This window comes from Misgurnus anguillicaudatus, chromosome 1 (assembly GCF_027580225.2).
Source record: "Misgurnus anguillicaudatus chromosome 1, ASM2758022v2, whole genome shotgun sequence".
Classification (NCBI taxonomy): domain Eukaryota; kingdom Metazoa; phylum Chordata; class Actinopteri; order Cypriniformes; family Cobitidae; genus Misgurnus; species Misgurnus anguillicaudatus.
This window is the reverse complement of record NC_073337.2, coordinates 26823865-26945760: the sequence shown is the minus strand read 5'-3', so window position 1 is coordinate 26945760 and position 121896 is coordinate 26823865. Positions and strand designations below refer to the sequence as shown.

At 37.6% G+C, this 121896-nt stretch overlaps 2 protein-coding genes across 2 annotated transcripts; both read right to left on the bottom strand.

Moving 5' to 3' along the window:
- Positions 1-2322: 2322 nt before the first annotated feature.
- rergla (RERG/RAS-like a) lies at positions 2323-10311 on the bottom strand. Its single transcript, XM_055191360.2, has 5 exons — positions 10016-10311; positions 9882-9938; positions 8571-8644; positions 5865-6013; positions 2323-3368 (listed from the first exon to the last, which is right to left on the bottom strand). The coding sequence occupies exons 1-5, from the start codon at positions 10065-10067 to the stop codon at positions 3083-3085; spliced, it is 618 nt and encodes a 205-aa protein (XP_055047335.2). The 5' UTR covers positions 10068-10311; the 3' UTR covers positions 2323-3082.
- A 20611-nt stretch (positions 10312-30922) lies between these two features.
- arhgef39 (Rho guanine nucleotide exchange factor (GEF) 39) lies at positions 30923-103497 on the bottom strand. Its single transcript, XM_055190196.2, has 12 exons — positions 103369-103497; positions 98745-98930; positions 97603-97697; positions 88528-88648; positions 83408-83526; positions 68558-68628; positions 57482-57610; positions 52217-52446; positions 41208-41296; positions 35533-35659; positions 35328-35449; positions 30923-31474 (listed from the first exon to the last, which is right to left on the bottom strand). The coding sequence occupies exons 2-12, from the start codon at positions 98892-98894 to the stop codon at positions 31435-31437; spliced, it is 1293 nt and encodes a 430-aa protein (XP_055046171.2). The 5' UTR covers positions 98895-98930; positions 103369-103497; the 3' UTR covers positions 30923-31434.
- Positions 103498-121896: the final 18399 nt, after the last annotated feature.

Here is a 121896-nt window from a genome sequence, read left to right as displayed (position 1 = left end):
TGTGTTGACAAGACCCATATAAGCATATTCATATCTCTTATGAGATCAATGGCATACAAGCCCTCCACTTCTCTCCCCTATTTGTGAAGCCAAATCCAAATCCCACCTGCGTCTCAACCATTACACAGTGAAGCTTACTGGCACTGAAATCCATCACCAGTCGACGCCAGTCAGACGTTCAAAGGGTCAACGAAAATGCAATGGCTCTCCTCAGGCCTTGTCGCTCGCAAACAGGACGAGACGACATCAAATCTCACGTGTATATCTCACGTGTCTGCATACACTCGAAAAATGAGTATTGGGTCAAAAAGGGACGAACCCAAACTGTTGGGTTGTAATATAACTATAAATATAAAAATTCAAGGCCCTGGGAAGTTTTTGAAAATATACATACGTAGATACATTTCATTGAATCTATTTTATGCAAGAAGTTTTCTGGAAAAAAATCTATATTGTATGATAATATCATAAAAATTCTAGACTTTATAAGCACACATGTGAAACTGTTCACTTTAAATGCTTATATCTTCTGTATGCGAATGTTGATTCATACCAAAATACGTTTTTTGCATATTTGTGTTTGACGCATGAAAACGTCTCTGGATACGTATGTAACTGCTGTTCCCTGAGAAGGGAACGAGATGCTGCGTCTCCTTTGCCATACTTCCTGTGTCCATGTAACACCATCTTTGGCAATATTTCAGATAGCGATATAAGCCTCGTTAAGCCTCACCATTGCTTCAATTTGATATACACATTCAGACACACTTAACCCTGGAGGCGTCCCCAAAGAGTAACCGCAGTGACGCAGCGCGAGTTCCCTTTAAAGGGAACTGTAACAATGTATCTTAAAAGGTAACACGATGTAACCTTGCTCTCACTTGAAATGTGTCCCCACATTTAGTCCTTGAATTTCAGGGTATTCAACCTGGAAAATTCTTGAAAGGGATAACTGGGTTGTTGTCTCTCTTGTGTTGTTTTAACCCAAAAATAAACATTCCCAAAAGGCAAAAAATACATATATAAAAATATGTTTTAAATATTTCCTAAATACATTTTGTAGAAAGTAAAGCTTAATATATTTTTGAATTTGAAAATATATTTAGTTTTAACCATCATATATTAACATATATTTCAAAATGTTTTTGAGGGGCAACAAAAACATTTCTAATTTTACAACCCATACGCAAAAAATATGTGTTTTCTGGCCAAAATATAAGTTTGTATAAAATGTATAAAATATAAGTATATAAAGTATGTATAAAATATAAAATTATATTTTTGCAGTTGAAAATATATTTAATTTTAATCTTTTTAAACTTGTTATGTTTACAGGTTTATAGCATACAAAGTTTTTCTTCCAATGCCATGTGAATATAAATGCTTTAAAATATATTTATATTTAAAATATATTTAAAAATATACAAAAAATGGCCAAGAAATATATTGGTGAAAAATACATTTTTTTGTATATTTTTAAATATATTTAAAATTATATATTTTTTGCTTTATGGGTTCTCTTGGTTAATTTGACACATTGGCTGGGTTTGTCCCTTTTTAACCAAATGCATTTAAAAAAAAATGAATAATTTTTTACACATTGTTTTGTGTTATGCTAACACATTATGTGTTAATTTTGTGTTCAAATAAATAAAATGGACAACAAAATGTCTTTAAACAACATAGAGTCCTTAACTGTCTAGTCCTTAACTAGACAAAAAATGTGTTGTTTTAAAGAGCACCTATTGTCAGAATCACGTTTTTACATTTTCTTTGGTGTGTAAGTGTGTATTAGTACATGTTAATGATATGCACAAACCCCAAAGTAATCGATGACGCGAGTTATCGTCTCCAACGTAAATCTCTTTTCTTGGACTACAAAAAACACACCAATTTTAGGCAACGGTTTACTTCCTGGGATTGGTGATGTAGACAAGACCAACATCATAATTCCTCCCGCTTGGACTCACAGACTGTAAGTTCACTCCTGTTAGCATTGCATTGTGAGCGAATCTTTCAAACATGGTAAGGAGCGTCACATTTCCTGCTGACGTCAGAAGTATAAAAGCCAATCAAAACGTACAGATTAGCTGACCAATCAGGGACACATTGCTTTTCAAATCCATTTGTTTCAGGAAGAGAGTGAAATCCTGAGCTACAAAAATGTACAGTATGTGGACAATAATGTGTTGTTTAACCATGCATAAACCACGCAAACACATTGTATTATACAAAATACACAAAATAATACAATGAAATAGGTGCACTTTAACACCCATCATTTTTAGTGTACATACTGATCACACAATCGGCTCTGCCCAGTTTTGCTTGATCATCAATATTCATTATTTTAATGCACACTTTTTCTTCATACATGAATTCAAAGTTGCCTCACAGAGATTTTAAATCCCATAATCACTACGTAGTAAATCACTGTTTGCATCATACAGCACGTGAAGCAAGAGATGAAATATTATACAGTAAAAAGTGAGCAAACAGTTACAAACAGTTTATCTATGATTTTTACATCACAAACACAGAGCTGACTTTGGCTTTAAGCCTCTCGGGTTAACTTTAGTGTCCACAGCTTGCTGTTTTTTGAAACATATAATAATAAAAGAAACAGCTGTACATGAAATGTTTACACAGTTCACACAAAAATTCTCCAATACACATAATGATAATAACTAGACAAGACATTAGCAAAAAATAATAAACATACTGTATGAGTAAACCTCATGAAAAAAATCTTTCGTCTTAAACTTTGTGGCATTATTATTATTCATGTAATGCTTATCATATATTTTAATACATTATACATCAATAATACATTATTTATACAATAATCTTTATAATCAAATTAAGAAAAGTATTTAGCACCAAAGTGCCGCTGCCTTACCATAAAAAAAGTGTGTAGAGAGGTATGTGAATATATCTCACAATAAATCTCTGAAATATTTGTCTTATTTTCTATTTATGTGTGATTGTGAGGTGTAAAATGACTTGTATGTTTCGCGTGCCACCTGACATCTCACGTGTCTACCCTGTAACCATTGTCCATGATGTTTAGTCAGGTTTGTCCTCAAACCGATTTTCGCCGTTTGCCAAAGACGTTGTTGATGAGCTTGGCCATGGACTTGGAACCGCTAGGGCGGCGCCGGCGCTCCTTCGCCTTGCCTCCCAGACTGGCATTGCGCACGATTTTGGAAAACATGAGCACCACCTCCTGGTAATGCTCGGCAGCGGACAGCTCGTAAAACTGGCAGCGGCACTCGGACGCCAGCCTCTGGCCTTCCTCCCTATCCACCTCCCGCACGTGACACAAGTCTTGTTTATTGCCCACCAGGAAAATGGCAGAGTCTGTATCCCTAAAGTCAAAGGGGAAAAACATCAATTAGGATGCTGTTAACTCTTTCCCCAACAGTATTTTTTATAATTTTCACAAGTTTAACGTCTTCCAGAAAATGTTCTTCTTTAAATATATAAACATACAAATATCAAATTAAAGAACTACCAAAGAGGATTAGGGCCAAGCTAATATAAAAAAATAAAACCATCTCAAGATTAAAGATATTAAAATGCGAGAATAAAGTAATTATTTAACGAGAAAAAAGTCAGAATAAATATAATTTCGAGAATAAATTGTTATTTAACAAGAATAAAGTCATTATTTAACAAAAATAAAGTCGTTATATTTTGAGAATAAAGTTGTTACTTAATAAGAATAAAGTTGTTATTTAACAAGAATAAAGTTGTAATTTAACAAGCATAAAGTTGTTATTTAACAAAAATAAAGTCGTTATATTTCAAGAATAAAGTAGTTATTTAACAAGAATAAAGTCGTTGTTTAACCAAAATAAAGTCGTTGTTTAACCAAAATAAAGTCGTTGTTTAACCAAAATAAAGTCGTTGTTTAACGAGAATAAAGTCGTTGTTTAACCAAAATAAAGTCGTTGTTTAACCAAAATAAAGTCGTTGTTTAACCAAAATAAAGTCGTTGTTTAACCAAAATAAAGTCTTTGTTTAACGCAAATAAAGTCGTTATATTTCGCAAATAAAGTCGTTCTTTAACGAGAATAAAGTCATTATTTAACAAGAATAAAGTCGTTATTTAACAAGAATATAGTCGTTATATTTCAAGAATAAAGTCGTTATTTAACAAGAATAAAGTCGTTATATTTCAAGAATAAAGTCGTAATTTAACAGGAATAAAGTTGTTATATTTCAAGAATAAAGTCGTTATTTAACAGGAATAAAGTCGTTATATTTCAAGAATAAAGTCGTTATTTAACAAGAATAAAGTCGTTATATTTCAAGAATAAAGTTGTTATTTAACAGGAATAAAGTCGTTATATTTCAAGAATAAAGTCGTTATTTAACAGGAATAAAGTCGTTATTTAACAAGAATAAAGTCGTTATTTAACAAGAATAAAGTCATTATATTTCAAGAATAAAGTCGTTATTTAACAAGAATAAAGTCGTTATTTAACAAGAATAAAGTCGTTATTTAACAAGAATAAAGTCGTTATATTTCAAAAATAAAGTCGTTATTTAACAAAAATAAAGTCGTTATATTTTGAGAATATAGTCGTTATTTAACGAAAATATAGTCGGTAAAGAACAGACCCTTTGTCGTCAAACAAAAAAAAACATTACATCCCATCTTTATTTGTTCTCTTAAATATAGATAGGTTTCTTGAAAAAAATTGACTTCAGATTCATAATGAAGATCAAAACATACATAGTTTTTACTGTTTTTTGGATGCTTCATTTGGGTAAAAGCGGCGCCTAGTGGATAATGGTGGAAATATGGATTGCTGTAAAACCGCGTCATTGGCAGGGAAGCGTTTTCTCTTAATTGACGAAATAACTCGTCAATGGCAGGGAAAGAGTTAAATGTGGATTGTATAAGGATCTCTTGACAGAAATGCAAAATGAACTTTATTGTTTTTATTAGCTGTTTTTATCTACATACACCGCAGGTCCCTTACATGGAAGCCGCCGTCATGTTTCTACGGTAGCCCTAAACGGCTCTACAGGGCGCGTTTTGTCCCTACTTTGTCTCAGATGATGACATTTGTCCTGTGGCAGCTACCGTAGCTTCTCTATGCATTTCAAAAGGGAGGGGTAAGCTGTGGACTTGTAATTCGCAAACTCACTGCTAGATGTCCCTTATAAATCTACACAGTGGACATTTGTAAACTGTTGAATTGTTAACTTTGGAAGATCCTAGGACCAATAGGAAGAGTATGAATGTTCCCTGGGATCGAACCTATGATGTTTTGTGCTGCCAATGCACACTCTACCACTAAGCTACAGGATAAATGAAAACTTTTCCAGAAGAGCCCACATATTATGAATGTAACACACTGTTTCTGTTTGTCAGATTAGGAGATGTTTAGTTTGACTGGGTGATATTTCAGTTCGTGTTTGGAAATGCTTAAACTGATTTACTATGACCAAAGTAAACAGTTTCTAAAAATGATCAGCAAGTGAATCCTGCAAGCCCTATCAATTTAAAAAACTAATAAACAATGCCTTAATTAAAACCAGATCATTCGATATTCCACTTAATTTCTGCCATAAAATGTGCTTCAATCACAACAAAATACTTTTGATAAGGTTTTCCAAACACGCAAATCTTAACTACAAACTTGTTTTTCTCCATTAAAAAAAGAAAGAAAACAAGAACGAAGTCCTTGAACCACCAACTCAACCCACATCATCAAGACTACCCACATAGCTGATTCAACCATTTTTCTCAATGTGAACCAAATATGGACGGCCACCCACATAACAGAAACACACATACAGACCGTAATAGCCTGAAGGTGTAATTATAAATGGTATGTACGGATGGGTACCTTTTAGCCACTCCCACACGAATCTCTCGGATGAGGTGCACCATGGCTGTGGCCGTGAGGAAGGAAGAGCGATCGCTGATGTCGTAAACCACCACGAAACCGTCGGCCCAGTGGATCTGCTCTTTGAGAGTCGTCTTTCCCTCACATGGCTGAAATGGGAAAGATTGAACATCCCCTTAACCAAACATTACTGATTATAAAATAAGGGAAGAGAAATAAGCTTTTTGGACCCCTAAAAGACTGATAGACTGATGCACAGATGGTGTCCAATCAAATGATGGCAAACAGATTTTGTTAAATAATTAAATTCTGTCTCAGAGGTAAACCAAAGATACAAAATAAAACAAGATGTGGAACTGCTATGAATAGTGGACAGTGCATCGCTCAATATGGCCAGTCCCACCTTCCAGTTAAAAGAACCAATCAGCCATCGATAACCACTGATGACTCTCTGGGGGCGGAGCTCTGTACAGAGTCACGTGAGGTGCTTGCCAACTTGTGTGCATGTAATGACTTTGAATACAGGTGTCTTTTTTGTGCAATTTGAGCTTAAGAAACAAAAGTTATGGAACAGTTAAAATCAGGTTTAATTGTTGGTCAGAAATATGTTGCTCAAATGTGATTTTAGCACACGGTTTTAGAGATATCTATCTTTCCCCATTCAAGTACGCACGAATTAAGCAAATTGCGTGCGCAAATTACGCAAATTACGTGCTCGAATGACGCAAATTACATGCATGAATGACGCAAATTGCGTGCGCGAATGACGCAAATTACGTGCGTGAATGACGCAAATGGCACGCACAAGTGACGCAAATTGCATGCACGAATAACGCAAATTACTTGCGTGAATGATGCAAATTACGTGCACAAATAATGCAAATGACGTGCTTGAAGACGCAAATTGCGTGCTTGAATGACGCAAATTCCGTGCGTGAATGACGCAAATTGCACGCGCGAATGGGGCAAATTACGCGCGCGAATGGCGCAAATTACGCGCGCGAATGACGCAAATTGCGTGCTTGAATGACGCAAATTGCGTGCTTGAATGACGCAAATTGCGTGCTTGAATGACGCAAATTGCACGCGCGAATGGGGCAAATTACGTGCTCGAATGACGCAAATTACGTGCTCGAATGACGCAAATTACGTGCGTGAATGACGCAAATTACGTGCGTGAATGACGCAAATTATGTGCGTGAATGACACAAATTGCACGCGCAAGTGATGCAAATTGCGTGCACGAATAACACAAATACTTGCGTGAATGATGCAAATTACGTGCGCGAATAATGCAAATTACGTGCGTGAGTGACGCAAATTACATGCGTGAATGACGCAAATTGCACACGCGAATGACGCAAATTACGTGCGCGAATGATGCAAATTACGTGCGCGAATGATGCAAATTACGTGCGCGAATGATGCAAATTGCACGCGTAAATGACGCAAATTACGTGCGCGAATGAAGCAAATTACGTGCGCAAATGACGCAAATTGCATGCGCAAGTGACACAAATTGCGTGCACGAATGACGCAAATTACGTGCACGAATGAAGCAAATTGCGTGCGCGAATGACGCAAATTACGTGCTCGAATGACGCAAATTACGTGCGTGAATGACACAAATTGCACACGCAAGTGACGCAAATTGCGTGCACAAATAACGCAAATACTTAAGTGAATGATGCAAATTATGTGCGCGAATAATGCAAATTACGTGCGTGAGTGACGCAAATTACATGCGTGAATGACGCAAATTGCACACGCGAATGACGCAAATTACGTGCGCGAATGATGCAAATTACGTGCGCGAATGACGCAAATTGCACGCGCTAGTGACTCAAATTGCGTGCTCGAATGACGCAAATTACGTATGCGAATGATGCAAATTGCACGTGCAAGTGACGCAAGTTCACTTAAAATGTTCAAGCGTCCAACTACGCGCGAATAGCGTGATTTATTCGCTTCATTCGTGTTGGGTGTGAACACACAGTAAGACATGAACAACAAGAGTCACTGTTCCTTTAAATTTAACCACCACATGAACTCTCTTGTGGGTTTTTGACGTGGTTATGTAAGGTGTACATTTAAAGAATCATATAAATGCTAGCATAGCCTCGGGGCTGATGGAATAGATGGCAGTGATGATTGGTGCACGAAATAATGCCGGCTTTGTCTGGTAGCTTGAGGAATGATTATATAAGGCTGCAAGACACGTAACTCTGCTGCAATACTCATTATGCCAGTAAGACAAATGACACCAGCTGACTTCTGGCCAAGCGTAAACAGTAGGTCAACCCCTATGCTTCTGATGATGCCAGGGTCTCTGGAAAATGTCTGAACTAGAGAAAGTCTGAGAGGGACACATTGAACTTCCAGAAAAAAGGGTACAATAGATGTCTGGGGCGGTGCGCTTTCTACACCTTTGTAACTAGAGAGTGCAAATTAGTACATCATATTTGTACCATCTGTACCTAAATCGTACATATTAGGAACTTTAAAAGTGTACTGCCCAGTGACAGCTTTTGTACCTTTTTCTGAAAGTCTAGATGTCTATCAACGTACACACACACATTGCATTTGGCATGCAATTTAATAAGCCTCACATACTTTATAATGGGAACAAATATCTCACAGGAGAACATTAGGCTACACAAAATCTAGTGAATGCACATCGGCATAGAAAGTACTATTTTCTCTTACCTGAGTACAAGGATCATAAAGTTCAAGATTCAGCTGTCGTCCATCAACAGACATGCGCTTTCTGTAAATGCACTCTGGAAAGACAACAACAGAGGGATTCACGCATGTACACTGCTGGGATTTGTAGTCGCAATGTGTGCACATAATTTGCCAATTGACTCATTAAGCTACTGTGAGGGACTGGGTGCTGGGTGGTCCCATAGGTATGAGACATACAAAATCAGATGTGTTCCCTGCTGAAAACAACAATTACAGAAATTTTAATGGGTTGTAATGGAAATTGTATTGGTTTAAATGGAAATTATAATGGTTTCTGTGCGTCTCTAATGGTAATATGTTGGTGTGATGTTATTTGGCTGATGGGAACCAATAGAGTGCCATTAAATCCTACTGGGAAAAGACCCAAAACACACTTTATTTAAATCGACATTTAATTTCCTACCGATACAGAATATTCAGACTGATATGTGCCGATACCGATAGTTTGGTGGTTATATTCACTTGCATTAACTAAATTCTGAAGATTACATTTTCTAAACATTATTTATTTTTCATTAAACTAAGGATGTTTATTTACATTTTCTATACACAGAGCTTAAATTCATAGCATTTTTCAGTTTTCTTTTGATTGACAGGATATATCGGCCATGACTATCAGCTGGATTGAAAAAAAATCCAGTATGAAGTTAAAACAACTTGGTTTTGCAAGTCAGTTCAACCTACAATTTTAAGTGTTTACCTGCGATAAGTTGACATAACTTATAAAAACAAGTTGAAATTGTTTAACTTTTTCGGAGTGTGGCCTAGTGAACGGTGGCACCCCCAAAGAAAATGTATGACATAAAACATTGAAAAACATAAACATTTTATGAAACAAAACGTATTAAAATATACAACGTAGTGCTATTGGTGAGTAGCTTTACTTTTTCTGAAATTTTATTACAAAGAATTGAAATTCATAAATGAATGTATTTTATAAAATGTCATAAAACTATCAAACCATTTTGATAACCACTGGTTCATCTTAAATTTTTAAGTTAAAGTAACATAAAAATATATGTTGGTTGGGAAAAAATGCTGCATTTTATTAAATTTTTCCGGTAGAGTGAGAAATGCCTTTTATCGTCAGATACCGATTATTGGCCGAAATAGCGGTGTATTTCTAGTTTTAATGATAAACAGCTGATTGTTCATAATGGTATTTGCAATGAAAACCATCATATTTGTATTGTTTTTAACAGCAGGTGAACACTACTCAAGCATCAATAATAATATAGTATATTAAAAATATATTAAAACGTCAAAAAATACCTGTCGATGATGCATATTCTCCAATAAATCGTCTGGTTAAAAACCGAACAACAAGTGCTGTGAACGCAAAAGAGTTGGGAAGTAACTTAAATTGCAATAAAAAATGCGTTAAATTAATACAAATATAAACGTACCTGATTTTCCAACACCTTCAGATCCCAGAACTGCAACTTTAATATCATTCATGATCACTGGGTTAAAGCGCGTGCAGGTCACGATCGCAAAAGAGTGAAATTCAAGACGTTATTTCGGGTTAATGCGCGCTCCACATTTCAGTCTCTCTTAAAAACAGATGAGTATTGACAGTCGCATCGCATCCTCTCACTCGTTTTAGGTGTTGTTGATGTGCAAGGTGTTTACCAGAGTTCTGCATTCGCCTCGCCTGTCGCCTGCACAAATGCTCAGCGCGAGCGCAGTCACTGTAGCCCGAGCGTCTGCGGCGTTACGTCACTGTGACGACAGCCAGCGCAGCTGAGAGGAAACATCACAGACCCCGGCTGCTCTTTTGCGTTTGACAGACTCGCTTTTGACAGTTTAGTCATTTGTTTGACGTTAACGCCAATATTTTGCATCCATTAAAAGATCTGAGGTAAAAAAAATACTTAAAAAATATACCAATGTTTACGACTTAATCTTAAATCGTAAATGCATACAAAATAAGCAGATAATTAAAGGTTATTTTATTTACCTGTCAAGGTATTTATTAACTATAAACACTGCATATAAACATTGCAAAAATGAAATGATGCTACTAAAAATATGATCGTGTGACGTCATTATGTACTGTACAACCAATACTTTGCATTTAGTTACTTACAATTTGAACACAAAATAGTCAGATAACTTACTGTAAGATGTCTAAACAATTTACTGAAACAGATGCATAAATGTGTAAGGACACAGCAAGTACAGCTTTGAGAAAGCAATGCATTTCAAGCTTAATGCACTATTATTTCATATTCACCAAACATGTTACAAATGGCATGCAGTTATCATTAATAGCTCATCTGTGGGTGTTACTTCGCTCCATCATTTATTGAGTGTATGTAATGAGTTATATAATCTGCTTCTCCCACATAATGAGTCACATAACCATTATTTACTAGCTGAATGCAGTTTACAGCATAACTGCGACATGATTGCATACAGGAGTTCGTCCTTATCACAAGCAAATCTGTTTTGTTTCCTGCAACATATGCATATGAATTGCTTTGGAGTTCCTGTGCTGGCTGTTTGGTTGCGTGCGTGCACCAAATGATGCTTATTAAGTGCTATTATACAAGCAAAATAATCAGTGATGATAAAGAACCTGATTTTGATTACAGGCACTTCATCAACCGCTTCATAGTGGGAACACAACGCAGACGAAAATATATTTGGAAATGGCCCTTGTGTGCGACAAAGCAGAAGAGAAAGAAAATATTCATCATGATGATTGCAACCCATTTAAATACTGTAAGATGAGCCTAAAACATGTCTGAATTTTTTCCAGCCTCCTTTCTTACTACGCTGTTTGTCTTATTTTCAACTCTATCCATGGACCATGAAGCAATCTTTTCTTTTAAAATTTGGGAGGCGGGTGTGGAGTTTGGGTTGCCAAAGTCTTTGTTGCTTTTGTTCTTTTCTGAGCCATTATTCAAAGGGGATTATATGACTTACATTTCTTCTTAAATATCAATATGCAAAAATGACTAACAGCATATGAACCAGGCTCTGCTTGGAAACTCTTAAAGCAAAAGACATCTTTAAAACAGACACATAAGTTGAGGCCAGATAGTCTAAAATTTCTCATCTTAAATTGGGGTGACCTATTTTTTTTTGCTGGTAATGCTCATACTCTGGTCTGGTTGAGCTTTGGTTTTGTTGTAAAATAAATGCTTTTCATAGTCATAGATATGTGAACAACACAAAAACATGTCAACATTTTTTTCATTTTATTTTCAAGGACATTGTTATCAGCATTCACAACAACATGAATATATGATGGCTTGGTCTTCAACAGGGGGTCCAGGAACCATTGGGGGTCCATGGTGGTATTACTGGGTCCTCCAAATATTGTTTAAATGCAACAATTTAATCTTTAAATTAAAATGTGATGCAGCATGCCATTTTTTTTACAGTAAAGACCAAAAGAAACCAGGTCAAAGATGTTAAAAGTTAGGAAATAATGTTAATACAAACAACGCAAACCTGGATCATCAACATGAACCCTCAGAACGAATAGCTATAGGATTTTTGAGATAAACGTCTGAGGCTTTCGTTTGGTTTGGCCAGAGCTTGAAAGTGCAATGCAAAAAATCTCTAAATTAAAAATGGCTGAGGAAAAAAAGGCAATTCATAGCCGCTGAAGCATTTAGGTTTTTTCAAACTAATCCATGCAGACATTTAAATTACATTGAGGAAGCGAAAGATAAAAAAACATTTAATTTTAAGTGGCTTTTGTTTTTCCAACATCGCTTTGACAGATCTATGTCTTTTTTGGGAAATATTTGTTCCCCTACAAAATAAAATCTCCAAATTCTGTTTAGAAATGATGGGTAAGATGATAATTTAATATGCACAGAGATTGAATGTACATCTTGTGCTTTTCTGTTAGGAATTTGGTTGGGATTTGATCTGGACAGAGGCCTGAACATTAAAAAAATGATCTGAGAGGAAGAGAATGATCGAAATGTTCAAATCTTATGGGCAAAACCGATGCCAACCATCAACAAATCTGATACGCAGCATATAATAAAGCAATTATCCGCTGAAAATGAAAGATAAACACTTATCTGTTTTCTTTCCCCCACTTAATACAGGCTAAGAAGCACTTGCTTTATAGTGTATATTTAGGTAGCGTGTTTAAAACGGCCCTTCACTTTTCTGTGAATTCTCAAGAGCCGAACGTCTTCAATCGCAACACCATAGATGGCTTTGCTCTTTCACCAATGCAATATCTTTAACATTTTCCAGTTGATCGGTTGCTTTTCAACCATCTGATATCTGGACTGGCTAGTGTCCCGGATATAAACATTTGCGCTCCGTTTACAGTACACTGTTATTTGCTATTTTTTACAGTCAGTGATAACAAATAACAGTAGTCCACTTATAATAAAAAGTCACTATTTTAACACTTATCAGTGCTTAGTATACACATGTCACAGGAAAAGAGAAAACGGTTATGCTTGGTTTGCTCCAAAGGGTCAGAAAGAGAGATTAGGTGCTTATGAAAGATATTATGTAATGGAGCAAACTCCATTTTAAACATTCAACTGCTTGCTCTTTCTAAAATGTCCTTAATACTATAAAACATTATGTGACCCTGGACCACTCACAAGGCTCAATTTTCCGAAAATCAGATTTTATACATCATCTGAAAGCTGAATAAATAAGCATTGATATATGGTTTGTGAGGACAGGACAATATTTGTCCGAGATTAAGAATCTGGAATCTGGGGTGCAAAAAATCGAAATATTGAGAAAATCACCTTTCCTGTGCGTTCACACCAGACGCGGAAGAAACTGAAAAAAAAAACCATGCTATTTGCACATAGTTTAACTGTCGGTTCACACCAGACGTGAGTTTAACAATTTGCACGAGTAGATTACATACAAAGTCAATGTAAAGACGCAATCAGAATTAGGCAGCGCGATTGCCGCGAAAACAGGCGCTATCCGCCTCAAACGCGCCTTCGCGCAAGTTGAAAATATTTAACTCAAGCGAAAAATTCACATGACACAAAGTTAAGTCCCGAAGTTAAATCTAGAGTGAGCAACGCAATGCTACGCGTTTGGTGTGTACATAGCATAACTGTGGGTTCACACCAGACGCGAGTTTGCGCGAGTAGATTACATACAAATTCAATTCAATTTTATTTATATAGCGCTTTTCACAATTGTTAATTGTTGCAAAGCAGCTTTACATGAGTAAATGTAGGGAAGAACACAGAAAATCAATAGATAATATAAGAAGTAGAATATTGCGGCTAAGGATAAACCGTACAAGCGAGTGTACAAGCGACTCAAGTCTCGTTGCGAAATGATTGACATGGATTTTGTTAAGGTGGTAGATTTGCTTTATTTTATGTGCTAAGGCTGAAAATATCCTTTTAATTCCTGTTTCTGTAAAAGTAACGCTGTACAAGACGATGATTGTCCTCCATTGCTGTTTTATATTTCTGCCTCAGCCCGCTTCACATTACTACTAGAGAAAGCTCCTGATTGACTTAACATGTAAATCACTTGCGTTTAACGTTTCTTCCGCATATGGTGTGAACGCACCATTAACCTTCTAATGCTACGTACACACCAAACGCGGGGCATCGCGTTACTCGCTCTAGATTACTCGCAGGATTTAACTTTGTGTCATGCAAATTTTTTGCTCGACTTGAATATTTGAGGCGAATAGCGCGTGTTTTCGTGGCAAACGCGCCGCCCATATCACATCATTCTCATCGCCCCACGCGAGGACGCATCTGAACATGTCTTTGCTTTGACTTGTATGTAATATACTTACGCAAATTGTTGAATTTGCATTTGGTGTGTATGCCCCATAATGCTACGTACACACCAAACGCGGCGCATCGCGTTACTCACTCTAGATTACTCGCGGGATTTAACTTCGTGTCATGCAAATTTTTCGCTCCAGTTGAATATTTTTTACTTGGGCAAAGACGCGTTTGAAGCAAAAAGCACGTGTTTTCGCAGCAAACGCGCCACACATATCGCGCCATTCGCATCGCCCCATGCGAGGACGCGTCTGATCACGTCTTTGCATTGCCTTTGCATGTAATTTAGTTGTGCAAATCGTTGAATTCGCATTTGGTGTGTATGCCCATAATGCTACGTACACACCAAACGTGGGGCATTGTGTTACTCCCTCTAGATTACTCGCTGGATTTAATTTCATGTCATGCGAATTTTTCGCCCCAGTTATTTTCAACTTGGGCGAAGATGCGTTTGAGGCAATCAGCGCGTGTTTTTGCGCCAAACACGCTGCGCATATCGCGTCATGCGCAAATCGTTGAACTCGCATTTGGTGTGTATTCCCCATAATGTTACATATACACCAAACGCGGGGGATCGCGTTACTCACTCTAGATTACTCGCGGGATTTAACTTCGTGTCATGCGAATTTTTCGCTCCAGTTGAATATTTGGGCAAAGACGCGTTTGAAGCAAAAACTTGTATTTTCGCAGCAAACGCGCCACACATATCGCGTCATTCGCATCGCCCCATGCGAGGACACGTCCGATCGCGTCTTTGCATTGACTTGTTTGTAATCTACTTGCGCAAATCGTTGAATTCGCATTTGGTGTGTATGCCCATAATGCTACGTACACACCAAACGTGGGGCATTGTGTTACTCCCTCTAGATTACTCGTGGGATTTAACTTCGTGTCATGCTAATTTTTCGCTCGTGTAATGGTTTTGTTCTGTGTTTACTTGTGTTCTGTGTATTTTTGTATTTTGGACTTTTATTTTGATACTCTGCTCTGTTCGGACTTTTATTTTGATTTTCATCATGCCATGTTTCAGTTCACACTTCCTGTCTGTTTTGTATATAAGTCACTTCCTGTACACCAGTTCCTGGCTGAATATTATACATAGTAAGCCCAACCTGTTACCTGTCTGATTCTGATATCTGTTGATCTGTTAAACCTGTTACCTGAATCTGTTCCTGTTTTTTGACCATTGCCTGTATTTTGGATTCTGCCTGTTTTGCTGCCTGCCTTGAACCTTTGCCTGTACTTGGATTCTGTTTGTGGATTACCCTGTTTGGATTTGGTTGCTGGCCCTTTATGGGATTTTACTTAATAAACACCTTTTGCATATGGATTCACACTTTCTCCGCTTTCATTAAAGCACACCCTGTTACAGAATATTCAGCCCTAAACCGGAATCCAGCAAAGGTCAGTAATCTCCCACCAGCACCATGAAACCTGTTTTTGCACTGCTTGCACTCCGTCAGAACCACCGGCCCATTGAGGATTATGTTCAAGACTTTCTGGAATTATCAAATCAGGTACATTATGATGAGGACACTTTAAAACCGATTTTTTATAATGCTTTAGATGAATGGTTGCGCTTGTGTATGCCACGTGATATGTCTGTCTGGTCTCTGGAGCAATATATTGACTTTGCGTTGCTGTTGTGTGGTTCCCCCTTCACTGTGGGTGTTGCGGATACACCTTCAGAAGCTATTCACAACACACAAAGCCAAGTCATGCCTGTTCTGTCCATGCCTGTTCACAAAATGGCCGCCACCATGCCTGCTCCCAAAATGGCCGCCACCCTGCCTGTCCCTAAAATGGCCGCCACCATGCCAGTTCACAAAATGGCCGCCATCCTGCCTGTCCCTAAAATGGCCGCCACCCTGCCTGTTCCCAAAATGGCCGCCATCCTGCCTGTCTCTGCACCTGCACCTGTTCTCGAGAGAGCCGTCACCATTCCTGCACCTGTGCTTCAGAGGGCCATCGTCACCACCACACCTGCACTCATGAGGGCTACTACTCACCCAGCACCTATCATCAAGATGGCCGCCCTGCCTGAACCAACCGCCACAGAGGTATGCCTCATTGACTGTGACATTCTTGAATTTGCTATGGCCCTGTGGTGCGTTTGGTCTGCCTTCTGTTTGTTTGTTCCCGAGGTTCCTCAAGACCCTGAATCTGACCTGCCCGTCTCATCTGACCTGCCCGTCTCGTCTGACCTGCCCGTCTCGTCTGAACTGCCCGTCTCGTCTGTCCTGCCCGTCTCGTCTGTACTGCCAGTCTCGTCTGTCCTGCCCGTCTCGTCTGACCTGCCCGTCTCGTCTGACCTGCCCGTCTCGTCTGACCTGCCCGTCTCGTCTGACCTGCCCGTCTCGTCTGATCTGCCCGTCTCGTCTGACCTGCCCGTCTCGTCTGACCTGCCCGTCTCGTCTGAGCTGCCCGACTCATCTGAGCTGCCCGACTCATCTGATCTGCCTGTCCTGCCTGATTCGTCTGTCCTGCCTGATTCGCCTGACCCGCCTGATTCACCTGTCCTGTCTGAATCATCTAATTCATCTGACTCGCCTGATTCATCTGACTCGCTCACTTCATCTGATTCGTATGTCCTGCCTGATTCACCTGTCCCATCTGATTCGTCTGACTCACCTGATTCACATGATTCGTCTGGCTCACCTGGCTCACCTGTCTTATCTGACTCACCTGGCTCATCTGATTCACCTGATTCATCTGATTTGTCTGGTCCACCACCTGGGACTTCGCCACCCTGGGCTTTGGAAGCTTTTCCAAGTTTTTTTTGGGGGGGGGGGAGTACCCGGACACAGGAAGGAGGCAGAGGACGCTGAGGCAGTGACCGAAGTGGACTCTGATCCTTCCTCTCCTTGTGTTCCAGGGCTATTCCTACCCAATGCTCAAGCTCCATGTCTGCCCAATAATTCTGGTCCTAGCCTGCCCCATGACCCAGGTCCTAGCCTGCCCCATGACCCAGGTCCTAGCCTGCCCCATGACCCAGGTCCAAGCCTGCCCCATGACGAAGGTCGAAGCCTGCCCCTTGAGCACTGTCGTTGCGTGCCCCATGACCCATTTCCTAGCCTGCCCCATGACCCAGGTCCTAGCCTGCCCCATGACCCAGGTCCTAGCCTGCCCCATGACCCAGGTCGTAGCCTGCCCCATGACCCAGGTCCTAGCCTGCCCCATGACCCAGGTCCTAGCCTGCCCCATGACCCAGGTCGTAGCCTGCCCCATGACCCAGGTCGTAGCCTGCCCCATGACCCAGGTCGTAGCCTGCCCCATGACCCAGGTCCTAGCCTGCCCCATGACCCAGGTCCTAGCCTGCCCCATGACCCAGGTCCTAGCCTGCCCCATGACCCAGGCCCGCATCAGCCCCATGACCCAGGCCCGCATCTGCCCCATGACCCAGGCCCGCATCTGCCCCATGTTCCTGGACCATCCTGGCCATATGACCCAGGACCTCTCCTGAACTGCCCTGCCTTCGCCAAGAGGTCCTGGCCCGCCCGCCCACCCTCTATTGGACTTTATTATGTGTATGTTGGGCTCCAGGAGTCGCCCTTTAGAGGGGGGGTTCTGTAATGGTTTTGTTCTGTGTTTACTTGTGTTCTGTGTATTTTTGTATTTTGGACTTTTATTTTGATACTCTGCTCTGTTCGGACTTTTATTTTGATTTTCATCATGCCATGTTTCAGTTCACACTTCCTGTCTGTTTTGTATATAAGTCACTTCCTGTACACCAGTTCCTGGCTGAATATTATACATAGTAAGCCCAACCTGTTACCTGTCTGATTCTGATATCTGTTGATCTGTTAAACCTGTTACCTGAATCTGTTCCTGTTTTTTGACCATTGCCTGTATTTTGGATTCTGCCTGTTTTGCTGCCTGCCTTGAACCTTTGCCTGTACTTGGATTCTGTTTGTGGATTACCCTGTTTGGATTTGGTTGCTGGCCCTTTATGGGATTTTACTTAATAAACACCTTTTGCATATGGATTCACACTTTCTCCGCTTTCATTAAAGCACACCCTGTTACAGCTCGAGTTGAATATTTGAGAATAGCGCGTGTTTTCGTGGTAAACGCGCCACCCATATCACGTCATTCTCATCGCTCCATGCGAGGACGCATTTGATCATGTCTTTGCATTGACTTGTATGTAATCTACTTGCGCAAATTGTTGAATTCGCATTTGGTGTGTATGCCCCATAATGCTACGTACACACCAAACGCGGCGCATCGCGTTACTCACTCTAGATTACTCGCGGGATTTAACTTCGTGTCATGCGAATGTTTCGCTCCAGTTGAACATTTTTAACTTGGGCGAAGACGCGTTTGATGCAAAAAGCGCCCGCTTTCGCAGCAAATGCGCCACACATATCACGTCATTCTCATCGCCCCACGCGAGGACACATCTGATCATGTCTTTGCATTGGCTTGTATGTAATCTACTTGCGCAAATTGTTGAATTTGCATTTGGTGTGTATGCCCCATAATGCTACGTACACACCAAACGCGGGGCATCCCGTTACTCGCTCTAAATTACTTGCGGGATTTAACTTCGTGTCATGCAAATTTTTCGCTCGGGTTGAATATTTGAAGCAAAAAGCGCGTGTTTTCGCAGCAAACGCGCTACACATATCGCGCCATTCGCATCGCCCCATGCGAGGACGCGTCTGATCACGTCTTTGCATTGACTTGTATGTAATCTACTTGCGCAAATCGTTGAACTCGCATTTGGTGTGTTTGCCCCATTAGACCTCCACATTTTTATTATATTTCTTGGTTCTTTTTAACCCCAAAATAGCTGGAAGAAATGTGAAAAAAAGACAAACCAAAGATCGTGTCTTAGGAGGTAAAGTTGTTGGAACATGATCTTAATACTTAATATCCTAATGATTTTTTGCATAAAAAATTTATAATTTTGACCCATAATAAAATGTATTGTTGACTATTGCTACAAATATACCCATGCGACTTATAACTGGTTTTGTGGTCCAGGGTCACATTTATGCATTTGGCGAATGTTTTTATCCAATGTGACTTGCAGTGCATGACAAGGTATACATTTTTATCAGTACAGTAGGTGTGTTCCCCGCCAATGACAACGATCTTTGTTGTTAAACAGTTAAAACCACAGATGCAAAATCCCTCCAAGTTTGTATCTGAACACAAGCCATAAAAACAACTCCATACCCAAACACCACAGACAAACAAACCTGGTCTTGTGAAAACATGCCACAGGTCTTTACAAACACACCTAAAAATAGCTCGAGTGGTTTGGGTAGAAAGTAAGGAGTATGTTTATGCTTGTGTGTGTCAACAATACCTACAGTAATAGCCGTCACACTGAACAAAATATAAACATGTCAGCAAATGCCTCTACTTTATACTAGATAAAAAAACATTTTTAAGGTCATTTAAGGGAAGCGATTTTAAGAAATGGATTAAATCATCCAAATAGTAAGCTAAACATAGCTAGGTGTACTGTATGCAGTCTGCTATTAAATCAATAAAAAGTCAGATAACAGCATGTTATAAATAGTGTCGTTTTACACAATGTTTTGTCAAAGACACCACAGCAATAACAAGACAGTCATTACCACAAAATCCTGCATATATGCCATCATTACATACAATAGAAAAATACAGAGGTGTAACTTTACACTGACATAATCAACCACCACCGCAAACCACACATGACTCATTTAAGACACTGACTACAGACCTCAATGATTTATTATTAACAAACAACACGTGTTGCGTTACTATTTCGGTGTTACTTCATTGCCATTATAAACATGATTGTTCTTTACGATGCTGGCTACCTTTCAAATGTTTTCTAGCCTTAAACATCATTAGCAAAGCAAATGCATTTCATTATAGCTCAAAAAAAGCCCAAAGAGAGTTTGATAAAGTGTTTATCGGAAGATCATTCATAAAAACAGGACGTTTTGCTATTAGGACCTATTTTTGAGCACTATTCGTCAATGCTGTCTCAGAGTCAAACCTCCTACGGGCTAAGATGCATAAAAAAAATCCTCCAAATATACATGGCGTACTGGCTGTGCCTTAAGGGGGAAATAAACGTATAAACGTGTATTTTTTTAAACAGATCAGAACATTTTCTCATAGGTTTAAAAAGAATGGAAAATTACGGCACATTACCGTATTGTGAATGATCTTGTTGCGGTAAGGACAAACAGCAGGGTTTGAGCAAAGGACTCACGTATATCACATTTTTGTATTTGTGCACAGCCCATCCTAAACTAAAAAAGCCTACTGTTAATGTAAATGTTACTTTTATTGCATAAATGTTAGTTTTAAAAATCAAGTGGGTTATATATACACAGGAAAATTAATAACTTAAACAATCATCTGGGATATTATCAACATTCTTGAATTCATGCTTTAAACTGCAATGCATAAATTGCATTATGAATATATGATAAAGTAATAACAGGATTTTTTTTACTTTGCAAATGAGCAAAACAATATTAAACAAACCACTGTAAAGCCATTGACTCTATGCATGTTGGGTTATTTTCAAGCCAGCATTGGGTTAAAAAAGGGACAAAGCAAGGGGCAAACTTACGATCTTGATTGTGAAGCCAACACTGAAGTGACTTAAACTGCAATTCATCGACTGACCACTAGAGGCTGGCTCGAAAAAGGAGTCAATTCCCATAGACCCCCCATGTTAAAATGCCCAACTTTACAGCAGAAATCATATCACTAACGTTACTTACGTGTAACCAAACGTGAAAATCCGGTAAAAAATTTGGGGAGTTATGATTATTGTAGTTGGGGATACACCTTCCTCAGTAGAAATAAATGCAAGTGGGGCGCATCGGGGACCCATCCAAGATGATGGCCGCGCAGATTCGTCAGCTACAATAGGCAGCGTCAGTCTATGAGGGGACTACGTCTATAATGTCTATGCAGCCTTCAAAAAGCTCCTATGGGTGACGTCACGGACATTACGTCCACATTGTCTATGGGACAAACAACCCAGCATAGGTTAAATTACAACCCAACGGGTTGGGTTCATCCTTTTTTGACCCAACGCTGGCTTGAAAAAAAGGCAGAATTTTTACAGTGATAAAACGAGTTACGGAATCAGCTTTGAAGGTATCTAACCTTAATACACACACACACTTTGCTCTGGATAAATCCACGCCGTTGATCTATAACTTACCCTTGACCTACCTTTTGACTCTTTGATGCTGCTGTGTTGCATTGTGGGAGTTCTGTATCATAGTGTTTGTGCTCTAGCGGCAGATGTCATCACAGGTCTGCTTTAAAGGTCAACTGTGATAAACTGTAAGAGGGCTAGACACTGTTTTCATGCCTTGAGGTTGAATGAGGCTATGACCTCGATATGTAAATCAGGCCATATAATCTAGCTGTCACTGGTGCGGTACCCTTTAAAAATCCAAGATAGGGATGCAAAATTTTGGAATGTTCAAGGCTGGAAACCTTCAATGGCAATTAACGGATATATATGGGAATTAATGGGAATATATGGGAATTAACAGATATATTTGGGAAAATATGGGAATTAACGAATATATATGGGAATTAACAGGAATACATGGAAATTAACGGAAATACATGGGAATTGACGGATATCAATGGAAATTGACGGATATATATGGGAATTAACAGGAATACATGGGAATTAACGGGAATACATGGGAATTAACGGGAATTATGGGAATTAACGGAAAATATATGGGAATTAATGGATATAAATGGGAATTAATGGGAATATATGGGAATTAACAGATATATTTGGGAATATATGGGAATTAACAAATATATATGGGAATTAACAGAAATACATGGGTATTAACGGGAATACATGGGAATTGACAGATATAAATGGGAATTGACGGATATATATGGGAAATAACAGGAATACATGGGAATTAACGGGAATACATGGGAATTGACGGATATAAATGGGAATTAACGGGAATTATGGGAATTAACGGGAATATATGGGAATTAATGGAAATAAATGGGAATTAATGGGAATATATGGGAATTAACAGATATATTTGGGAATATATGGGAATTAACGAATATATATGGGAATTAACGGGAATACATGGGAATTGACAGATATAAATGGGAATTGAAGGACATAAATGGGAATTAACGAATATATATGGGAATTAACGGATATATATGGGAATTAATAAATATATGGGAATTAATAAATAAAAATATATATGGAAATTAACAGGAATATATGGGAATTAACTAATATAAATGGGAATTAACGGGAATTATGGGAATTAAAGGGGATATATGGGAATTAATGGATATAAATGGGAATTAATGGGAATATATGGGAATTAAGAGATATATTTGGGAATATATGGGAATTAACGAATACATGGAAATTACCGGGAATACATGGGAATTGACGGATATAAATGGGAATTGACGGATATATATGGGAATTAACAGGAATACATGGAAATTAACGGGAATACATGGGAATTGACGGATATAAATGGGAATTGACGGATATATATGGGAATTAACAGGAATACATGGGAATTGACGGATATAAATGGGAATTGATGGATATAAATGGGAATTGACGAATAAATATGGGAATTAACGGACATATATGGGAATTAATAAATATATATGGAAATTAACAGAAATATATGGGAATTAACGAATATAAATGGGAATTAACGGGAATATATGGGAATTAATGGATATAAATGGGAAATAATGGTAATACATGGGAATTAATGAGAATATATGGGAATTAATTGGAATATATGGGAATTAACGGATATATATAGGAATTAACGGATATATATATATATGGGAATTAACGGGAATATATGGGAAGTAACTGGATATAAATGGGAATTGACGGATATATATGGGAATTAACAGGAATACATGGGAATTGACGGATATAAATGGGAATTGACGGATATAAATGGGAATTGACGGATATAAATGGGAATTAACGAATAAATATGGGAATTAACGGACATATATGGGAATTAATAAATATATATGGAAATTAACAGGAATATATGGGAATTAACGAATATAAATGGGAATTAACGGGAATATATGGGAATTAATGGATATAAATGGGAATTAATGGTAATATATGGGAATTAACGGGAATATATGGAAATTAATTGGAATATATGGGAATTAACGGATATATATAGGAATTAACGGATATATATATGGGAATTAACGGGAATATATGGGAAGTAACTGGAATAAACTGGGAATTTAAAAAACTTGCAGAGTTGCCTATAACAGGTAACGTAAATAGTAAAAAAATCTTGCAGCATAATTTTGTTTAAAATAACAAGATTTAATGCCGTTTCTGTTGAATCTCTACTCTGCACATTCCTCAGTCACATGCACACAGCAGACTGCACTAAAAGGATTTCTGATCAAATTTTTGAAAACCCCTGCCAGGGTGAGGATTTTAAGAAACCCTTGCAGTGTTGTCGTGTAGACAGTAATACCAGGGTTTTTGCCTTGCAACGTCACTTTTGTTAGGCTTCTGATTGGCCAAGGTGGCTTTACAATTTGAGTTGTATCCTTGCCTGCTGGTGTGGCATGCTCTTGACAGTGTGTTTTTGCTGTTTCATGAGGACAGAGATTTCTTTTAAACCGAGCATGTGTGGATGGGATTTTTTTGGAGGAAAAACTCCTGTTATAAAAATACCCGTGTTCATGTGGACTAGGCCTGAGATACTAATTTGCACTCTTTAGGTCTAAAGCGGCTCCAGTGACAGCTAATATTTTGGCCATTTTTATATACCAAATATAACCAAAGCTATATTGTAAAATGAAGTATTTCTTGTTTTTTGTTAGCTAAACTAAACACAAGCTATCTGCTTGCTTAGCTTATCTGGAGTCCAAAGGAGGACCAAGCGGACCCTGGCACTCACGATACCAGAACTGGATAAGGATCAGAACATGCACAACATGTACAATAACTCGAGAAAAATGACCTTGCTTATACACACCGTAAACAGTGCCAGACAGTCTGAGTCACTGACGTGTGTTTCTTGCACACTCCAAAACTGTAACTTAAGATCTTAATGAAAAGCCAAACACATAAAGTCTACAGTAAATTATCTCTTCAGATGCGATTCACGGGAAAAGAATTTAGTTTAGTGCATCAGTCCTCTCGCATGAAATGTTCAGAAAGCAGAGGGATCGTAAGGGTCAACGGCACGTGTTGTTCTTCTCGTGCCCTGTGTTTTACTCCTTTAATGACAATGTGGATCCGTTTCAAAGATATAATGGAGAGAATGTTGACCGTGCTTGAGAATGAAGTATGCCATAAGTTCTTAATCTATTCTTCTGGCTGCTGTTGATTTAAGTTAAGAGCTTAACCAAAGGATGCAAGTTCTAACCGAATAACTTTCACTGTGAAGTCATGGTTTGTGCAAACTGCTCACTGTAAGTGAACAGGGCTAATTAATCACACATGCCCAGATTGAAAGCAGAGATTTGTGGGATTGTGCACACCATGCATCCAAGTCGTAGATGTCTTGAAGAAGCAGGACTTGATGTTGTTGGTGCATGGTGGCTTAACTTATTATTTACACACACTATCAGAGAAAATGATCAAAAATGGTCCCAAGCTGTCACTGGGGTAGTACCCTCTAATATGTACCATTTAGGTATAAATATGTATACATTTGGTACCAAAATGTACATTCGAGATACTAAAATTAACTCTTTAGGTGAATAGGTGCCCTTGGGTTTTTAGGGACCTGGGGCCTCATTTATAAACGTTGCGTACGCACAAAAGAATGCGTACGCCACTCTCTACGCAATAGTTGTTATTTATAAAAAGCTAACTTGACGGGAAAATGTGCTGTCCGTCACGCAAGCTCTGACCCAGGCGTACGCACAAAAATGGGTGAAATGAGAAATGGCGACACCGACGGCAGATGGAAGAAACACGTGAAAGTGAAAGTAAAAATGACAACACTACCCCTCATAAATAACATGAAGACTTCACAAAGCAAGTCTTACAATTAACAGCCTACACGAACACCCATTTGATCGATCAGCAGTGAAACAAAATAAATAAATAAATAAATCGAAAATTACAACAAAAATTCAAATGAACACATATTTGCTAAAAGAAAAGTGAAATATGTTCTGCAATAATATTGGCATGTTGTGCAATTCATCCTCATAAAGAATATAGTTAACAGAACTAAATAATGTACAAAACTGATATTCTCGTCAATGTGTCCGTCTGGCGGAGCAGATATAGATGCAATTACATAGACAGATACATAGATAATTAAGGAGATATATAGTTAGATAGATAGATAAATAGATAGATGTATTAATTGTCCACTGAGGAAAGTTGTTTTCATAGTAAACCATATCTTCATAATCTAGTACGGAATTATGGTATTCATGCATCATGCATATGCCTTCAGTGTGTTTTATTTTTGATAAAACAATGTGGCGTATGTCTCAAACATTTAGGAAGCAATTACATTTGCGCTGAACAATGTCCCATTTCCAGGTCGATTATTACCGACATCTGTAGCTTGTCAGATGCAATTAAATGAATGGAAATAAAATGCCCCATCACAATGCGTAATGCCCACACTGTGCCCTCCAAACAACGTTTTTCTCCTCTTTTCCCCCTCGCCAACGATAACTTCTACTTCACATTGAGTGAATTTACGTTGTTTTTTTTTATTTCCTCTATGTGTTTGCCATGATTTCGCAATCAATGCATATTAACTTGTGGGCGTTTCACGGACTATTCATGGGCAACTATGGGCGTGTCATGAAGCCGCAAAAGCTGCGCTACATTTAGAATTGATTGTGATTTATTAAGGGAAAAATGCGTAGGATGTGCGTGCGCACGGTTTTATAAATCCGAATATTTCTGTGCGTACGCCCGTCCTATGTTTCATCCGTACGCCACTTCTGACGCAAATCCTACGCAAAGTTTTATAAATGAGGCCCCAGATCTCAACCATGACTTTGTGAAGAAAATGTGTAGTAACAGTGTAGTAATACTGTATAATGCTCATCATAACAACATGAACCAGGGTTATGACATGTCTTACACACCGTGAACCCCGACCATTTGAATTCACTTAAAAAATTGGAGGAAAGTTGTTGCACTGAAAAATTTATTTTAACTTAAACTTAAACTTTTTTTTGAAAATATACACATTTTCCAGCTCTCCTAGAGTTAAACATTTGATTTTTACCATTTTGGAATCCATTCAGCTGATCTCCGGGTCTGGCGCTACCAGTTTTAGCATAGCCTAGCACAATCCATTGAATCTGATTAGAACATTAGCATCGCGCTCCAAAATAACCAAAGGGTTTCGATATTTTTCAATGTAACTTAGTGCCGGTCACATTGAAAGTTACCTAGCTGGGGACTGCGTAATATCATTGCGCTTGCTGCGCCCATGTTACGGCAGCAAAGTCCTTGATAATTACACCAGAATGAGAGTATAGTTCCTAGCCATATCTGCCTAGAAAATCACAACTTTTAATTTTCTGTCGGTCTTAGCACACGATGTAACTACAGAAGAGTCAAGTTTTAAATAGGAAAAATATCCAAACTCTAAGTTATTTTTTAGCGCGATGCTAATGGTCTAATCAGATTCAATGGATTATGCTAAGTTATGCTAAAAGTGCTAGCACCAGACCTGGAGATCGGCTTAATGGATTCCAAAATGGTAAAAGTCAAATGTTTTACTCTAGGGGAGCTGGAAAATTTGCATATTTTCAAAAAAAGGTTAAAATTTCTACACTGTAAAAAATACTTTGCCGCCTTAAATTTTTTTGTTGAATCTCGGATTTACAAGTCATTTCAACTTACTATTATTTATCTTGACTAGAGATGAGTTGTTATAACTTATAAAATTAAGTTGCCTTTTCTCAACTATATTTTATAAGTTGTGACAACTCATCTCTGTTGATATGACTTGTAAATCTGAGTTGATTTAACAAAAAATTTTAAGGCAGTATTTTTTACAGTGTAGTACTTCCAATATGATTCAGCAAGTTTTTTATATTAACTTAATATAATTTGTAATATGAATTGCTCTGTCCAAAGTTTCCTCTTAACTGAGTTTAAAGATTTTCTATTTTTAATATTATTACTTTTTTAGTGTTATAAATTGTATTATAACACAATATTCACGAATGACTATAAGTTATAAATATAATTGCATAAACCTCTGTGACACTTTCATAAATATCTAAATTTTTATCAGTTCTTATTCTGTGAAAAGCATAAATAATCAACATATTCAGGCACAAAGGATTATGGGTTCTTACAACATGCACCGATAATTACTTGAATGTTTGAGTTTAATAAATTTTATATGCTTAAAAGTAAAATGAACTAAGATATGTTAAGTAGTGCTGGGCAAAGATTAATCACGATTAATCACATACAAAATACAAGTCTTTTTTTACATAATATATGTGTGTGTACTGTGTGTAATTATTAAGTATATTTAACCACACACACATACATATATTCATTTCAGAATTTTTTTAATTATAAAATATTATAAAAAAATTATGTATCATATAGAATATATTCAAATATGAATTAATATATATAAACATGTAAATGTTTCTTAAATACCTACATGAATGTGTGTGTGTGTATTAATATATAAATAATAATTACACACAGCACACACTCATATATTATGCAAAAAAAATCACTTTTATTTTGTATGCGATTAATCGCGACTAATCTTTGCCCAGCACTAATTTTAAGATATGTACAAATCTATATAAGTGATTAATATTAAGTAATAATAGTAATATTATGTTATGTTTACATCATTGTTTAAGTAAAGACAATATCTGGGTTAACAGTGCAGAAAGTGGTAAAATTAGTAACAGGATAATCTGAAAGATGTTTAAAAATCACAAAATGTTTGTCACAAATGTGACCTCCACAAACCAAGTCATAAGTAGCACCGGTTTATTTGTAACAATAGCTTTTAATACATAGTATGGGTCAAAATGGTTCATTTTTTATGCCCAAAATAATTAGGATATTAAGTAAAGATTATGTTCCATAGAGATATTTTGTAAATTTCCTGTAAAAATATAGAAATGTATCATTAGTAATATGTGTTGCTAAGGACTTTATTTGGACAACTATAAAGGCAATTTTCTCAATATTTTGAGACTCCAGATTTTCAAATAGTTGTAACTCGACCAAATATTGTCCTATCCTAACAAACTGTACAGCAATGGAAAGCGTATTTATTCAACTTATGACTGATGGTCATAAATTTGCTCAGTTGAAAAGTAACCTATATAAACAATGCAGAATCTTAAAACTTTCTTAATCATTCATCATAACATTTTCTTGCTTGCATTTCTCAAAATCCCATCATTTTCCAAGTTAAATTAAATCCCAGAATTACAATGTGATCTCTGTAAAGTCTGGTACAATCCCTTAAACCGAGTCAATGACCATGAATGGTGTTCTGTATCCTAAAGCATCTGCCAAGAAAATGAAAAGCTGGAGAACAACCACAAAAAAAGTTGGCATCGGCCGAGAAACGTGAACAGCGGAGGTGCAAATGGTAGAAACTGATCCAAGTACGTAACTGGGTAATAGCTGGCAGTTTCAGAAACTAGAGACATGAGTAGTGATCCAGATGCATGCTTTAAAACCGTAAATAGACCCTTATTACAATGCATGAATGTTTTTATCCCCTATCAACATCATCATATGGTGTCTGTGGCCAACTTTGTGTTACAAAAGTTGTTTGGTGCCATCATGTGGACAACTAAAGCACAAACTGGAATGAGACGTTGCAAAGTAAACCTTTTTCATATGAATCCTACAGATTTTCTGCACAAATCCTAGACCTGAACCCAAAATCAAGGCACAAGCGAACAATTTAAACACAATAGCTGAAATAGCCCACATACCCTCATATTCCCTACATTAGTTTGCCAATACTGTCCACTTAAGTGAATTCGGACACTACTTGTGCCGAGACCCGCGAGTTCATTTGGCACGCAACTTACAGTGAAAGGGTCGATAAGTGCATTCGGTAATCTCCAATATAATTTCGGACAACACTACAAATGGCTGTCCCCTCAAATAGTGCACTATTTAAGGGTGTAGGGAGCTATGTGGGACTTACTGTACACAACTAAGTAAGTTCAATAGAGGGCACTGTTGTATCAGTTTCAATGACTTTCCAGGTCCAATACCCTCAAATTCAAGGACTAAATGTTGGGACACATTTCAAGTGAGACATTGTGTTACCTTTTAAGATACATTGTTACAGTTCCCTTTCGAGGGAACTCGTGCTGCGTCACTGCGGTGACAGTTTGGGGACGCCTCCAGGGGTAAGTGCGTCTGAATGTGTATATCAAATTCAACCAATGGTGAGGCTTAACAAAGACAGGGTGACGCGGGAGCCAGGAAGTATATCTCTATCTGAAATATTGCCAAAGACGGCATTACAGGGACGCAGGAAGTATGGCAAGGGAGACGCAGCGTCTCGTTCCCTTCTCAGGTTACAACAGTTACATAAGTAACCTGAGACGTTTTCATGTGTCAAACACAACTATGCAAAAAAAGCATTTTGGTATGAATCAACATTTGCATACAGAAGATATAAGCATTTAAAGCGCTTAAAAAGTCTAGAATTTTTATGATATTATCCTGAACTACACAGTGAATAATATGGATTTTTTTCCAGAAAACTTCTTGCATAAAATAGATTCAAGCACTTTCAATGACCTGTATCTATATATGTATATTTTCAAATACGTCCCAGGGCTTTGAATTTTCCCCCCAGATTCACAAAATTTCAAGGATTTCAAGGACCCGCAGGAACCCTGACTGTTGTCGCATGCATGGGAGGTTCAACAGTGTATTGCAAAGTTCAGACCAAATCAATGAGCTTTTATTAATACATATGCAAAAATATATAATATTGACCAGTGTAACAGATTTCAGTAATAAAGCACTTCATGATAAAGATTTGATTTAAAGAGAAAAACAAGCAGACAAATAAAAAAAACATGATGGTGCAATACTTTTTCTGCACAGCATTACATAAACAATTGTTAACTAATATGCAGAAAATTATAGTTAAAGCAACATGTCTAGTAAACAGAGGTTGACCTCTTTATTCCAGTGTTAAAATATTGAGCAAGCACAATACTGCACCAAATTATTATATAATAAAATCATAATCACATGATAAATAGCGCTATTGTAAAAATATTAGCTTTGTGTTGATAAATATAATCAGTAGGTTAGCTGAAAATCAACTTAGTAGGTATGAATAAATATTTTGTTCCATTATATATATACACTGAAAAAAATGCTTCATTGAATTTAATAAAAAAATTTAAGGTAAGTGGTGCAATCAATTTATTTAAGCTACATTTAAAAAAAAGTTTTATATTTTATTTTACTTTACTAATCTTTTTTTGTTTGAATGTAGCTTAGGTTAATTTATTGCAGCCACTTACCTTTAAATAATTGATTAAATTCAATGAATCATTTCTTTCAGTGTATAAACATAATACATGATATAATATATGCAATGTAATAAATATTTTGCACATAATGTAAAATAAGTTGCTAGTGATGAGTTGGTATAACTTAAAAGTTGAATTAGTTTAACTTACTTTATGTTATAGCAACTTATCACTAGTCAAGATCAAAAATTTAAGTTGAAATGACTTGTAAATTTAAGTTGATTAATTGAAGTGCAAATTGTTATTTTTACAGTGTGGGTGTTATGTTATGACTATTAGATATCAGTCATCGTCAATTTGCATTCTACATAGCCTAAACCTTAAAACATCACAGTACAAAAAACTTGTGAACATCAAATATGATTAAAATATCCAAATATTTAATAAACCAAATTCTTTGGTGTAAAAACAAGCATTTGTTTAAATGCTGTGGAGTGGATGTGCATTGCATTCCTCTATCCCAAATCACCTCTGGGATGTTTCTCCTCACTGCTGGATCTTTCAGATTTCTCACACTTTGAAGCTCCTCACAAAATGACACAGCTTGAGCCTGCAGACTCCTGAGGTCTGGATTAACAATGAGAGACTGTTAGCATTGGTAATCTCACAGGTATATGTTATCATGATTCATACATACATATTTTGGGTAACAATAAGTTTCCATATATTAAGTCAGTTTATCAGTTTATGCATTAGCTCAAATGACTTAACAAAAAGTAGTTAAGAGTATTTGGTCATCTATGTTAATCTATGTATACATATATCTATGTATATATATATATATATATATATATATATATATATATATATATATATATATATATATATATATATATATATATATATTAGGGCTGTCAAAATTAACGCGTTAATAACGCGTTAACGCAAATTCATTTTAACGCCACTAATTTTATTAACGGAGATTAACGCAACGCACAATTTCAGTTTGACCCTTGGTCCAGCCCATAGTTGAATGAACAGAGACGCAGACAAATGTGACTCTCTCTAAATGAGTAAAAGGTTTTCATAGAAATAAGAACATTAAGCAAATCGTCTAGCAAATCCAATGCTCTAAATGCTCGTTGGACATCTGATATGATCTTTATTTATACGTCTGAGAGGTGTAACGTTCCCGTCCTCCTAATGCTTAATCTAATACAAAAATGCGTCTCAATTCATTTTGGTTTCGCTTTTATGCATGACTTATAAAATAGACTGCAGGACTTGCTTGATGTTAAAATAGTCATTAAGAGAGATAAAGTTCGGTACCTGATTATTGTTAAAGAGTTATTAAGAGCGACAAGACTCAAAAGCGATCCCCTCACGCTGACTGACATCTGAAGCGCGTGCACACAGACGCGCGAGTGCGCGACCTGGATATATAGACATCTACACAAAATTACAGTTTTACAAATATCTGTTTTTATAAGAATTCACGAAGGTAGGATCTATAATCTGTTATGTCTTAAGTAAATGTTTGGTTAACTGTTGGGTAAAAATATCTGATGTGTAACATTATATTAGATCACTTAGATTTTAAGCAGTCTGTCTCAATGTCAATCAAACAAAATAAAAAAAGTTGAACATACATTGATGATGTTTTTGCTTTGTGTGTGCTAAATCTATTAGTTTTACCAGTGATTTTAAGGTATTGATGTGGTAATATAATGTATGGATGTGGAAATGTTTGTGGTAATTTGACTCTTTCAACTTCAAACAAGTGTAGTTCTGTCATATTTTGTTATATTTCAACAAATCATGCATTGTTCTATGTTTTAATAGAGAATGTCAAAATATGAACAACTTTTTTTTTTTAATTTACTAATTCCGACTCAACTTGCCAGCACAGGTCACAAATGATACAGCAGCAAACAAAAATGGAGAAAGAAAAATCTTCTGAAAGGAAAATTCATATACAAAACAATGGCTGGTGAATCTGTTAAAATGTAAACAGGCTGTTGTTAACATACATTTCCATAAAGCATCTATATATGTATATATGATTAGAATATTAAAAACCTGAAAAGTGTTAAATTAGGGTAAATTTAGAATGGATAAAAATGTGCGATTAATTTGCGATTAATCGCAGTTAACTCATGAAATCATGCGATTAATCTAGATAAATTTTTTTAATCTATTGACAGCCCTAATATATATATATATATATATATATATATATATATATATATATATATATATATATATCAGTGGCGGCTGGTGACTTCTTTTTTTGAAGCTCACGATGCGAAGTTCATCACAACATGTATGTATTGTCATGTGTGTGGTTCGTCATTTCAAAATATGTGCTCTGCGCTTTGAGAGATCGTGTGTGCATCACGTGTCATGCCAAAATAAGGGCCTGCTGCCTTGAACTTGAAAGGAGACACTCGCGTGTGCCAGATATTCGCACAATCTCAAGCTTAATCAAAGTTTACTGTTAAGGGAGTGTCTTGCGTGTATTTAGGGAACGCAAGCGTCTCTTTTATCATACACGGTCTACTGCAGGGACTTATTTTGACAAAACACGTGATGCACACAGGATCTCTCCACATGCATGACACATTTTTTGGAAAAGGGAACCACACACGTGACAATCCAAACACTTATTATGAATTAGCGCATCCTCGGAAGTGCAGTCACGAGCCGCCACTGATATACATGTATGTTTATATATTTTTGGAAGAAAATTTTTCTTAAATGCATTTTGTGAAATTTTTGTGAAAATCACAAATAAAATGCTGGCGGGCAACTTTTCAAAAAATGGCTGGTGGGGATTGAGTTAAAGGTGTAGTGTGTAATTTAAAAAAAAAGGATCTCTTGACAGAAATCCTAAATAATATACAAAACTATATTATCAGTGGTGTATAAAGACCCTTTAAAATGAACCATTATGTTTTTATTACCTCAGAATGAGACGTTTTTCTCTACATACACAGAGGGTCCCCTTACGTGGAAGTCGCCATTTTGGGCCGCCATGTTTCTACAGAAGCCCTTAACGGACAAACTTTTTTTATTAATTTGTCTCCGTTGATGACATGTTTTTCCGGTGGCGGCTACCGTAGCTTCTCGCTGCATTTCAAAAGAGTGGACTGAGCCGTTGGTTGCAATTCGAAACCTCACCACTAGATGCCGCTAAAATTTACACACTGCACCTTTAATATAACTTAGGCATTATTTGGTTTAGAAGCAAAATCTTGGTCTCTTTTTAAAGACACTTTAAAGTTTTTCACTGATGTGTTTGGAGTTTTTAAATGAAAAAACAGTTAAAGCAATTAAAAAATATATATGTAAAAATAATGCAATAAAGTATGTATTTTATATTTAAAAACATAAAAATGAAAATTATTTACTCTGAAAACACTACAGAAATAAAGCCACAAGTCTTAACTAATTCAGATCCAAATTTTAAGTTAAAATCACAAAAATTAAGGTTTCTGTAACACTTTTAGTGGTTTTACTAACAACGGCCACTAGGTGTCAATGGTTTGCTGCATAATCATGACACAAATGAATAAATTACTGTTACTGCATTATTATTAACTCATTCACCGCCATTGACGAGTTATCTCGTCATTTATGAGTTCATATTTAACTAATAAGTATGCATTTCTGGACGAATTTCAAAGTGAAAGTGTAATACCGCTTTTATCCACCAGATGGCGCCAAAACGAATTTATCAAAAACTGCAGGTGGGCAACTTTCTCAAAAAGGCTGGCGGTGAATGAGTTAATAATGCAAAAAGGTTTTTAAAATATATGAAAACTACATTCTTAGAGCTTTCCAATGTTATATAGGTTGTCAAGATTTTTTATTATATTAAGGATATTATAATAATAATAATTAATGTGTATTCCTCCAGGTTCAGTGACATTTAACAAAATTACTGTCACTAGATAATGTCTATCATCAAATAGTCCTAAAATATGAAAACTACATTCTTAGGGCTCTTCAAAAATATATAGTTTGTTAAGATTATGTCACGTTTATAGGACATTATTGTTATACATGTATAGTCATTCGTATTCCTATGGGGTCAGTGACTTTCAACAAAATGACTGTCACTATATAGTTTCCTTAAAATATGGCCATTAATTTATAAATAAACTACATTCTTAGAGCTTTCCAACAATATATATAGTTTGTCATAATAAATATAAAATGTAATAAAAAATATGTAACAACACCTTGGGCCCACCTGTTGGCCTGTAACATTTTAGAAAATGACTCTTACTACATCATTCTTTTTTTCAAAGTTGTGATGACATTTAAAAACCTCAATCTGAGAGTTTTCCAACAATATATAGTTTGTCAAGAGCAGACTAAGAAATGATTGTTTTAAATATGTAATGCAAACCTCCCAGCTGTGGCACGGTGACAGTTAAAGTAAATGAATCTGCTTACATGAGAGATCATAAAATACCTCTCAGGCGGCGCATCGTTGTGTTTCATCCTCTTGATGGCGCTGTGGTCGTTCTCCTCTGCAAATGCTGCGGGGCTGCTGACGTGGCCCTCACTACGTCCCTTCGCATCTTCATTCAGCATCTGGATGAGACGACCAATATGAAAACATTTACAGAGCATAAGCTAACTAATACCGGTTAGTAATAATAACTAACTTAACCGACCATGGTTCTTTTCATTCCACGAGTTTGTCGGAGATCTGGAGTGTTTTGGCTGTCAGGATCTGATCTGATGGGTGGTCTTCTGAGTTCATCTCGTCTATGCACCACCGTGCTCTTTGATTTCAGCTGCCTGAGATGAGAAACAAAAACTTTTGTCATCAACTGAGCCACAATCACCCAGTTAAATCAGATTCAGGATATCATATACAATTACTAAAGTTACTGAACCTAAACATGAGCCTGATAAAAAAATGCTTATTTATAATAAAGGATATCGGATGCACTTAGAGGGTTTTGCATCCGAGTTTTTTTTATTCTTAACATTAGTCCTCTAAATCAAATCAATAATGGAGACATCGCATCTACATCTGAAGCAAATATGCATGCATTATCTGGCAAAGTAAAATTAAGTCTCAGCCGATGGTCCGCCTCCGTGAGAGACACTCAGTTTTGTCATAAGGCTCCGGGTGGGCCCACCTCATGTCACCAGCGCCATCGATTGACCAACTCGTGCTCGACAACAAGTTTGACTTACATTTAAATAATTTGATGTCTAACACAGTTCATGGACTGTAAGGCATTCCCAAAAAAAATCACATTTGTTATTATTGGACATTTTCTAAAAGAGGATGTATCATTATTATCATCATTACTGTATCACTGAATTATCAGTGTTGATTTCTGTGCATAGGAAATTTGGAAGGATCGCTCTTAAGTTTCAACAGGATTTTAGGGGGCATGATACTTTGTGGTTTTGTTTTGAGTCAATAATCATTGACATTAAGATTACCGGTATGCAACAACTGAAAATAAGCTCAGGGATCGTATTCCCCAACCACAAGTAATAGCAAAATAACATGATGCCATATTGATAGCAGGAATCTGATAGCGCTTCATGTAAGGAAACGATTACATTTGCATTACAGATAATCATGGTGTACGGAATAAGAATAGGAAATTGTAAGTCACGTGACTCGGATCAGTGACTAGGAGTCAGTAAAGTATATATGTAATTAAAAAACTAAAGAATAATGAAGTAATGTACTATCCTTTAATCTTTAAAGTGGTATAAAATATACATTTTACTGCATGGAGCTTTTAAAATGAATAAGTTAAACATGCTGCAACTTTCAAAACTTAAAACTTTCCACACTGTTAGAAAAAAACAAATGGTTAACTCATTCCCCGCCATTGACGAGTTATCTATTGAGTTATCTCGTCAATTATGAGTTAATATTTAACTAATAAATATGCGTTTCTGGACGAATTTCAAAGTGAAAGTGTAATACCGCTTTTATCCACTGGATGGCGCCAAAACCAAATTTATCAAAAACGGAAGTTAAAAAGAAGTAATGATTTATTTTAACTGCCTTTATGTTTGATAGTCATTCTGAGTCTGATATCTATCATAAATTCCTTTACAAAAACGCAATTTTTTAAGCTTTTTCCTCAAAATGTTGTATTTTTGAAGAGAAATATCCATATTTCAGTGGTTAAATTAAGTGGAAAAAGTAAATATATAATGAAACGTTTTTTCCCCATTTTGTTTGTTTGTTTGTTTATTTATTGTTTGTTTGAAAGCAAAGGGTGTGCTCTTTAATTTGATATAATTTGTATGTTTATATATTTATAGAAGATAATTTTTCCTGCAAGGAATTTTGTGAAACTTTTGTTAAAATCACAAAAATGCAGGTGGGCAACTTTTCTCAAAAAGGCTGGCGGTGAATGAGTTAAAATATGCACCCCGGTCACTATACAGTACAGATGTGTACACATTTGGCACCAATATATACCTCTGAGGTACTAATATTTACTAACACTGTACCTGTGACAGCTGTGGTACATATTTTCACATTTTTTAAAAGTGCACACAGGAACAGTTGTTTAAACTTTCAAACCAGTAAAATAAATGATATTCTTTAAAATATATATATTTTTCTTACTATAGAAGTCAATGGTGCCCCAGATCTGGTTGGTTACAACCATTCTTCAATGTATACATTTGGTACCAATACGAAGCTTTTATGTATCTGTATGTACTAATAAGCTCTCTTTAGTACCAATAAGTACCCATCTAAGGTACTAATATGAACCCTTTAGGTGCAAAGCTGTACTTTCTAAAAGGGAACCGCCTCAGTGATAGCTGAGGTACATATTTTCACAAATATTTTGATAGGGCACCCAGGAACAGTTAACTATAAACCTTTTCAACCCAGAAAGATTAATTATATTATTTAAAACATACATCTTTTCCTACTATGGAAGTTAATGGTGCCCCAGATCTGCTTGGTTACAAACATTCTTCATTTGGTACCAATATGAAGCTTTTATGTATCTTTAATGTACAAAGAAGCTCTCTTTGGCAGTACAGACCCCCTCTGAGGTACTCATATGAACTCTTTAGGTGCAAAGCTGTACTTTTTGAAAGGGTACCACCCCAATGACAGCTGTGGTACATATTTTCACAATTATTTTGACAGTGCAATCAGGAACAGTTGTTCACAAAAACCCTTTCAACCCAGTTAAATAAATTATATTCTTTAAAGTATAATTTTTCCTACTATGGAAGTCAATGGTGCCCCAGATCTGCTTAGTTACAAACATTCTTGAAAATTAAGCTTTTATGTATCTTTAAAGAGGATCCCCTTGAAAAAGACATGGATCATCTCAAGGGGCTATCCTTGAATAAATAAATAAATAGTGTACTAATAACCTCTCATACCCATCAGAGGTACTAATAAGAACTCTTTAAATGCAAAGCTGTACTTTCTGAAAGGGTACTGCCCCAACAACAGATGTGGTACATATTTTTACAATTTTGAACAGTGCATCCAGGAACAGTTGTTCACAAAAAAAAAAAACCTATTAACCCAGTAAAATAAATTATTTTCTTTAAAATATAATTTTTCCTACTATGGAAGTCAATGGTGCCCCAGATCTGCTTGATTACAAACATTTATCAAAGTATGCATTTGGTAAGAAAATGAAGCTTTTATGTATCTTTAACATACTAATAAGCTCTCTTTAATACCAATACGCACCCATCTGAGGTCTTAATATGAACTTTTTAGGTGCAAAGCTGTACTTTCTGAAAGGGTACCGCCCCAATGACAGCTGTGGTACATATTTTCACAATTTATTTGACAGTGCAACCAGGAACAGTTGATCACAAAAAACCTTTTCAACCCAGAAAAATTTATTATATTTTTAAAATATTATTGTTTCCTACTATAGAAGTTAATGGTGCCCCAGATCTGCTTGGTTACAAACACTCTTCATTTGGTACCAATATGAAGTTTTTTGTATCTTTAAGGTACTAATAAGCTCTCTCTGGCAATACAGACCCCCTCTAAGGTACTAATATGAACTCTTTAGGTGCAAATCTGTACTTTGTTAAAGGGTACCGCCCCAATCCCAATGACAGCTGGGGTACATATTTTCACAATTTATTTGACAGTGCACCCAGGAACCGTTGTTCACAAAAAAACCCTATTAACCCAGTACAATAAATTATATACTTTAAAATATATATTTTTCCTACTATGGAAGTCAATGGTGCCCCAGATCTGCTTGGTTACAAACATTCTTAAGTGTATACATTTGGTACCAGTATGAAGCTTTTATGTATCTTTAAGGTACTAATAAGCTCTCTTTGGCAGTACAGACCCCCTCTGAGGTACTTATATGAACTCATTAGGTGCAAAGCTGTACTTTTTGAAAGGGTTCCACCCCTATGACAGCTGTAGTACATATTTTCACCCTTTTTGGACAGTGCACCCAGGTACAGTTGTTCACAAAAAAACTTTTCAAACCAGAAAGATTAATTATATTATTTAAAATATTTTTTTCCTACTATGGAAGTCAATGGTGCCCCAGATCTACTTGGTTACAAACATTGTTCAATGTATACATTTGATACCAATATGAAGCTTTTATGTATCTTTAACATACTAATAAACTCTCTTTAGTACCAATACGTACCCATATGAGGTACTAATATTACCTCATTAGGTGCAAAGCTGTACTTTTAGAAAGGGTACCGCCCCAATGACAGCTGTGGTGCATATTTTCACAATGTTTTGCCAGCACAGTGCACCCAGGAACAGTTGTTCACAAAAAACCCTATCAACCCAGTAAAATAAATTATATTCTTTAAAATATATATTTTTTCCTACTATGGAATCAATGGTGCCCCAGATCTGCTTGGTTACAAACATTCTTCAATGTATACATTTCGTACAAATATTAGCTTTTATGAATATTTAATGTACTAATAAACCTCTCTTTAGTACAAATACTTACCCATCTAAGATACTAATATGAACTCTTTAGGTGTAAAGCTGTACTTTTTGTAAAGGGTACCGCCCCAATGACAGCTGGGGTACATTTTTTCACAATTTATTTGACAGTGCACCCAGGAACAGTTGTTCACAAAAACATTTTCAACCCAGAAAAATGTATATTATTATTTAAAATATATATTTTTCCTACTATGGAAGTTAATGGTGCCCCAGATCTGCTTGGTTACAAACACTCTTCATTTGGTGTCAATATGAAGCTTTTATGTACCTTTAATGTACTAAGAAGCTCTCTTTGGCAGTACAGACCCCCTCTGAGGTACTTATATGAACTCTTTAGGTGCAAAGCTGTACTTTTTGAAAGGGAACCGCTCCAATGACAGCTGTAATACATGTTTTCACCATTTTTGGACAGTGCACCCAGGTACAGTTGTAAGATTAATTATATTATTTAAAATATTTTTTTTCTACTATGGAAGTCAATGGTGCCCCAGATCTGCTTGGTTACAAACATTCTTCAATGTATACATTTGGTACGAATATGAAGCTTTTATGAATATTTAATGTACTAATAATCCTCTCTTTAGTACAAATACTTACCCATCTAAGGTACTAATATGAGCTCTTTAGGTGCAAAGCTGTACTTTTTGAAAGGGTACCGCCCCAATGACAGATGGGGTACATATTTTCACAATTTATTTGACAGTGCACCAGGAACAGTTGTTCAGAAAAACCTTTTCAACACAGAAACAAATGTATTATTATTTAAAATATTTTTTTTCCTACTATAGAAGTTAATGGTACCCCAGATCTGCTTGGTTACCATGCTGCATGATTTCAAGTATTTGCAACATATTGATTAAAATACGAATTATTTCCTCTCACAAACATTTCGTTTTACTTCATAACTGTCTATTTACCCACTAGTTTTTTTGATAACTTGCACTTTTGCACCATGTTGACCCTCCATATAAGAACATAAATGAGATAATTTTTATACAAAATTATTTGTCTCATCTGGCTCAAAAACATCTGGGATGGTATGACGCATGCGTATCTTTTCCTCAAGCACACACATGCACTGCGTGCCTCCCCATACCAATAACCTTCGACCTCAGCTACCATAATCTGTCTAAGCTCTGTCTCTAATTGTGCTCCCCTGAGCCTAAAGGTTGTGCAGGAGGCCACGCGTGAGGAGCGCCCCGCTATGAGGACCCCCGGAGGTGACAGTTTGTCCCTCTTAAACACACTGACAGAGTGATGAACTAATTAACCCAGGCCCGTCCCATGTGACTGGCCCCTCCCACTTCTCCTTCTATGTCAGTGATAGTTAACCTGCCAATCAGAGATGATAAATGTGTCTGATAGAGCTGTACTCACCCAATGGCCAAGCAAATACTACGGTACCAATCATTAATATCCTCCTGGTCGTCCGACATCAGCAGCAGTTTGGCTCTGGCAAAAGTCAACTGGAGGAGAAAAAAAACATAACATTTGAGTTTGAGTTATGAGAAGAGATTGAAAGTGATGGATGTTGAGAAATACAAGATTTTGGTAGAGTCAAACATCTGACCTACACATAAGGCATTTGTGACCTTTAATTTAAAAAGTAGTCAATGACAACACCAAGGTCAGAGGTGTCATGCCCATTCAAACTGAGGGGGCACGTGCCACGTTTGAGCCAAATGAAATTTGAAGCATCCAGTATTCTGTTACTTGTCTTTTTATCTGTTTAATATGCACAATATTATCAGTTCTGTGATGCATCCTTGTCACTTTTCAGTAGGGTTTGATCATTTTACTTTATTCAGGCGGCAGGCGCTGCAGACGCAGCTGCACAGGCGCAGACGTCATCAACATCTAAGTGCGGTCGCAGACTCCTTGCTGCAGCATTTTGCTATCTGAAGAATTAAAACGTTGTCACAATATTTGTGCCCAGTACGGTTAACCTCCGCTGTGTATAAAATGTGACAGTCTCGACGTTATATTAGTAGATTTCTAGATTCATCTTGATACAACGCCAGCGTTCACGGGGGTGCTGAATCACATGCTCACATATGAGCTGCAAAAACGTGTTCCTCTGATAATTTTATATAAACATATTTTTAAAGTAGACATATCACGAAAATCTGACTTTTTCCATGTTTAAGTGCTATAATTGGGTCCACATTGCTTCTATCAACCTAGAAAATGTGAAAAAGTCAAACCTAGTAACTTAGTTTTGGTAAACCATTCTCTGCAAACATGTAAAAAAAGGTCAATAAAATGTGGCTCCCCTTGTGATGTCAGAAGGGGATAATACCGCCCCTTAATCTGCACTATCCAACCACAGCACTGCCATTTAGTGCAGAGATCAGCTCATTTGCATTTTAAAGGACACACCCCAAAACGGCACATCTTTGCTCACATCCACAAATTGTCAATTTTAAAATGTTATAATAAATTATCTGTGTGGTATTTTGAGATAAAACTTTACATACGTACTCTGTGGACACCAATTTATTTGACATCTTAAAAAAGTCTAGTGAAATGTCCCCTTAAAGTTATTTGCAATAAAAAAGTTGAAAATAAACAAAGTGTAGATTACAGCATTATTGAAATTGCAGCACTGAACATCAAAATCAGTCACGTGACTGTTCACTTATTTCATTTTCATTGTTTATATACTTTAAATAATACACTTTATAATGGATTTAAAATGTAATTAATTTATAACATAATGCAGTTGTTGTGCAAATGCATTAATTAAGCAAGTCATTAAACAGAACTGAAATGCCATTTTAGATGTAAATATGATGCCAATATGTCATTATTCTGATTGAATTAATTGATAAAAGTATTTGATATAAAAGTTAGTCATCACATTTATTTTAGTGGTTTTTACATGAAGGCAGGGGGCTCAGATTGTGAGAAATGTAAGTGGGAATGCCATGAAAAGACTGGAAATGCTCTATAATTTTTCTTGTAATGTTTGTGTATTCACACATTTCTTAAAAAAAAAACTGGTGCATGACGTCCTGCGTTTGTATTCAAGGATTGCACTATTCAAACGTATGGTCTGAAGATACTTAGAGTTGCTTTGGATAAAAGCGAATGCCAATGCACAAATTTTAGACTTCCATTATTGTGCATGTAATTTAACTGCACAACTAGAGGGCGCCAATAAACCACTTTGTTGATGTCTTACCCCCAAAAATCATTGTGCCAGCAGTCCATCATCTCTTCTTACAAAAAAATGTACTGATCGCACTGTTCGTGTGGCTTATGACATCAGCAGAATGGGTGGCAGAAAGGGGGACAATTTGGCATGAGATGCGAACACGTGACGAAAGAGAACAAAACCAGCTAGTAGGGCTGTGCAATTAATCTTTTTTTTTCAATTTTAATTCAAACAATTACAAAAACTAATCGAGGAAAAACAATTATTGTGCAATTAACTCATCCCCCGCCAGCCATTTTCTTCTAAAAATATATAAACATACAAATATAACAAATAAAAGAACGGACCCTCTGCATTCAAACAAACAGTAAACAAAAAAAAAAAAAAAAAAACGTTTCATCCTATCAATATATTTTTCTCTGCTTATAAACTCTTAAATATGGGTATTTCTCTTAAAAAATATTTTTTTTAAGCAAAAAGCTGAAATAATTGCATGTTTGTGAAGGAATTTTGTTACAGATCAGATTCAGAACAATTATCAAAACAATTAAAATTAGTGAATAATTTTTTTGCTTCAGTTTTTGGGTATCTAGTGGATAATCGCGGTATTACAGATTAACATAAAACCTCATCAGGAACACGTTTTTTAATGCAAATGTTTTCTCTTTATTTACGGGATAACTTGTCAATGATGATGAAAGAGTTAAAATATAAATTGCGTGCAGCTGGACCGATGTGTTTGTAAAGCTATGTTTATACTCGCCGCGTCCACACGGGCGCGTTGGTGTGCGCGGCAAAAATGACGTCAACGTGGAGTGGGCCTAACCCTAACCTCATTTTGCGTGGAGGTGTGCACGGCATTTTTTGTAACTTTGCGCGTGGCTTCCCATCCGAAAATGACCAAACTCGAGGCGATTCTGTTCGAGCAGGCAAGCCTGTGACGTATCTCTTTGATCAATCCAAGCAAAACAATGTATATATTTATCTGACACTCTGGAAGTAAAGTATGGACACTTTGCAGTTTAAAACACAAATTCTTTTACATGATTCAGAATGTTTGGCTTATATTTAAAGAGTTTCGTTGCAAACACCGTTTTTTAATTGTTCAGAAATCTTGTTTTTTGGTTGTGCATTCCAATTCATTTCAATTCAACTGCAGTTGGTTTGTTTTGATTTAAACCTTCATAACTTAAAAATACAGCTAAGTAGCACCATAAAAGAAAATAATAACATGATAACATAATAATTTTGACAAAAATGTTAAAAAAAATGGATTTATCTCGTTTTGCAACGAAACTCTTCATTTGTATTAGGAGGACGAGGGATAAAATACAAACCTTAAGATGTCTGTACTGTTTGTTTAGTAAAAACGATAATGAGATGATAATGTTTATTAAAGACATATTTAAGAGATTGTTGTTTTATTCATGTTCTCATATTTATTTATCAAACTCTGATGTTACAAGCACCATGGTTGTTCCAGCGGACGACGATTTCTATCATCTTTTTTGTGTTTGTTTTAGACTTGATTGCTCGCATCGCCCCCTGGCGGTTCAAAAAGTAGTGCAACAGCGAGTGCGTGGCTTGCATTGCGGAGCAAAGCTCGAGTATAAACAAAGCTTAAGGCAACACTGCTTTGACACGTGCAGCCTATTGCAACACTAACTTAATAAAAAGGTTGAATAAATGCATGTTTTCAAAGCCACTGAGTAACCACTGTAGATAATTTTTATCAATATAATAGCGATTATGAATTTGCACATAACTGAGCAGCCTTACCAACTTGGACCGAAATATCACATGCGTGTATATCAAAGTATGCACATTTCTTTTGGTTTGTAATAACCGAATGATCTTAATACTGCAAAAAATTATGTATAGTCAAAGTTTAAAGTGAATGGAGATTTGCGAGACACAAAAAGCAATGCTTTCTTCTCACAAAAAAATGTGAAACACATTTTTTAGCTCTTAAAAATAGTATAATTTGAATTGATTTAACTTTAAGCATTATTGCATACCGCACAATCTAGAAAGTTACGGTATATGGCAATTTTTGTAGACAGTAGACAACAACTCTGGGCCAGATCTGAACAAGAGCTGCTGACTTCGGCGTGGATCCGGCCCAGAGTCGTCTGCTGTCTGGGGTGCAGCCCTACAAGGATGAAGGCTTAATATCATCAGCATCATTACTTTCAACCGATGAGACGAAAACCTAAAACCGACCATCATGCCAAATAGGCTAAAACGGGAAGAAAAACACCCGGCCGTGCATTCTAGAGCAAAGATGCGCAGATGTGCCCGTTGATGCTCTCAGCTGCGAATCTGGCACAAGTTTTCCAGCTCGGCCCATGTTCTCCTCCCCCGTCAGATGGCTCATCCCTGAATCAACAGCAATTACCATCGCTCATCCGTACTGTGGAGACTCCGCTGCTAGATTACACATGTCAAACAAGACAACGGAAACCGTCCAGCCCCAAACAGAGGCGAGGGCTTTATCCTCCGAATAATTACGGCGGGGGCCATTAGAGTGGATTATAATTGGGGCCCTGAAAGTATTAAATGACCTTTCGCATTTACCTGAAACCGCAGGAGTGGAGAGAAACCCTCGGCGGTTACAGACAGCATATCAATAATCGGTTTTAATCTTTATTACCGCTGGGGACCGAATCGTAATGAGCACCTGGTAAACCGAACGGTTATATTTTAAGAAAGGTGGGGGTGGTTTCTTCATTATGTATTAAATAGATTAAGATTTCAAACGTGCCATCATCAGAAGTATTATCTAATTACTGAGTTCGGTGAGCGAGGCGAGGCGGAGCGCCGTATTAGGGGAACGGGTGGCCCGGTTTACGCACAAATAAATTCCACTTCGACGCGATAATTAGGGATTTGTCAGGAAATCTGACCCTCTTAGGTAGAAATTACTAACTTATAATAAGAACGGCGATGCGGGGAGCCTCTCCGACTCACATAATTTCACTTGATTATTTATACATCAAAGAGAATCAGTCATGGATGCAGAATAATATTCGAGGAGGAGGAAGAAAGAGTCGGAAAGAACCGCGGCGAGACGAAAGGCAAAAAGGGGCAAAATAATTATCTAAATACAAACACTCTCTCATCTAGACAAGTGGAAGAGAGAAAAAATTTTCATAGCACACCACTACTACTACTACTTTCAAACTTTGCATATAGATTGCCATGGCATTTCCAGCTGTCAAATTTAATTTTGCTTTAATTCTTCACGGCCCGGTCGGGGAGGGGCCCGAGACTGCTGACGGGCTCTTTCCTCTTCGGTCCAGGTGGGAGGCGCGTGGAGCGCGGATCAATAATGTGTCCTTATGAGAAATTATACCTAATGCTATCGAGTATGCATTTGGATCCTCCGAGGGATAACTGGCTAATGAATTGCCATTTCTAGCCATTAGATAATACGCGGCGGATGTGAGAGGAGGGGCGCCGGGTACAGACAGTGGTTCAGGAAGATACATTCAACGGAAGAGCGGATGAAAAGCATATCTGATTGAGCGATGCATCTTCCCAGGGCTCTTCAAGGCGGGCGGCTTTGAATCTAGTTATTCAGTGCACCTCAAAAAATACATGACACATGATAGCTTACTACTAGATATGGGACAATGAGTACTGGCCAAACAAACAGTGAGGTTTAAAAGACTGTAGTGACTTCACAGGCCCACAGGGGTCATCACAACAGATTGCAAGCATGCAAAATACATTTCGCTTTGATTTGGATTTTTTAAAGGCCATGCATGTGACATACTTACAGGTTTAAGTTAGCCAAACTGTAACTTATATTAATGCATTTGGGTGATTCTCGCGAAATTAGACTTATATGGTGTCATGAAACATTTTGATAAAAGTAAGAGTATCAAAATAAGAAGCATACTAAAGATCTCTTCATGTACACATGATTTCAAATGACATCATACAAACCAATTTTGCTGTTTTTCCACATTTAAGAGGAAAATTGTCATTACAGCAACGTGTCCATGACTGGATTTGGGTTCTTTGACATGGAAATATTTATAATAAAAAAATAAAAAGCTTCAGTGCATGTTATACTATAAACATTTACAGTAAAGAAACATGTGGTATTTGGTGAGCATTGGTAAATGTAGTGATAATAATAAGGAATATAAATGTGTCCAAGAACACTTTTCTCATCCTCCGCAACAATTTTCAATCATTGCTTAAGCTCTCAAAGAACTAAAATTTTCAAAAGTTAAAAGTTGAAATATTGTTTGTCATATTACCTAGATAGATTTTTAGTTCTCATTACCGAAACATGAGTTTGTAAATGCATATATTTAAATGTAATATAATGTTGCGGTAATGATAATTTTTTATAATTATAATCTAAAAATGTAAATAATTCTATAAGAAATATTTTTAAATCTTCTAAAAATAATGGTTATAGTAAGTTCAGACCTTAATCTTATATATGTGCAAATGCATATATTTAATGTAATATATTTACATATATAGTAAATGCATATATATATAATGTAATATCATGTTGCGGTAATGATAATTTTTAATAATGATGATAATCTAAAAAATTGAAATAATTCTATAGGAAATATTTTTTAAATCCTTATATTTAATTTATTTAATGTAATATATTTACATATATTGTAAATGCATATATTTAATGTAATATCATGTTGCGGTAATGATAATTTTTAATAATGATGATAATCTAAAAAATTGAAATAATTCTATAGGAAATATTTTTTAAATCCTTATATTTAATTTATTTAATGTAATATATTTACATATATTGTAAATGCATATATTTAATGTAATATCATGTTGCGGTAATGATAATTTTTAATAATGATGATAATCTAAAAAATTGAAATAATTCTATAGGAAATATTTTTTAAATCCTTATATTTAATTTATTTAATGTAATATATTTACATATATTGTAAATGCATATATTTAATGTAATATCATGTTGCGGTAATGATAATTTTTAATAATGATGATAATCTAAAAAATTGAAATAATTCTATAGGAAATATTTTTAAATCCTCTAATAATAATGTTTATAGTAAGTTCAGACCTTAATCTTATATATGTGCAAAAAAAACTGGCTTCAAGGGATTTAAAAAAAAAATCTAAGGCTGGACACCTTCTGAATTTTGTGAGAATCACCCATTTGGCAGATGCCCTGGGCAAACTAAATAAATGCACAGTAATAATTGCATAGTAAGTGGAACAGTAACCATCACTAAAATTCATGCAGTTGCAATTTATAATGCACAGATAATTCATAAAAGCAAGTAAATTACTGTTACAAATGTCATCCCTTTTAAGAGCTGAAATACTAAGTATCTGTTGACTGGTTACACTTTCAGAAAAAGGAACAAAAGCTGTCACTGGGGCGGCACACTTTCAAAAGGGTACCTACAAAGTGCATATTAGTACCGCTAAGGTATACATATCTGTAGTTAAATGGTAAACATTAGGACCTTTTCAAATGGGCACCGTCCTGGTGACAGCTTTTCTGAGGGTGTAGTGATTGTGGTTGTACGCTTTTCACAAACAAAATAAATAACCAAATGATTAAGGAATGACAACATCTGGTTTGTGGCGCGCGATACGTTCGTCTGAATGTTTCATGAGATCATTTAGATATAATTTGTCACACAGCGGCAGACCTGGAAAGAGATCAAGCAGTGTCAAGACATTAAAACTTGAAGCCTTACGAGAAACTCGCGTCATTAGCCAAAGCAGAAAAATTTGAATTTTTGCTAACTTGCAGATTGAATCGCTCTGAGAACAATCTGTGTGGGGAGAGATATACGGTTCAGATTTAATAAATAGAGTTAAAGAGTGTGCCTATGGGAAATATATGCATCTTTGTGCATCTTTAAAGGGGTCATATTATGAGACTTTTTAAGATGCAAAATAAGTCCCCAGGGTGCACATGTGAAATTTAACCTCAAAATACCTTACAGATAATTTATTATAAAATCTATTATAAAATTATAAAAATTGCCACTTTGTAGGTGCAAGCAAACATGTGCCATTTTTGGGTGTGTCCTTTAAAATGCAGATGAGCTGATGAAATGCAAACACTGATCGCAATGATGATGGTTTGTTGAAATCAAATGATGTCAATTATTTAGTGCCGTGATCAGCTAGTTCAGATTTAGAGGCGGCATTGTCCCCTTCTGACATCACAAGGGGAGCCACATTTCAATGATCTCTTTTCTCACATGCTTGCAGAGAATGGTTTACCAAAACTAAGTTACTTGGTTGATCTTTTACACATTTTCCAATTATAACACTTAAAGATGGAAAGGTCAGATTTTAACGGTATGACCCCTTTACACATAATTACTACAATAAGCAGCAAGAAATTACACATTTATTTCTTATTAAAGTACAAATCTTGACCCATATCTTCAAGTCTCCATCTGGTGTCCATGATCAATGATCAGAAGCAGGATATGAATACTTGACATAAATGTATAGGTCCACCAACTCTGATTGGTTACTCTAACTGGGCGTTCACACCAGACGCGGGAGAGGCGGCAAGCACGAGTGATTTACATGTTAATTCAATGCAAAGACACGAATAGGCATCCTGCGGTGCAAATGGTGTGAAACGCGCAGTACAGATGTTGGAAAATCTGAACTTTGGCGGATTTCCGAGCCGCGTTAACCAATCGGGACGTTGGTGTAGTAGTGACGTGATTACAGGAAGCAGGCGGAGTCGCAGAAGCCCCTCCCATGAAGCGAATTGCTGTGTGAATGTCTCGAATAACTAGAATTTCATGTGAGGCTTTCACGCACGAATGAAGCAAATAGACTCAAAATGTTCAAGCATCCAACTACCCGCGAATAGCGCGTTTTTGCCACCTATACCGCAAAAAAAAGTTTGACGACTTCCGGTGACACGAATAACCGTAATCATCGGCGAAAGGAAGTGTCCAGCTATGAGGCAAAGTTAAAAAACGTTCAACCTTATGCAAATGATGAGCGACTTTAGGGAGCGACTACCAATGGAAATAAACGAGTCGAGTTCATGTAATCCGTCCTTCGTCAGTTACTGAGAGGACGATTACTCATTTGTTTATAACTATTACTAAAACAACCACAATTAGGAACGCCTCCTAATGACCTCATTGAAGGAGACGGGCGACACACAGGTGCTTGAGGTGTCCACGCAGCATAATAGTTTACAAATTGAACTCTTTATAAATAATTACGAACAATACAAAATCAACTGCATCTGAAGTCAAGTTCCCATAATTCAGGGGTTTCAAACTTTTTTGTCAGCCAAACCCCCTTGACCTACATTTCTAGGGGACATATCATGAAAACCTGACTTTTTTATGTTTAAGTGCTATAATTGAGTCCCCAGTGCTTCTATCAACCTAGAAATAAAAAAAAGACAACCCAGTAACTTAGTTCTGGTAAACCATTCTCTACAAGCATGTGAAAAAATAGGTCAATAAAATTTGGCTCCCTTTGTGATGTAAGAAGGGGATAATACCACCCCTTAATCTGTACTATTCAACCACGGCACTGCCATTTAGTGCACAGATCAAGTCATTTGCATTTTAAAGGACACACCCAAAAACGGCACATTTTTGCTCACACCTACAAAGTGGCAATTTTATAGGATTAGTCAATTTTCTTAAAAAAATCCAGATAATTTACTCACCACTATGTCATTCAAAATTTTGATGCCTTTCTTTGTTCAGTTGAGAAGAAATTATGTTTTTTGAGGAAAACATTCCAGGATTTTTCTCATTTTAATGGACCCCAACACTTAACAGTTTTAATGCAATTTAAAATGGCAGCTTCAAAAGACTCTATACGATCCCAAACGAGGCATAAGGGTCTTATCTAGCGAAACGATTGCCATTTTTGGCAATAAAAATAAAAATATGCACTTTTAAACCACAACTTCTTGTCTTACTCCGGTCTTGTGACGCGCCAGCGCGACCTCACGTAATACGTCATCAAGAGGTCACGTATGACGTATGCGAAAGTGTGGAGAAAGAGGACCGTTTCGACGTTGTTGTATGTCGAATGATACTATAATGTCTTTGTGTCAGTTTATTGTTTAAAATGGTCCACAAATGTGCATTTTTTATATGTAATGCTTGACCTTTCGATGTCATTACGCAATTACGTGAGGTCGCGCTGGCGCGTCACATGACCGGAAGACGACGAGAAGTTGTGGTTTAAAAATGCAAAAATGACAATCGTTTCGCTAGATAAGACCCTTATGCCACGTTTGGGATCGTATAGAGTCCTTTGAAACTGTATTAAAACTGATGAGTGTTGGGGTCCATTAAAGTTCATTAAAATGAGAAAAATCCTGGAATGTTTTCCTCAAAAAACATAATTTTTTCTCTGGTGGGCGGGGAGGGACATCAACATTTTGGATGACATGGTGGTGGGTAAATTGTCTGGATTTTTTTGAAGAAAATGTACTAATCCTTAATCATGTTATAATAAATTATCTATATGGTATTTTAAGCTAAAACTTCACATGTGTACTCTGGGGACACCAAATATTGAATTTTTTATATCTTTAAAAAGTCTTATGAAATGTCCCCTTTAAGTAAATATTTAAATAATTCAATAGCACATTTGTTGTGTAATGGCCACATAATAAACAAATAAAATATGTATTTTTGTTAGCATTTAGAATTTTTTATTATTTTTAAATATATTTTATTATTTAATTGTAATTGATTAAAGGGATACTTCACCGATTTAGCATTCAGCTTTGTATAGAAACCCGGCAGTATTACTGAATGACCATGTTTCCCTCCATCATTTCCCCCTGAGAGGAGAGATATCTGCATTTTGGTTCTGCAAAAAAGTCCTCCGATGATGCAAAAATCGTCATATTACATAATCGGAGGACTTTTTTGCAGAACCAAAATGCAGATATCTCTCCTCTCAGGGGGAAATGATGGAGGGAAACATGGTCATTCAGTAATACTGCCGGGTTTCTACAGATACAAAGCTGAATGCTAAATCGGTGAAGTATCCCTTTAATAAGGAAAGCCTGCAATTCCCTCGTAAACCACCAGGGTTCATGAACCCCAGTTTGGGAAACCCTGTCATAATGTATTTTACCTAAATCAAATTGTTAACGTAGTAACTACACACAACCTTTATTAAATACCAGAGCATGCTTCATTTAGTCCATACAGACATCACGGTATACACTTACACTGATAAGTCCCCCTTGGCTTTTAGTGTGGCCAAAAACTTTGTCGGCAGTGCACTCCTTCAATGGGTAGACTCGCTGGCAGGCAAACTTCCCCGCGTTGGTCGGGTGCAAAGGACTGTACGGTTTGGCTTGGAGCAGGATGTCGGAAAACAGGAAGAACATTTTGGGCTTGGCCTCCGTACCTTTAGTGGGCACTGTCTTCAACCAGCCTTCCCGGATGTACCACCTCCCTGCCAGAAGAAGAGATAACAGAACGTGAAGCATCTACTTATTGTACCCGTGTCCACCTTTTACCGCAAAAGCTGAGGCAACCAATCTCCCTTCTAAGTGATTGGCAGTTGCGTGATGGAAACTAAATTAGATGCTGACATTTGGATAGATAAGATGAAATTTCATTCCTGCTACTGATTCCTTTAATTGCCCCGGTGAACCTGAAGACTGCGGCCGCGGTGATAGCGAGCGCGCCGAGCCCCAAACGGACGCTTAGAGCGACAGACAAGCACTCTATGATTAGCAGAGGGGTCAAGTAGGGGTCCAATTGCTTTTTTAAAATGCCACAGGTTTAATATGAGGCGACAATGAGGAGACATCTTCTGATGCTCCCGGGCGGCGCGAGCAGATCGGATTTAATGCTTTCTACGGATTCTTTAAATTGGTTACAGGCATTTACAGGAAACAGTTCAGTTTATGTTTTAAAAACGGATTGCCTAAAAGACTAATCGGGTTAGATTTACCGTGCAAACCTTCTTAATGCTATTTAATAAATGCATGCAATAAGCGTAGACTCCAATATGATTCAGAGACATCTAATGCAACAAAACAAGCGATACGGTGTGAATTCGTTTTTCCGCAAGTTCTCTTCCCCGCTCTTGGATTGGCATATCCAAGGAAGACTTCGTCGGCTCAGTTCAAAGAGCAGGAACATGGAGATCCCCTCTTCATGTCGAACGCTTTCAACTTCCCCTGTCAAAGAGAACCTCTGCCCGGCTACAAAGGACCTAGTGGTTTGCAGGGTGCTAAAGGTTGCACTACAAAGCGGCTGGGTGCTCCTGATGTGACCAAGCCAAAGACCGAGAAGACACATGAAAGCACGTCTCCATTTGAAAGTGATGGAATGGCAAGTCAGATCATTGTTAATTTTCGAAAGGCCTTTGTTGGATAGGTTACGCTTTCATGTCTGGTAAAAAAGGAGTTTCGATGTACAGTTTGTGAGGTGCACAATTCTTTCTGATTCAATTTATTAAACTGTAGGACGAATTGTGTCTTTAAACCCAAAAACTCAGGTTGCTCAAGTGAATGCAAATTTATCCACCTAACAATACAGGGTACAAAACGCTACAGATGGACAACATCCCACACAAGTTTTCTGAAAGCCATAAAATAACTTTTTCAGAGGAATGGATGGACATCTAAGTTGTTATGCAATGAAAATCTTGCAAGATAGCTACGGTCACCATTCACTTTCATTAAATGGCAAAGTGCAGCTTAAAGGGATAGTTTACCCAAAAATGACATCATTACTCACCTTCAAGTTGGCTTCAAGAAATTGTTTAATTTCTTTGTTCTGCTCAACACAAATGAATCAAACATTTTTAGCAGATTTGGGGCACCATTGACTTCTATAGTAGAAGTAATTACTTTGTTATAAACATTAAATGATAACATTTAGGAAAAATAATTCTATGGAACTGAATGGTGCCCCATATTCAATTTATTAAACTGTAGGACGAACTGTGTCTTTAAATCCTAAAACACAAGTCACTCAAGTAAATGCAAATTCATCCACCTAAGAAGATAGATTTTGTTGCTAGATTTGATTATCCAAATGAGTCATGGCAATGATATACAGTAAACTGCACAGGGTACAAAAGCTACAGATGCACAACATATCATCCATAAAATAACTTTCTCCCTGAGGAATGGATTGACATTAAAGTGGCTATTCACTGAAAAATTTGGATGACAGCTGTGGTCACCATTCACTTTCATTAAATGGCAAAGTATAGCTTTGTTGCAGAGTTCACCCAAAAATGACCATTCTGGCATTATTAAGTCGCCCTTAAGTTGGTTCAAACAACATACATTAAGATATTTTGAAAATGTTTGTAATCAAGCAGATCTGGGGCACCTTTGAATTTTACAGTAGGAAAAATTATTCTATGGAAGTAAATGGTGCCCCATATCTGTTTGGTTAAAAACATTAAATGATGACATTTAGGAAAAGTAATATTTGGAAGTGAATGGTGCCCCATATCAGTTTGGTTATAAACATTAAATGATGACATTAAGGAATCATAATTCTATGGAAGTGAATGGTGCCCCATATCTGTTTGGTCACAAACATTAAATGATGATATTTAGGAAAATTTAAACTTAAAAGTGAATGGTGCCCCATATCTGTTTGGTTATTAACATTAAATGATGACACTTAGAAAAATTCAAATGTAAAAGTGAATGGTGCCCCATATCTGTTTGGTTATAAACATTAAATAATAACACATAGGAAAAATAATTATATGGAAGTGTATGGTGCCCCATATCAATTTGGTTACAAACATTAAATGATAACATTTAGGAATTATAATTCTATGGAAGTGAATGGTGCCCCATCTGTTTAGTCACAAACATTAAATGATGACATTTAGGAAAAGTAATCTTTGGTAGTGAATGGTGCCCAACATCCGTTTGGTTATAAACATTAAATGATAACATTTAGGAAGAAGAATTCTATGGAAGTGAATGCTGCCCCATGTCTGTTTGGTTATAAACATTAAATGATAACATTTAGGAAGAAGAATTCTATGGAAGTGAATGCTGCCCCATGTCTGTTTGGTTATAAACATTAAATGATAACATTTAGGAAGAAGAATTCTATGGAAGTGAATGGTGCCCCATATCCATTTGGTTATAAACATTAAATGATAACATTTAGGAAGAAGAATTCTATGGAAGTGAATGCTGCCCCATGTCTGTTTGGTTATAAACATTAAATGATAACATTTAGGAAGAAGAATTCTATGGAAGTGAATGGTGCCCCATATCCATTTGGTTATAAACATTAAATGATAACATTTAGGAAGAAGAATTCTATGGAAGTGAATGGTGCCCCATCTGTTTGGTCACAAACATTAAATGATGACATTTAGGAAAAGTAATCTTTGGAAGTAAATTTTGCCCCATATTCATTTGGTTATAAACATTAAATGATAACATTTAGGAAGAAGAATTCTATGGAAGTGAATGCTGCCCCATGTCTGTTTGGTTACAAACATTAAATGATAACATTTAGGAAGAAGAATTCTATGGAAGTGAATGGTGCCCGATATCCATTTGGTTATAAACATTAAATGATAACATTTAGGAAGAAGAATTCTATGGAAGTGAATGCTGCACCATGTCTGTTTGGTTATAAACATTAAATGATAACATTTAGGAAGAAGAATTCTATGGAAGTGAATGGTGCCCCATATCCATTTGGTTATAAACATTAAATGATAACATTTAGGAAGAAGAATTCAATGGAAGTGAATGATGCCCCATATCCATTTGGTTATAAACATTAAATGATAACATTTAGTAAGAAGAATTCAATGGAAGTGAATGGTGCCCCATATCCATTTGGTTATAAACATTAAATGATAACATTTAGGAAGAAGAATTCTATGGAAGTGAATGGTGCCCCATATCCATTTGGTTATAAACATTAAATGATAACATTTAGGAAGAAGAATTCAATGGAAGTGAATGGTGCCCCATATCCATTTGGTTATAAACATTAAATGATAACATTTAGGAAGAAGAATTCAATGGAAGTGAATGGTGCCCCATATCCATTTGGTTATAAACATTAAATGATAACATTTAGGAAGAAGAATTCTATGGAAGTGAATGGTGCCCCATATCCATTTGGTTATATACATTAAATGATAACATTTAGGAAGAAGAATTCTATGGAAGTGAATGGTGCCCCATATCCATTTGGTTATATACATTAAATGATAACATTTAGGAAGAAGAATTCTATGGAAGTGAATGGTGACCCATATCCGTTTGGTTACAAACATTTGATAATGACTTTGGGGTAAACTATCCCTTTAAACATGCTTCTATAAATTGCTCCTGTTGTGTTTTTTTATGAGCAAGTGTTTTGGACAAACACAAAGATTAGATTTATAACATTTTCAGCACCATGCCCCTGTCTTCCACAGCTACAACTCTATTCCGACTTCTGAAAGCACTCTATAAACAAAGCCATGGAATACGTTATTGCTGACTCCTTTGACAAAATGTTGATTCGGATAAAAGTGTCTGCAAATTGAATACATTCATATGTATTTTACTATTCCCTATTACACTCCACAGGCCAGACATTAGCCTCAGGATGTAAAAAGCTGCCCTTGTGGCAACATCCTACTCTGGACTCCAAGAAATCCGACTGTCTGGTGTATCAATGTCCCGTTGATTTAAGCTTTAAGAACCACATTGCCCTTATCTCCAACCCGGCCACTTAATATTGTTCAGGGGCTCCGGAGTCACATTGGAGGAAAGGAAGAAGATGGACGATAAGCCACAGCGGCCTGTTTGGGCCTTCTGAAGTCAGAAAAAGTGCAAAAGCGAGCTTGGAAAATTGGACTAGAAAAAGACCTTGGTAGAGTTCTGGAGTTTTGGAAAAACAGGATGAGATGGGTTTTTTTACACCCTTCCTACATCCAGCACTGTGTGAAATGAGCCCAGCGCTCGTTGGGTATTCATCACCAGCCTCTCAACCACCTTTGTGCACACACTCGCTCAAACACACACACACACACACGCTCTCCCAACTTCCTTTTTATCTGTCGGCCCACAAGATGAGGAGAGGCTCTAATTGGTCCTGGGGGAGATTGGCAGGCCAAGACGCTCACGACAAGATCTTTTTCACTCTCTTCTTCCTTCTCCATCTTCTCTTTTGTTTCGCACGTGGGCATTTTCCCCCGGGATAAATAAGGAGGAAGAAAGGACCTCCACTCCACAAGTAGCATTAAAGAGGCGAGAACTGACTGATGGCACACTTCCCCCCATTACCAATTAGCTCAGAGGACTTGTCAATAAATTCGGTTAACTCTCCCGTCCGCCATCGTGGTTTGCGAAAACAAAACTAGCCGGCGTCGCCTTTGTTGATTTCGGGAGAACAGTCTGACACTTTTAAACAAGACGGCAGCTTCCACCTGACCTTCTTCATTCGATTAACTCTCTCTTTATGGTGATAAAAAATGCGAAGTCTCTAACCTGGAGCCAGGATTCTGGTCTTTCGGCCCTTCAGCTGTTTCTGGACTCTACGCAGCTGCAGGTGGTTCTCGTGTCTGTGAGCGTTGTCCTGGATCCGCTGGGCGACCTCTGACACGGCTTTTACTGCCTCTGCGAAGGGAGGACACAAAAACAGCAGACGAATGTAAAGCTCAACTGCATCCTTGCTGCATAATTCATAATATATGACACTAAAATGCATTATTATGTAATTAAATATGGTACGTAAATATACTTTTTATGTCTACAGCTTCAGTCTGAATAATTAACATTTTTAAATACATCACTAGATGTGGGCGATCAATATTTTGAAGTATTGCAATATCCTAAAACAAGGGTTTTCAAACGTCATGATGCCAAGGACCCCCAAAGATGATAAAGGGACCCCCCTTTAGTTTTATGTATAATGAATATATATTTCTTATGTATTGCTGGATGTATAAACCCCAGTAAGTAAAATAAAGAGGACTGTAATAAAAAAAAGCAAATATAAATGATTCTGGAATGTATGTAGCAAAAAAATCAAAGACAAATATATAATAAATACATTTAACAACTCTAAGAAAAGATTTTCGTATTAAAGCAATAAGCCCCAAGAAGCAGTGGGTTACCAGTGCATTTTATAACAGCTAAGGGGCGTTGTTAGGCACGACGCGAAGATGCACCCACTGCTTCGCGGGGGTTATTGCGTTTATAAAACGGTTACTTCATATGCATAGCAGAATTTAATAAAATAAAACACAAATATGTTGTAATTATATTAGTAAAAATTTTACTCTTCCGCCAAACATAGTAGTTCCTCAAAATCAGGTGTGGCTACAACAGAGCGCAGTTCCCAAGAAACACAGACGGAGCAAAGACAAGATCGCCATCTAGTGGATAAAAGCGGAAATATGAATTTGAGGTAGAAACTCCTCAGGGAACGTTTTCTCTTTATTGACGAGATGACTCAACAATATTTATTCACATTTATCTGGATATCTCCATTAATTGCGCAATATGATTAAAGACTGTGGTGCTTATTTTCATAAATTAATTATTTTGGAAATGAAATAGGTTACATTCTACCCTTGAAAAAATTAACCATGTTTGTTGTGGTAAAAGTGTAGTAACCATGTTTATTGATTCCTATAAGTAAAACCAGCTTTACTACAGTAGCCATGTTTTTTTACTGTAGTAAAACCATGGTTAATTTTTGTAAGAGTAAAAAAGTTAGTTTGTTTTGTCTCCACCCACGTTTAGGTAAATTTTCTAGGTTATTTAAACCAGCGGTTGTGGTTGTCCTAGAGATGCACTAATACAATATTTCTGTGCCAATACCGATATTTGATTACAATATTTGATTAGGCATCCTGCGGCACAGGACGCGCAAATTGAGCATTGCCGTGGGAAACGTGCAAGTTAAAAAATCAGAACTTTGGCGCAGCACAAATATCCGCCAACCAACCAGGAGCTTGCTCTAGTAGTGACGTGATTACAGGAAGCAAGCAGAGTTGCAGAATCCCCTCCCATGATGTGAATTTTCACGTGAATGTCTCGAATGACTAGAATTTTACGCGTGAACGAAGAGAGTAAACTCAAAATGTTCAAGCGGCAAACTACGCGCAAATAACAGATTTTTACCACCTCTGCCACATCTGGTGTTAACGCACAGTTAGACTGACATCTACCGATACCGATAGATACCGATAGTTTTGCTTTTACTTGTTTCAAATTATGATGTCATGAAATCCTAGAAGTGCAGAGCGTACAAATTGCAAAGCTGTTGTTATTTTGACCTAATTAAAAAAATATTGTATATATTGTTTTTCCGTTACTTTTGATTGCCAGGATAAAATAGGACCTAATTGTCGCCTGTTAAAAAAAATCGTCTGATAGCATGAAAATGTGCCTTTATCTGTCAAAACCAATTATAGACTGATAAATCCATGCATCCCTAGTTTGTCCATATTTTCAACCCAATTAAGCGTTGCTGCATGCATTGAAAAATCGGAACTTTGGTGGATTTTTTGCGCCGCGTTAACCAATCAGGAGCTTGCTCTAGCATTGACATGATTACAGGAAGCGAGCGGAGGCATGGAGGACAATCATTATCACTACACGAGACATCTTCATACTTTTACAGGAATTAAAAGGATCTTGTTTGGAAGAAAGTGAGTGAGGAGGTTAAACAATCTGGCAAGTTTACTCAATTTGAGCTATATAAGCCCCTCCAATGATGCAAATTTACGCGTGAATGTCCCTAATGACTAGAATTTCAAGCGCGAATGAAGCGAGTAAACTCAAAATGTTCAAGCGTTTTTGTCGCCTCTACCGCGTCTTGTGTGAACTACCAATAGACTGTTTCATTGGACGCATGTGCGCTGACGCGATAAACGTCTGGATCCGAACTTTACTTTCAGTTTCGTTTTTTTTATGGTCTGACAAGTTGCTAAACTGATCTCTTGAACATATGCCTCGTCGAAAATAACAAATGTTTTGGTTTCCTAGGTAATCTACGTGTTTTGCTTGTTATATAAATAAACTGCATTTAAAGAACTTTGTTGTTATTTATTCTTAACATAGTTACCGGAAGTAACGTGTGGACCGCGACAGCTGTGTATTTATGTTGTTACTGCTGAAACCGTCTATACCGATAGTTTTGCTTTTACTTGTTTCAAATTATGATGTCATAAAATCCTAGAAGTGTAGAGCGTCCAAAATGGAATTCTGTTGTCATTTTGACCTAATTTAAAAAAAAAATCACTGAGGATATGTTTTATATATTGTTTTTCCGTTACTTTTGATTGGCAGGATAAAATCGGCCCTAATCGTCTGCTGTTTTAGAAAAATCGGCCGATGCCCGATAGCATAAAAATTTGGCTTTATCTGTCGATACCAATTATAGACTGATAAATCGATGCATCCCGAACGTTGGCGGATTTACGCGCCGATTTACCAGGAGCTTGCTCTAGCAGTGACGTGATTACAGAAAGCGAGCGGAGGCAGAAAAAATAAACAACAATGGGGGACAATCGTCATTGCAACACGAGATATCTTCGTACTTTTACAGGAATTCAAAGAATCTTGTTTGAAAGAGTGAGGAGGTTGAACAATCTGGTAAGTTTACTCAATTTGAACTATATAAGCCCCTCCCATGATGCGTGAACGCATGAATTCCCGCCCGAATGAAGCAAGTAAACTCAAAATGTTTAAGCGTCCAACTAAGCGATTAGCGCGTTTTTGCCGCCTCTTCTGCGCCTAGTGTGAACGCACAGTTTAAGTGCCACTATGTAAGACTGGCTTACGGCTGCCCCGTGTGGTTGATAAGTGCAACTGTCTGTCATCAGTGTTGTAAATACAAGTGTTGTATATCCTCGAAGTGGGCAGGGCAATTCACATAAATATGTTGACAATATTTGAATGTAGAAAGTCATTTGGAAACCATGTCAACCAAGGTTGTGTGGTTGTAGCCACTAGCAGGATGCTCACTGAAATAATTTTAGAGACATTATTTAAAGGAACAGTATGTAAGAAATTTATATCAATTAATCATAAAATGGCCCTGATATGTCACTAGACAATAAGAAATCATGTTCATTTCAAATACTTATATCACTGTCAACACTGTCAAAAAGTGGAGTTGCAGCCCTCAACTGATGTTTATGTTGTCAGGTTGTGTATTGGCCACCAGTTGTGTGATTGCAGTACCAGTTTTAGCCACAAGTTTTGTGATTGTAGTACCAGTTTTGGCCACAATCCTACATACTGTTCCTTTAAGGTCGAAAAACTACAAAGTGTTGCTTTAAGGCCAAAGTATGGTCAATTTTCGTCCACTGTACACGCACCGCCAAATCATCGAAACCCCGCGTACATTGTACACGTAGGTCACGCATGTGCCTACAGGAGAATGTAGTAAGTAGCTCAGGAGACGCATTGCCTTTTGTCACAATGCACATGCGTCGAACAACACGTACGAGTCAAACAAACTATGCAAGGCTATGCATTCGACCGTTCGTGTACACGTAAAAAACAGACTTTACTCCAAAATTTTGGATGAGCTGGGAATTTGAATATGCCAAGCACACTGAAAAAAATATTCATTTAGTTTACTCAATGTTTTTAAGGTAAGTGGTCGCAATCAATTTATTTAAAACAACAAAAAAATTGAAAAACAAAACAAAAAACTTTTGTTTAAATGTAGCATAAATAAATTGATTGCAACCACTTACCTTAAAAAAATTAATTAAATTGAATGAATCATTTTTTCAGTGCAATTCATTTAATGTAGTTTTAATGTTATGTTACATTTCTATACAATCAAGTAAATAATAGAGTAAAACTTGCTGTAGCTCTAGTACGAGGTAAAACACAGGTTACACTTAATATACTTTGTTTTAATAATTTTAGCCTACTTTTGTCAACCTGATTTTAATGATTTAATTGAGGAATTATCTTTAAAGAAGAACAGACAGGAGCACTTTTAGTTGTGAATTTTATTAAATAAATGTTATTTTCTTTGCTATGTCTGATTGTAAAATTATTTGATAATAATGTTTAATTTATTTAAATCATTTTAGCCATTTAATTTTGCACATACACTGTAAAAAATATAGACAGTGCATCGTTTTTGCATCCCCGTCTTTTACTAAGTTTTACTAAAAAATGTATGCAATGGGGCCCAAACCAGCGTTAGCCCAGGGCCCCACAAAGGCTTAACCCGGCACTGCTTAATGCTAATGGCAGTATTAATATAAAGTATGACCTATTTTTTCATATTAAATTGAATTCAACGGTCAAAAGAGTAATATAACAGCATGACACAATAAGTCCATAGGCGTTTATGCATAATGCATGTAGCATTATTGCATATGATAATAACAATGTTTGATTTTACCATCAACCCCCTGGAGAAAGTTGAGGGCGCATTTACATTTCCAAACATCACTGATTGGGTGAAATCTATGTGCAGACCTTGCCATAGGATGTTGTGCTACCCATCAAAAGCACAAGGTCAGTGCATCATGTGTCAATGCCCAAGAAAAATAGGCAACATCAATGAACGAATACATTTTTATTTTATCTAAATAACTTGTTTTCAGAGTTTGAGAAACATTTCAGCAGTTACGTGCCCAGAATTCATTAAACAGTGCAGAAATTGTCAACTAATTACGAGGACTAAAGGAACATAAACAAGCAGATGGATCCTAATTTTAAACCCAGCTTTGGTCTTGTTGATTCTAACAATGCAGACGACGAAGAGCGCTCCAGGCTTTCGCCTCGGTTAAATAATCGCTGGCTAATTGAGTCGCTTATCTTTAGAACAATTACAAGAACAACCAAACAAAGTGGCTTTTTAGAGATGACTGGCCCCTCAGTCTGTACATCTTTCAGTCCTTTACTTTTAAGAAAACCCTCTCTATAATTGTGTTTCAACAGAGACACGACTGATGCATTATTAATATGATCTCATTTCGCATTCTGCCAACACTTTCTCACTGTCTTTTTATTTTAGTCATCCAGTATGTTTAAACAGAACTTGGTCGGCGGAGTTCTCAAGTGTTAACTTTTTTTAATTAACCTTTGACAGAGTCTTTGTGAAAGAGTTCAGGAGAAACTGGGCTACGTGAAACGCAGACGATTAATTAATATAATTAAAACTGTTTGATTTACATGAAATGTAGCATGCAAGAATAAATGCAGTAAGGTCTGGATGGTATATATACAGCACGTGATAGTGGAAATACAGGATTTTTACTATTAAACTTTGAATGTGGCACATCCAATCTGAAGTCAGAGTTGTTGTAATGTTGTTTTTTATTATATATGAAAAGTTTGGTTCCAAAACGCAATAAATCCATTTTGACTAATTTGGGTAAAAATGTGTTTCCTATACCAAGAAAGTGACGACATAAAAACCATTATTTTCTGTTAAAAACTTTCACATAGCATCTTTAAGGTTATAATAACATAAAAAATGCAAATTCATAATTTGATTTTCAAAGATTTATTATAAAAACGGATTCTTTTTTTCTGCAAAATCCAATAAATGCATGACAAGTTTCAAAATGCTATTATTCTATTGAATGAATATATAAATGTGCATTCATCTTTGCCATGTTATAATCATTTAGTTGACTAGTTGTACATACTGATTAAACATTAATGGCATTAATCAAAACACTTTCTTTGTCATTTAACAACACTGTCATTGCTACTGTTATACTTGGAACGTCATCGCTGAACTTTGTTGATCACGAAGTACAAAGTAGATGAGGAAAACTAGGATTCTGTGTGTATTCAAAGCGCCACCATTGTTGTTTACAGTGTGTGGAATGGTGCGCTGTGATTGGTTAAGTGACTTTATTGCATTCTGCAGAAAACGAGGACTGCCGTTTATTGCGTTTTGGAAAAAAGGGAGAAAAGATGACAAAATAAAACAGCGGATATCGGATTTTGCGTAAAATTAAGAATTTACTTGTTAATACTGACCTGATACAATAATGATTCTGGCGGTAACTAATAGATGGCGCTTTTCCATTGCATAGTACCTCACGGTTTGGTTTAGTTTGGGTCGGGTCAGCTTGGGAGCTTTTCCATTGGGTGCAGTACGTAGTACCCGATACTTTTTTCGTACCACCTCGGTTGGGGTTCCTAGCGGCCTGAGCTGATATCAAACGTGACGCGAAAACACTGTAGATCACTGATTGGTCTGAGAGAAGCGTCATCGCTATAATGTAAAAGATTAGCTTTAGCTTACTGCTAGCTTGCGCTCGAGCAAACATGTTGTTATCTGTGTTCTGCTATAAGTTTCCAAACACCCTCTTAGCGAAGAAAAACATACACAGGTTGACAATCAAGAACACCATAACAGTTTTTTCCAGACTTGCAGTTTGTGGCGGCACATTCGGGACGTGCACGTCCGCATTATATATGCTTAAATGCAACTTCAATGAGGCATCAACTGACGCCACGGGTGTTTGAACAGAAACTGTCATTTGAGACAGAGGTAGTTAAACGCGATGTGCAAACATCTGTTTGTGGTGGCCAATTTTAATTTTGTGGCGGACTAAGAAATAAATAAATGTATGGGAATGTACAACAACGCTCTCACTTGTATGATGTCACAGCAGTATGCAGCGCAAATATAACGATACGCCTATAATCCCTCGCACTGCGAAGTGATACTGAACTCAATGGAAAAGCTAACCACGCCAAAGTGAGGTGAGCTGATCCGACCCAAACTAAACTAAACCGTGGGGTACTATGCAATGGAAAAACGCCAAAAGAAATGGCGTTTATTGTGTTTTGGAACCAAACTCTTCATATTGTTTTTAAGACCAGAACTATGAAGTTACACTGATACCAGACCCATCTTTAACCCCATTCACACAGCACTTTGGTATCAGAAAATTTCCATTAATGTTCTGGGATCGCTCCCAAAAAGAGGACCTAGTAACATTGCTGTAACATTTACTGAACACATTCCTGTGTAAACAAAAGGCAGAAACAATGCCTAAGTGGCGTGCTGTGTGAGGACATGTATGTCATGGTTTTGGTTAATTAATTCACATGTCTTTACAGGATCTTTATGGTATGTGTGTGTGTATGCACGCACAGATTCCAGAAAAACACTGGCAGAGTGAATGAACCAAAAATCAAATGATCCCAGAGAAATCACGGATGCATTTTCCATTAATTTTCCGTAATCTCTGTGCAATAATGGCTATTTATTAGTTACAAACAATCTTTAGGTGCATTGTTTCAAATAAATTTTTTTTTTGCAATTTTAACCACACATATCCATATTGTGTCATTAACTCATTCCCCGCCAGCCATTTTTTTTTAAAAGTTGCCCGCCAGCATTTTTTTGTGATTTTAACGAAAGTTTCACAAAATGCCTTCCAGGAAAAAATATATAAACATACAAATATATCAAATGAAAGAAGAAACCCTCTGCTTTTAAACAAACAATAAACAAACAAACGTTTCATTTTCATATTTTTTCTCTGCTTATAAACTCTTAAATATTGGCATTTTTCTTTAAAAATACAAATTTTTTAGCAAGAAGGTGAAATAATTGCATTTTTGTGAAGGAATTTTGTTAGAGATCAGATTCAGAACGATTATCAAAACATACGTTCAAAATAAGTAAATAACGTTTTGGCTTCAGTTTTTTTTTCGGTTTTTCAGATTAACATAACATTTCTTCAGAAACTTTTTTTATGCAAATGTTTTCTCTTAATTGACGAGATAACTCGTCAATGGCGGGGAAAGAGTTAAATAATTCCTGAGGAATTCCATGCAAATGTCAAAAAGAAAGTATTTACCAAACGTGGTTAAGATGTCAATATTTGGTGGCTTAAAGCTGCATTGTGTAACTTTAAGGAGAATCTCTTGACAGAAATGCAATATAATATACATAACTAAATTATTAGTGGTGTACAAAGAGCCTACATAATGAGCTGTATTGTTTTTATTACCTTAAAATTAGCCGTTTTATCTATATACATCGCGGGTCCCCTTACATGGAAGTCGCCGTCATGTTTCTAAAGTATCCCTAAATGGACAAACTGCTCTAAAGAGTGCGTTTCGTCCCTACGTAGTCTCAAGCCCTTTCTCAATACCAAGTACGCCAAACTCGGACTTGTGTCCTTCGTAGTTGGTCCGCGACTGATGAAGTTTCAGAAGTCCACAAGAACACAAGTACAGACAAGAACGCATATTGAGAAACGGCCTCAGACTACAACATGTTTGTCCTGTGGCGACTACCATATGCGTTTTAAAATCGAGGGGTGAGCTGTTAGTTGCAATTCGCAATCTCACCACTAGATGCCGCTAAAACTTACACACACCACCTTTAAAGGACCAGTGTGTAGATTTTTATCCAGTGGTGAGATTGTGAATTGCAATCAACGGCTCAGTCAACAGCTCACCCCTCCCTTTTGAAACGCATAAAGAAGCTACGGTAGCCACTACAGGACAAAAACGCCATCGTCTGAGACAACATAGTGACGATTCGCACTTCATATATGCAGACATTAAATATTTGGTCTTTAAAAAGCCGTCCCTTGCTTCTGGCTTGTGCATTTTTATTCACAGAATTCCTAAGTATTCCCAAAAACGTTTTTCCTTTTATTGTCACATCTATAATACGTATATGTTCTAGGGTTGTGCCGATAGACGATAGTATCGTGTATCGACGATCTTCAGACATATCGCCAATGGCAGGCTTTCGTGGCGATAGTCATGACGATAGTTGGCGAATGGTTATTATTATCATCATAGTTTTACATTAACATTAACAGCTGCGCTTCTCTCTGTCTCACGTGCACACGCTCTCGCATCTGTCCGAAGTCTAAACATAAACTAAAGTAATAATCCTCATGTCTTTGTTCTGTTTGATGCGTTTCATGCGAGCTGAGGTAAACTTTACTTTTTGTTTAAAATATGACCCGCTGCATATTGGCGCCTCTCACTCTCGCGTACGTGCAGAGAGCTGCGCTCTGTCCGAAGTCAGATCACTAATCCTGTTTATGATATGCATTTCAATGAGTTGTAGCAACACGTCCCTCGTGTTTAAAATATGATTGTGTTTAAAATATGATTGCGTTCCGCTGGACCAATGTGTTTAAAAAGGCACGTCTGAGAGCACCACTGCTTGACACATGTAGGCTTCTGCACACGTGTGTGTGTGTGTGTGCGCGCAGATGCATGTTTTTACAGTTATTAAGTAATCATGATTAGGGTTTTAATGACGCGCTTGCATTTATGGCATCAGTTTTAAGAAGGTTGCGGTCATGACGGTGTTGCTCTTGTTCTTTTTTTGTCCACCAATCAAGTGACTTGTTATAATGAGTAAAAAATTAACAAATAAAAAAACGAGTAAACTACTGCCCCGCCCCCCGATACTATCGTGTATCGCCGATCTCACAGGCTGACGATAGGACGATCTCAAATCGCCCAACACTAATATGTTCCATTATAAAATAGAAATATATATATATATATGCATTGCTCTGATCAATTATGTTTTATTTTTTGATTGAAAATGTAACATCCATAACACTGAAATAGCTGTTGTTACGAAAGAAGGAAAAGTAGGATAAAGAAAAAAAAAACTGGAACAAAAACACCACCACAAAAAAGGAAAACGGCAACAAAATCTCTTGTGATTTCACAGCTAGTTGGCTTAATCAGATACAATATGATTTGTCTGGGGTTGTTTTTAAATAATTCCCTTTACAATATGCCCAGCCTGAATGAGAAAACTTTCTCTTTCTGCAAAAATAAAGTGAGGGAGTTAAAAAGCAACTAATGAGAGGACGAAAAGGCAATGGAGGGGAAAATCTGGATATGTACCTTCATCTTAGAATCAGCAGCCGATTTAATTTGTAAGCAAAAGCAGCAAGCAACCAATGAGATTTTAATTGATACACATAAATAATTCCTTGTGTACACTGGCTTTTAAGTCGAATTTGCTGTTTATTTGACGTTAGAAAAAGAGTCATTATCTGAGCTTCTGTTGATGCCGGCAATTTTATTTATTTATATTTTGCACGGTTGATATCCTCTGATGTGGTCCTTATTAATTATGTCAAAATCCACATCGAGAATTTAGATTTACGTTAAGCTATACTTTCAAAAAAAAAATCAGGAGCCCAAAGTCAAAGTTACAAAAACAAGGGAGGCTGTCGCTTTTACTGCCACCTTAAAAACTTTTTTCCTTCAAGACGCGGGTTTGTTTTGGCAGCATATGAAACGATTTCAGCATTTGCACCTTCTCGAACGGGCCAAGGTATCCTCCGCAATGCACCTACTAGTCATCGCAAACAGACGAGTGATCTTGTTTTAGGTTCCTCTGTACGTGACAAACTCGAGTGGAAAGCAAATTTGACATGCATAACAAGTGCGACTTTTAGGTGAATGTGATTTCGCAGCTTGATACAGATCCTGACAATAAACAGATAATGATAAAAAAAATCATCTAGACAGGCTAAACCCATCAACATTTTTGTCACAGAGCGCTAACAGGATAAGAGAGTGTTTGTGGAGTCGCGAGACGGCGGATCTTCTTACTTGAAAGCTGTTGAAACTCCAGGTTGCCTGGACTTGTGTTCTCCGTCAGGTCCCTCAAGAAATGTTTGTACCTAAAAAAGCAACAAACAAACAGGCTTATTGCAACATTTCTATAAATACACCCTTGAAGCACAAGAGAAAACAGATCACGGAGCGTCAGGGTAAGGGGGTCGGACAAAAGCTGTCATCGTAACATTGAATTACGTGCTAGAGAAATAAAAATCACAGTTTTTCTTTTTGAAAAGGAATAAAGGTCCGTTCAAGCCTACAAAATAATGCGCCTAAATGTTTTTGCCTGATACTTTGAATGCAAAAAGAGAAAAATCAAGACAGGGTGTAAAAATAGAGACATATAAAACAAAAAAAGAGGTAACCGAACCGGGTAACCTAGTACACAAACCAAGTACACGAATTTAACAGGGTCATACTTCACGTTCACCTGAGCGTGCATTGAGCGGACAGCAGTTCAGAAAAAAAATTAAATTACAATTATTGTGATGTAGGCCGGACGACAAGGTTAAAAAGAGTCAAGCAAATCAGGGGTCTTATTAAGGAAATGACCCCTATCATGAGGTGAGGGCCAAATTGAAAGGGAGAAAAATTTGATGGTAATTTATTTCACTGTTTTAGGTTTTGAGATTACAGTTCACTTAAGCAGAGCTCCAGCAACTAAAGACATCAAAGGGTTTGAAGGCTCTCCGAAAATGTAGACTCTGTGGGATCGTCACAACTAGGAAAAAGATTCTCCGCAGTTTTCCGCACTTTGATTTGGAAGCTTGAAAAGTTTGGAGAAGGCACATTAGTAATATGCAGGTGCAATTACTGCATCAATTAAATATACATTAAAGCAAATACCATGTGGCTAAATAGCATATGCATTCAATGAATGTAAACAGAACGCATGGCTTCTCATTTAATGCTAGATGCTAGGTCAACTAAGTATTTTAAAGTAAAACGTTTCTTTAAAGCCAAAATGAAAGTTTGCACCTCAATGTGGCATGCATTTTTGATTGATCTGGAAAAAAGGGCGGTGATTGGTTATCTATATTTTGCTTATGTAAATGATTGGTTCATGAAAAGTCACCATAGTATATCATACCTATCGAACATTTTGCTGAAGAAAGACAAATATAAAATATATGTGTAAATGATACGTTTGAATTATGAATCACGAACTAATATGAATAATTTTACACAGCAAAAATAGTTCACGCGTGCAACGTTAAAAAGTATTAGTCTACGTCGAAAAACATTAGGAGAAAGGTAAATAGGTTTTGGTCAAGAGAGCGAATTTTTAGTAACTCTGCATAATTATTGCTGCGTATAGATCATCGCATTCCTCGCAGGAATTTAACTTGTGTCACGCAAATTTTTCGCTTGAGTTCAATATTTTCAACTTGCGCAAAAGACGCATTTGATGTGAATAGCGCATGTTTTCGTGACAATCGCGCTGCCCGATTCTCGTCATTCGCATTACCAGCGCGAGTGTCTTTGACTTTGTATGTAATCTACTCGCGCAAATCGTTTAATTCGCTTTTTCAGTGTTCGCCCCATAAGGGTGTGGCCACTTTCGCATCAGGTAGATTGTCGAGTTAGGCGAGCGTGGGTTCAGCAACCAGGAACCTCAGCTCCACCCGGTTATCTGAGAGTGACGCGCTGCCAAGATGGTGACAGCTGACTCCGCCCCCTTTTGGCTTAAAAATGTTCTTTAGAGACCTATTGGTAACATCACGGACACTACGTCTATTGTTTTATACAGATGGTTAAAGTGCATAATCTTACCTAAATAAATATAGGCATTATATGGCGTGCAACTTTAAAAAGTATTAGTGTACATAGAAAAACATTAGGAGGAAGGTAAATAGGTTATGGTCAATACAGCAATTTTTTGTAACCCTGCATAATTATTGCTGCATATAGACCAAACGCGAATCATCTTATTCCTCGCAGGAATTTAACTTTGTGTCCCGCAAATTTTTCGCTTGAGTTGAATATTTTCAACTTGCGCAAAAGACGAATTTGATGTGAATAGCGCATGTTTTAGCGACAACCGTGCTGCCCGATTCCCATCATTCGCATTGCCAGCGCGAGTTCGTGTCTTTGACTTTGCATGTAATCTACTCGCGCAAATCGTTTAATTCGCTTTTTCAGTGTTCGCCCCATAGGGGTGTGGCCACTTGAGTGACAGGTAGATTGTCAAGTTAGGCGAGCATGGTTTCAGCAACCAGGAACCTCAGCTCCTTCCGGTTATCTGGGAGTGACGCGCTGCCAAGATGGTGACAGCTGGCCCCGCCCCCTTTTGGCTTAAAAATGCTCCTTAGCAACCTATTGGTAACATCATGGACACTACGTCTATTGTTTTATGCAGATGGTTAAAGTGCATCATCCTACCTAAATAAATATAGGCATTATATGGCATGCAACTTTAAAAAGTATAAGTGTATGTCGAAAAAACATTAGGAGGAAGGTAAGAAGGTTATGGTCAATACAGCAATTATTTTTGTAACCCTGCATAATTATTGCAGCATATACACCCATTGCAAAGCATCACGTTCCTCGTCCTAGATTACTCGCAGGAATGTAATTTCGTGTCATGCTAATTTTTCGCTTGAGTTGAATATTTTCAACTTGCGTAAAAGACGCATTTGAGGTCAATAGCGCATGTTTTCGTGACAATCACGCTACCCAATTCGCGTCATTCACATTGCCCTGCACGAGTTTGCGTCTTTGACTTTATATGTAATTTACTCATGCAAATCGTTGAATTAGCATTTGGTGGGTTAGCCCTATAAGGGTGTGGCCACTTGAGTGACAGGTAGATTGTCGTGTTAGGGGAGCATGGCTTCAGCAACCAGGAACCAGATCTCCACCCATGTTCCGCCTCTTTGCCCATTTTCGATTACCTGGGCGTGACGCGTTGCCAAGATGGTGACAGCTGTCTCCGCCCACTTTTGGCTTAAAATGCCCTTTAGAAACCTATTGGTAACATCACAGTCACTACGTCTATTGTTTATTACAGTCTATGGTTAAACTGCATCATCCTATTTGAAAAAATATAGGCATTATATGGCGTGCAACTTTAAAAAGTATTAGTGTACATAGAAAAACATTAGGGAGAAGGTAAATAGGTTATGGTCAATAGAGCAAATATTTTTGTAACCCTGCATAATTATTGCTGCGTATACACCAAACGCAAAGCATTGCGTTTCTTCGCTCTAGATTACTCGCAGGAATTTAACTTCGTGTCATGCAAATGGTGCCAGATGGTGACAGCTGGCTCCGCCCACTTTTGGCTTAGAAAATGTTCTTTAGAAACCTATAGGTGATGTCACGGACTCTACGTCTATTGTTTAATACAGTCTATGGTTAAACTGCATCATCTTACCTGAATTAATGTAGGCATTATACGGCATGCAACGTTAGTGTTAACGTATTAGTGTACGTAGAAAAACATTAGGAGGAAAGTAAATAAATGTATTTAAAAGAATTACATCCTGTTAAATAATGTGTTAAAACACATCACCTTATTTTACAATTTCACAAAGAAAATTTGGTGACACAACAATATTAATAATTTACAATAAGACAACAAAAAAGTATTAAAAGTAGACAGGATTTCGTTTCAACAATAACAAATATTTTGGTCCTGAATTCTGCTTTATGTCCACCATTTAACATATCGTCAGATTAACTGAGGCATCTTTAAGTTTGAAACATCCACAGAGGGGGTTTTCTTTGGTGACTCAGCCCGTGGGCTAAAATTTTAAGCTTGAATATTCCCATACTGCAAGATCCGTGCTAAGCGTCGGAGCAGGAGCCTTTCTAATTGGAGGAGTGTGAAGTTTAGACGGCTGCAGCTTCAGTCTCTTTTCTTCCCTGCGGCCATGTCGAAATTATGTAAACAGTGGTGGCAGCCGCCAAAACGCCTGTGTCACCCGTCACCCGTAACAAGTACAGCGGGGGGTAGAGAAGCACATCCTTTAAACTCCACTTCTGACGAGAGATTTTAAGAGGGTTGAGACTACAAGGCTAAGGGGAAAGGAGCAAACATCTGATGTGGGGCCTTCAAAATCTGATGGCTCCTTTTTGGGCCACCCTCCCTCTCTCAGAGTTTAGATTTAATAAATAGTTTCGGGCAAAACAGTCAGTATGCGAGATGTGTACTTATTCACAGCGGTGGTTTTGGGATATCGTGCTAAGCTTGTCATATTTAAAGGAGCGTAAAAATCCTGCCATGTGCGTGCTCATTCATTTGGTGTTATGATAAGTGTTCTTATAGAATATGATTGCATGTTAGATCCCTGTCCTTGGCAAATACAATTAAGATCAAGGCCTAATATTTACCTAAATCCTTTGACGTTAAACTCGGTTAAGAATGTGTATGAGTTTGCATTTATTTAGTTTATGTTAAATTTATGTGGCAACCTTGCATTCTTTCTTAAATCCAATATTGAAATGACGTTAACTGCTAACTAACAATGTTAGCTCTGATATTCTTTTTATTTTTAACAAACAAAAAATCTGCATGCAAGCCAACTTTTCTGCTCATCTCCACACTGGATCTATTCACCATTTAATAATGGTTCAATGGGTCACAAAACTCACATTTTGAATCATACAATGTTTTTCCATTTGCAGATTGGATAATTTTTCCGATCATGAAAATAGGGGCTACTGTCGCTTTAAGAGCGAGTTCTGAGTCACATATAATGTAGTCTTTTCGCAATTCTCTCGCACATACAATTTATATCACTTTTAAGCTTGCTGCGGGAGATTCATTTTGTACGCGAGTATAGTAATGACTGACAGGACTATGTTGTAGAAAAATTTGCGCAACAGATCCAGATCGTCAATGACAAACCAGTACTGCTTGCTTCCTGTACAATTCACGTTTTTATGCGAATGGAAAGTGAACATAAATGCAAACACACGGTTTAAATACCCGATGCCTGATAGCCCGACTGTAAGGCACAATGGACGTCGAGCTAGCGGCTTACGAGCCATGTGCACAATTGGGGGGTTGGCTTTTGCGTGACTGGTGAATTGGCGCGGTGGTCACTACTGTCGAGCTAGGCGGGCATGGTTTCAGCAACCAGACACCTCAGCTCCACCCACGTTCCGCCTCTTTGCCCATTTTTGGTTATCCGGGATTGACGCACTGCCAAGATGGCGACGGCAGGCTCCGCCCACTTTTGTCTTTAAAAATGCTCTTAAGAAAGGTCCTGTCCCAAATGGCGCACTTCATGTGGACTTTCGGTCTCGTGGCCTTAAATTGCGCTTGCTCGCTTAGTCTACGAGTCCGTAGGGTGTCCAACCTGTCATTTTTACGCTCCAAAGTGTCCTCATCAGCGCCCCCTTTGCACCCTTGATGCGGTCTTCGTCGAAGCCCGCACTGCAGCACTTTATCAACCCAGAAGTACTTGCGAAAGAGCAATCAGACCAATCAGACGACGGAAGGGAGGAGTTGGGCAAATTCTCTTCCAGTTTCCGGCGTGACGCTCGAGTCTGTCCCAAAATATGACTCCGGTGAGCCTTCTTGGACTTGCGTCAAGGGTCCCTAAAGTCTGCACTACATGATGTCATCAATGTGTGGACTCTGAGGAGGTCCACAAGTCCGGAGTGTACAATTTGGGACATGGCCATACTTATGTGTGACGTCACAGACATCAAGTCCATTATTTTATACAGTCTATGGTTAAACTGCATCATCACACTTGAAGGAATATCAGTATTATACGGCTGTGCTAGATTCGCGTTTTCGCATCACATTTCTAATCGGATAAAGTGAACAAACATTACACAAACAAACATCAACATTTATTAATCTTAACGTAATTTTACCCATTTTCAGAAGAATATTATAAGGGAGATATGCACAGTCATAATATAAAATTACACTATTTAAAATAGGGGTCTATTTTAAATGGCTGGCTGTACATTTTTTTCACTTTTTATCTTTAATTTATTAAATACCAAAAAAATTATGTGTTTATATCCATCATATCACAATAAGGTAAACTAACTACACATGCACAATATATCCATTAACAATAACAACATTACATTCAAAACAGAACATTATACATTTTTAAACATGTTTAATATGTACGGTACTAAAACAATGGCTTATTGGTTATAAATAACAAGAAAGTAGGAAAAAGTGCCACAGATAAAAGCCTACGTGGTTTTTAACAGATGATGTCAAAAACCTTTGACCACCTTAACAGCACCTCTGCCAAATAAGTGCTCCCTATTTGTTAGGAGGACACGATGACCTTGGACTTCATTGACAACTGTCATTGATTTCTGTCTGCGAGTGTCTATATCTTTCTGCTCTCTGCTCTTCTCCCTTCATCAGGTTGAGACCCGAACACACCTTTTGGAGTCTGAGGTCATTGAAGCAGACATGCAGGTGCCAGATGGTGAAAAGCTACACTCACACAGACATGCAGTTAAGAAGGAAACGTTTCGTTCACCATCTCTCGAGACTTTCATATATGTTAAAAATGGTCTCTGTGACGAGCTCATGTGCCTCCCTTCCCAACAAAAAGGAAAAGTTGTGGATCTTCTCCATAGACTTTATTAAACAATGGGCAAGTGTCCATGATGTCACTAGTAGGTTTCTAAAGAGCATTTTTGAAACCCAAAGTGGGCGGAGCCAGCCGGTCACTCCCGAATAACCGAAAATGGGGAAAAAGGCAGAATGTGGGTGGGGCCGAGGAGTCTGGATGCTGAAACCACGCCTACCTAGCTCGATGGTAGTGACAGCAAAAGCAATCCACCTGTCACTCAAGTAGCCACATCCTTAATTATGCAGAAACTTAACTCATTCTCCGACAGCATTTTTGGTGATTTTTACCAAAAGTTTCTTCTATAAATATATAAACATTAAAATGAATGAAAGAACCTTTTCTCAGCTCTCAAACAAACAAACAAAAATTGGAAAAACATTTCGTCCCATCTTCATTTGTTCTCTTTTTATAACCTCTTAAACATGGTTAGGTTTCTTCAAAAATACCAGATTTTGAGCAAAAAGCATTTTTGTAAAGGAATTTTGTTTAGTTTCAGAGCGATTATCAAAACATACACGGAGTTTAAAATTAATTCAATTCGTCTTTGCTTTAGTTTTTTTATATAAATTGGGTAGGAGCGCCACCTAGTGGATTACAGAATTACTGTAAATACTCCTCAGGAAAGCATCATTGGCAGGAAAATGTTTTCTCTTAATTGACGAAATAATATATTAAAGGCGGGGTGCGTGATTTTTGAAAAACAGTGGAAAGGGGAGTCGGGCCGATTACCAAAACACACTTGTAGCCAATCAGCAATAAGGGGCGTGTCTACTAACCAACATCGTTGCCTGGGTTGCGTATGTGTGGGATGGGTCTATCAACAGAAGGTCCCGATTCTATTGGGGTAGGGGCGTGTTTGTTTAGGTAATTTGAAATGTCAACACTGGCTTTAGAGATCATGCACCCCACCTTTAACTCTTAATATAGACGGTTTCAACGGACGCACGTGCGCTGATGCGATACACGCCTGGATCCGAACTTCCAAATGCCTTGTCGAAAATAACAAATGTTTTGATTTTCTAGGTAATGTGTTTTTTTTTGCTTGTTATATAAATAAACTACGTTTAAAAACCTTTGTTGTCGTTTATTCTTAGCGGAGTTTACCGGAAGTTACTTGCGGACCACGACAGCAGCTTGTTTATTTTGTTACTGCTGAAACCGTCTATATTACCTCTTTAATATAATAAGAGTTAATATAATTTAAACGGATCAGTTCACAAAATTTACCCCCTCACAGTTGCATGAAGGGGAAAATTAACAATTTAGACCAAAACTAAGACACTTTTGTACCAGGTTGTAAAGACATTCTTTCTGCTGTAAAGTTGTGCATTTTGGAGCCTGCCTCTAGCGGCCACTCGATGAATTGCAGTTTAAGTCGCTTTCGTGTTGGATTCAAGAGAGAGACCTTGATCTTCTCCCAGTGTTTTTTGCTCTGTTTGTAATTTACTAGTAAGCTTCTTGTGCTTTTAAGCTTTGTGTTACTAAAAGAGGAAAGCTCTGAAATACCACAGGCCTACAAACAGTCGAAGCCTAACAAAACGTCTTTTGTGAAGAAAGGCAAAACTGGAGCAGTAACACATTACTCATTAGGAATAAAAGGGAAATGGAAACCAAACAAGCCCCAATTAAGCCTCCATCTATTAAAAGGCACTTAAAAAGAGAAATAATCTCACTTCTTTCTCTTCTTGTCTGATCTTGTAGTAACAAATACATTACAGGCATTATCAGGCAAGAATGCCCTTATTAGGGGCGCATTTGCGGGAGGGATCTAATTAAAGCGGCGGCGTAACAAAAAAGGAAAGGGCCTAATGAGCATTATTAAAGCACATTCCAAATAATGTAAACCAAACTCGCTCATTTAGCCGCCCTGTCCCACTCATTAGCGCCAAAGCAAAGATAAGATAACCAGACAAAAACGTAATCTGAACCGTGTTCAGATATTCAAATGAAAGGCGCACGTGTTAGAAAGCGTCGCTGGCCTAGTTAACGCAACGGTTGCCTTGTCTCGCTAATTCCTTTGTAATATGCAGATGAAGCCATATTTTAATTCACGTTTATACTCCCCCCAACAGCGGATAAGTCGAATCACCATGTAGTTACATGCGTGTCGGTACACGAGAAGCGAGGTAAGAAATAGCTAATTATTTTTCTTTAAATATGTGCGTTAAGGATTCATATTCCTAATTAAGAGACAACAGCCACTGTCAGATTACTGCATGGGTTATTGAACACGACGTTGGCTGTTGCATAATTACTGCTCTTTTAATAGCTTTAGTATTATGAGCTTCGAAGGCCGAAGACACAGCGAGCCTGACCAATTAAAACGTAACGCAAACAATAACAAAATGCACATTGGCCACATCTGAAACTTTAGGCCGGGTTGCCGGCAGCATTTGAGCCGCCTCCAAAAAAAGTGAAGAGTTTGGTTCCAAAACGCAATAAAGCCATTTCGACTAATTTCGGTAAAAACAAAATTCCTTATTTATATCAAAACTGCTAATGGGATTCCATATTTAAAATATTTACCATTGATTTATATATGTAGTACGATTCCAGACTACAACTTTGACTGTTTTACTTTTCCCAAGCATTTGAACGTTATTATCAAAAGTCAAAACATAACGTAGGTTGTCTGATAGCTTTTGCGAATTTCAATAACTCATCTCTACTTAGGAGCAAAGCATTGTGGTAGGCAATCACTATCTGAGGTCAACATATCAAGGACGATGAGATGAGGGTAATGTTATATTAAGGGGATCAATACCAGCTCTGAGTAAATATATTACGTACAAAGCTCTTTTAAAAGATTGAAGATTTCTCCACAGTACACGTAGCCCTCCAAGTCTTCAAATAGATCGAAACAAGTGAGCTTTAATGCAACCCATTTAAAGAGATCAAAGGAAGAGAGAAGGTGAATTCGCCGGAGGTCTCGTCTTAAGACCGAACCACAGATATGGAGTAGGTGACCTTTCAACTTCTCAGTAAAAGCGACATCTCGGTACAGCAAAGAAATGGCGATTACGAAGACGGAGTTACAAAGCTGCATTCAAACGAGCTCAATTAACAAACACAAACCGAGCGAAACCTCCTGAACTTTGTGTCAAAATGCTGCGTTTGAAGTATGGACTGAATCAAACTCATCTGCTGTGTGAACACGGGCCCATATAAAAACCCTGACACTATCAGCTACATAATGGCTCAGCTCCATTAAGACGGGCCCTCCTCCGCTTTTTAAAGCTCTTTGCATGTAAAAGATACGTGGCCGTGACCTTCCGACCTGAAGAGAGCCACGAGTCTGTCGCAAAATAGAGGATTAACCTCTTATGTGGCACTTCAATGCTATGTCAATGTGAAGACGTACAAATCCATTATGCCTGTTTGATTACTGTGGGATGTCAACCAACAGCAACGAATGATAGACTCAATATAAGTCATGATGGTCAAGAAAAGATTTTGCTAAAAGTAGCCGTAAAGTGACAGTAGTGATAGTTCTCAGCAACTATACTTTTTAATTTTAAACTTTAAATCTATCTGAAAGATGTCTTTTTGACAAAAGAAATTCTTAATGGCGCTTTTCCATGGTACCCCATGGTTTGGTTTGGGTCGGCCTAATTTTGGGGGCTTTTCCACTTGGTAAAGTAGTACCCGATACTTTTTTTAGTACCACCTCGTTGGGGTTCCAAGCGATCTGAGCTGATACTAAAACGTGACGTGAAAACACTGAAGATCACTCATTGGTCTGAGAGAATCGTCACTACAATGTGATGCGCTCGTTTTTTTTTCAGGCACGTCTCTGCACCAGAGAGTTAAAAACATTTCAACTTTTCAGAATGTCGCAAGCGCACCGGCACCACAGGTCATGTGACAAGAACCTACACGCCTAGCTTTTTACACGCGTTTTAGGCACGATAAAAAAAAAAGACCCCTAATTTCTTTTATTTCTGCACATCTCTAGTCGAGTGCGTCATGTTTTTAATAATATCAATTAAAAATAATAATAATCAGCTAATCAGTCTTTAATAAACTCTAAAACACTTTTTTTTCATTAATTTATAAACTCCTTTAAATATTTGGCATGATGCAAATAGTAAAGTTCTGCCACCTAAAACAAAATCAGCGTTACTAATTGATAAACCGATTAATAGATTGCAGAACGACAATGAACAACATCTTTCAAAAGAGATGAATTAATAAAGTTCTTTACTATTTGCACTGTGAAAATTGTGTAATTAAAGTTCTGCCAATAAAAAAATGGTAATTAAAATACAGCAAAAACATAAAAATATAGATAAACAAAATCAGACTTTCTGATTGACTTAACGATTAATCGATTGCTTAATGACAATGAACAACATCTTTAAAGGAGATTAATTAATAAACTTATTATTTGCATTGTAAAAAATGTGTAATTAAAATGCCACCCACCAAAAAATAAAAAGGTTATTTAAATACAACAAAACAAAAAAATATAGATAAACAAATTTAGCTTTACTAAATGACAAACCGATTAATCGATTGCTTAACGACAACAAAACAACATCTATACAGAATATGAATTAATAAACGTATTATTTGCTTTGTGAAAATGAGTAATTAAAGTGCCATCCGCCAAATAAATTGTAATTTAAATACAACAAAACAGAAAATACAGATAAACAAATTCAGCTTTACTAAATGACAAACCGATTAATCGATTGCTTAACGACAATGAACAACATCTATAAAGAAAATTAATTAATAAACTTCTTTCCTATTTGCATCGTAAAAACTGTGTAATTAAAGTTCTGCCACCTAAAATCTATAAAAAAATATATTTAAATACAACAAAAACAAAAAAATATAGATAAACAAATTTAGCTTTACTAAATGACAAACCGATTAATCGATTGCTTAACAACAATGAACAACATCTATAAAAAAGATTAATAATAAACTTCTTTATATTTGCATCGTAAAAACTGTGTAATTAAAGTCCTACCACCTAAAAAACATAAAAATGGTAATTTAAATACAACAAAAACAAAAAATACAACATTTTTGCAACTTAGCGAAGCGCGTCAACTGACGCCAAGGGTGTTTGTACAGAAACTGTCAAGTGTTAAACACGATGTGCAAACATTTGTTTGCGGTGGTCAATTTTGATTTTGTGGCGGACTGAGAAATAAATGAATGTATGGGAACGTATAGCATTCCAATGACGCTCTCACTTGTATGATGTCACAGCAGTAGGCAGTGCATATATAACGACACGCCTATAATAAAGTGCCATCCGCCAAATAAATTGTAATTTAAATACAACAAAACAGAAAATACAGATAAACAAATTCAGCTTTACTAAATGACAAACCGATTAATCGATTGCTTAACGACAATGAACAACATCTATAAAGAAAATGAATTAATAAACTTATTTCCTATTTGCATCGTAAAAACTGTGTAATTAAAGTTCTGCCACCTAAAATCTATAAAAAAATTATATTTAAATACAACAAAAACAAAAAAATATAGATAAACAAATTTAGCTTTACTAAATGACAAACCGATTAATCGATTGCTTAACAACAATAAACAACATCTATAAAAAAGATTAATAATAAACTTCTTTATATTTGCATCGTAAAAACTGTGTAATTAAAGTCCTACCACCTAAAAAACATAAAAATGGTAATTTAAATACAACAAAAACAAAAAATACAGATAAACTAAATTAGCTTTACTAAATAACAAACCGATTAATCGATTGCTTAATGACCATGAACAAGATCTTTAAAGGAGATGAATTTAGATGTGTCATTAAAGCACCACTGCTTAAAAAAAAGGTAATTTAAATACACCAAAAACAAAAAATATGGATAAACAAAATTAGCCTGACTAAGCAAATATCTATTAATCAATTGTTTGACCACAATGAACAACATCTTTGAAGGAGATGAGATTATTTTACCATTTGTATTGTAAAAACCGTGTAATTAAAGCACATCAAAATATCAAATGAATCACAGAAAAATATATACAGTACAGTGCTTGAATTGAATCAAGTCTTATGGGGGGTCCCCACCATGACATAGCAGTAAACCCAAAATGGCAACACATTACTACAGTACCTTTAAACACAAATGTATGATTTATGTAACATCGATACAAGGAAAAGCAATCCAAAATTTACAGACTTAAACTAGATCAGAATTTACCTTCATAACAAATAAAAAATATGGGTTTGGTAGCATTATCTTTACTAAGATACAAATATCTGAGGGGACCCCCCTAAGTATAATTTTTACCTCTAATGCCTTATGGGAGGTCCTGGATCCCCCCAGCCCCCCCTCAATTCGAGCACTGATACAGTATATATTAACAAAATCAGCCTAATCAACAAATGAATTGTCGAACGACAATAACCCGAAGGATGACAGGGAGGAAAAAAGTGACAGAGAGGCCAAGCTATCTTCTCGGCATCTCCAGTAAATGGCATTTAATAATGGGAATCATTTTATCCTCCCTCCCAACAGTCCCGCGCCATGTCTTAAGTAGCCACCATGATCCACACACACACCCACCCTTACCATCCATCATCACTCCAGCCGGATAAGTGACAACAATTTCCTCCCGAGTCCCTGTTAGAGGCGGTACTTCTGATTATCTCCACTCTCAGAGAATAGAGCTCTTCTGCCGTGCCACTTAAGATCATCATACAATTATGTGGCCCCCGTGTGTCCTCGCTTTCCGGGAGCGGAGAGGAAGAATCGATGGGGGGGACAATGGGAGACGCAGCGATCGGGGCCTGAGAGGATGAGATCAGATCAAGGGCGTCTTTGAACGTACTGATTGAGATGTCAGCGCTCGGCGGCTCCAAGGGAAATTAGGGGATATCTCTGTGATAACTAGGTGGGGAGAAATCGGGGCGCAACACGACGTTTAGCACAAAATCCTGTATGACAAAGTGGAGTGAAAATACCTTAACCCCTTTGGAAATGCTGGGATTTGTGACCCTTATTTACACATTATAACATCTGTTTTAGGCTATTTAAAGTACCCAGGACTTTGTAAACAAGATCAGATCATGAAATATGCGCTTTAAATAATGCTACCACCCAGCCCATTGGGCTGCTACTGGGTTGTTTAATACATTGTTTGGTTAAATATAAACATGTTCTAGATTAATTTAACCTAACAGTTGGGTTTGTCACTTTCCGACCCATTGCTTGTTTGAAATTGGCCAAGCATTAGACAATTACAGGACAATATTTTGGTGATTTGACAGCCCCTAGTCACCATCCACCTTTACAACTAATAACTGATTGCGCCTTTAGCTAAACATCTCCTTTTGTGATCCATGGAAGAAAGTAAAACATAAAGGTATGGAAAGACAAGATGACAAAATACCATGAAACCAGTGAACGAAAACTACAGCTGGTGAAAAACCAAGTTTTTATAAAGAATAAATATAAAGACATAATTATCTCCATTGCAAGAATGACATTCTGTTTGTCTTCTTTGGGGTGTTGCGAAGTATGTTTAATAAGTAGGATTGACATAAAAGCCTAATTAAGATGGATTTGAGAAGCTTGATAAAGGAATGGCATGTAATTTGCACTGGTTCTTAAACGTGTTCTAGTTCATTTCGCACCCTGTTACGTTAATTAACAGCTGAAACTGCGACCGCATGAAATCACAGCCAACAAAATCCTCGGCTCAACAAAAGGGATTTTGACAGTTCTCAGGCAAACTCGAGCGCGACATCAAACAATAATTATCTCTGCTGTCGACATGCCTTGGTATGTGGCGTGCGACGAACCCCTCCAAAGCATCCGAATGCGAATGGAGAATCCAAGCATGAAAATCGTGACCCGGTGATGAGGGTTTTCTGTTTAAATTGTTGCAAATGAATCCAAAATCTAAAAATCAATGAAACAATCTGACAGGAAAGCTGCTTTTTTTGCGCGTCATGTGTAGTAGAATGGCCTATCTGTGTCAAAAAAATACTGATGCATAACCGCTTTACATTCCCATCAGGAAATGACTATATATATCCATGCCGGCGTCTTGTTGATGCTGTCGATCTCGTAATCTTTTTAAGAAAGCAGATGGTTTAAGTAAACACAACACACACATAAACATCCGCTGACCAATCTACCGCATTTCCTTGGAAACTCAATGGATGAGGTACTCTGACATTTAATGAGATTAAAAGAAAACTTTTCAAGTCAATCGCAATAAGTGGTTGAGAAAAAGTACTGTAAATACAGAATTAAAACTTTAATCGCACGTCTGGACTCACTGTTGGATGCGCTGAAGGGGAAGTGGAAGAAGGTCCTCCAGTTTCTGCTGTTGGAACTCAGGCCTTGATTCCTGAAGCTTCTTAAATCGTCTAAAGGCTTTGCTCTTCTTCAGCTGAACCTGAAAAACAAGCCTTAACTATTAAAGGTTACATAACACACACAGTTTCTGCCAATCACATGTTAATCGTGGGCACAAAAACACGACTTTATCCGAAGAATCCAATTCCTTAAAAGTGTAAAGAAGTCAAAAATGAAATAGCATAAGACCCCCTCATTTAAATCTATAAAGAAAAATGTTAACTCAATATAATTAATATATAATATCTTAAGTAATATATATATTACTGTCTGTTAAACGTTACTGGGCAAAACTGAAACAAAGAAAAAAGCATGATCTAAAGCACACGGTGCACAGTCTAAAACAACGTATCTGAATCCACTTTTGCTAATATGACGACTGTAAAAATGGTTTGTGCGCCTAGCACACAGTCTAAAAGGGTTGTTCCTATTCTCGTAATGAGTGTGTTTTGGGCCTAACGTACAATAAACCATTGAGAGTCTCATCTCTCATCCCCTTTTAAGGCCAGTTGCGCTGGCGCCATGCCGAATCCCTATTTAGATGGCAGAGTTTGTAAAATGAAAAATGGAATGGAAAGCGGAGGAAGAAGACCACCAGTTTAAGATTGATGTTAAAAAAAATTTAAAAGCGTGTTTTAAAAGCATTACTTAAAAAAAGGTTTCCATCTCAGCATATCCACAGGTACAAAGTCGTCATATACAATAAATCCGTGGGGCAGCATTTAAAAAAAACATTTAATAAAAGATGCAATATTAGCATTTGTTTAAAGCAAAACATTTAATTACTTACCAGGCTACAGATGAGGGAGTTCTTTACGCCTTTTAAAATCTTGTAATCTGTCCTCATGTATGTCCAAGAGACTCAATAATTATTTTTTACATTTTAATCCTTTACTTTTTATATTTAAAAACGATTGTGTGCTGTCCATGTGTGCAATAAGCAAACACGCGCTGTCGTCCCGTTTATAGGCGCATATAACGCGCTCATAATAACAAAAACAATATTGCGTCATTGACTTCAGACTTAAGACCAGGTTTTAGCTGACTCAGACTCGACACTTAATCTCTGCTCTTGGTATTGATACGGACTCAAGCTGGACTTGACTACAACACTGGGGTGAACTATTTTTTTAAACAAAAATGAGAGTCTAAAATCTGGCAAGTTTAAAAGGCAAAAATGTGCAGTCATTCTTTCACACAAATGTATTATTTATGCTGTAAGGTTGTCTAAATCATATTTTACGTAAATGAAATATAGTAAAATACGTTTCTTTTTCAGCATCTTTTTGTATAGAAATGTATTGTTAATGTATCAGACTTGCTATTATTGCTACTCTGGTAACATTCCACCAAAATCTTCTTCCCTCCATAGTTGAGCATGTGTACACCAAACATCACAACATCTTACATTGGGTTTACACCAGATGCGAGTTCAACGATTTGCGCGAGTAGATTACATACAAAGTCAATGCAAAGACGCGATCAGACGCGTCCTCTTGTTAGGCGATGCGAAAAAAGAGATATGGGCGGCGCGTTTGCCGTGAAAACACGCGCTATTCAAAACGCGTCTTCGCCCAAGTTGAAAATATTCAACTCGAGCGAAAAATTCGCATGACACGAAGTTAAATCCCGCGAGTAATCTACAGCGAGCGATGCGATTGCACGCTTCGTGTTTGGTGTAAACCCACAGTTAGTTATCACATCAACGCAAGGCCCCTGCACAATAAAGTCATACTTTCTTATATACCATGTCAGGCCAATGACAGACACCACATACATTTGCATTGCAAGATTTTTACTTGATTTGACCTTTAAACTTAAAACCTAAAATTCCCTTTGAGAAACGTGTGAGTCTGAGCTTTGTGTGCTAAGTAAATAATAAATAAACACGTCAAGTACACAAACCGATCTATCATGTTTGAACGAACGGCATGCTTAACACCTGCTTGGCTCAGGTTTATGACCGCTACAGCTGGGGTCTCCCTTTGAGGACTGACATTAAATCATAGCATGTTGGACATGCTGAGTAAGAAATTCTTTATTCACACCAGCATAATAAATAGCAAAAAAATACTGGAATCTTGACCATGTAAACAATATGTTTTATCAGTATGCTCGCTCCCTCAGGATCGAACCCATTACCTTTGCACTGTTTTATTAAATGCTACGCCAATGCATTCAATGCACGTAACAGACACTTATGGAGTCTCAATCATAAACTGCTGACTTTGCAATATATAAAGTATTAAAACAAATAATCTTTCGCAAATTTACAAAACATAATGTTAGTAGGACTATCATACCAAATGTTCAATGAAAAGACGAAAAGCAATCAACTGTGAGGTGACACACCGGCCACATGAGTCACGTTGCAATAGCAAACCCGCCGCCCGATGTTCCTGCAATTACATCCGTGCAGGTCTGGAGGGAGAATCAATGCTAACTTAAACAACTCTGTCTGAAATCAATGGAAATCTGTCAATTTTACGCAAACGTATTCCTCCTCTTAATTAAGACATTAATATCCGTGAGGCTTCAGGCTTCCTCGGATAAATATGAGCAGAGCAGTTCTGCAGCTGGACGCGCAGCATGGAGGGCTTCGATGCGATGCTAATGCTCTAAACGACCTTTCTGCTTACATATATTCTGTGTCAAACCCAATTACTTGCATAGCGTGAAACATCTCCGGTTTAAATTTGCTTTAAAATGCCCTCCTCAGTTCACCGCCAGCGCACGGAATAAAGCGTTAGCATTAGCCTAGCGTAGCGTCAATTCTTTAACAGCAACCAATTCGGTCTAACAAGGAATCAGTCATACGTACACTTGGGTACAGGTGCCTTGCTAAGGGAGAAGCTAATTAGCAAAAAGAAAGATTTTTTCGGCCGACTGACAGAGGCTGCTCGCTTAAGTCAGGCGTAATGAGATGGTAGTGTTGGGCCTAATGGTACCACTGGGCTTTGCCTAGGAGAGATAAAGTGTCATCCATAAGCCTTAATCAGCTAGGTGACTCCATTTTTTTACTCTTCCAAACGTCAATCATTTCAAATGGGCATCTTTGAGTTACTGACCCGACGTTTTGTCTTTTCTCCTTTTCCCGCGAGGTTGAGCGATACGCTACGAAAAGGTGCCAGCGATGAGGAGTAGTACAATGACTTAATAGGTTTAGACTAATTAGAACGGGAGCATGACATACTGTCAATTGCACACATTACCATAGATCTATAGTAAATACATATTCATGATTTCATATTGGCAGACGTAAGCACCGGCTTTTGCGTAAGGAGATGACCTCTATCCGGATTTTATTCAAAGGCGTAAGAACGTGTTCGTTCATGAGAAGTCAATACCAAGACCCATTTGATTAGGTTACTTACAGGAGGTAGGTAAATGTTCATGCTATATTACACTATAAGTGCACTATATAACCACATAACAAGTCAAGTATGATCAACAAATGGTCACACAAATGCAGAATAAACATTGTGTTGAATTTGGTTTTGTTTACACAGTTTACTAAAGGTCACCTAATATGGACCTGAAACTTTAGATGCACATTCAGGGGACACATTAGACTAATCACACGTCTTGAAAAGATGCCATATGTGACCCTGGACCACAAAACCACAATATACCTGTGAGTCATATGTCGCACAAGTATATTGTATGGGTCAAAATGATCGATTTTGTTTTATGCCAAAAATCTAGTGATGCACCGATGTATCGGCCTCCGATATTTATCGGCCGATTTTTGATTAATTTTAAACCATTGGCATATCGGCGATAGCACGAGAAAGGCCGATACCGATTGTTTATTAATTAACTGCATGAAGAAATCTATTATATGTAAAAATGAGTTAATGTTGTTAATAAAATAAATGCTGAATAGCAAAAACCACCTTTGAAGGTGTTCAGTAAAAATAATTTGATGCAGAAATAAACTAGCTAATAGACCAACTGTATAGTATTGTATACAAGTGTTTAATATCGGTATCGGCCAGAAGTGTCTGTTTAAATCGGTATCGGCCCAAAAAAATCCTTTCGGTGCATCCCTACAAAAATCATTAGGATATTAACTAAAGGGCATGTTCGATGAAGATATTTTGTAAATGTATTATCATAAATATATAAAAATGAATTTATCATTAGTAATATGTGTTGCTAATGACTTTATCTGAACAACTTTAAAAGCGATTTTCTCAATATTTTCATGTTGCAGATTCCAGATTTTCACATTGTTTCTCTGCCAAATATTGTACTATCCTAACAAATCATACATCAATGGAAAGCTTTTTATTAAACTTTCAGATTATGTATAAATCTCAATTTCAAGAAATTGACCCTTAATTGGTTTGAATTATAATGTATTTCTCAAGATGTAATATTAGTCTCAGGTGTCCCCAGAATGAGCCTGTAAAGTTTCAGGTCCAAATACCTTAAAGATAATTTTTTATCATGCCTAAAAGGCCAATTTTGGGGTGTGCTGGAAAAAGTGCTGTGTCTCTTTAAATGCAAATTAGCTGCTGCTTCCCTCCCCGTTAACTGTTATCTACAGGGTTCCCACACTTTAACTTCAAATTCAAGGACTTTCCAGGTGCAATACCCTCCAATTCAAAAACTAAATGTGGGGACAAAAAGTGAGAGCAAGGTTACGTCATGTTACCTTTTAAGATACATTGTTACAGTTCCCTTTCGAGGAAACTTGTGCTGCGTCACTGCGGTGACACTTTGGGGACGCCTCCAGGGGTTAGTGCGTCTGAATGTGTATATCAAATTCAACCAATGGTAAGGCTTAATGACAAAGACAGGGTGACCAGGAGACAGGAAGTATATCACTATCTGAAATATTGCCTAAGACGGCATTACAGGGACGCAGGAAGTATGGCAAGGGAGACGCAGCGTCTCGTTCCCTTCTTAGGGAACAACAGTTACATGCATAACCCGAGACCCGTGGGAACCCTGTATTCAGATACACACTATTAGAAGTGCAAAGTGAGTTGTAAAACAAGAACCACACAAAAAAAAACAGAGATGTTGTACTTACCGTGAGAACTTTTTTGGCCGTCTGAATGTTGTCAACATACGTATTGTACAGCTGGAGGTGATTGCAAAATTCTTCGAACCCCAAACCGAACCTCCCCTGTTCTACATCAGCGAGCAGTGACCTGTTTCAAGAAAATAAAGCTTCATATTAAACCCAGAAGTTGAGAAAAACACACAACATCAAACAAGCAGAATGGAAATAAAATAAACATTTAAAGGATTAGTCCATTTTCTTGGAAGAAAGGTCCAGATGGTTTGCTCACCACCATGTCATCCAAGATGTTGATGTCTTTTTTTGTTCAGTCGAGAGGAGGTTGTGTTTTTTGAGGAAAGCATTGCAGGATTTTTCTAACCCCAATGGACTTTAATAGAGCCCAACATTTATTACTTAATTCAACACTTAACAGTTTTTTTCAACGGAGTTTCAAAGGACTATAAACAATCCCAAACAAGGCATAAGGGTCTTATCTAGCGAAACGATTGTCATTTTTGACAAGAAAAATAACAAATATACACTTTTAAAGCACAACTTCTCGTCATGTAGATCCGGTCGTGATGCGCCAGCTGACCCCACGCAATACGTCATGACGTCAAGAGATCACAAAGGACGACCTTGAAACTCCGCCCCAGTGTTTACAAGCGTCTTGAAAGAGGACCGTTCCTACGTTGTTGTATGTCAACTGATACTAATTAATGTCTTTGTGTTAGTTAATTGTTTAAAATGGTCAGCAAATGTGCGTTTTATATATGTAACACGTGACCTCCCTACGTCACTCACTACTCATTTACGCGAGGTCGCGCTGGACCGGACCTAGACGAAAAGTTGTGGTTTAAAAGTATATTTTTTATTTTTCTTGTCAAAAATGACAATCGTTTTGCTATAGATAAGACCCTTATGCCTCATTTGGGATAGTTTATAGCCCTTTGAAACTCCGTTAAAAAAACTGTTAAGTGTTGAGTCAAGTATTAAATGTTGGGCTCCATAAAAGTCCATAAAAATTAGAAAAATCCTGCAATGTTTTCCTCAAAAAACACAACTTCCTCTCGACTGAACAAAGAAAGACATCAACATTTTGGATGACATGGTGGCGAGTAAATTATCTGGATTTTTCTTTTAAGAAAATGGAATATTCCTTTAACTTTTTAATCTCAAGTTTGTTATTATTTAATCTGGTTATCCATTTCTACGTTATCCTACCCTGCCCTAAAAAAACAATTCTTGCCATTATGACTCCATTTCGGAAATCAAGGCATTTCTTGTCACAAATAATGAGGGGGTTAGTTCATAGATGTATTTGCGAATCCAGCTATTTGCGTTCATAGTCAGATTTGTGTGGTGTCATCTAAAGGCCCCTCCCTGTGGGTGGCATACTTATTTGAGACAAGGGTGCTGAGGCTAGCGCCCAAGGGCAAGCGCACGGGCGCTTTGTAGCGGGAACGCGCTCGTTGCGAAACCAGGAACAAAACAAGGCGTTCAAGAGGAAAGTGCTCTGGCTGTCAGGCACATTAGGGTGACATGGGTATAATTCAAGGGTGAGGGTGTTGACACTTGTGAGGGAGCTTATTATCCAGACTAGGTGAGGAAGACCAAACAGAAAAGCAGGTAGAGACACACACTCTCTCTAATGATGTTCCCTGAGATTTAACGTCTTTACGTGCCGGAAGAAGCAGCGTTTTGTGCTTGAAGTTGATTTAAATAGATTTTAATGAAGTTGCGAGGCAAGGTAGCCGCTGTTCATAATCAGGAGATGGCAGAGCAGCTGGGAAACTTCTAACAAGGGCAAAGGCCGGGAAAAACACGCTTTCCTTTTTGCTCCTCACAGCCAGAGGCTATTATGATAAATATGAAATTACGAGTTACATTTTTTACGGCAATTAAATTCTCCGGCCGTCAGGAAAATGACAAAGACAACATTAGCATTCCTTCCACGTCACGTTAATCTACATTAATTCGTAGCGGTTGCGACATCTGGGCTCGACCAAACAATGGAGGCCTATGTGGCTTCATGCGAGAACTGGCGAATACTAATTAGTCACCGAATTGTTAGCGGCAACGCTAATACAACAAACATTCAGGACGTTTTGAAACCCAAAAGACTTGTTTACACAAAGATCGCTCCTATATCAGTGACAAGACCCTCTTTCTTCATACTTGATCGTATTTGATGGGGTTTTCAAACCGCATGTACTGGCATTATGAAACCCTGAAGTCTCACTTTTCAAAAACTTTTTTGATTTTGTGCAACTTCAAAATGGTGATAATTGTTTGTTACAGTGCAATCTGGGATAATTGGGTTGTTCTCGCTACTGTTCCCCCCACTATCATCAGATAAACTGCAATGATTTTGATGAATGGTACTGGCGTGTCAATATATTCAAGTTTTGCTTGTTTATTTGTTTTGTTCAGAAGACTTTAATGAATCTAGAAGGTATTTAAGACGTCGTCAACCCAAGTGTATCAACGCTGTACAAATAATAAGCTTCAAACGAGTCAAACTTCCTCTGTCGAAAACAAGGAGAAAAGTTTTGATGAAACTACACTGCTGTCTTCCATACAATGACAGTATATGGAGACTGAAGTAGTCAAGCACCAAAAGGACAAAAAGCAGCTTGCGTTACAACTTGCGTTGCGTTGTATAAGTAAACAAAACAATAGGGCTGTGCAAGGAAATGCGATATGCGATGACTTGCTAAATGATGCAATATACGGTATGCAATACAATAATGCTTTAAAGTCTGTATAACATCAGAGTTTCTAAACACATTATAAAAGTTAGAAATGTATTGCTGAAACACATTACAATGACTGTGAACTAATACTGAATTGTGGAGTTATGTGGCGTTCCAACCCAGTCTCACAGCAAGTTGTGTTATTGTAACGAAAATTTTGATTAATTTATTTGTGTTTGCTGACACGAATTTCCTCTGTTTTCGTGTCGCTGGAGACGAATGTCTTTTTCGTCCTTCCCAGCATGAATTTCTATCAATGGCTGTTCGTGTCTGTGGCACGACTTTCTTTATCGTGTCATTTTAGATTTTGTTTTATCATTGTTGTTTTCTATATTTTGACCATTGTCGCTTGGGGTTTGGGTTAGAATCACTTTCTGCGACTTCCTAAACCAAACCCCACCCCAACTCCAGGCGAGAATAGTTTTAAAAGCGGACGAAAAACATGTAGAAGCCAATGCATAAAATTACATTCTAACGCAAACCCCGAATCTAACACAAACCCCAAGTGACAATGATTTAAAAATAGGAAAGAACGATAAAGAAAGTCGTGCCACAGACACAAACAGCCATTGATAAAAATCCGTGCTGGGAAGGACGAAAAAGACATTTGTCTCCAGAGACACGAAAAACAGCGGAAATTTGTGTCATCAAACACAAATAAATAAATAAAAATTTTCGTTACTATAACACGACTTGCCCGTGACACCAGACGCGGTAGAGGCGGCAAGCGCGAGTGATTTACATGTTAAGGCAATGCAAAGACGTGGATAGGCATCCGGTGGTGTGGAACGCGCCATTTGAGCGTTGCTGTTGAAAAATCTGAACTTTGGTTGATCACGCCGCGTTAACAAATCAGGAGCTTACTCTATAGTAGTGACGTGATTACAGGACGCGAGCGGAGTCGCAGAAGCCACTCCCATTACGCAAATTTATGCGTGAATGTCTCGAATGACTAGAATTTTATGCGTAAAAGAAGCGATTGAACTCAAAATGTTCAAACGTCCAACTACGTGCGAATAGTGCGTTTTTGCCGCCTCTACCGCGTCTGGTGTGAACGCCACATTACACAGTTTTTCCACATTTCTGTGTTCAGGATTATTTGGGCGGGGCTAAAATGGTGGCTCGATGATGCACTGGAGTCACTGAGCATGGCAGACACGCCTCCAGCATTTAAAAGCAGAGAATCCTGCCTGATTTTGATAACTTATTTTATTTATTGGGCTTTTTTAATCATTCAAATTTGTCTGGGTGGTTAATTTCACATTGTTCTGTGGTTTCACAAACTGAGAACATATTTAAAATTGGACTTTACACAGACTTTAAATTTGTAAAAATCAATTTTAATATCGAAATATATTTAAAAACTGAACAACGCAACATACGCTAAATATTATTTCTAGAAAAAGAAAGCATTACTCACTAGTCTCTCTGCATCAATATAAAAACTTAAAGGAACAGTATGTAGGATTGTGGCCAAAACTGGTATTGCAATCACACAACTGGTGGCCAATACACAAAATGACAACATAAACATCAGTTGAGGGCTGCAACTCCAATTTTTAAATGACAATATCGTGGCCAGACCACTGTTGTCAGTGATATAAGGATTTGAAATGAAAATGATTTCTTAATGTCTAGTGACATATCAGGGCCATTTTATGATTAATTGATAAAAATTTCTTACATACTGTTCCTTTAAGTACAAGTAAAGTTTTGACATTTTAGGTGAGTTATTCCTGAAACTCCATAACTGTTTATACACTTCAACTGTATGCATACATTTTAATGCTATTTTTACATATATTTTTAACATAAATTGTAATAATGACGTGATTACAGGAAGCGAGTGGAGTTGCAGAAGCCTCTCCCATGACGCAAAATTACACGTAAATGTCCCGAATTACTAGAATTTTTACCGGAATGAAGCGATTAAACTCAAAATGTTCAAGCGTCCAACTACGGGCGAATATATTTTGTATTTTTATATATATTTTTAACATAAATTGTAATAATAAAAACACTATGGGCCACTCCTTCCATCTTCTCTTTGTTTTAACTAATCCAAGATAAAAACCTGCCGAGTTCAGCTAACAATTTAAATACCCTTCAATACCAAGCACAGATATCAACATGCATCTAAAGAAGCTTCCTGATAGCGATGTGGTTTCGGAGTACGCGGGAACTTTATTCGTTTTAATCAGTCAGAGATCTAAATTGAGAGACTGCCATTACGCTTCACTCGGCTCTTCAATAACCGATTCTAATGATGATATATGGTAACCAAGCGCCATTTATCCAATACATGGGCTTTGAAATTCAACCCTCCATCTTCATTCAGCCACTGTTTGTAGAAAGGCCCGTCAGTCAAGCACTGATGGAAACCACAGGGACTCATTATTCAGACCATTTTAGGATTCTCGATCATCAGTGCACGCATGACGCCCTCAAAGACAGTACATCTCCTTTCTGTTGTTTAAAACAGTCGTAGTTTGGCCAATATGGGAATAACAAAATCTTTACTATTTGGAAACGTCCCTCTCTGAGCATGTCGGACACATTTTCAGAGATTGATCAAGTTGTTAAATATATCAAACAGCGCTCACCTGCGTCGAGTAGGGATGATCTCTCTAACGCGAGCTTGAAGGTCTTAATAAAAGACTGGAAGCTTGTTTGCTCTCAGGCTATTGGAATTTGAGAGAGGGCTTCTGCTTGTTGCGTTCAAATTAAAACGCAAAATGCTTGGTGCTACAGATCGCCTCAGATAAAATGAACAAGAACGGGCTTCAGTGAATTAATTTATTGTTAGTCTGTTATGCACACATGAGCAGATCAATGCCGACGGTTCTTCAGGCCAATGTTACTGATGTATTATTTCATCTTCTCATTTCCAGCAGCTCTTGGTTTTTATTTGAGCAAACCGTCACGAAGCAAACAGCCCTTAAGCAGAGGGCTTTTACACTGTGAGAGTCACTGGCTGGATTAGTATTGACATATCGTTCCTTAAATATAAGGAATAATTAAAGTCAACACAGTATTTATTATTTATTGTGAACTGTCAAATTGTGCAAAGCACTCCCTGCATAATATTTTATGAAAATGCAACAACTTGTGAAATCTTTTCTCGCCAGCGTTTAAAAAAAAAAGTTACCTGCCAGTGCCAGCATTTGTTTAATGCCTTTCAGAATATATGCCTTTAAATATATAAACATAAAATATATCAAATGAACACTGCAAAAAATGACTTTCTTATGCTGCATTTACACAAACCGCGGTAGAGGCGTGAAGCGTGAGTGATTTCAATGTTAAAGGAACAGTATGTAAGAAATGTATATCAATTAATCATAAAATGGCCCTGATATGTCACTAGACATTAAGAAATCATTTTCATTTCAAATACTTATATCACTGACAACAGTGGTCTGACCAGGATATTGTCATTTAAAAAGTGGAGTTGCAGCCCTCAAATGATGTTTATGTTGTCATTTTGTGTATTGGCCACCAGTTGTGTGATAGCAGTACCGGTTTTAGCCACAAGTTTTGTGATTGCAATACCAGTTTTGGCCACAATCCTACATACTGCTCCTTTAAGTCAATGTGAAGACGCGTTGACGCGCGTCTGGAGGTCCCGCGGCACGGATAAAGCGTTTGGCGTGGAAGATGCGTTTCCGCCTCATTCACGTGTCTAGCTAGCGCGAAAGGCGCGAATTGAGCGTTGTGCGCGGGGTGCTTTTTGTGCATTTTGTGTTTGACGCGAATTGCAGGCTGACGCACGAGTTGAAAAATTTTAACTTTGGCAGAATTTTGCGCCACGTTAACCAATCAGGAGCATGCTTGCTGCTGTGGAGGCAGCCCCGCCCGGAGTCACTCATTCAACCTGAAGGAACGCTTGATATTGTCCGTGAGCAGTCACCCCAAGTTCTTATTTCTATAGAGACAGGAATAAAAAGGACCTCGCTTGGAAGAGTGTCACTGAGGACATCGGGCAACCTGGTAAGTTGTAATACACATTTCACTTTTGAGTCACGTGACGTTTATCGACCCGCGCCGTTTATTTTCCGCCTATAGTAAGGTTACTAAATACAAACCGGTAACTCTCTGGATAAATGCACAATCAACATCAGTCATCTTGCAAACAGACAACCGGATAGCACTTGCCCCTCCCACAAGAAGCGGAGTTTCCGCGCGTCTACTCCGCTCTACACGCGCAAATGCATTCAAACTGTTCAAGGTGCAAACTGGGTGCGGTAGACACGATTTTGACGCCTGAAACGCGGTTGGTGTTAACGCAGCATTAGTATTTTTGTCTTGTTTTAAGTACAAATATTTAAATATTCTCATGACCTAAATGACCTAAGAAAATAAGTCTAGTTTTTGCACGAATTCACTTAAATTTTATATTTTCTGTCTAAAAACTAGACTTATTGTCATTTTGCTTATCAAGAAAATGCATCTTGAGAATATTTAAATATTTGTACTTAAAACAAGACAAAAATACTAAGAAAGTCATTTTTTACAGTAAAAAAAGACCCTCGGATTTCAAACAAGAGAACAAACGTGTCATTATCTCTTTATTCACCTCTCAAATGTTTCTTAAAGAATAAAAGCTGAGATAAATGCATTTTTGTAAAGGACTTTTGTAAGAGATTAGATTTAGAGTGATGATCAAAACATACAGAGTTTTTACTGTTTTTGGATCATTGGATGCTTCAGTGTTTTATAAGTTGTCTAAGAGTGCCACCTAGTGGATAACAGCAGAAATATGGATTGCCGTAAAACATGTCAATGGCAGAGAAGCGTTTTCTCTTAAAGGGGACAACTCACAAGACTTTTTAAAGATGTAAAATAAATCTTTGGTGTCCGCGCAGAGTACGTATGTGAAGTTTTAGCTCAAAATACCCCACAGATAATTTATTATAACATGTTAAAATTTACACTTCGTAGGTGTGAGCAAAAATGTGCCGTTTTTGGGTGTGTACTTTTAAATGCAAATTAGTTGATCTCTGCACCAAATGGCAGTGCTGTGGTTGGATAGTGCAGATTAAGGGGCAGTATTATCCCCTTCTGACATCACAGGGGGAGCCAAATTACCTCAAATTACCTCAATTACCTATTTTTTCATATGCTTGCAGAGAATGGTTTACCAAAATGAAGTTACTAGGTTGATCTTTTTTTACGTTTTCTAGGTTGATAGAAGCACTGGGGACCAAATTATAGCACGTAAACATGAAAAAAATCTGATTTTCATGTCAATGGTGGGGAAAGAGTTAAGAGGGGGAGCCTGGTGTACAACAAACACCAGGCACCGTTCTACGATTTTTTTATCTAATACATTTTCATGACATCTGGTATTTTTTGTAATTACAAAATACCAAGCATTTTTATGCTTGCGTACCTCACTGACGGCCAAAAAAAGCAGCTCATGTTTACATTATATCCCATAATCGTGCATGCCACATAATTCCACATCAACTAAATATTTGCTCTTGATCATTGGACCAAATGCCATTATGTTGCTTTGCAAGCCGACCTGAATCCGGCTTATTTATTTATCTGTTTATTTACTCAGGGACAGTGCCCATTAATAATAAATAGATATGTAAAACGTGCCAGATTTAGCCAGCATTGGATAATTTTAATCTGTAGTTGATGTTATGGACAGAAAAAATATGAATAATAAATATTAATAAATCAAGAAAAATTAAAAAGGCAGAAACAAGTAAAGATAAACTTAGATAATAAAAAAATGGCATACTACTATCCACAAATCACTTTAAATTATCACAATTTTGATGGGTCAATAACCATTTTTTCAACTTTTTTGAGAAACCAGTGTCCTATTAATTGTTTTATCATGGGTTTGGCTTTATATAAGCAAAAACGCAAGCAAGGCAGTCGCCTTAAGCTCTGAAGTTTCGAAAAACAGCCAACGTGTCGGTAATGACGCGTTCATTAAAAATGCATGTGCCTCTGTTTTAAAACATCAGCAATTACAAAAGATTACTTTTATCAATGCATCAGGCTTTGAAGACATAAACAGCAGCCATTATGAGCAGGCAGTTGTCACCAATGATGGCCGCCATGCTGGGATAAAGTGGAGATGGGTGAAGAAATTGCAGTTGTGAGCCTAAATACGGCATCCGCATCGATTCGCAATCCAATTAAAGAGAATACATAAGATAAGCCGCACCAGGCTATCTCAAAGTTCTCAAACTTGATTCTCCTGTTAGACCCCAATTAATACTCTTCTACCCTCTCGTCCTTTTTAAACTGTATCAAAGCCACCCACCGTCAGCTGCATCTCTCCCCTGAGCAGGAATATTCACTTAATTATTTAAAAGATACTTACTGGTTTATTAAATGAATGGATTTAATTGAACTGAAGATGCTTTCTCTAATGTCCTGCCGGAGGGTTCCTTTGGCCTTCAAGATCTCCACAAAGTACTGGAGAAAAGGAGAGAGAGAATTACATTTTCAGACGCCACTCGTACATGACTCTTCATCTCATTGAAAGCGTCACCTCTCGTCGCGTACCCTTGAGATAAAGACAGAGCAAATCTGCGGAGAGTAAAGCATTTTGCAGCAATAACATCTCCATTACTTCCAAAGGCTTACATCAAGCAGTAGAGAATATGAAGTTTCTCTAAAAAGTTCAGATATTTAACTATTTAATATATGTGTTGAATGAAACAATGAGATAGATGTGCTAGTTCACCATTTCATTGTGATACACATAACCGCTGAAGGTGGTACACAGGCAAGGGTAAACTAACACATGACGTAACCTACAAAAAATCACGGAAAGGGATCTTGAAAATAAAAATAATTGTGCAAGAAAATATAATAAAATCATTCAACAGGTTGTAAAGCTTAATGTCAAAAGAACAGACCCCAGACTTTTTAAAGGGATACGTCACCAAATTTTTTTTTTAATTTGTCAATTTACTCACCCACAAGTTGTTTCAAACCTGTGAAAATGGCTTTGTTCTGCTAAACACAAATTAAGATATTTTGAAAAATGTTAATAACCAACCAGACCATTTACTTCCATAGTATTCTTTTTTCCTACTTTAGAAGTCAATGGTGCCCCAGATCTGCTTGTTTACAAATATTCTTCAAAATATCTTCCTTTTTTTAAGTATACAGGTTTAGACCTGTATACTTAAAAAAAGGAAGATATTTTGAAGATAAGTAAATGATAACATAATTTTCATTTTTCTGTGAACTATCCCTTTAAGGACTAATAGTGCTGAAACACAGAAGGAACCTATAAAAAGATAGTAAGAACCTAAGTTTTTTATTAATTGTGATATACTAGCAATGCAACCTTAAAACAAAAACATCAGCATGTTTCTGAGCATGCAATCTGTTCATTTAGGCCCAAAAACAATAACTTCATCAGCTCTCATCATTGCTTGATACAGGATCAATCCATTCAGCTTATTGGTGACTATGTAATGATGTAAAGTTGGCTTGTCTGTAGAGACTGACCGTGACGACTAGATCCAGCTGATCGCAGTATCTCTGTTCGCTCTGGACCAGCTCGCGGGCTACGCGGTTCCTCTTCCTCTCCCAGCGATCGCGCTGATCCTGAATGTTGCGGATGCCCATGGGAGTGCTCGGATCTGGAGAAAAACTCATGACTGTCCAGCTGAGTGTGCTGATCTGTGATCAGTGCTGCAAAACAGTAAAGAACCATTAATAAGCCAAATAAAATAAATGAATTCACATAAATAATATTTCAAAAGCAATATTTTTATTAATAGTAGATTAGTAGTTGTGTTTTTGATAATTTTATTTAAGCTCTAAGATAACTTTTGCTATAAACGGTTTCATCGGACGCACGTGCACTGACGCAATACACGTCTGGATCCGAACTTTACTTCCGGTTTCGTTTTTTTTTTACTGGTCTGACTAGTTGCTAAACTGATCTCTTGAACAAATGCCTCGTCCCAAATAACAAATGTTTTGGTTTCCTAGGTAATCTAAGTGTTGTTTTTTTTTTGCTTTTTATATAAATAAACTACGTTTAAAGAACTTTGTTGTTATTTATTCTTAGCGGAGTTTACCGGAAGTTACGTGCGGACCACGACAGCCACTTGTTTATGTTGTTACTGCTGAAACCATCTATAGGATAAGTCGTTTATAAATGTAACAATATAAAAAAAGTTCACCCTAAAAAAATTTAATTTGATTTAAGCTACTGTGAAGAGGAAAATGTCTATTTCTGTTTATACTTCACACAAAGCTATTGTATGGTTTTACACGACCAAATCATACGGACAACCTTTAAAATGAATAAATATTTGTAACCCAGTCTGTGAAAGCCCAGCTGAAGTAATTTTTTGTTTCCCACATAAAATCATCATATATAATGTACATTAGGTAACAGAACTGGTAGTCATACAGAGAATATGCTTTCCAAGTCCAAGGTTTCCCTGAATATTGGGCTACTTTTTCATGTCCGTGGGTTTATATGTAGCCCTAGAAATACAAATTTTACCGGATGAATCTTGCCAAAAATGCATATTTTACCCCACAAATGCAACTTTTATCAAAAGAGCCCGCTTAAAAAAGTAGAGATGCACCGAAATGAAAATTCTTGGCTGGAAACGAGGAAACCAAGGCCGAAAACCGAAACACAGAAAGAAATTATTATGCCAATTATTAGTACCATTGCATTTATGGCTATCACTGTGTGCTAACTTTAGGGGTGTGACGGATCACAAAACTCACGGTTTGGATCACATTACAGATTTTAAGGCACAGATCGGATATAATTATTTGGATCAGCAAAAAGTCTAATAACAAAAAAATCTAATAACAAATAAAGAAATTGCAAACATTTATAAAAGAACAAAGCTGCACATTAATTAAGGTCTGAAATTGGCATTAAATGAATCATAACACTGTCTATACTCTATAAATTAAATATATGATTATGATTATTTTTAAAGCTACAGAAGTGATTTTCTCTTTGTTTTGGGTTGTTTGATTAACATTAATTACACAGACTTAACTAGGTTAATTAAGACCAAATAAGCACATACTGGTTTCTGACTGTAATCTATACATACACTTAATACATAAACAAATGTTTTATTAGAAAAAGAATACGGTGGAGATCATTTTGTTTGTATGTGCCCTGTCAATAACAGAAAGATTTAATGTTCGCTTGCTTTTTGAAATGCGTCTCTCTGTGTATGCACTACTTAGTGCACTTAAATGTGTGCGCACACAGAAACCGAGGGCGAATTACAAACGAAGCAGCATATACAGTCGCTCCACATAAAAACATTTCGTTTTTCATTGCTTTATTCGCCAAATGTATGTAAATGTACTACAGTATGAGACACAGTTGCGCAACTCTCTCTAAAGTTTACACATCAAGAGTTCTGATCTTTGAAGGGCATAGTGATGATCGCATCTGACTGGAGCTGGACCGGACACATTCAACCGCATGTGCCGCATGTTAAATACTGAATGTTGCTTCAGACAAGCACGTGCAGGTCGCGGTTTCTGTTTGCATCATCACAACATTTTGGCCGCATTGTTTCGGTGATAAAAGTCTTTCGTAGGCCTAAATTGTCAGTGGCCGAAAATTCTGTGCATCCCTAAAAAACGTGATTGGGCTAGTTTTGAGTAGCAGTTGGGCAGGTTTTGCTGTGAAAACCTGGCAACCCTGATAGAGAAACAAACACACATCCATGATGACTGTCAACACTGTTACTCTAACTTGGTAACAGAGTTGATGGTAACAGAACTGACATGGACTAATTTGGACAACAGGAAATCTATCTAAGACACTTTTTTTACAGAAAATATGATATTGTTATGGCCTGTAACATCCTGTGAACCATGACAATAAGTACCAAATTATTAAAATAAATAAAAATTTAACCTTTTGAAAAAATAATGAACTTGGACACAAAATCCACCTACAATTATATAATCACCCATAAAAAGAGTTGCTTTTAACTTATACTCTATATAGTATAGCTTGCTAATGCCTATAGCTTACTTTCAAGTTGCATATTAAAGAAAAGTAGATGCTAGGTTAATATCTTTTTTTTTTAATGACAATGACTAGCTTCAAAAATGGCCTGTTTCTTGATATTGGTAAATTGCAAACAATACAGTAAAACAACTAAGCAAATGCCATTGGGTGCACATTAGAAACCAGCAATTCTGTCCCCTCTGAATTGCTAATGACAAACAAACAACATATGCAGAGGGTAAGCCACCAATTAAGGAAAGCCAACCTTACACGAATCCTCCATAACACAGACCAGCACACTCTCTATGTGATCTATGACTTATACGCGCTCTCTCTCACCCTGCTTCTAAGTAAGGTCTCTCCATCACGGCTCCCCCCGCCTCAGCCTGTGGTGTTGTCCCCTGACTCCAGGGTGTCCTCACTACACTGCCTCATTAGCGTCAGCTCTAATAGAGCATCAGGGCCAGAGAGTCGGACGAGACCAACACTTTAACAGCAATTAACCCTTGTTCTTTCCCTGGGGAGTAACACGCTGTAAACAAGCCCGCTCGATCAACCCAAAAGACAGAGAGGGTGCGCTATCCGGCATGCATCAGAAGATTACCATCAAAGTATCCTTGAACAGTAAAAAAACACATTAGATGTCACCTCCACCGGTTTGTGCAAAACCACCATAAAAATGCAACAAATGTGAAACGCGTCCCCTGAAGTGATGCCGACCCCTTGCAGCCTCGGCTAAGTGTTGTGTGTGAAGCCGGGGTCCATTTTTACCAGCAACTTACTGTAAATTGCATCACTCTCGACACTCAAATAAGCAGTCAATTTCGAGAAATATTGCAGCATTTTAGGCCCAGTGAAGCCAATTAAAAGGAAGCCGAGGAAGACTGGGGGTCAGGAGTATCTAGTTAAAAAGACTAAATATGGAGCAACCGGCAGGGTTTGTTTGCATAACTCAGCCGCTTACATTAAACATCACTTTCATTTGTTGAAAGTAAGACCGCAATGTTTTTCAACTACGCACAAGTATGCACAATAACACAGACAAACAAACACACACAAAGACATATTTAAGCTTTGTATGCATCAAAAATATAAATATTAGACAATACATGTAAATAAAACATTGCAGAGCCAGGATGTGACTGAATCAGCCCCAACAGAACTGTAATAGTCATGGCAAATTTAAAAGTAGTGATATTTTTGGTTGTCTCCTAATGAAAATTATTAACTATGGTTTTACTGCAGTAACTTTAGTTTCGCCATGGAATTTGTTGTAAAACCACAAATTCACCATGATCTTACACAATAGTAACCACAGTTTAACCTTGGATTGGTAGTAAAATCACAACAACCTCAAATTTACCATGGTTTTACATAGGGCTGTCAAAAGATTAATGGCTATTAACTGCAAACAAAATAAAAGTTTGTTTTTGCATACTATGTGTGTGTGCGCTGTCTGTAAATATATATATATAAATACAAACACATGTATGTATTTAATATATATATTATACATTAATTTATACATGTATGTGTGTATTTATATATACATAAAATTACACACAATACACACAAATATATTAAGCACAAACTTTTATTTTGTAAGCGATTACTCACGATTAATCTTTTGACAGCCTTAGTTTTACACTACAGTAAGCAGTTTAACCATGAAGTTTGTAGTCAAAAGTATAAAATTGAAATATTAATAGTTATTATTGAAATATCATATAATATAATATATAAACGTAATACGTAACACATCTGAGACGACAGGCTTTGAATTACTGTTTCTAAAGACATTCACATATCACACATACCAACAGTTATGCAAAACATTTCTAAGACAGTGTGCTTTCGTCGAGTCATGGATAAGCACTAAATGCTTTGATTATCGACACAACAACGTTTTAGTATCTCATATTAAGTGCATACATGACATAGGCTACTTTAAAAAGATCACATTTGTTTAGACGTCTGCATCCTCTCTCTCACTTTGCTGGAGAATACCGCTTAACGAATTAAACATCTTATATAAGATCTGACAATAACGTTGATGATGATTTTATAACATTTACACGGTTTCTAAAACAATATAAATGCTTTATGAATAAACCATACCTGCTGCTCGTCTTTTTCAAATTCAATACAGGCGCTCTTTCTGACGCTGTAGGAACTTCCGGGTTTTTCTGCGATATGATTGGTTGTTGTTCGCTAACATCGAAACCGGACCGCCCCATGGCGACGTCATCAATCTCTGACGATACTTCTGCGTGAAAGATTGACGCTGATAGAAAACGTAATATCACGTCTTATAATAAAGAATATTACTTTTATTTGCAACGTTATTATTTAGTAAACATAAATGTATATACGAGGAAAATAAGCATTTTTTTATTGTAAAGACAAATGTACAACAATACCTAAAATAAAACGTTGTAAAACGTATTGTAGGCTAAAAAAAATTATATTTTAGTGGTGGGAAAGATTAAACGCATAAAAAAAAGAGTTTTTGCGTTATATATGTGTGTGTGTTTCGTGTGTTTCTATTATGCATATTTAAACAAACATACATACATATTAATGTATTCATTTCATTTTTTAATTTTTATATCATTTTTATTTATTTATATATTATATAGAATATATATATATACATATGTAAAAGTTTCTTAAATACATAATGTGTGGGTATTTATATAGACATAATAATTACACACAGCACACAATTATATTATGAGCAAAAACTTAATTCAGTTTTATTTTGTTTGCGATTAATCACAATATTTGCTCACCACTATATTTTTTAATTTTAATATTTTAAATTCATTCATTCATTCAAGTAAAGCCTACCCTGGCTAAAAATTTTGACTGATTGACTACGGGCACGTCTTGTACCTTACTTTATCAATGGATAGATGATTAATGAAAAAGTTTTTTTTTTGCAATCATTAGCAATACAAGAAAGTGTTTTTTTGTAGATATGTAGTGCTTGCAAACCTTCTAACCATTTTCAGACTCTGATGCATGTTAGATGAATTAAAAGGCTTCAGAGAAAAAATGTATAAAAAAAATCTTTATTTACAGTATCTTTTGCATCCTTAGAGTTTAAGAAAATGAATTTGGTTTATACTCTAGATGATACAGCTTAGGAAACGAAGGGAGGAAACACATATCAGCAAATTTCTGCTAATTATACAGTGCAAGAGTGCTTGCAAGATGAAAGTGATGCCCTGTGATCAGGCTTGGCACTGTAATAGCCCCCAACTCCTCATAGACAATCTCTCCCGCATTAGAAAATCCATCAGGACCCAAAAGTTATAAAGTGCAAGCATCAACGTATCTTTCTCCTTTCCCACAAACACAAAGCTTGCAACCCCACATCAGCGAAAATACTGACATCTAGTGTTGCGCCTGCGTGGCTATTATAGCCCCTGTCTTGTATAATTGATTTTAAAGCCACCTTATGTAAAAGGCATACAGTATGTATGTTAGACAGTCATCGTCTATTAGAAACAAATCACTGACATTGAGAAATTAGTTAGTCGGTGCGTAACATTAATCACCGCTCTTAATACTAGGTAACATAAACAGTAGTACATAAAACCCTTGACAAATGCTCATTAATATGATAGTACTTACAGTGTCCAGGATTCCCAGTAACAGCACAAGGTCTGTTTTTCAAGTGCCAGATGAGACCCGCGCCCTTGAGTTATGTTTTCTCACACAACTGAATGTGAACATACCGGAGATGTGTGTGTGTGTCAGGTGCAATAACATCTTCAGTTACATCTCCAACAGGCAGTGCATCAGACCAGTGTGTCACCTATGGATATACTGGGAAATGTTAAATCTGGTGAATTTTCGCACAGTTTTCCCGAAAACCATAGGTAAGGTTGAAACATAATCCCAATTGTGCCGGTGTTAAACCGTAAAATCCTACATTAAAAAACACCTTGAAAATAGCAATCGTTCTTGCAAAACACTCTGAAAGGTGAAAAAGAAAAGTATCGCAAAGTGCCAAGCTGCTAAAATACATCTTTAATGAGAGCTTCATTAAAATGTAAAATGTATGACAATATTGGCGGCTCTGCTCTTTATTGTTTTCAATTTTATTGTGTTTCCAGAACATTTGGTATTATAATAATTGGCCCCACAACAGACCTGTGCAAATTAGGCCCATTTTGCCTCCAGGCTATTGAGGCATGAACAGTCAGAGACACACCAGACAAAGGGTCCTTTTTCACCTGAGGAGAGAGGAGGAAAAAACGGTAGAGGCGTCAATAATCTACACAAGTAAAGCAACTCTCCCAAGGTTTTTTCGCCCCGTGGTGCATTATTCATACTCACCGTTGCCAGAGGACTCTTAATTGACCCTTGCTCCTCGCAAAACTTCGCCAGATGAAAGAATGCGATGTTTTGTAATTCAACTTTTTCTTGTCCCTCTCGCTCCCATTCGATAGTATTGGATTTTTGTTCATGCATTATTCAGAAGTAAAGAAAAAGGTAACCCTAAGCATAGATATGTCATATAAAAGCTATGGTGCAACTCATTGAATCACTTAAACAAAAACAAATACAAGCACTAACACAACAAATAGAGTTTAGGACTGAGCTGTCTGGAAAGCCTTTTGAAGAATTTACAGGGCGATGTCTTTATTTAGCCGCTGTGATAAAAGGAGCGAAAGGAAGATTTCATTTTTACAAAAGATACCTGCTGTGTGATAGGACGTTAAGTTGCCTACTACGCCTGAGCTGAAGTACACGATTGTTCTCATTAGTCTTAATTACAGAGAATTGTGATACACTGAGGACACACAGAACAGAAAATGTTTTGCTCGTCTCTTGGGCTTTTTTGCAGACTTCATAAAGTCAAAATTGTAGTTTTGTGACTTTCAGTCTGTGTATGTGTGAGCTTTAATTAGATACAAGTGTACTATAAAAGTTGGCAGAATTAACTTTTAGCAGATAAACACATTTAAAGGGTTAATGTAGTTCACACCAAAAAGAAAATTCTGTCATAATTTACTCTGTATAAATTTCTTTGTGTTGCTAAACAAACAGGGAGATATTTTGAGCACAATTCATTGACTTCCATAGTATATTTTTTCCTAGTATGGAAGTCAATGGTATTCCTGCTCTTAAACTATCCCTTACGATGACTTGACAATGACTGTTTTTCTCTTTCAACAACCTGAAAAATGTCCATCTGTCCGTCCGTCTGCCTGTCTATATTTCTGTCTGTCTAACTATCTATCTGCCTGTCTGTCTGTCTGACTCTCTGTCTATCTATCTGTCTGTCTTTTTGTTTGTTTGTCTATCTATCTCTCTGACTGTCTGTCTGTCCGTCCGTCCCTCCATCCAACCATTCATCCATCCGACTGTCTGTCTGTCTGTCTGTCTGTCTGTCAGTTTGTCTGTCTGTCTGTCGGTTTATCTGTCTGTCTGTCTGTCTGTCTGTCTGTCTGTCTTTTTGACTGTCTATTTGTCTGTTTGTCTATCTATCTTTCTGACTGTCTGTCTGTCCGTCCATCCATCCAACCATTCGACTGTCTGTATGTCTGTCTGTCTGTCTGTTTATCTGTCTGTCTGTCTGTTTGTCTGTCTGTTTGTCTGTCCGTCCATCCGTCCGTCTGTCTATCTTTCTGTCTGTCTAACTGTCTATCTGCCTGCCTGTCTGTCTATCTATCTGTCTGTCTTTTTGCTTGTCTGTCTGTCTGGCTTTTTGTCTGTCTGACTGACTGACTGACTGACTGTCTGTCTGTCTGTCTGTCTGTCTGTCTGTCTGTCTATCTGTCTCTCTGTCTGCCTGTCTGTCTAACTGTCCATCCATTCATCTGTCTGTCTATCTTTCTGTCTGTCTAACTGTCTATCTGCCTGTCTGCCTGTCTGTCTGTCTGTCTGTCCGTCCGTCCTTCCGTCCATCCATCCATCCATCCATCCATCCATCCATCCATCCATCCATCCATCCATCCATCCAACCATCCATCCGACTGTCTGTCTGTCTGTCTGTCTGTCTTTCTGTCCGTCCGTCCATACAACCATCCATCCATCCATCCATCCATCCAACCATCCATCCATCCATCCATCCATCCATCCATCCGACTGTCTATCTGTCTGTCTGTCTGTCTGTTTCTCTGTCTGCCTGTCTGTCTAACTGTCCATCCATTCATCTGTCTGTCTATCTTTCTGTCTGTCTAACTGTCTATCTGCCTGTCTGTCTGTCTGTCTGTCCGTCCATTCATACAACCATCCATCCATCCATCCATCCATCCATCCATCCAACCATCCAACCATCCATCCATCCATCCGAATGTCTGTCTGTCTGTCTGTCTGTCTGTCTGTCTGTCTGTCTGTCTGTCTGTCTGTCTATCTATCTATCTATCTATCTATCTATCTATCTATCTATCTATCTATCTATCTATCTATCTATCTATCTATCTATCTACCTATCTAAACAGGAAAGAAAAGTGCTCATTACATGGTTTCATGGGGTCTAAGGAGGTCAAGTATCCTTACATTGTAAACATGCTCACTTGCTTCAAATGTAAATCGTGTATTAAGTACTAAAAGGAAAAACACAAACAGATTTAAAAGAGTGCAGAGGATTTTCAAAAGCAATTTGATGTAATTTCCCATTGTCTACCTTCGGTTGCCTTGATTAAAGTTCTCAATCGGCCCCCGCAACCCGGCTCTCCGCACTTGATGCTGTTTCGGCATGTTTGAAAACGGTGAGCTCATTAAAGTAAAATGACTGTTTGGCCCTGGGAAAAAAAAGAAACGCTTGCACGGTAACAAATAGACACGAAAAATGGAGTGACTCTCCAGTCGAGGAGGACCATTGAAAAAAACGTGGCGCTTGCAAAACCCAGCGGTTTTCGTGGATAATGATAAACTGTCATGCCTGCAATTACTGCGAGCACTGGATGGCAGGGTTTTATGCGTGTCAATGAGGTTTGCTCCTAATTGACGATGGGGGACACTAACTCTCTTGAAAGCTGTCATTCAACCATCAAGCATTACAACAAGAGGCTCACTTATTGAATTTTCATGCCAGTTTGTGTGTGTTTTGTACACGTACACTCGAGGCGGCACTGGGGAATGGGTGTTGTGTTTGTGATATGTGAACGTCCATCACCGCTACATTTGTTTTCTGCCATCCGCTTCTGGGAATGGAAATTAGAGCATAAAAGTTTGTTCTGAGCACCGAGAGCCGGCTGTCACCATTTCACGGGAGACGCATCTAAAGTTAAACCCGTATCATGACACTAAATGTCCACGCTGTGTTTTACCTGTGGGAGAGAGTCAGCGAAACTAGATGTTTCGAGTTACGGTTGGGTTGTCACTGCATGTGTTTAACCAGTACCTAGACCTGGGACAACATTTAAGTAAGCAAACAGAGTACATTTTCTTTCCTATAACCTTATGTTTTAGCTTTTAATGCATTTATAACCGGTTTATTCTCAACATGTTGCCTGTTTTAGTTTTAGCATTCGGCTGTTCCTAATAAGTCTGTATTTATTATCAGGCTTCCTCCACGTTCAAATCTGTCTTGACATACAAACGCACACTTGGTAATGCCAAAGACAACTCAAGATGAACTTTGAAAAACAGCTGCAACCCAGACAGCAAACTACTCCAGGCTGGATCCGCACACGGAGTCGTCTGCTGTCTGGAAAGACTCAACAAAGTTTTATTTAAGACATTTTTATTGCAAACCCGGTTAAACCATTTTCCAAATATTACATTTTATTACCGGTCACATTGCAAGCTTTAAAATACCCTGTCAGAATAAAATGGTTCCTATGTCACTGCGGCGGTACCCTTTATAACGGTCCTAATGTGTATCAGAGAGATGTACAGACATGTATACATTTGTTACCAATATTGAGGTACTAATATGAAACTATAGGTACTTTTTGTAAGGGTACCGCCCCAGTGACAGCTAGGGACTATTTTTGACCATCATTGACATTTTAACCAAGTTATAAACAGGTATAGATTTTAATTTTATCTTTAAAGAATAAATAATAGGCTAATTACTTGTACAGTAGGTTATATCTTGCATAATCATTTATTTTTTCATCATTTAACTTTCCCAAACAGCAGACCACCTGGGCCGGATCCGCACCGGATCCTTGCCGAAGTCAGCAACTCGGGTGCGGATCCGGCCCGGAGTCATATGCTGTCTAGGGCTGTCACAATATGAAATTTGGCTGACGTTAATTGCCTTATAAATGATGACAATTATGACAATTGAAGGCGGGGTGCATGATCTCTGAAAGCCAATGTTGATATTTGAAATCACCTAAACAAACACGTCTCTACCCCAATAGAATCTGGACCTTTTGTGATAGACCAGCCCCACACATACGCAACCCAGGCAACAATGTCAGTTAGTAGACACGCCCCTTACTGTTGATTGGCTACAAGTGTGTTTTGGTGGTCGGCCTAACTCCCTTTTAGTTTTTAGTTTTTCAAAAATCATGCACCCCACCTTTAACTGTCTGTTTTATTGCTTTGAAATTTAATTCTTATACATCCTTAAGAGTAATATCCTTCACTTCCCTAAATTTGGAATTGCTGTTTTGGAAATTTATGTTTTATCAAAGTTTTGCAGCATTTCTTTAAATGTTTTTCCACTGTATTGAATGGTTTTGCAAAGTAATGCGTTAGACTGTGAGTTAAGGAACGCCATCTGATACCGTCTCGTTTATGCAGGTGCTCCAGCTCCCCCTTGTGTTTTTTAAAGAGAAGCGCAATCATTGCGGTGATATGAAATCATTGTGACGAGCTTAAACAATCACAATGAGATGATTATTTAATCATTGTGTCAGCCCTACTTCTGTCTGGGTTATTTGTCTTCTTATACTGTATATTTATTTGGTCATGTACTGTGACAATAAAAAATATGCGTACAAAATATGCGTATATGAGTTTTTATGTCAATCCAATTATCTATCAAAAATATATATATATTTTATACTGTATGTGTCAGTTTTAATTTTTATTAATAAACAAACAAGAATTATGTTACTTTCTTTTTGCATCTGTGTACATGTGTGTCAGCGTTCCCAAGTTCCCAAAACTTTAAATAAAGAATTATATTTAACTTATTAAGTTACTTCTAGATTTATATCTGCATTATACTTATTATTGTTCCACTGCACTTCATTCATGGTGAGTTTTGCCTGCAGCCTCTCAGTTGTTTACCAGAAACTCAAACTGTTTCAGATGATTGGCAGCGGCGTTCAGTCAGTGAAGTATAATAAATGCATGATGCGTATGGTCACCATCAGTTACTATAGGCACCCTTGTTTGCCGTATTATCCGCCAGCTTAATTTCCTCGATGCACAGCCAGAACCGAGGTGCCTCCTTCGCCTAATGATTCGCCTCCCTGCGATCTCGAATCCCCCCATAGCTAATTCCCCCAACGGGTGCCGTGCTTTTAAACTCGGCAGAAAGCCTATTTACCTACAAATTAAAGCACAACATCAGTGTGGCACCGGATCCGGTGCATTCAGAAAAACAGGGCAATTACTTGGAAAGAACGCACCTGGGGAATATCGCTCCATGTAGGAGAGAGGGTGCGAGGCGTGGAGTGATCAGTCTCAAACTCTGGGCTTGCGTTGAATATGCCAGAGAAACTTTCGATGAAAAGTAAAAAAGGAGCGTGTACCTGAAAACACTGCAAAGATAGGAGTTTTATTAGGAGGGGGAAACCTTGCTGGTTCGTTACATCATGGGCGTGGAGAGTATCTTCTCGACGCTAAGCTTATGAGGATGGTCTGGTTCCAGTGGGGCTTTCTTTGTAGTCTTTGTTTTGGGTGTGGATTGGCACGCTCTTGGGAAAAGGCAGAAAAAGGAAAACTGCAGGAGGGAACTGGAAAATATCCGCTTTATGAGTTTTATCCGTGTTAGACGTGGATTCTTAGGAAGAAGAGAAAACTTCCCAGTCTTTTTCCTTTGGGACAGTTGGCATTGGGGAACGCCAAACTCCAAAATGGAGGTGTTGGAATGGATACCAGTCACTAAGGGATTGTGGGAAGTTTTTGATCACATACAGCAGAGGGTTCTCAGTATGCTATTTACCACAAATCAACGTGTCTATCATAAGTTTGTCTTGGTCGCAAGAGACGTTTAACTTGTTAACCTTGAAATGTGGGTGAAACTCACCAGCAGCTTTTAGTGTTTTCATTAATAGGCACTGAATAAATTTAAGGTAATACAAGCAATAAAGTTGCTTTCTTACACCAAACAGATAAAAATTTAACAAAAAGCGTCCTAATGGTTGTGCCATGGTTCAGAGAACTGATATTAAATGGAAGGTTCAACCAAAAATTAAAATTCTGTCATAATTTTCTCATCTTCGTGTTGATCCAAACTTTAATGAATGTATTTTTTCTGATGAACACAAAAAAAGATATTTAATATATGATGAAAAGCACACAGCTGATTGTACCCATTGACTTCCATAGTAGGAAAAACAAATACAATGGAATTCATTGGGTACCATCATCTGAGTGCTTATCATTATTTATGAAATTATCTTCTTCATCATTTATCACAATAATTCCAAAATATTGGTCTTCCTACTATGTAAGTCACTGGTTACGGCAGTTGTGTGCTCACCATTATTTATCAAAATATGTTTTCATTAAAATAAAAAACTCATACAGGTTTAGAACAACATGAGGATGAGAAAATTATGACAGAATTGTCATTTTTGGGTGAACTATACATTAAAAAAATTATATTGAAAAACTTAAATGACGAAATCCAAACTAAGCAACTTTAATCACAATTTAAACTCACCTAAAGGATTATTAGGAACACCTGTACAATTTCTCATTAATGCAATTATCTAATCAAGGTAAGAGGTGAATGGGCCGACTGATTTAAGCTGATAGAAGAGCAACTTTGACTGAAATAACTACTCGTTACAACCGAGGTATGCAGCAAAGCATTTGTGAAGCCACAACACGCGCAACCTTGAGGCGGATGGGCTACAACAGCAGATATCATTGTGCAGGCTGGTGGTGTTGGTGTAATGGTGCGGGGGATGTTTTCTTGGCACACTTTAGGCCCCTTAGTGCCAATTGCGAATCGTTTAAATGCCACGGCCTACCTGAGCATTGTTTCTGACCATGTCCATCCATTTATGACCACCATGTACCCATCCTTTGATGGCTACTTCCAGCAGGATAATGCACCATGTCACAAAGCTCGAATCATTTCAAATTGTTTTCTTGAACATGACAATGAGTTCACTGTACTAAAATGGCCCCCAAAGTCACCAGATCTCAACCCAATAGAGCATCTTTGAGATGTGGTGGAATGGGAGCTTCATGCCTCGGATGTGCATCTCACAAATCTCCATCAACTGCACGATGCTGCTATCCTATTTCTAAAGAATGCTTTCAGCACCTTGTTGAATCAATGCCACGTAGAATTAAGGCAGTTCTGAAGGCGAAAGAGGGTCAAACACAGTATAAGTCTGGTGTTCCTAATAATCCTTTAGGTGAGTGTATATTATAATTTACTATGTGGCACCAAAAGTTTGTGCAAAATTGGTAAAAATGTCATATTCATTTTATGTCTAAAACATCCATTTGTTTTAAACAAATTTGTATTGCTCATTTCTTCTACTTAAAAATCAGATTTACATATGACATTTATGTAATAAATGAAACACATCACCACGTACCTCTGATCGTTTGCTGGCATTTCCATCTTTAATGTTTTGCTGCTTAATGCTTTGTCTACAAATGGAGAGGCAGAAATGAAAAGTAGATGCTTTTGAGCTTACATCACAGGCCCTGTTGTGACTACGCACCATGCGCCATCGCCTCAAATTATATATCTGGTGACCCTCTGCCCCCTGTTCAGATGCCTTTTGACTGTAATAAATTGCCTTGAGTTTTTCTCTCATAAATGGCTCTTAAATCGAGATGCGAAGGGGTCTGATGATGGTTTAATTGTAACTGGCGAAATGTATTTGCCGTGACCTACAGACTTTTCGTGGCGGCTTCTCTTCAATATGTATGTGTGTTTCGACACCTTGGGGTTTAAAAAGGTTAATTAACCTCTGGTGTTAGACCTTTCCTTTGCACTTAACTTGGTCTATGTCCTGATAGTACCATTAACCCATGCCCTAGCCTCTTAACCTTCTCTATCATTAACCACGTAAAATCCATTAAAACTTCCTATTGATCTTTCGTGTCGAAACAACCACTTTTTTCCACAGCTGGCCTGCGATTTTTATATTCCTAGGAGGCAACCTGCACACATAATGGGCATGAGTGCATGAGATGCAAACGAAGCTTTCATGCTTTTAACTTCAATGCACTTCATTTAAAATCGTAATTGTGAACGATTAACCCGATTATGCGTAGGGTGACGTAATGCACGCACTTTAAACCCCCCAAACTAGGCCTCCGAGCACTTTTGGGCGGCGACGTACGATTTGCGGTAAGACCTCGTACGGGAAGGCGTAAATGTGCTCGGTGTCTCTCTTTAAGCGGTGAGTCAGATGGTAATTGATTAAAACATTGACAATGGTGAGGTGTTACTGGCGCTTAATGGAAACAGGCTAAGTTTGATGGAAAGACATCACGGTGAAACAAGAATATTGTGTTTATGAGCAGACGTCCCCTTTCGCTCGGCTTGCTCGGTCTGAAACAATAAAGCACAATTAGCGGGGGATTCAGGGACCGCTGCTTGTTCGGTTACCATGGCAGCAGCATTGATTAACACTTCAGCAGTCTCCAAATTAATGATGTAAAAGCTCCTATAAACAGCTACTCAGTGCATTCGCGCATCAGTGCTGTTGTGCAGGTGTTATGGTGTGAGTGGTTCGGCTGAGAAAAAAATGGCATTGTGGGATGGAGGTGTTGCAGGTGGAGGGAAGCATCTAACGCTAATATTCCCGAAATGTAGACTTTAATTTGAAAGCCTCTTACAGCCACTTATCTTAAATCCTTCCGTAGAGAGGAAATTGTGATGCAGTATTGTTTTAAATCTCTTCAACAGCTTTCTAAATGGGCCGTGTTGCCTGGATGATTCATGTTTTTAGCCAAAATTTTATTCACCCTTATGTCATTTCATAGGACTTTGGCTGGATTTACACTGCAAATCTTGATGCCCAATTCCAATCAGATTTTTTTGACGACCGGCTTACATCATCTTTTAAAAGCGACTCGTATCAGATATCTGCATTTTCACTAAACACTAAAACAAGACATTTTATAGATTATAGAGCTTTACTTCTGCAACAAGACATAAAACTTCAACATTACTCAACTAAGCGGAGCCGTCATCCTCCATTGGCCTGCTAAAAATAGTCATGTGATCATGGGTGGTGTCCATCTGAGTTGACGTCTTTCGCCAGCGTTGCATTTTCAATGACGCACAACACATCTTGAGATGGGAATATTCGGTATATTGCGGACGTGAATGCAAGTATCTGATTTATTTCCTCATATGATTGAGGCCTGATGCTGCGTTCAAACCAGCCACGATAGAGGTGTCAAGCGTGAGTGATTTCAATGTTAAGTCAATGTGAAGACGCATTGATGTGCGTCTGTAGGTCTTGCAGTGCGAATGAAGTGTTTAGCGTGGCGCGTTAAATGCGATTCTGCCTCATTCGCGCAAACTACAGTAGACGCGCAAATTGAGCATAGCCGCGGGAAACGCACGAGTTGAAAATGTTGAACTTCGGCGGAAAAACGCGCCTTGTTAACTAGGGGTGTGCATTGGCACTGCCCTCACAATTCAATTCAATTACGATTCACCAGGTAACGATTCAATTCGATTCTACGATGCATTGCGATTTTTAATCAGTCAAGTAGTAAAGTCAAGTGCAAATATTCTCAACAAAAACGGAAGCTAAGCAGCTTTAAGACAATGACAATTATATACCTGAGATGAGAATTTTACACACAGCATAAGTCTTGTCTAGTTTCCCATTAACTTCATAGAATCCGAAATGTGGCCGTATGTCCACTTTCCATGGAAAAGGGTGCGTTTTTATTTACCCGTCTATCACGATCATCTCTCTCCACCTCAGCCATCTTGATTGTTGTTGTTATGCCCCTGAAGGTAATTGAAACTTCACAATTTTATTTTCCACTCGAGGCCAGAAAATAAACAGTGACATAATCGATTATGGCACTTTGCTGCATCGATGCTGAATTGTGCATGCGCGCATTGCGATGCATTGACGAATCGATTATTGTTGACACCCCTATTGTTAACCAATCAGGAGCTTGCTCTAGTTGTGACGTGATTACAGAAAGCGAGCAGAGTCGCAGAAGCCACTTCCATGACGAAAATTTCCGTGTGAATGTATCGATGACTAGAATTTCACGTGCGAATGAAGGGAGTAAACTAAAAATGTTTAAGCGACAAACTAGACGCGAATTTGAAGCCTCAAACGCGGCTGGTGTGAACCCGATCGTAGAATATCGCAATCTACAGTATACGTTTTTCCTGCTTATATGTTCGTGGGTCATATCCAAACTGTGGGAAAAATCGGAATTGAGTCACTTCAAACATGCAATGTAAATGCGGCCAATCTTTCTTGCGTGTAGCATAATGTTGTCTAGAGGCTGCGTTCATTTTAATACCATGAAAGTGAATGGTGTCCACGGCTGTGCCTAGTTCCCATCCCACTTAGATCTGAAAACCCGAGGGCAGACCCGAAAAGTTTCATGTGTGCCTCGGACACAGGTCGGGTACGATATTAGCAGCATCAGCTCTCGGGTAATTTGTTTGTGAATGTGTTTTTGCTTGTTTTTGTAATCAGTGCCTTCCGGTGACTTCTTTTTTCGAGGGTGCTCGATGTGAAGTTCGTCACAACATGTATGTAGCCCGTCATGTGTGTTGCTTGTTTTTTCAAAATATGGGTTTGTTGCGTCATGTTCATCGCGTGTTTTGTCAAAATAAGTGCCTGCTGCACACGCGTCAAAACGGTTGATGATAAAAGAGACACTCACGTTAACAAAATACACGCATGACACTCCCTTAACAGTAAACTCTGATTACACATGAGATTATGCGAGTATCTGGCAAACGCGAGCGTCTCTTTTATCATGAACCCTTTGGACGCATCTGCAGCAGGCACTTATTTTGACAAAACACGTAATGCACATAGGATACATATTTTGAAATTACAAACCACACACATGACGGCCTATATACATGTTGTGATCAACTTCACATCGAGCACCCTCGGAAAAAGAAGTCATCGGACGGCACTGATTGTGTGGCTGGCGGTAAGTTTTGAATGGCTTTGCAATTTATCGCACTACACTGTCAGTAAAGGAGCACCATCTGATACTGTCTCGTTTATACAGGCGCTGCAGCTCCCCCTTGTGTTTTTTAAGGAGATGTGCAATCATTGCGGTGATCTGAAATCATTGCGATGAGGTCAAAAAAACGTGATGAGAGGATTATTTAATCATTGTAAGAGCCCTACCTGTCAATCAATCAAACAAGCGGTTACCTTGGTGTCATCATCAGATAACGAATGAAAATAAATGTAGCGGGCCAAATTGGTAGCAAGGCAACCGGGGTTTCTTTCTGTCTGACTGGTGCGTGCGGGGCTGCAGACTGCACACACGTCGGTGCCGTTTACATTCGGGTCCAGTCGGGTTAAACAAAATGCCATTGGGTCGAATCAGACTCTGGTCTAATTTTCTTAGATTTGTTTTGGGTCGGGACTTTCTTTAAAAAAAAATAAATGTATGCACGTCGGGTAAAAAGTGAAGAAGACCTCTATTGGAGTGGTTCCCAAGCTACGGCTGGGGCCACCAGTTTTATGACATTTTATAAAATACATTAATTTATAAATTTTGTATATTTAAACCTCAGAAAAATATTGCAACCAACCAACAGCACTACATTGTATAATATAATATGTTTTGTTCAATTCAAATTCTAAGTTTTATGTCATGAATTTTCTTTAGGGGGGTGGCGCAAAGGGATGCACCTTACACAAGGCAGTGTTTCCCATACATTGATTTATTTGTGGTGGCCCACCACAGAATCAACACTGGCCCCCACAAATAGAATTTTCATGATTCTGACCATTTAAAACAGCTTAATTCGGCTTAAAATATAATTTGAAATATAATTCAGATAAAATACAGATACAGATCAAAGAGTAGAAGTGAAAAATATTTCAGGTGCCAACACTAGATCAAACGCAAACACGACATGATGACGTCACATATATGCTTATTAGCGGGTGACGTCATCACCACCACCACAGTCTCCTCAAAATCCTGTGGGAAACACTGCAAGGTATGGGGGAGCGCATGCCGAAAAGTTTGAGAACCACCATATTATTGTATATATTTCTTAAAAATCGCTTACAAGAAACGCATACGTCATCAGGTCAGGCATGATCATTTTTATGTCGGGTGAACTGTCCGATGCAAACTTCCTCACCCCATCTGTTTTTATTCATTTCCAGTGCAAACAATCAACGTGTTATTTCAGCTAATTACAACAAGAAACATCATTCTGTGCATTTCAAGGCTGTTAAAAAAGTAAGAAACCAGGTATAAAGACAGCACCATATGGCCAGCTCAATGCAAAGCGCACTAAAGCACACCTCCACAAACACACTTGTACTCACCACTGATGTGGGCTTAACGCAGCGCTCTGTGGGCAGCGCGGCCGAGAGAAACATTAACTTCCATTAACTACAGCCTCTCACCGGGAACAACGCAGCCGATCAAAGGTGAAACGCCGGGGAATCAGAAAATGTGGGCTTTGTTCAGATATCTCAAAAGTAGCAAGGATTTAATTATAGCAAGGATTAGCCACAGCACAGTAAAGAATAGAGCTCAAAGCCATCAGATCTGAGATGAGATGGCATAGCTCTTATTGACACGGATTCACAAGAAACATATGTTTGCCTATTTCGAAAAAGAGTCGACAAACTTCACAGGGCACTGGGCAAATCTTTTTGATGGTCCGACTACACTACAGAGGGTCTGAGAAGGTGCACCGGTAATGGCACCACCATGCAATTGGCATTGTCTAAGTGTCAGATTCGCTTAAGGAATCATACAAATCAGGTTTCTGATCAGCTATTTTGATGCGGCTGCTCCATCGTGAACAAGTACTGTGCGAATGTTAAGCATGTATTTAAACAGAGACCGTATTGTTTGTGGCGGCCTTTTCAACGCCGGGCACCCCACCTTCAGATTTAAGTCCCAGCATGAAGCGATGGCAGCCTCCTTTCCACGCTCATTTAGCCCACTAAATTCGAGGCACACGCCGGCTGTAACAAAGTGACAGGTGGGACGCACGGCAAGACAGCAAGTTCGCAAAGGTTGACTCTCATTAGGTTTCCAAAGCCCCTTGCAGCTGCCTCCCGTTGCACCTGCATCTGCTAACCTGCGATGATATGGCGAGCCAGAGGATTTGGGGAGGGGATGAGTGGTTGGTTATGGAAGAAGGGGTTAAACTGTAGAGAGCCGTTCTTCTTGAATCCTGAATCCTGTAGATCACAGTGGGTGAACTTCCTGGCCTCAGCCATTTTGCCAAGTACGCATTTAAGGATTTCTTATCCCAATTAATGTCCAGTCGAGGTAATGGGGAGAGAGAATCAGAAGGGAAGCTGTCCCAGAAGTGTGGCGTGATGGGAAGGGGGAGTGCGGTGGGGGTCGGCTGAACCAATTATTTTGAAGGGTATTAAGTCATCAGATTTACTTTTATCTTGATTGCATTGTGGAAGTCGTGCATAATTAATAGGGGGAGCTTATTAGGAAAAGATGATTAGGCAAATTACACAGGTGTCGGATGCATTTTTCATGATGAATTTTGCTGGGACAATCCCTTATTTCCATCTGTTCTGCTCCTATCAGAATGTCACTGCAGGGGAAATTAACGCGACGGCATCAATACCAAACAAATGAGCTTGAGACGGATCGCTAAATAGAAGTAAATAAGTCTTAAGAGGTTGATGTAGTCATACGTACAAACTTTAGTTCCTTTTTATTATGACTTCATCAATAATACGGCTTTTTTAATGGCTGCTATTTTATGACTGCTTGGTGCATGACCCAACATGTACAACAACTTCTTTTATCGATAGCTGAGGTCATTTACGGCTTTGGGGTTAACGCATTTTTGACAGTTATAATGAAAACTTTCTTGCACTTAGTCTATTAAAAAAAGAGAACATGGAGAAAGAAGTGTATATTATGACCCTTTTACTCCCTTTGGACATTAATTCGGGTTAGTGGATCATTTGGCAATCGCTTCTTTTAACAGTGCTAACTGCGTTTTAACACAGAATCCGACTAAAAATGGCTTTCGCAACCTTTGCACTTCTACATTTTGATGCATTTTTTAATAAAACGGGATATTCAGAAAGAAAAAAATGTATCATGGAATTATTTTACTTTGAAACAGCCGAGAGGAGGAAATAAAAAATGAGACATCAGCTGAGACAACGCTATCTTATGGCAATTCGTACGCTATTTAAGAGGTGGCTAATTCGTATTCGTACAAACACATTTATACATTTTTGTATGATTTGCCTTGACCCATGTGACATTGGGGTTAGGGGCAGGGTTTTGTGTTTTTATGATAATCGTACATTTTTGAAAAATTAACTTATTACGAATTAGCCAACTCGTAAAATATGTACAAATTTCTCATGAGATCACGCTGCCAAAAAACAATGGTTGTTTCCGAGCATGTTATTCACATTTTTATGAAAGCATACAGAGGCAAATATAGTGTTCATTTTGATTTAATGTTAACTTTACACCAGTGGTTCTCAAACTGGGGTCCGAGGCCCCCAGGGGGGCCGCGAGATGGTGCCAGGGGGGCCGCAGTTTTATGACATTTTATAAAATACATTCATTTATCATGAATTCTGTGAAATTAAACCTAAAAAAAAATAAGGCAGCACTACTTTGTATAATTTAATGTTTTTTTTAATTAAAATGTGAAGTTTTAGAACTGTTTTTTGGTGTAAATTTTCTTTGGGGGGGCCGCGAAGGAATGCACCATACACAAAGGGGGCCACACGCTGAAAAAGTTTGAGAACCACTGCTTTACACTGTAGTTTCCCCTTATATGCTCCAGCCTAATCTCACTGTTTAGTATTAATACGTAACTTTCAAAAAACTTACTTTTTTGTACGCTTAAATAGATGCTGAAGCGTACAATGTAAACGTATTTGCAGCATTTAATAGTAGCATTATTACGCTCTTATGCTGCGTTCACACCAGCCGTTGTAGAGGCGTCAAGCGCGAGTGATTTCAATGTTAAGTAAAAGTAAAGACGCGTTGACGCGTATCTGGAGGTCTCGCGGCGCGAATGAGGCGTTTAGGGCGGCACATGTAGTTCGCGCGAATTGAGCATTGCCGCTGGAAACGCGGAAGTTAAAAAATCTGAACTTTGGCTAAAAAACGCCCCACGTTAACCAATCAGGAGCTTGCTCTAGTAGTGACGTGATTACAGGAAGCTAGCGGATTCGCAGAAGCCCTTCCCATGACACACATTTCTGCGTGAATGTCTCGATGACTAGAATTTCACGAGCGAATGAAGCAAGTTCACCTAACCCTACCCTAACCCCCCCTAAAAAAATTATTTATCTGGCCGAAAATATATTTTGATTATATGCTAAATACATTTTGTAAAAAGTAATGTTCAATTAAATATATTTTTGTATTTGGAAATATATTTAGTTTTAACCTTCATATATCAACATACATTTCAAAATGGATTTCAAGGGCAAGCAAATACATTTCTAATTTTACAACCCATGGCAAAAAAGTCGCGTTTAATATTTATGAATAGGAATACGTAAATTTTTTTACGTCTATAAAGCTGTTAATACGTAAATAATTAACGTACTGTATTAGTCCTGTCAACACGTAGATATTATACGTTTCAGTGTGTATTAAAACGTAAGTAAATGTAAGTAACATTTTACGTTAAAATACACACGTATTCTCATAAAATCACAGTGTATGCTCAATTGTAAAAGGAAAGCTAGTTCTATTTTAACACATACGCATACTGCATTTCTCTACATGCCACAAATTTCATCATCAGAATAGTATGCGCGCACTGGCACACCGGCGGATTTTGTATATGGGCATATTTTGTACGCGTAGGTCACGCATGCACGTACAGGAAAATGTAGTATAGTATGTAGCCCAGGAAATGCATTGCATTTTGTCGCAATGTGCATGCATCGAATGTCTGTGTACACATACGAGTCAATTAAACGATGCTTTGCAAGACTGTGCACGTACGTTCGCATACTATACTCTAAAAACTAATCAAAATTTTGCTTTGTCTCAAAGAGAAACTAGAATGAAAACTGTTTGCATACCAACTAAGACATCGCTTATGGGCTTTCAAAACCTTGCTTTTCAGGAAACCCCTCAAAAGATCCAAGCATCCCATCGTTATACTCACTGTATCTCCCCCTCAATCTTACCATGGCTCTCTTTCATTATACGAATCTTCTTCCATGTGTTCTGGGGTTCCCCAAGGACCACTTCAAGGATCCCTCCTGATCATTAGACGCAGTATGGTTCTTATTCTCACCTCGTGCACCTGTGCCACAAGTGACTCCTCATCAGGAATTCTATCTCCTTGTGTTCTTCTGT

Coding starts and splice junctions, on each gene's coding strand:
- rergla (XM_055191360.2), bottom strand. CDS start 10,067: ATGAATGATATTAAAGTTGCAGTTCTGGGATCTGAAGGTGTTGGAAAA. Junction 6,014..8,570: donor TTTATGATCCTTGTACTCAG/GTAAGAGAAAAT, acceptor TTCCCATTTCAG/CCATGTGAGGGAAAGACGAC. Junction 3,369..5,864: donor CGTGTGGGAGTGGCTAAAAG/GTACCCATCCGT, acceptor CTTTGACTTTAG/GGATACAGACTCTGCCATTT.
- arhgef39 (XM_055190196.2), bottom strand. CDS start 98,894: ATGAGTTTTTCTCCAGATCCGAGCACTCCCATGGGCATCCGCAACATT. Junction 57,611..68,557: donor GGAGTTTCAACAGCTTTCAA/GTAAGAAGATCC, acceptor CTCCCTTCGCAG/AGGCAGTAAAAGCCGTGTCA. Junction 35,450..35,532: donor GTGGAATGAAAAGAACCATG/GTCGGTTAAGTT, acceptor CGTCTCATCCAG/ATGCTGAATGAAGATGCGAA.